At 42.6% G+C, this 110,000-nt stretch overlaps 1 protein-coding gene and 2 long non-coding RNA genes across 5 annotated transcripts; all 3 read left to right on the forward strand.

Annotated features, from left to right (window-relative positions):
• Positions 1 to 17,094: 17,094 nt before the first annotated feature.
• On the forward strand, positions 17,095 to 53,885 carry LOC308081548 (dermatopontin-like). 2 transcript variants are annotated; one of them, XM_080457915.1, is made up of 5 exons: positions 17,095 to 17,224; positions 18,178 to 18,268; positions 18,645 to 18,833; positions 49,427 to 49,579; positions 53,440 to 53,885. In XM_080457915.1, the coding sequence occupies exons 1-5, from the start codon at positions 17,188 to 17,190 to the stop codon at positions 53,483 to 53,485; spliced, it is 516 nt and encodes a 171-aa protein (XP_080314041.1). In that variant the 5' UTR covers positions 17,095 to 17,187; the 3' UTR covers positions 53,486 to 53,885. The 2 variants fall into 2 exon arrangements, with proteins under 2 accessions (XP_080314041.1, XP_080314040.1); XM_080457914.1 differs by lacking the exons at positions 49,427 to 49,579; positions 53,440 to 53,885 and adding exons at positions 19,307 to 19,459; positions 21,871 to 22,300.
• On the forward strand, positions 45,012 to 49,044 carry LOC308081554. Its single transcript, XR_013932867.1, has 3 exons — positions 45,012 to 45,095; positions 48,221 to 48,311; positions 48,894 to 49,044. It is a non-coding gene; the product is annotated as an uncharacterized lncRNA (long non-coding RNA).
• A 2,505-nt stretch (positions 53,886 to 56,390) lies between the features above and the next one.
• Positions 56,391 to 105,217, forward strand: LOC308081550. Of its 2 annotated transcripts, none has more exons than XR_013932864.1 (3): positions 56,391 to 56,715; positions 57,877 to 57,957; positions 104,965 to 105,217. It is a non-coding gene; the product is annotated as an uncharacterized lncRNA (long non-coding RNA). The 2 variants fall into 2 exon arrangements; XR_013932865.1 differs by lacking the exon at positions 104,965 to 105,217 and adding an exon at positions 58,244 to 58,341.
• The last annotated feature ends 4,783 nt before the right edge of the window (positions 105,218 to 110,000 follow it).

Raw genomic sequence — 110,000 nt, forward strand, 5'->3', positions numbered from 1 at the left:
CAATAGCACAAGTGAGGACGTACGATTTTCTTGGCACAAAGACATTTCACTATGGTCTTTGACATCTCAAAAGGTAATGGGAGACCACTGCATAACCTATCTCTGATTTTGAAAAGTAAATTTTAAACCGCCACACCTTTTTCCTTTCTGCATGTCCTGCCATCATTTATATGTACAATAAAGCTTAATAAAAACCCCTTGTGCCAATGTCTAAGGTGTGTAATACTTTTCCAATCATAGACCTGCATTATTCCCATTTAACAATGTGCCCCCCCCCCCATGATGGGGATTGTGCATTTAGTTTCGCCTTATTTAAATAAGAGTAAAATAAACAAGGCATGAACAACCTCTGTCTCAGCTGTGGTGCTGAGTTGTCCCCCGCCCTTGTCCCCCCCATTGTGCTGCAGGAGTTTGTGTGTGCATTCACTGCAAAGCAAAGTAGGTTTATGAATTGTGTTCTTTTTAATGATTTGAATACAGTGTTTGCATTATGTTGACATACTAGGGCGGGCAACTAATGTGTTTTGTCTGTTTCCTTAAAGGGACCAGTCCAGCCACTGTTTTCCACTGTTATTGTCTCCGCCAGGCCGAAAGGCATGGCGAGAGAGTATGTTTTGCCCCCTGTCCGTCCGTCCGTGTGTCTGTCCGTCCGTCCGTGTGTCCGTCATTCTGTCATTTTGTGTACAGCTAATCTCCGGCACCGTTGGCTTGATCGCAGCGAAACTGTGCACACACACTCCCTGGATGCCAGAGCAGAACCTCTGCCCCACATTTTTTAAATTAGCCTTTTATAGCGCCACCAGGAGGCCGCTTTTTGCAAAACACATTTCTTGACAGTACTCCTACAGATTTTATCCAAACATCACGCAAATCAGTACACAGTATCTCTATAGTCATGTGATCAACACAGATCTGTCCAATTTTCCATATTTCATCCTGATTGGCTAAGGTTGGCTTCCAAAGTTTGCAGGATTGCTCCGTTTTCAACAAAATGCCTCAAATCATGAACGCAGCTTGCGATTTCCGTGAGATTTCACACGCACATTCCCACTAGGCCGAGGAAGAAATGCCACTTGAAAATGTTCAAATCAGCATAATGGTGGCGCTATAAATGGACGATTTGTGTTTTTAACTATAACTGCACCGATCTGCACGAAACTTTGCACGCACACTCCCTAGAGGCCAAGGAAAAACAACTGACCTGCATTTTTCACATTTGTCTTTCATAGCGCCACCAGGAGGCCGACTTATGTAAAACACATTTTTTGATATTAAGCCTTCAGAATTTATCCAAATTTCACGCACATCGGTACACTTGATCTCTATAGTCATGTGATCACGATGGATCTTTTAACATTTTCATATTACATCCTGATTGGCTAACATTGACATCTAAAGTTTGCAGGACTGGCCCGTTTTGAACAAAATGCCACAAATCATGAATGCAGCGTCCGATTGTGGTGACACTTTGCACGCACATTCGCACTACATTGAAAAACAAATGCCACCCTTTTAACATTGCCCTATTATAGCGCCACCAGGAGGCCAATTTTGCAACACTTTTCTTTTTTATATTACTCCTACAAATTCAAACATCATGCAAATCGGTACACATATAGTCAAGTGATCAAGATGGTTCCGTCCAATTTTTCATATTCCATCCTCATTGGCTAATTCCGAACATTGCTGCCCCACAATAACCTACCTGACCTGGCGGAGACCTGTGCTCTTTTTCTAGTTTCACATGGGTCTTTTATAGCGCCACCAGGAGGCCGATTTGTGCAAAAAATATTTTTTGACAATACTCCTACAGATTTTGTACAAAAATCCCGCAAATCGGTACACAGTATCTCTATAGTCATTTAACGAAACAAGTCTTTCTGTTTTTTCATATTCCATCCTGATTGGCTAAAAATGGCTTCCAAAGTTTGCAGGAGTGCTCCGTTTTGAACAAAATGCCTCAAATCATGAACACAGCATGCAATTACCTTGAAATTTTGCACATACATTTCCACTATGCCGAGGAAGAAATGCCAATGGAAAATTTTCAAATCAGCCTCATGGTGGCGCTATAACAGGCCGATTCGTGTTTTTACCTATAACTGCAACGATCTGTGTAAAACTTTGTAAGCGCACTTCGTAGCGGTCAAGGAAAAACCCTTGCCCTGCATTTTTCACATCTGCCTTTTATAGCGCCACCAGGAGGCTGACTTATGTAAAACATTTTTTTTAATATTACTCCTTCCGATTTTATCCACATTTCACGCAAATCGGTACACATGATCTCTATAGTCATGTGATCAAGACGGATGTGTTTGATTTTTCATATTCCATCCTGATTGGCTAAGATTTACATCTAAAGTTTGCAGTAGTGGCTTGTTTTGAACAAAATGCCGCAAATCATGAACGCAGCATCCGATTGCGGTCAAACTTTGGACGCACATTCACACTATGTTGAGGAGCAAATGCCACCCTTTTAACATTGACCTGTTATAGCGCCACCAGCAGGTCTAATTTAGCAAAACACATTTTTGAACAAAATGCTTCAAATCATGAATGCAGTGTCCGATTGCCGTGCAAGGCCTAAGAAGAAATGGCACCCTTTTCACTTTGGCCTATTATAGCGCCACCAGGAGGCCACAATAACCTACCTGACCTGGCGGAGACCTGTGCTCCGAGGAGCACTTTTTCTAGTTTTTAATTGAATGTGTAATGTATACCATAGTTTGTTTGTTATTACTCAAAGGTAAATAAATAGACTAACTTGACTCCATCAATAGCACAAGTGAGGACGTACGATTGTCTTGGCACAAAGACATTTCACTATGGTCTTTGACATCTCAAAAGGTAATGGGAGATCACTGCATAACCTATCTCTGATTTTGAAAAGTTAATTATAAACCCGCCACACTTTTTTCCTTTCTGCATGTCCTGCCATCATTTATATGTACAATAAAGCTTAATACAAAGCCCATGTGCCAATGTCTAAGGTGTGTTATCCTTTTCCAATCATAGACCTGCATTATTCCCATTTAACAATGTGCCCCCCCCCCCATGATGGGGATTGTGCATTTAGTTTCGCCTTATTTAAATAAAGAGTAAAATAAACAAGGCATGAACAACCTATGTCTCAGCTGTGGTGCTGGAGTTGTCCCCCGCCCTTGTCCCCCCCATTGTGCTACAGGAGTTTGTGTGTGCATTCACTGCAAAGCAAAGTAGGTTTATGCATTGTGTTCTTTTTAATGATTTGAATACAGTGTTTGCATTATGTTGACATACTAGGGCTGGCAACTAATGTGTTTTGTCTGTTTCCTTAAAGGGACCAGTCCAGCCACTGTTTTCCACTGTTATTTTGATTTGATTTGTTTATTGTCTCCGCCAGGCCGAAAGGCATGGCGAGAGAGTATGTTTTACCCTCCGTCCGTCCGTGCGTGTGTCTGTGTGTGTCCGTCTGTCCTGTCCGTGTGTTAGCAGCTAATCTCTGGCTCTGTTGGCCCGGTCGCTGCGAAACTGTGCACACACACTCCCTGGATGCCAATTCAGAACCTCTGCCCCAAATTTTTCACATGGGCCTGTTATAGCGCTACCTGGAGGCCGATTAGTGCAAAACCCATTTTTTTACATTACTCCTACAGATTTTATCCAAACGTCATGCAAATCGGTACACAGTATATCTATAGTCATGTGATCAACACGGATCTGTTCGATTTCCCATATTCCATCCTCATTGGCTAAGGTTCGCTTCCAAAATGTGCAGGATTGGTCCGTTTTGAACAAAATGCCTCAAATCATGAACGCAGCTTGCGATTTCCGTGAAATTTCACAAACACATTCCCACTAGGCCCAGGAGGAAATTCCACCCTTTTTAACATTGGCCTGTTATACCAGCAGGTCTAATTTAGCAAAACAAAATGAACAAAATGCCTCAAATCATGAATGCAGTGTCCGATTGCCGTGAACGACCTAAGAATAAATGGCACCCTTTTCACATTGGCCTATTATAGCGCCACCAGGAGGCCACAATAACGTACCTGACCTGGCAGAGACTTGTGCTCCGAGGAGCACTTTTTCTAGTTTGAGTTCATTCATTTGCGGTATAGGAGTTAGGCATTGATTTTAGATTTGCATTTTTAGTGACGTGTTTTAATTGGTTCTCTCTTCTCCTTATGTTACATTGTAACCATGTTCAAGGCCGGGTCCGCCCTGTTACTCACGCCTTCCATTCCTCTCTTGGGACTGCACTGTGGGACCTTTGGTTTTTATTGGTGTGTATGTAAAATCCTGACACTGCATGTTTTTGTATTGATTACTTTGTTTTATATTGCATGAGTTTGGTGCCAGGCCTGTCCCCTTCTCTTTCCCCATTTAAGTAACTTGTCACTTTATTTGATAACATCTTTGCCTTATTGAGTATTACCTGATATTTTAATAATCAATGTATTACATAGTGGTTTAATAAAGTATGTTCTATTTTTACACAAACTGCCTCTAGTAAATCGTTCCTGTTTAAGGGAAAGTGGTCATATTACACTGTGTTGAACTTTCTATGGTTTAGGGGTTCCTCCTGCCCCCTCCACAAACGGGAGGTGGTGTAGTCAGGCATATAATTTGGCTCCAGTTACTACATACATATTGCTCCTTAAGTAACAATATCATCTTACTTGTTACTTGAAATCAAGAGTAATATATTATATGGAATATTACCCCCACCCGCAAAAAAATAAATAAGAGTCACCAATCAGCAAAAAAAGGCTATAAAACAAAACAGTCTCTCATCTTTTGAACTCTATTTCTTCTGCATCTTCCACATTATGGAACAATAATTATCCTTACAGGAATAGTCAAACATCATCAATCTGAAATGCCACTCAAAACTGATAGTATGTATTGTATACATGCAAAATACAATACAATAAACACGTTCTCTCCTACAATAAAACAAAAATGTGATATTAACTCACAACCCTTATAATGTTTTTGCGTGACCCAAACATCTTTGGGTGAAACAGTCGACATGCATACTACTGACCACCAACACGTTTAAATCCCCATGAATTAAATTGCATTACATTATTAATTTGCCTTTATGTATATCTACCTTACTCTATTCTCATAACACTGCTGATTCACTGTGCATTATTGTCTATGACCTCTACAGAATGCTTGTTACATTTCAAAATCACTATCTGCCTGAGTAGTTTCTTTGACATAGGTAATTGTCTCCGCCAGGCCGAAAGGCATAGCAAGAGAGTATGTTTTACCCACATTTTTGGAACAAAATGCCTCAAATCATGAATGCAGTGTCCGATTGCCGTGAACGACCTAAGAATAAATGGCACCCTTTTCACATTGGCCTATTATAGCGCCACCAGGAGGCCACAATAACGTACCTGACCTGGCGGAGACCTGTGCTAGTTGTGTCATGAAAAACTACTGGCATGAAGAGAACAACTGTTGACCACATTTGTTTCTCTGATGATTTAACCTCATTTAAACCACCTTGTTACATGATGAGCAAGGCACTTCCAATGTGCTCTAAAGAGGTGATATCTTAAAGAATTGATGAATTATGATCAAGAAGCTCCAATTCAATTCAACAGCATGGCATTTGACAAGTGTTGCCAAAGCACAATTACAATTATGACGTAAACAACATAACAACATAACATTTTGGAAAGAACTCCCTAATATTTGTGTAGTTGTCTCTGCCAGGCCGAAGGCTGTTTTGCACCCTGTCCGTCCGTCTGTGGACAGCTAATCTCCGGCACCGTTGGCCTGATCGACGTGAAACTGTGCACACACACTCCCTGGATGCCAAAGCAGAACCTCTGCCCCAAATGTTTCACATGGGCCTGTTATAGCGCCAACAGGAGGCCGATGTTTGCAGAACAATATTTTAAATATTATTCCTACAGATTGTGTCCGAACATCCCGCAAATCGGTACACAGTATCTCTATAGTCATTAAACCAAACGGGTCATTCTGATTTTTCATATTCCATCCTGATTGGCTAAGATTGGCATGCAAAGTTTGCAGGAGTGGATTTTGTTGCTTATAAATCATAAACGCAGTGTCCCATTGCCGTGAAACTTTGCAAGCACATTCCCACTAGGCCGAGAAAGACATGCTACCCTTTTCACATTGTCCTGTAATAGTAATAGATTTTTGCTAAACAACTGTTTTTTATATTACTTTTTATATTTTATACTTTTATATTGGAGATGTTGTCCAAACATCACGCAAAAAATCGGTACACATTATTATCTCTATAGTCATGTGATCAAGACGGATTTGTCCGATTTTTCATATTCCATCCTGATTGGTGAATTTCGAACATTGCTGGCCCACAATAACCTACCTGACCTGGCAGAGACCTGTTTTCAGAGGAACTAGTTTTTACATTGTGTTATGAAGTGTCATTCTGTCTCTACAGCTCCCTCATCACAATGACAGCACAGCCTCTCCTCTCTGGGCAGCCAGGCCTGTCTGTGTCTACCCTTCTCCAAACTGATCACTCAGTCTGTACATTGTCAATGTCTTTCTCAGGTTTGTATCAGTATAAGGTAGTCTGCCACAGCATACTGTCTGTTTAGGGCCAAATATGTTTCTAGAGGTGATACCTTGAAGCATTGATGAAATATGATTAAGAAGCTCCACTCTACAATAAATAATATAATAAATCTACAGTTAAGGCATACAGGGTCTAATACAACCGTGGCTTCACTGTAATGAGACATGATGAAGGTTTGCAGTTTAATAGTGTTTCTGTCATGTTTTTTTTCTCTCACTCGGCATGTGTCTTTTTGCACTTTGCAGGATTTGATTTGTAGCAAGCCATCTAAACACAGTCAGTAGGATACAACAGCAGTGACAACACACAGCAAGGCGTGTGGGGAGGAATCAATTGGCATACATTGGGGAGAAAAAAGCAGCTCTGTCACTGTCCTACACATCTTCACAGACTGTTACTGGTGAGGAGCATTTCTACTGGTATCACCAGTATCCAGGAAAAGCCCCAAAGTTCCTCCGTTTAATCGCAGGCACTGGATTATCATGTAAAGGAGATCTCAACTGGCAACTGTCTGCTAACGTGATCAAAGAGAAGGCTTGTGTGGATCTGGAGATCTCCTCTGCTGCACTGACACACTCTGCTCTGTACTACTGTGCTGTGAGGTAGAGCCCTGCATGCTTTCTTAATCCCACTCTCCCCTCCCCCGTTGGATTTCTGACCCTTTCCCGCAGTGATTTCATTTCTGACCGCATGCAGTAAATTTCTGGCTGCCGCCATCTCCCGCAACAAAAAACTTAAGTGCCATTTAGTGCCCCATAGTACCGCAATATTACCGTCCAGTCCTGTATAAGCCTGCAATATTTCTATTGAGATCCAAAAACATTACAAAACAGAATGAGAGCGTGAGTGAGCGGGGGGACAGTTTATTTTTGAGCAGTTGCAAAAAGGAGAGATAGAGAATTTGTGTTTATTAAGACGAGCTTCGCACAAGCGAGAGACTGTACATACACGAGAGAGAGAGAGAGAGAGAGAGAGAGAGAGAGAGAGAGAGAGAGAGAGAGAGAGAGAGAGAGAGAGAGAGAGAGAGAGAGAGAGAGAGAGACAGAGACAGAGACAGAGAGAGACACAGAGACAGAGACAGAGACAGAGAGAGACACAGAGAGAGAGAGATTCCGTGACACAGTAGGGGAAATTAGGTTGTCCTCTGAATTCATAATATTCATTAATTGCTAAACTAAAGCATGACCAGGCCGGTGCTCTGTCTGGTTTATTGCAGGGCCGTGCGGGAATATGCGGGGCCCGCAGGTTTAATTTTGACCGCCTGTTCCCGACAGCGGATATTTAAATACCGCCCGCGCCCGCAATATTTGCACTGGGACCCACAATGCAGGGCTCTAATGTGAGGCACACACACACACACACACACACACACACACACACACACACACACACACACACACACACACACACACACACACACACACACACACACACACACACACACACACACGCACACACACACTATTCACTTGTACATTAGTCACATAAGTCAGTTAATCAGTATATATAAGATTATTTATAAAATAAATCGATGAATTATGTCCATGACAAAGTTAGGCTTTTCTCTCTCTAGGTCATTTCCAGTAATGTTGATTCTCCATACATCTGGCTTACCAGTACTTTCCACCCCTGTGTCTGTCTATAGTCTATAGTAGCCTACGTAGGTAGTATACTGTAGGTGTGGGACGGCCTCTTGAACAGTGTCCATATGTTGGCTCCCACACACCAGTTTACGATCCAAGATGGCGCCACGCACAGTACGGCTGCTTCGTCTTGTGCTCCTCTTAGACAATGCAGCTTTTATATATTCGTATAAGCTCCACTGCAGCCACTTTGTTGAAATCTTTTTAGGGTTTTATCATTATTGTTGTTGTTGTTATTATCTATGCTGCTGCATTGTCTGAAGGAAGTCTAACAATAACACGTTTAACTCTTTAAGTACCTGTACACAAGATGTAACAATAAAGTACAACCTTGAACTCGTGAACTGTCTGGAAGCTCCTGGTGTCGATGGTATAGTGACTTCTACCAGCTAAACTAGTTTGTTGTTTGTCAAGGTATTCTATTTCGATGAGAAAGTCTCAAGTAGAACAATGGGAAAAGAAACTTGAGAGTCAAAACAGACAACGAAGGGCATGACAGGACTTAAAGGAATGCAGTGTCACAATAGTTTGATGCAAAGGTGCCTGACTTTGATCAGAGGTAGATGGAGGGCTACCATGGATTGTGATTGTCTTTATTGTCTCCGCCAGGCCGATAGGCATGGCGAGAGAGTATGTTTTGCCCCCCGTCCGCCCGTCCGTCCGTGTGTGTGTGTCCGTCCTTCTGTCTGCGAGCAGCTAATCTCCGCCACCGTTGGCCCGGTCGCTGTGAAACTGTGCACACACACTCCTTGGATGCCACAGCAGAACCTCTGCCCCACATTTTTCAGATCAGCCTGTCATAGCGCCACCATGAGGCAGACTTTTGCAAAACAATTTTTTTGCTATTACTCCTACAGATTTTGTCCAAAAACCACGCAAATCGGTACACAGTATCTCTATAGCCATGTGATCAACACGGATCTGTCTGATTTTCCATAATCCATCATGATTGGCTAAAATTGGCTTCCAAAGTTTACAGGATTGGCTGTAATTTAATAACAGAATAATCAACGCAGATAGACAGAGACATTCATGAATTTATTTTTAAAAGTACTTTTTTTTTTTTTTTTTTTTCTGGAGCCAGGGTTATGGCAGCTGCAGTACACTGCCATACCCAATTGACGCCTCTGGTTTCAGCAGGCATGGTGAGTGGGGCCGGGAGCAACATTTTCAGGGACAGAAGCAGCTGCAATTTAAAAAGTATTTTATTTTAAAACATGTGGCATCTTCAGCTAGTTTTTTTTAATTTTTATCCTTTTTTCTCCCTCTGCTTTTCAGCACCCTCCTTAAGTTTGTGTCTTGACTCTGGTTTGTCACCCTGCATTCGTGTCCGTCTGACTGAGAAAGGACAATATTATCCATGTAAAATCTGACAAAACATCCAGTAGAAAATAATGCGTCAAATGTTTGTTCACCCACGACTTGTTTAGAATATCATTTTAAACTGCTTTCATAACAGGGATACAAAATGGCAAAAATGAGCCTGTCTGTCATGGCAGCAGTGTAACGATGATTGACATTTGATTTAGTTTCTCTCTACAGATGGCAAGGAAGCATCACTGTATATAAAAAGAAGAGATTAGAATAAATAATTATAGGCCTGAGTCCTCTGATGATCACTGAGCTCAACAACAACACATGAGGATGTAGTTCAGCTGTTTTGATGACAAGGCATTGTCATTGTGTCTTTACTGTAAAACAGATGGGTGTGAGTCTGATCACTTCCTCACTCTGCCTGACATCTGAATGAGGAAACTATCTACCTGCCGTGGTTTCCGCATTCAGTGTCAAATGCAAATCCTACCCCTTAGTACAGCATTTTCCCATAAGTGTTTTTCTCTAACTTCCATCCTCCACTCACACCTTAGCCTCGTCCCCGAGCGAGGAGGTGAGGATTATGGAATTATGGCTACGGAAAGCAAGGTTTCATTCAACAAGATGACAGACTACCGTATCTTTGAACATTGGCATTGTCCTACCGTCAATGGCATTGTGCTTTCTCAAGTCCGTTTTCATCTTTTCACCAGTCTGCGTTACAGCCACTTTCTTTCAATAATAATCAGGTGATTCATTTAGATTATCCCTGATTTAATCTGATCTATGTCCTGTTTACTCCACATGATATTAGACTACGTTTCTGACATGCACAAATAAACCAACAGTTTTATTAGAATATGATATAAGATGCATCTGCACTTTTCTATTCTATTCTATGAGTACATCAAAACACATCACCGTCGGTGATTCACAGAAAGTCCGCAATGGAGCTCAACTGACGGTCAGTTGGTGTCCTACGCACGCACGCACGCACGCACGCACGCACGCACGCACGCACGCACGCACGCACGCACGCACGCACGCACACACACACACACACACACACACACACACACACACACACACACACACACACACATCCAACTGATTCAGGATGAAGAGTGGCACATACCGCCCCTCAACTAGTTGCCCTGGGCAACGGGGCTGTCAGAGTAGCTGAACTCTAGGCTCCTCACTCTGGCTCCCACTGTAGGAAAACTCACCTGACCGGCGGGACTGGAGCGGGACTCCACAACATGAACTCTAGTCAATAAGCAACAAGGTAAATAGTCCCATGTAGAGTGCAGAGATGTAGTGCCTCAAAGAAACTAGGAGATTAGACAGTTGTTTAGACAGATGTTAGGATCATTATTTATCTGGTATCCATTTCTTGGAGGCACAACATTGTTCTCTCTGCTCTCTACTTGGGACTAATTACCTTGTTGCTTATTGACTAGAGTTTATGTTTACTCTGCTTATTCTGATCCCGTACTTGTAAGTCACTCTGTATAAGAGCGTCTGCTAAATGCCTAAATTATAGAGAGAAATTCAATCAAAAGTCAATAATTAGTAAACTGGGGCCATGCTGTGACAGGCATGGGTTGCCATCTACACCTGAAATTCAAATAAGGGACCCTCATTTCCAAGAAAAATAAGGGTAGCCCAGACGGCGGGGCTTGTCTGCGGCACTACATCCAGTTCCATCAAACATGTCCTGCATGCAGCCAGTAGGCCAAGCAGGAAGTACCTTTTCAAATTAGCCTCATGGTGGCGCTATACCATTTCGCTTTTCATTAACCATCCATGATCAATCCGTTCAAGAACAAACTATGTCTGATCAAAATGTAATTACAATATTATTTATATCAACTATCTTTTTGAACAATCTTTCTATTAACTACCTATGCTGCTAAGGTACCTGTCCTACAGTATGCATTCTCTCACTCTTCTGCATTGGATTGATGCCATACATATCATTTTGTTGTACACCTGTGTTCAATGACAACATAAAATCATCCATCCATCCATACTGTACTTTCCATGTCTCTGCTCGACACTTTCTTAATCACAGGTCCTAATTATGTTTACGAGGTAGACAACATCTGACCAAGCATCAGACTAGACCTGAGACCCCTGACATATCGCATGTTGACGAGGATGAAATAATTATTTATAATTCTAAGTTCAGTATGCTAGAATGGTGCTTAGTCGGCAACAAGTTGACATTGAGAATGTCAACTCGTGTGATGTGACAATAAAGTTGAAGTTGAGAATGTGTAGCTATGCCTTATCATGTTCTTGGCAAACAGTTTCACCTGAATTAAAATGTTGTGTATGATGTTTCTTTGGAAGTTTTTGGTTTCCTCGTCGGACCAGTGCCATGTTACCTTCCTCATACCGAATGAGGAGACAAAAAACTTCCAACACAACGACAACTCAAACACACCCACATTCAGGCCCAGCCCCATGGAAAGTGTTCTGTGAGGTCACGGTCAATCTTGACCTTTAACCTTTGAGTCTAGGTGGACGTCTGTGCCAAATGTCAAGAAATTCACTCAAGAAGTTCCTGAGATGTCATGTTCACAAGGTTGAGACGGACGGACGGACGGACGGACGGACGGACGGACGGATCAAATACAAATCCTACCCCACCTTAGAATAGCATTTACTGCAGGGACAGAATAGTCATAAAGCAGGGAGCTTGGTTACTATGGAACTACTGTATGGATACAGTGTAACGTTTAACCAGGATATCTGCAGTGGTTATGTTTTTCATGTAGCATGCAGAACATGTAGTACCATATATGGCCTTATTAATCTGTCGAGAAGAAACAAAGGAAACAGCCATAACAACAACATAACATATCCCCATTATGCAGTATAAAGACAGTGAAATTCTAAGTTGTTGGTTAATGATTCAGAAGTATTTAATCTGTTATTTTAATCTGCAGCAGACTGTAAAAAATACTGACTGAAAGTAGTCCTTGGTGCAAAACAGGTCTGGGTCCCCCAGAGAGTTACTAGAGTAACTACTACCACTGTACAACTATTATTGTCTATACTTCTTCCATAGTTGCTTTAAGCCTTCCAGCTACATAGCCCACATAGTTTAGGAACAGTTTTGACCCCACAGGAAGGCAGAGGCTTTATGTTATCGGTTTGTCCGTCCGTCCTTCCACCCGTCCGTCTGTCTGACCGTCCGCCTGATTGTCTGAACCTTGTGAATGTGATATCTCTCCTTGAGGGAATTTCATGACATTTGGAACAACCGTCCGCTTGGAGCTTGTTTAATAATAATAATAAAACAAATATAATAACAGGGACACAAATTGGCATTACATTTAAAAAAGATGACAATAATTGCATAATCTGACAACATAATTATATATTCTTGTCTCTAAAGGGCTTGCCTAGGTGCCTTAATAAGCAGGCATGGCAGTACTTTGCACATCAGGCAGCATACTGAAGATTAATGTCTCTCTACAGATGACAAGGAAGTATCACTATAATTATAGTTGACATGGCTCTATGATCACTAAGCTCAACAGCAACAAATATATATATATATATACATATTATCAAGTGTGTATATTGTGTATACTTATGTGTGTATATATACATATAGTGTATATATACATATACAAGCACGCACGCACGCACGCGCGCACACACACACACACACACACACACACACACACACACACACACACTGACATGCTTGCCTGCGACACCAACAGTGCAGTTCGGCTGGACTCAAACAGTGCCAATATGCACACACTCACACACACACACACACACGCACACACACACGCACACGCACACGCACACGCACACACACACACACACATGTGCGCAAACACGCGCACACACACGCACACACGCACACAAATACAAAAGAGCGCTGACAGCAACAGGGTGATATCTGTGTCAACTCCTTTCCTCCCTCCCTCTTTACACCTGAAATTCAAATAAGGGACCCTCATTTCCAAGAAAAATAAGGGTAGCCCAGACGGCGGGGCTTGTCTGCGGCACTACATCCAGTTCCATCAAACATGTCCTGCATGCAGCCAGTAGGCCAAGCAGGAAGTACCTTTTCAAATTAGCCTCATGGTGGCGCTATACCATTTCGCTTTTCATTAACCATCCATGATCAATCCGTTCAAGAACAAACTATGTCTGATCAAAATGTAATTACAATATTATTTATATCAACTATCTTTTTGAACAATCTATCTATTAACTACCTATGCTGCTAAGGTACATGCAGTATGCATTCTCTCACTCTTCTGCATTGGATTGATGCCATACAGATCATTTTGTTGTACAGGCCTGTGTTCAATGACAACATAAAATCATCCATCCATCCATACTGTACTTTCCTTGTCTCTGCTCGACACTTTCTTAATCACAGGTCCTAATTATGTTTACGAGGTAGACAACATCTGACCAAGCATCAGACTAGACCTGAGACCCCTGACATATCGCATGTTGACGAGGATGAAATAATTATTTATAATTCTAAGTTCAGTATGCTAGAATGGTGCTTAGTCGGCAACAAGTTGACATTGAGAATGTCAACTCGTGTGATGTGACAATAAAGTTGAAGTTGAGAATGTGTAGCTATGCCTTATCATGTTCTTGGCAAACAGTTTCACCTGAATTAAAATGTTGTGTATGATGTTTCTTTGGAAGTTTTTGGTTTCCTCGTCAGACCAGTGCCATGTTACCTTCCTCATACCGAATGAGGAGACAAAAAACTTCCAACACAACGACAACTCAAACACACCCACATTCAGGCCCAGCCCCATGGAAAGTTTTCTGTGAGGTCACAGTCAATCTTGACCTTTAACCTTTGAGTCTAGGTGGACGTTTGTGCCAAATGTCAAGAAATTCACTCAAGAAGTTCCTGAGATGTCATGTTCACAAGTTTGGGACGGACGGACGGACGGACGGACGGACGGACGGACGGACGGATCAAATACAAATCCTACCCCACCTTAGAATAGCATTTACTGCAGGGACAGAATAGTCATAAAGCAGGGAGCTTGGTTACTGTATGGATACAGTGTAACGTTTAACCAGGATATCTGCAGTGGTTATGTTTATCATGTAGCATGCAGAACATGTAGTACCATATATGGCCTTATTAATCTGTCGAGAAGAAACAAAGGAAACAGCCATAACAACAACATAACATATCCCCATTATGCAGTATAAAGACAGTGAAATTCTACGTTGTTGGTTAATGATTCAGAAGTATTTAATCTGTTATTTTAATCTGCAGCAGACTGTAAAAAATACTGACTGAAAGTAGTCCTTGGTGCAAAACAGGTCTGGGTCCCCCAGGGAGTTACTAGAGTAACTACTACTACCACTGTACAACTATTATTGTCTATACTTCTTCCATAGTTGCTTTAAGCCTTCCAGCTACATAGCCCACATAGCTTAGGAACAGTTTTGACCCCACAGGAAGGCAGAGGCTTTATGTTATCGGTTTGTCCGTCCGTCCTTCCACCCGTCCGTCTGTCTGACCGTCCGCCTGATTGTCTGAACCTTGTGAATGTGATATCTCTCCTTGAGGGAATTTCATGACATTTGGAACAACCGTCCGCTTGGAGCTTGTTTAATAATAATAATAAAACAAATATAATAACAGGGACACAAATTGGCATTACATTAAAAATAAATGACAATAATTGCATAATCTGCCAACATAATTATATATTCTTGTCTCTAAAGGGCTTGCCTAGGTGCCTTAATAAGCAGGCATGGCAGTACTGTGCACATCAGGCAGCATACTGAAGATTAATGTCTCTCTACAGATGACAAGGAAGTATCACTATAATTATAGTTGACATGGCTCTATGTAACCTGACACCGTCAAATGGAAGAAGCTTGCGACACACATTTGTTTCACAGCCTACTTCCCATCTGAGACTCCGGTCGCAGAATCGATGACAGACAGTTTTTCTTTTTTTCAAGCTACTAGGCAGGTGATTGGATGATCCCGCCCCTAGCAGCCGCTGATTGGTTCGGACACGCAGTGTTCGGCCATCTCTACTCCCTGCGCAATCCCAGACCTCCCTGAAATCAAATGCAAATGAGATTTCCGGAGGGAGGGGGTTTACCAGGCTAGGCTCTATGATCACTGAGCTCAACAGCAACAAATGAGGATGTACTCATGTGTTTTTTCCCGTAAAGTTGATTTTGGGAGAAATCCAATTTAATCAAGAAAAAAAAAGTTCTTAAAGAAACTTAGTGGGCTAACTGAAAGCAGCAATGGAAAAAATATATATAAAATATTAGTACTTGTACAGTAGTAGTAGTAGTCCGACTCCATACCCTAGCTCTGGTCAAGTGCACTAGTAGCACTATGTGCTGCATTAATGCCCTGGAGACAATGAGACAAGTCTTGCCCTCTGTATGTTTGAGCTTGAGCTTGATATATATATATATATATATATATATATATATATATATATATATATATATATATATATATATATATATATATATATATATATATATATTATTATTATCAAGTGTGTATAGTGTGTATACTTATGTGTGTATATATACATATAGTGTATATATACATATACACGCACGCACGCACGCACGCACGCACGCACGCACGCACACACACACACACACTGACATGCTCGCCTGCGACACCAACAGTGCAGTTCGGCTGGACTCACACAGTGCCAATATGCACACACTCACACACACACACACGCACACACACACACACACACACACACACGTCACACACACACACCCACACACACACACACACACACACACACAAACTCACACTCACAGTCACAGTCACAGTCACACGCACACGCACACGCACACGCACACGCACACGCACACGCACACGCACACACACACACACACACACACACACACACACACACACACGTGCGCAAACACGCGCACACACACACGCACACACGCACACAAATACAAAAGAGTGCTGACAGCAACAGGGTGATATCTGTGTCAACTCCTTTCCTCCCTCCCTCTTTCTCTCCATCTTCCCCTCCTCGCTTTTACTCCTCTTCCTTTGTCTGCTGTAAGCAGATTATACAATAATGTTAATTTGAGTGAATTTGAGGAGTCTGCACACATACTGTAGTGAGAACCAATTAGTGGTGTTTGATTGCATGTGCTAAAATACAATAAAAAATGTATTGCAAATTACAGCAAGTTGATAAAAATTAACAAGTGACATCTTTCTCTCTCCTCTCCTCTCATGACACCACCCTCACAGCATTCTGTCACACACCTTTACTGTAGGTGTGGAGCCACTTTTGTCTCTATTTGTTGCTACTATACACTGGCTGTTATAGTGTATAGTGTTAATACATCAGTAGACTTAAAATCACACCAAAGGCCAAGTGGCCTTGCCCCTGAAACACTAAACAACAGTGCCCTAAATGTTATAAGGAAATGAGGAAACAAAAAATAAAAAAAGATCCAAAGACCTGGCAAACTGACATGACAACTCAAACACACCCACATTATTTCACAATTCACTATTCACTGTCTAGTCCATCAAACCCACATTATTTCCTGGTTCATAAAGGTATATATTGTCATGTTTGCCCGCTGTGGATACATTCTCCCTGAAGAGTTGATGACAACAAGATGCTGTCTCTGCCTCTGTTCCTCATCCTTCTGACAGGTAAGAACAATAAGTTATTCTGTTCGTTTTTTACAATTGAATCATTTCAGATTATTCCCAAAGACCCAGATACATTACGGTGAGCCAAAAGAAGATGATTGTTGATGACTAGCAGCCTATTTCAATGAGTTTTATGGAGGTGGTTTTAACAATAATTGACAGATGGATAATTACTGCTGTTGCTGCTGTGTGGCACTTTATTGTTGCAACATTGCCGTAGTGACCACATTAGGACCTTTAAGAAAGTGCAAACGTGCACGTTTTATTTTGGTATATATATATGTTTTTGAGAGAGAGATTTATTATGTTAATGAATTCGTTTTTAGTTTTCACATTTTATTATTTATAGCATTTTAATCGGTATCGTATGGAATTAAATATATATATATATATATATATATATATATATATATATATATATATATATATATATATATATATATATATATATATATTTATATATCGCACAACACACATTTTGGGATGTTGAATTTGTATCAGATTTTGGGCTCTGTTAAAACACTTTTACAACATTTTAAACTTTTTCAAGCGTAAGGTGGACTGTATGTGAGGAGACTGAGACTTAAAAACCAATGTGGCTCTGAGTCCAGAACCAATGGTGGTCCGAGCTTTTGCTGCCAAGGCTCCTGAGCTCTGAACTCGATGCCTAAAAGTCCAGGGAAGTGACTTTAAACTGCTGTTTGTATCATGAGAACATCCACCCAGAACGTGAATATTACGTGGTGATAAAGCCACTTAATTATTTAGCAAAACAAGGCTGATTTTTCACCGTAAATAAAAGCATCAACCTGTATGAATGAGACATATCAGTATTTTATTCGTCACACTCTCATGTGTAAGGACCTTGAGAATCTCACACTGGAAAACTGTCTTCTTAAAACATACTTTAATGAAGCAGACTTTTAATCAATCTTCTCTGAAAATGTTTACAGTTGGAGAAAGAGTGACAGCATGGGACAACGACTGGGACCAACCTTTGCACCGTGAATGTCCAAGGGGCCAAGCTGTTTCCCACATCTCAAGGTACAGAAATAAATAAATAAATGAGGACACACACACACGCACACGCACGCACGCACGCTCGCTCGCACGCACGCACGCTCGCTCGCACGCACGCACGCACCCACACACACACACACACACACACACACACACACACACACACACACACACACACACACACACACTCACACACACACACACACACACACACACACACACACACACACACACACACACACACACACACACACACACACACACACACACACACACACACACACACACACACACACACACACACACACACACACACACACACACACACACACACACATCGAAGCATCATTTCATTGTTAACATAGTATCAATCATTCCATCACTTTCATTTGTTTCCAAGTGAACACCACAACGGTCATGAAGATCGTCGCTGGAGTGTCCGATGCAGGGCAGCAAGAGTGACCTTCAATGACTGTTCCTGGTCAGGCTACGTCAACAATTTTGATCGTCCCGTGAACTTCAACTGTCGTGACAACTTTGTCATCACTGGGATGAAAAGTTATCACCACAATGGCTACGAAGACAGACGGTAAGAACAGTGCATGCAAACCCATTATCATGAAAAGCTGGCATGAAATATAAAGCATTAGCTAGACCCTCCAGAAAAATGTGTTTATGCGATCGCAGAATTTACCGCATAATCAGCAAAATGGCGCATAATTATGCGGGGGTAACGTTTTAGCAAGGATTTTTGCCCGCGTTTTTCTGGAGGGTCTAATTAGCATTAGGGTGTTATAGAAAGTACTATTTAATTAGCAATATCAGCAGCTACTCTGTGTGTGTGTGTGTGTGCGTGTGTGCGTGCGTGTGACGAGGCGCTACTGTACATCCACCCGGAGCAGAAATGTGTGGGTAGGGGGCTAATTGGCATAATGACTGGAAAAAAGGGGTACAAATATTTGTCATCTAAAAAAACAAAGGGAGGGAAAAAAAATTGAATGGATGGTCACCCCCCCCCAGCCACCTCCAATGAATAAATACATGAATAAAATATAATTTCAGATGGCAGTTTAAGTGCTGTAAGTCCCCTCGACTGCAAACACATGGATGCCAAGAAACACACTGGGTGAACAACTGGGACCAGTACCTCTCCTGGGGAGTTCCTGGAGGAAACTTCTTGACAGGCGTGTACAGCTACCACGATAATGGCAAGGAGTAAGTACAGCCACAGCCCCACGTTGTTTTTTTCTTTGTCTCTCTAACTGCAATGTTGTTCTTTATCATTCATTATTACAAATATTATGTAGTTTCCCGTACAGTTAATAAAACATGGGTGTTTCGGGTCTTGAAACAGACACCCTCCACCAGGCGACCCGACCGAGCTGATCAGACCCCGGCCTGTGTCCAAGTGGCATGCTACTGCCCCCACTGTCTCTTGAGGGTAGTTAGAGACAGTGCTAATTGGGGGTTAGGGTTAGCCTGGCACTAGCCAGACCGACGACGCGGATCCACTCACACATGGAACGTATGTGAGTGAATCCAAGCCATCAGTCCGGCCAATGCCAGGCCAGGTTAGGTGAGATGTTGCAGCAGGTGTTGGTGACATTAGGAGGCTCTGGGCTATCACTATATTGGCCTTATTTTATATAGCACCACATCACATTAGAAGTAATTTAAAGAGCTGGTGCCATGTTTTTGCACTTTTTCTGTTTTTCATGTGTCTATGAGGTTGATAGAACTTCATTAAGCCCCCCGGTGGTGGTTTTATGGTGTTTTATGTCTTCTCTGACTATTTGGAGTTTCTTCCAGGAGGCTGAAACCTTGAGGGTCAAACGTGCCAATAGAGAAACAGCGCTTTAGTGACATAGTAAAACATACCCTCCCCCTCATTATCATAACACAACAGGTGTGGGCATGAGGAGGAGGAGGGACTAGGACAGGTGGGTGGTGCTAAGGTGGTGGAGGAGGTGCTAAGGTGAGAACCAGGTATAGAGCATTGCAGTTCCCGCCCACTTCCTGGTTCCACTTCGAAATACTCAATGCATTTTTCCCATTGACATTTCCAAAAATATTTATATCAATTAATTTAAGCCTAGAATCAAGCCATCCAGGGTCCTGGTGAATCATGCGTTTGTTTTCTGTGATTTATTTTATTTTATATTTAATTATATGATATACTATATTTAATAAATACCCTTTGTTTTGCCGTTTTCAAAAAAGTTTTTTCACAGAATCAAACGTTTTATGGTCATGATTCACCAGGACCCTGGATGGCTTGATTCTAGGCTTAAATTAATTGATATAAATATTTTTGGAAATGTCAATGGGAAAAATGCATTGAGTATTTTGCAGTGGAACCCGGAAGGGGCGGGAACTGCGATGCTCTATACTTAATGAACTGGAGGCGTGTCCACATAAAAACATAATTTTAACAATTTCTGTACACTTTTTTGAAAAAAATGTTTCTCCTAGTATAACCATAATACCTGATGATTATGTTTTAGGGGGGGGGAAATCACTGAAAACCACGGCACCCCGTCTTTAAGGTCACTTTCAGTATACAACAGGTCTAGTTTGTGACACACGCACGCACGCACGCACACACACACACACACACACACACACACACACACACACACACACACACACACACACACACACACACACACACACACACACACACACACAGGCAGAGAGAGGAGAGAAATATGTGTTGAGTGAACGTTAAATGAAATATATATCCACAATCCAACTGGTAAATCATGTTACATCGACCCCAACCATCTGAAAAGCAGGCAAAGATATCCAGACAACTCTGTTTCTACGATGTCACGGATAACAAAACAATGTTTGAGACTTGCACTTGAACTGAAGCCAATCAGTGGTGGAAAAAGTACTTAGGTTTTTTACTTAAGTAAAAGTATCAATACTGCAATGTAGAAATTCTCTGTTACAAGTGAAAGTCTGTTATTCATAATATAATAATTTTAAAATTACAAAAGTATTGGCATCAAAATATACACATTTGGTGCCAGAATTTTATAATAACAGATTACGTTCGGTGCCATAAATCTCACCGTTGCGCTGCGCGGTGCTGTTTAAGCTGTAGACTCCACGGCGAGCAATCCATGTGAAACAATGCATGCATGCAGGGTACATGATGGTCCTGGCTAACGCCTGGAACGATAACATCTCTCACACGAGTCACAATGGCGCAGCGATCGTACAAAATTAGTTGCTTTCCCCAATGTAAAAAGTTTTGGAGCTACAGGGGTTTTAGAGAAGGAGCAAAAGCAAAAGTACTCAATATGCAGAATGTACTAAGTTTTCAAATGAATAAATCTTTTGAAAATATAGCAGATCTACAAGCTCACAACACGTCGCACCGCGTCGCCTTTGCAAGGCGCTGTGAGCTTGTAGATCGGCTATTTTCAAACATTTTAGTACTTTTAGTTTTGGTACATTAAGTATATTTTGATGCCAATACATTTTGAACACAAGCCTTTTACTTGTAATTAATATATAGTGGTATTGTTACTTTTACTGAAGTACAATATCTGAGTACTTCTTCCACCACTGGTTGCACGTGGTCATTCAATTTACTATGCTGTGTTTTATATTGACAGGGATCGTCGCTTCCGTTTCAAGTACTGCCAGGGACGTATCCGCTGAAGACCAAGACTGTGGCAGCAATACATTCTATGATTGTCTGTAATTGCCTGTCTATTCATTGTATTATTCATTTACTTTCAGCTTCATTCTCATGACTGTATAGAGTTGGTTCATTTATAATCTCACATTGTTATGAATATGAATGGGTGTTGTAGCAGAGAAAGTGTTCATAGCAATGAGGAATTTAACAGAGCCTAAACACTGTATCAGGTCCATTTGGTTAAATATGTATCCATGGGGTTAGATTTGTATCCTCTTAGAACTCCTTCTTGTCAGTCTCCCGAAACCTTCCGAGGCAATCGGACACTGAACCTCTGAATTCAGGTTCATTTCTTTATTATACTTTATATCTCTGTCGTATCAAATAAATATTCAAGCATTTAAGTGGTCATTGTTTATTATCTTACCAAGGAAATACTTCATTTATACAACAGAGAGCCCAGTCATCTGTTCCACACACAGACAAACATGTCACTTTGGGGTAGCCAAGTCTGTTGTTCAAGTGCAGGGAGATGACTATATGCCCCTGAAAGAAAAGGCAGGGGGGTCTGAGAAGACCTCCTATAAAGGGTCTTCACATTGAGTCAAGTCCCAATTTTATTTATGTATTATGTGATAAACAAAACAAAACAAACACAAATAAAAAACACATAATCTCTCTAGGCTGTTTTGGGCTTCCTATTTAGAAGGACATTCCTATCTATAGAGAACTGGCTTTAACAAGAGCTGTATCAAGTGCTTTAGTGGAATAGCCTTTTTCTATAAATTGACTGTGAATCTCCCTGCTTTTGGCTTGAACATCTCTGTCGTTGTCATAAATCCTATGTAGTCTTTGAAACTGACCATAATTGGAAGCTCCTCTAAGTGGCAGAGTAAAAACTGTCCGTCCGTCCGTGTGTGTGTCCTTGTGTCCGTGTGTCCGTCCGTCTGTGACCAGCTAATCTCTGGCACCGTTGTCTTGATCGCAGCGAAACTGTGCACACACACTCCCTGGATGCCAATTCAGAACCTTTGCCCCAAATTTTTCTCATGGGCCTTTTATAGCGCCACCAGGAGGCCGATTTGTGCAAAACATTTTTTTTGACAGTACTCCTACAGATTTTGTCCAAAAGTCACGCAAATCGGTACAGAGTATCTCTATAGTCATTAAACAAAACGGGTCTTTCAGATTTCTCATATTCCATCCTGATTGGCTAAAAATGTCTTCCAAAGTTTGCAGGAGTGCTCCGTTTTGAACAAAATGCCTCAAATCATGAACACAGCATGCAATTTCCGTGAAATTTTGCACGCACAGTCCCATTAGGCCGAGGAAGAACTACCATTTGAATTTTGTCAAATCAGCCTCATGGTGGCGCTATAACAGGCCGATTCGTGTTTTTACCTATAACTGCACCGATCTGTGTAAAACTTTGTATGCACTCTCCCTAGAGGTCAAGGAAAAACCTTTGCCCTGCATTTTTCACATCTGCCTTTTATAGCGCCACCAGGAGGCCGACTTATTTAAAACACATTATTTTATACTACTCCTTCCAATTTTATCCAAATTTCACGCAAATCGGTACACATGATCTCTATAGTCATGTGATCACGACGGATGTGTTTGATTTTTCATATTTCATACTGATTGGCTAAGATTGACATCTAAAGTTTGCATTATTGGCTTGTTTTGAACAACATTCCGCAAATCATGAACGCAGCGTCCAATTGCGCTCAAACTTTGCACGCACATTCACACTATGTTGAGGAACAAATACCACCCTTTTAACATTGGCCTGTTATAGCGCCACCAACAGGTCTAATTTAGCGAAACAAATGTTTTTAACAAAATGCCTCAAATCATGAATGCAGTCAGTGTCCGATTGTCGTGCAAGGCCTAAGAAGAAATGGCACCCTTTTCACGTTGGCTTATTGTAGCGCCACCAGGAGGCCACAATAGCCTACCTGACCTGGCGGAGACCTGTGCTCCGAGGAGCACTTTTTCTAGTTCATCCTGAATCAGGAAAACATTTTTATTTAGAAAGGGGCCATCAGATCCACACCAGGGTCCACGTATTGCCCCCCAGAGGCCCTGCCAGGCACAGTGGTTGTGCCAAGTTTGGTGCAGATTGAATTATTGAATTATTACAACGGGGGTCATGACAGTTTGGCATGTTGGTGTATAATCACATTATTCCTGGCCACGCCCACTGTGGGCCTGGCAGGTAGGGTAGTAGGGGAGGTGGGGAGCCCCATATCAATGAGTTTGCTGTTTACCAGTGTTGCCATGGCTGCTTTTAATAAGCAATTATTATTATTATTTTTTAAGCGTAGTTGCTTAATTGGTCATGCTTTCTAATGTTTTCAGAGTCACAGACCTCCATCTGAAAATATGTGGTGCCAGGGACCCCCATACAAGATTTATGTTGTTAAAATGTTTCAAAAGTATTCTAAATATTTTACTTTTTTCCCCCAATATGTTTTGAAAATAGCAGATCTACAAGTGGTAAAGCTGAGCCTAGTTTCTTCTTTTGGGCTTGTTTTCATAGACCTGGCCGCTTGTTTCTTTTGCAAAATATGGCAACACACTGATTACCTGCATTACACCCAAGAGGGAAATAGCAAGAGTCGCATTCTCCGGTTTACTTCCCGTTTCTGCGTGACGTGGGTGGACGCCTTTTTAGGAGACAGGAAGCAGCTTGGAGTCTATTGATTCCAATGGAAGAGTGAACGTGAACACAGCTTCTGAACCATTCTTTAGCTCCATGGTTACTGAACTAAATATTGGACCCAATCGTCACAAGACACACAATATGTACAAGATTTTCATACTAAAATGGCTTTTGTTGGTGACACAAATGAGGAGAAAATCTACTTTGTTATCGACTTTTCTCTATCCCAGCAACACACTCCCGCGAGATTTGGGAAGATATCTGGAGGGTCCATCTCGGTCCATCTGCAGTCTGACGGAGACATAGAGGGCTCTGTCCCTTATATTATATTTTATTATTATATTATATTTTAACTCTATGCTCTGTCCCATAAGATGCTCTAAAAACTGATAAACTGAGACTCTGAATATAGTATGTGAAATCATATGGACATATTAAAAAATATGTGTGTTCCAATGCTCAATATCATTTTCCATTATTGAATGTCTTGGTTGATGGGGTATGATTTGGGAATCATGACATTTTGTTAAACATTCATGCTAAACACTAAAGTCTATATTGGTAAAATATATACCTTATAAATAAAAGGCCCTGTTACAATGTTGAGCAGAAACAGGAGCACATCTAGCATAAGACTGAATAATACGTGTGTGTTTGTGGGGGGAATTGTATGGGTTTCTTAAAAAGCATCTTTGCCAATAACAGTGCACTTTCAAACATGGAAAGCATTTATTTTCCTTAATGAAGAAAATACACAAATACACATCCATATGACGTTGTCAGCCAGGGAGAGGGGAGGGTGGTGGGATGGTCGGGGGAGAAGACAACCACGCCTACTTAGGAGACCATTAAATGGTCTCCTAAGTAGGCGTGGTTGTGGTTGTGGTTATAGGATTTGTGTACTACTTCACCTTTAGTGGCTCCAATGGAGAATGTGTATCTTGCTAAATGAACAATCTTTGATTACACCTGCAGTAGCCTACAAAGGAGGAAGTGAACAGATATTGAATGAAGCAGCACAAAGAGAAAAACTCAATGGCGCCCCCCTGTAAGAGGCAATGGCGGCACCCTAGAGAAGGCTAGGAATAAGGTGAAGATAATTATGCCTCTGGTGTCTGGCATTTTGTTTTAAAATACAAAATGACTATCCTTGTTTGTCATGGGCTAGTATGGCCGACTTTAAGTAATCATCACTCAGTCATAATGATGGTACTTGGGGAGCCAAATATCTTCTGTGGTGGCTCTCAGTGTCAAAAGTTTGAGAGCTATTTGTATGTATATTTTTAAAGCTATTTAACAATAGGTGGTCAGAGCCAGGGCCTATGGCTACTTGGGGGTCCTTCTCATGAACATATTTGTGAACCCCTGATCTACTTTGCACTGCCATGTAGTTTCTGGTAGATTGTTGACAGTCAGTAGGCTAATACTGCCACTTGTATCTCCAGGGCTTGGTGAAGAGGAATACAACGCTGCTGTTTTGCCTTTGCCTGGATATATTTTCACTTTCAACCCTGACCGACAGCATTTGGTCTTATCCTCACAACACAATCAGAGATGTTGCCCTTTTTGGTACCCAAAACTTTATGTACAACTCACGGCCAAAGCAGTGGTCCAATTCTCTCCCAACTTGCTACAAAAATCGCTCATGGCTTTTCTGACAATAACATCTACTTTCTTTTCCACCTCCACATGTGTCTCCACTTCTAATAATCATAAAGTGTTTGCAATATTTCAGCTCACACTGTACTTCCGGGATGTGTGCAACGTCAAAATGATCACTAACTTTACAAGCCACTCATGTGCGAGAAACAAGCGTTGCCACATCCGTTAAACGGGCGAGAAACAAGCGCTGGCGTGGTCTATGAAAACAAGCCCAAATAAGCCCAAATCGCATTGAAAATAAGCAGACATGGCAACGCAGGCTAAACCAATCAAGTGCGAGGAGAGAGAGAGAGACGGACAGACAGAGGTGCGAGAAACAAACACGCAATCGCTGCACTGGGAGGGGGGAGAGAGAGAGAGAGACAGAGAGAGAGACAGAGACAGAGACAGAGAGAGAGAGAGAGAGAGAGAGAGAGAGAGAGAGAGAGAGAGAGAGAGAGAGAGAGAGAGAGAGAGAGAGAGAGAGACACACACGGAGAACAAACGACTCAACCGGGGGGGAGAGAGAGAAAGAGGGAGCCTAAATAATTCCACATCGCTCGGACAGAGATAGAGGGGAAGGGGGCGAGAGAGGGTGGATCTGGCCGATCTGTGCTGCGAAGTGGGCGCTACGTCACGCTAGATGTGAGGCCCGCGCAGCGGGCCGAACTCCTAGTTATTACAATGTGTCACCTAGACTGTCTAATGTGAATGCAAAGTATATTAATCTAATGTATTTTACGGGTCCTCATTAATTCATTGTTTTCTGTCGCTGTGTAGCTCTGGTGCTGAGGGCCCAAGTCGGGACCAGGCGACGCCTGCTCCAGTGGTGGTGGTATCCCCTTTTCTTTAATGCTGTTTAGTTTATTTTTCCATTTTGCTGTGGCATTTTGCAGTGCCACTGCCCTGGACGGGTTAGCCGGTTAGCCTCTGCCTCCGATTCTTACCAGTACAACAAATCTAGTGGGGATGTCATGTGTTCAGGTGGTGTACTTTACTTTATTAGACTTCCAAAGGGTGGCTACCTTAATGTATACCTTAATGTATACTGCCCTGTTACAATTGGAAAGACCTTCACACTTTGTCCAGCTTTGATTCCTAGAGAAAATTGTTCATTTGTGATTTCAGGTTCCTGTTTGAAAGTATTAAAAGTTCGGTCTTATAAAACAAAGGAGTCTCCCCAAATGTTTTTCGAATCTGTCAACTACAACTATGTTGTTTTTGTTGTGGTGAATTTATAACCTCAGACCGCCTTCCATCCAGGATATGAGATCAGATCAGAGTATGTCTGCCCAAAAAGGAGTTCCATGCTGATGTCATCAATTTGATCTTAGTTTTGCCCAAATATGGAGTCTGTGTTTGTGTGGCTGTACCAATATAAGTGTTAGCATGTGGAACATCACTGCATTGTTTTACAGAGACTTGAAGACTTCACTTTCACCTGCTTTGTTGCTGCTGTCCAAAATGTTGCACTGGACCTTGGATCTGAACAGAGGAACAAAGAGATCCTTCGATGCTGCTGTAGCAGTGGAACACAATCTGTACTCCTTTGGAGGGTACTGTAACTTGAATGACAGGGACCAGATTGCAGTGAATGTCTTCAATACAGTGTGTTTGAGATGGATTCAGTTGCCTCCTGTGACAACTGGAAGAGGAGAACATCCACCTGAGGTTCCCTCCAACTGTGTGTTCCACACAGCTGTGCTCACAGAAGCTATCGTCTACATCTGGGGTGGTGTAGTGAATTTTCAGATAGAGGAAGGTAAAATCCGGGGGCACGACTCCAACATGCTTCATGCATTTGATATCGACACCCACAGTTGGGTCAAGCCCGGGGTTTCTGGGACAGTTCCAGAGGGGAGGAGGTACCATTCAGCCTGTGTCTTGGGGAAGGTCATGTATATTTATGGAGGATGGAACAAGCTGACTGGACAAACTAATGACATACAAGTTGGACACCACCCACAATGGTCTGGTCTTTAATTAACACCACATCACTCCACCACCTGCTTCATCACTGCACTCGGCCACCATCATCGGGACAAAGATGTTTGTATTTGGGGGAACAGGGAACCAGAACGAAAACTACAACATTAGAGTGTTTGACACAGAGACCAACTGCTGGCTGAGCAAACCTTCTACACAGCTTCTCCCAGAAGGATGCTGGAGCCCTGCAGCCTTTGCTCACAATGGAGAGCTGTACATATTTGCTGGATACAACAGTCATCTGAATTTCAATGATCTGTGGAAATTCAATCCAGAAACCTTCTCCTGGAAGAAGGTTGAGCCCAAGGGGAAACGCCCTTTTCGGATGAGTTGTATGTCCTGTTGCATGGTGGGAGATCGTATCATCCTCTTTAGAGGATACAGACACACACCCAGTAATATGTTCATCTTAGACTTGAATCCTAGTCTGAAGACGTTATGCAAGCTAGCAGTTATTCAGTACAATCTGGAGCAGTCTGAACTCCCGCACGACATCAGGTGGGAACTGGCAGCCATGACAACTACAGAATAAATGATTAGAAAATCTCCGCCAGGCTGGGTTGCCTATCCAGGCCTGTGTCAGTCGTGGGGTGCAGCCGTCAGGACACGAGGAAGCTACAGGGAAAACTAAAGGTTGTACGACAGATGGTGCAACTGTTCACGTTTGTGGCGCCCCCTATCGGCGCAAGTGAAAAAACTTGTGCCGTTCTATAGGGACCCCTCAACATGCAACTTCATATTCTGAAAAAATAAACAATACAAACAAACAAACAAACAAATAAACAGTTCAATTGAGAGAAATTGCTTACTCAGGGTGTAAAGTGTATGTAAAGAGTCTTGAGACAACTTGTGATTTGGTGCTTTAATAAAGTTGAATTGAATTGAATTATTAAATATACACATCAGCTTATACACTGGTCTCACTTTTGGGTCCGGGGACCACCAAGGGTCCAAATGGACCCTAACGGGTCTGTAACTCTGAGAGTACACAAGGAACCACATGGACCCGTCTACACTCTCAAAGGTAAAGAGGTGGTGCCATGGTTTTTCAGTTTTTCAGTTTTGCATGTGTCTATGAGGTTGATAGAACTTCATTAAGCCCCCTGGTGGTGTTTGTATGGTGTTATATGTCTTCTCTGACTATTTTGAGTTTCTACCTGGAGGCTGAAACCTTGAGGGTCAAACGTGCCAATAGAAAAACAGCACTTTAGTGACATAGTAAAAATATACCCTCCCCCTCATTATCATAACACAACAGGTGTGGGCATGAGGAGGAGGAGGGACTAGGACAGGTGGGTGGTGCTAAGGTGGTGGAGGAGGTGCTAAGGTGAGAACCAGGTATACTTAATGAACTGGAGGCGTGTCCACATAAAAACATAATTTTAACAATTTATGTACACTTTTTTGAAAGTATAACCATAATACCTGATGATTATGTTTTGGGGGGGGTGGGGATCACTGAAAATCACGGCACCCCGTCTTTAAATTAACACTGAGGATATTACAGTGATTGTGGTCCAAGAGATTAAAAAAATACATTATATATCAGATGGGGGCCCCGTGTCATTGAACATGTTTCTTTGCCACTTTGAGGGATTCGAATCAGGCCATAACTTGAAACAGATTTTTTTTAAATATATATATAATAAAAACATTTCAAAATGTAGAAAAAATGGTTTGCAAGGTTGAAAAAAGTGGAGAGGAGGAGAGGAGAGGAAGGGAGAAGAGAGGAGGAGTACCCCTGCCTGGATTAATACCTGAATTGCTGTTACAAAATGTGTCCAGTTGCTTGTTCGCGACGTGACCGTGGAAAAATAAATCACCCTTCTCAATGAAGCACCGACCGACCGTGTGTTTTTCTCCATTGCACTGACCGGGGAAGATGAGCACAGAGCAGGTCCTGGTCCTCCCCGCTCGGATGTCACGTCGGTAGAAAACGCTGTTTGTTGACTCAAATACCAATTTGTGGGCTTGTTTTGTCTGCAAGGATGCAGTTATACAACAGATAGAAAATGTACACAGGGACCGTTTACAGTTATACAGACATGTAACCTCTCAGGTTTACAAAGAGCAGATTTATATTTTCATGTCTGAACACACCTTTATTTCTAAGCTGATATACAGTACAGTGCACTGCTGGAAGCCTTGTCCAAAAATCACCACTTGAGGGCAGCATTATCATTTAGACACATTGCATCAGTCCCTTTAATTAAAGTAACATTAATGCTACACACAGATAAACACATCAAATCAAACTACTTACTCATAGGCAGTCTAATCTCCCAAATAGAAAGTGAGACTATAGACTGGCTGTTAAATATACCCACAACAAATTAGATCTCATGTTTAACAGGACCCGAGACCCGTATGTGTCCGGATCTGTATCATACCATAATCACTCGGACCCGGTCGGTTCCAGGTTTTATTATCTTGGACCTCGGGTCTGTTTAATGCTGTATAATATCAGAGTGGATCCGAGAAGACCCGTGCTCAGTGCTGATCAGCAATGGTGGAAAAAGTACTCAAATTGTTTACTTAATTAAAATTATCAAAATTATTTGACTTGAGTAAAAGTACAAAAGTATTGGTATGAAAATATAAGTACCAAAAGTATAAAAGCACTCATTATGCAGAATGTCCCATTTCACAAGTTTTCAAATGTATAAAAAATCTTTTGAAAATAGCAGATATACAAGCTCACAATGCGTCGCTACGCAACGCATTGTGTGCTTGTAGATCTGCTGTTTTCAAAAGGCCGAAATGTATATAGGGCTGAAGTGGTTAATGTATGTTTTGTAATAATAATCACAACCTACAAAGTAACTAGTAAATAAAGTTTTCAAATAATTGTAGTGGAGTAAAAGTACAATATCTGCCTCTGAGATGTAGTGGAGTAGAAGTAAAAGTACTGGAAATTGGAAATACTCCAGTAATGTAACGGTACCTCAAAATTACAGTAGGCTACCTGAGAAAATTAACTTTTTACACCACTGCTGATCGATAGAGAAAAGCATGAAGTGCTATGATGATTAAACTGACCTGGGATTCAATTCAATTCAATTCAATTCAATTTTATTAAAGTGTCAAATCACAACAAGTTGTCTCAAGACACTTTACATGTAGAGAAGAGACCCGACATCCCACCCTGAGCAAGCAATTTTGCGACAGTGGCAACGAAAAACTCCCTCTTAACTGGAAGAAACGTCAGGCAGACCCTAGGCTCTAGGGTGGCGGCCTTCTGCCTCGACCGTGTCGGGGGAAAGAAGAGAGAGAGAGGGAGAGACAGACAGAGGAGAGACAGAAAGAGATACAGTGCAAGTAGTAACAATAACAATAGTAGCAAATATAATAGTGTAAGATAGTATATGATAATATAATATAGTACAGGGATCAGGTGCAGCTGCGTTGGATCCATTTCTTTTTCAATTAAAATACATTATTTTGAATATGATTTTATTTATTTTTTATTTTCAATATTAGACTGACAGTCCTACATAGGCTATTATAATCTATCCCCACCTGAAGGATGGTTATTAAACTTTTATATAACTTGCCTGGTACCATATGCATATTCATTATGCTTCATCTTGTGGTGCCATCTAAAATTATATTCCTTGGCTTGCAAGCAGCCAAAACTTGAGTATCCTCTTTATACTTTTGGATAGTGTGTCATAGCAGCAGATTAAATGTTTAGCGATCTCAAGCAGTCTGTCTCTCTGCACAAGTAGCAGCTGCAATCCATCCAATAACGACCAATTTATGCTTCGACGTACAACGGTGTTGCTTCCGGAATATATTCAATCTGCGCTGCCTTGTGAGCTTGTAGATCTGCAAAGCGATCCTATGATGAATCATGCTTAATGATGTGACGTTGTAGCCTACGTCTGGCAGAAGGGGGTAATAATAATGAGAAATATAGCTGCAAGCAGCGATAACACGGGGCCAGTGAAAGAGAGAGAGAGAGACTTGGAGACTGAATAGAGAGAGAGAGAGAGAGAGAGAGAGAGAGAGAGAGAGAGAGAGAGAGAGAGACATGGAAACTAGAGAGAGATACTTGGAAACTGGAGAGAGAGAGAGAGAGAGAGAGAGAGATGGAAACGGAATAGATTGAAGAGAGAGAGAGAGAGAGAGAGAGAGAGAGAGAGAGAGACATGGAAACGGAATAGATTGATGAGAGAGAGAGATGGAAACAGAATGGTTTGATTGGACATCTCAACCTATTGCCATTAACAGGATTCAAACTCTCAACCTTTGAACTAATAGGCTGCAACACTACCTTTTAAACCCTCACTAAAACTATGCCTACCCCTAACCTCAAGAAATACTACGCGTAAGCCAACGAATGCCAAATCATGAGCGCCTCGACACATCGTCGGGGACAGGGATCGAACCGGTGACCTCCGGACTCATAGGCTGCCTTTCTTCTCATTGAGCTAGAGATATGATAATCCTGTTAGTGTCTGTTGATATATATAAATCTTTCCGTCCCTGACGGACCAGGCCTTTGTTTTGCTAACTACTCTAGATCACTGGTTCCCTAACCATCTACCGATAGAGAAATTGTATGTCTCCTCGGGGCAGAAACCAGTGAAAGTAGCCGATCTACATGATGATGAGAGAGAGAGAGGCAGAGAGAGAGAGAGAGAGAGAGGCAGTGAGAGAGAGAACTCTCTCTCAACCTTCGGACTAATAGAATGCAACACTACCTATAGTTCTATAGCTTTGTCCAGGCTCGTGTTATCTGTTGAAGATCATAAACTCTTTCCTTCTGTCATGAACCAAGCCCCTGTTTCACTAACACTAAGATCAGACAGGCAGACAGACAGACAGGCAGACAGTGAGAGAGAGACAGACAGACAGACAGACAGACAGACAATGAGAGAGAGAGAGACAGACAGACAGGCAGACAGGCAGACAGACAGACAGACAGACAGACAGACAGACAGACAGACAGACAGACAGTGAGAGAGAGACAGACAGACAGACAGACAGACAGACAGACAGACAGACAGACAGACAGACAGACAGACAGACAGACAGGCAGACAGGCAGACAGGCAGTAAGAGAGAGGCAGACAGACAGACAGACAGACAGACAGACAGACAGACAGACAGTGAGAGAGAGGCAGACAGACAGGCAGACAGACAGACAGACAGACAGACAGACAGACAGACAGACAGACAGACAGACAGACAGTGAGAGAGAGGCAGACAGGCAGACAGACAGACAGACAGACAGACAGACAGACAGACAGACAGACAGACAGACAGACAGGCAGACTGTGAGAGAGAGGCAGACAGACAGACAGACAGACAGACAGACAGACAGACAGACAGACAGACAGTGAGAGAGAGGCAGAGAGGCAGACAGACAGACAGACAGACAGACAGGCACACAGTGAGAGAGAGGCAGACAGGCAGACAGACAGACAGACAGACAGACAGACAGACAGGCAGACCGTGAGAGAGAGGCAGACAGGCAGAAAGACAGACAGACAGTGAGAGAGAGGCAGACAGGCAGACAGGCAGACAGACAGACAGACAGTGACAGAGTGAGATAGAGGCAGACAGACAGACAGACAGACAGACAGTGACAGAGAGGCAGACAGACAGACAGACAGACAGAGTGAGAGAGAGGCAGACAGACAGACAGACAGACAGACAGTGACAGAGTGAGAGAGAGGCAGACAGACAGACAGACAGACAGACAGACAGTGACAGAGTGAGAGAGAGGCAGTGACAGAGTATGAAGAAGTGAACATGCATTAATTAACAAAGTCATGATTTTTGTTCAGTAAATTATATTTGGACTGGTTAAATTGGGGTTTGAACCAGGGACCTACAGACTTGCGGTTAGACAGTGTAAAGGCAACCTGGGCCTCTGGCTCCTTAGGCGGGCTCACTAACCACTCAGCTATGGCCGCAGTACTGACTGAGCTATTGGATAGACAGGACGCTAACCACTCTAGATCACTGGTTCACAAAACATTTACCAATAAAGATTTTTTTTTTGTCTCCTCGGAATGGAAACTAGTGAAAATAGTCGATCTACAAGTTCACAATGCGTTGCTATCTAAAAAGGTGTGAGATTGTAGATCGGCTATTTTCACAAGAAAGTATGTCATACATAAAAAACAACTACTCTCAAAAGCATTTCATGTTATTGTTTAAAAATTGCACATGTCTGAATTAACAGGGTCATGTTTTGTACGATGCAATTTAAATGTAAACTGTGATGAGTGGGGTTTGAACCGTGGACCTTCGGCACATGAGGCTAACACTGTACTGATCAAGCTATTCAATCCACAATCTTAGTCAGTGAAAAAGGAGAATCCAACAAAACAAAACAAAAGAGGGAATGAAGTACATCATATATTGAAAATAACTACAGACAGACAGACAGACAGACAGACAGACAGACAGACAGACAGACAGTGAGAGAGAGGCAGACAGGCAGACAGGCAGACAGACAGACAGACAGACAGACAGACAGACAGACAGTGAGAGAGAGGCAGACAGGCAGACAGACAGACAGACAGACAGACAGACAGACAGACAGACAGTGACAGAGTGAGAGAGAGGTAGACAGACAGACAGATAGACAGACAGACAGACAGACAGACAGACAGACAGACAGACAGACAGACAGACAGACAGGCAGGCAGACAGACAGACAGTGAGAGGTTGATTGATAGATTGAAGAGAGAGACATAGAAACGGAATAGATTGAAGAGAGAGAGAGAGAGAGAGAGAGAGAGAGAGAGAGAGAGAGACATGGAAACAGAATAGATTGAAGAGAGAGAGAGAGACATGGAAACATAATAGATTGAAGAGAGAGAGAGATGGAAGCAGAATGGACATCTCAACCTATTGCCATTAACAGGAATCGAACCCTCAACCTTCAGATTGACAGGCTGCAACACTACGTATAGTGCTATAGCTTTGTCCAGGCTGAGGTTGTCTGTTGAAGATAAAAGTGAACCAGTGAAAGCAGCCGATCTACAAGCTCAGAAACACGTTGCTATTTGAAAAGTTTTGAGATTGTAGATCGGCTATTTTCAGAATGAAGTATGTCATATATTGCAAAAACATACCTTCTCAGATAAGCATTTCATGTTATCTTTATCAATTGCATATGAATTCATTAATACAGTCTTGTTGTTTGCAATGCACTTTAAATGAAGACTCCACCAAGTGAGGCTTGAACTGGCAACCTTGATGTTGTGAAACATTCACTTAAGCGGGAAGCCATTGGACCAACACACCTGATCCAGTGAAAACGGAGGTCATAGAGATGATACCATTTCACGCAAATAACTGAAAAATCCTGGGTTTAAGTGTTTTTCAAACTGCTCAAAATTGCGGACAGAGAGAGAGAGAGAGAGAGAGAGAGAGAGAGAGAGAGAGAGAGAGAGAGAGAGAGAGAGAGAGAGAGAGAGAGAGAGACTAATGAGGAGTGAGTGAGGGCAGGTGTGATTATGGATTGAGAGAGAATGACAGCAGGTGAGTAGATCCAATCCATGGGAATAGGCCAGGTGTACTGTTGCTGTTGCTCACTTTCTACAAGAACATAATTATGTCAGAAAATTGACAAACAAATATTGTTAAGCATTTCAAGTTATGTTTAACAATTGCACATGTATTAATTGACACAATCATGTTGTGTGCAATGCAACTTTAATGAAGTCTGCATCAAGTGAGGCTTGAACTGGCGACCTTCAGGTTGTGAGGCACACATTTAAGCGAGAAGCCATTGGACCAACAGACAAGAAATTGTGAAAAAGAAGATCAAACAGATGATACAGTTTCACGCAAATAGCTGAAAAATCCTGGGTTTAAGTGTTTTTAAAACTGCTCAAAATTGCGGACAATCTAAGGGCGGAGCTTACTGGTCAACGTGATAGATGTGTTCCTCATGAGTCAAGGCACATGTGTAAGCATGTTTAATGGCTGTCGGCCAAACGAGGCATGACTTTTGCCTGTTTAAAGTTTGCATTTTCAAAAATCGCTATAGCGCCCCCCTTTGACCAATTGGAGTAAGATTGGTTTCAGTGATATTTGGAATGACCCTCAACATTACCGCAAAGTTTCAAAGAAATGTGAGTCTGCATGTATGTGTTAGGGGCAGATGAATAATTGTCATAAAACTGCAATATTCATTGGCTCATTAAAGCTTCATTTTTTCACTTATGGAAAATCTTTGCTGCTTGTTTGTCGGCATAGGTCCAAAGTTCATGTGTAAAACGTTTTGTGCAGATTACTCAAAAATCCCAGGAGGAGATAGGTTTTAACTGTTTTTCATATAATTCAAAATGGTGGGAGATCTAAAGGTCAGAGGTCAAAGGTCAGAGTGTGAAAGTTGTTCATCATGAGTAGACGCATGTGTGTATTGAAGTTTCATGGCTGTAGGTCAAACAGGGCATGAGTTGTACCTGTTCAAAGTTGGCATTTTGCTATAGCGCCACCTTTTGACGAAAGATTGTGAGAATTATTTCTTGATAGTTTTTCATGACCATCTACCATATGGCCAAGTTTCGTAAAAAGCGTATACACGGTTCAGCCAGAACTGCGAAAAGTGGCAGAAGAAAAAAGAGGGGAACATTAAGACAGGTCCAGAGCTGAGCTCTGGCCCCGTAATAAATCACCAGAAAGAGAGAGAGAGAAAGAAAGAGAAAACAATAGAGAGTGAATTGTGGCAACTATAAAGAGAATGGAAACATTTCTTCAATCATGTGTTTCTAATCCACACAACACAATGCCTGAGTAGGCATTGAGATTTCTATTCCACATTACCCAGGACTTGAACTGGGTCATGAACTTGTTGAGCTACTTACTGTACCAAGTGAAAAGCAACATGTGGTTTCACATTGTCTGAATTAAATATTAGATTGTAGTGTTCTAATTGACTAAAATACTACCTTTTATCAACATGGATGCAATGCTACCAGTTGATTTCACATGAAAATATTTTTGTATTTCATCTAGACGACACAAATGAATTGTAGTATTATAATTAGACTTATACCATAAAATTAACAAATGAGCATTTTAAACCCTCACTAACACTAACCTCAGTAAAACAACGCCTAAGTCTATCCTCAAGAAACACTATGTGAAAGCCAAATCATGACCACCTCAATACATTGTCAGGGACAGGGATCGAACTAGTGACCTACGTACTCACAGGCTGCCTCTCTTCTCATTGAGCTAGATATATGGCCTCCCTGACAGTATCTGTTGACATCTGTAATTATTTCCGTCCATTATGAACCAAGCCTCTGTGTCCCGAACTACTCTAGATCACTGGTTCACAAACCATTTAGCAATAAAGATTTTTTTTGTCTCCTTAGAACAAACTAGTGAAAGTAGCCGATCTACAAGATGTTGTTTGATTGTAGATCGGCTATTTTCACAATGAAGTATGTCACACATTGTAAAAACATACTCTCAAATAAGCATTTCATGTTATCTTAAAAAATTGCACATGCATTATTTGATGCAGTCATGTTTGGTGCGATGCAATTGTAAAGTGGAATGACCCACCTACCAGAGCCAGATAGACAGAGTGAGAGAAACAGACAGCTCAACCTATTGCCATTGACAGGAATCAAACTCTCAACCTTCAGACTCACAGGCTGAGACACTACCTGTAGTGCTATAGCTTCATCCAGGCTGAAGTTGTCTGTTGAAGATCATAAACTTTTGCCTTCTGTCATGAACCAAGCCCCTGTTTCACTAACACTAAGATCACTCGTTCACAAACCATTTACCAATAGAGAAATTGTATGTCTCCTCGAAACCGAAACCAGTGAAAGCAGCCGATCTACAAGCTCACAAAACGTTGCTATCTGAAAAGTTGTGAGATTGTAGATCGGCTATTTTCACAATGAAGTACGTCATACATTGAAAAAACATACTCTCAAATAAGCATTTCATGTTATCTTTACCGTTTGCACATGTATTCATTGATACAGTCATGTTTTTTGCAATTTAACTTAAATGAGTCTGCATCATGTGAGGCTTGAACTGGCAACCTTCAGGTTGTGAGGCACACGTTTAAGGGAGAAGCCATTGGACCAACAGACAAAAACCTGTGAAAAAGGAGATCGTTCAGATGATACAGTTTCACGCAAATAGCTGAAAAATCCTGGGTTTAAGTGTTTTTCAAACTGCTCAAAATTGCGGACAATCTAAGGGCGGAGCTTACTGGTCAACGTGATACATGTGTTCCTCATGAGTCAAGGCACATGTGTAAGCAGGTTTAATGGCTGTCGGCCAAACGAGACATGACTTTTGCCTGTTTAAAGTTTGCATTTTCAAAAAATCGCTATAGCGCCCCCCTTTGACCAATTGGAGTAAGATTGGTTTCAGTGATATTTGAAATGACCCTCAACATTACCGCAAAGTTTCAAAGAAATGTGAGTCTGCATGTATGTGTTAGGGGCAGATGAATAATTGTCATAAAACTGCAATATTCATTGGCTCATTAAAGCTTCATTTTTTCACTTATGGAAAATCTTTTGCATCAGTTTTTCGGCATAGGTTCAAAGTTCATGTGTAAAACGTTTCGTGCAGATTACTAAAAAATCCCAGGAGGAGATAGGTTTTAACTGTTTTTCATATTATTCAAAATGGTGGGAGATCTAAAGGTCAGAGGTCAAAAGTCAGAGTGTGAAAGTTGTTGATCATGAGTAGACGCATATGTATATTGAAGTTTCATGGCTGTAGGTCAAACAGGGCATGAGTTGTACCTGTTCAAAGTTGGCATTTTGCTATAGCGCCACCTTTTGACGAAAGATTGTGAGAATTATTTCTTGATAGTTTTTCATGACCATCTACCATATGGCCAAGTTTCGTAAAAAGCGTATGCACGGTTCAGCCAGAACTGCCAAAAGTGGGAGAAGAAAAAAGAGGGGAACATTAAAACAGGTCCAGAGCTGAGAGCTCTGGCCCCGTAATAAAAGTATGTAAAATCATTCAAATTATAATTATAATGGGGTAGGCTCTGCTACATGGTCAGTCCATAATGGTATTACTATTCACAAATGGAAAGGGGTGAAAAACAGCTTGTTTACAGTTTATTATGCCATTTATTATCTTACATTTTGATTCATTCTCTGTATCACAAATGTAGGCTAATATATGTTGTGTAAGGTGTTTCTGTCTTGACTCTTGGAGTTCCAGTAGTTTTTAACTATCAATTTCTTAAATTAGCCTTTCATTATGTTCTCTCCCGCCATCTAATGCCCTAGAAAAAAAAACCTTTCATGTTGGTGCACCCTTCATAGTTCTTAAATCCATTGATTTTGCTAAATGTTGCAAGGGAAGTCTCTCTGTGCCATGCCACTTCACAGTAAGTTCAAGCCTGGATAATTTTCCGTTGCACGATGGTGTCGAGAGGATAACATTATGTGATATAAGACCACAAGCAGATGAGACGCGTTGTGAGCTTGTAGATCAGCTCTGATGCAAGGCACCGTGGTAAGACGAAGCACAAATCAGGCAACAGGCCCTGTGTGTGTGTGTGTGTGTGTGTGTGTGTGTGTGTGTGTGTGTGTGTGTGTGTGTGTGTGTGTGTGTGTGTGTGTGTGTGTGTGTGTGTGTGTGTGTGTGTGTGTGTGTTGTGTTTTCTGCGAGGCGCAGCTCTGGAGGGCAGCTGGCTGTCAAAAAAAAACACTGCACAATCGCCAGTCAGTGTATGCTCATAAGAAAACGTTAAATATGATTTTAATGGTTGAAAATGTAGGTATTGTAATGTTGTGTTTATTTAATATCAAAATAATATAGGCTACTAATAATTATATTTCAACTTAAGAGAGACTTCACACCATAAGATGAATGCAATGATATTTATTGATAAATACAGAAGACATGAATGCAGTAGTATGCATGTATGAATAGTAATACAATTATATTAGATACTGTAAGTTAGAATTAACACTTAGGTGCGGGCCCCATCGCAGGAGAAGAATCAGATCAGATCCGTCCTAATCAGATCCTGCCTGCTGAAGACAGGGGGCTCTTCAGGAGCCCGCCCCCTGTCGATAGGGCCAACCTGGTGGTGCCTGCTGCTTGGGCGGTGTCGGGGAGGTGGTGGGTGACCTGAACAGAGAGCATGAGAATGAGTGAGACAAGGGAGGAGGAGGAGTCCTTTTAAAGGGACAGTCAATCAGCTCAGCTGATCTGATTGGAGCAGGACTAATGAGGTGATGGTGAGGAATTACATTTTGCTCAGTCTCTCTGTTGAACTGTCGTTAAAGGTTTAATGACATTCACTTTTACACCACATTCAAAGTCTTTGTCCTGGTCCTTCAAAAGTGTACAAAAAGTTTTAAGTGAAAATTCCATTCCAGTGATCCATGGCAGGTGTTTTTCTCTCACATTTCTAAAGCCTTTTCAACTGCAATGAAAAAAGAAATCTTTGCCTGCGGGTGTCGCTGGTGAGGGATTTTGCCTGTCAATCATCGCCTCTGCTCCGCCCCCCCCAAAGGAAAGGATAGGGGAGTGGAGGGGCGAGGAGGAGAGTGGGCGGGATTAATCGACTGTGACCTCACTGTCGAAGGGCCAAGCTCAGATTACTTTTCAGCCTAATTATTCAGAAAACCCCAGACCACAGAAAATCCACTGAATGTTCTAAGTTCAGTTTTTTTGGGTGTAATTGAGGTCATAAAACCCCAAATAAAACATTGAAAATAAAAAAAGTGAAAATGAATGTCATGATACCTTTAACTCTTTGACTGCGGACGACGCGATAACGCGTCAAGTGCTACTTTGTCCAGTTGGCCGTCGACGCGCTCGACGCGCTGGACGCGCGTTCATTGTTTAATCTCTGATTGCGCTATGCTGCTTAATATTCAATGTTATTCTCGAGTTCCACTTACTTCACGGACATCTGCATCCGGTTTCATGACCTGGATTCCGTTTCCGGTTTTTGATTCTTTTCCCCAGTCATTTTCGTCCAAAATAGGTAAATAAACGGTCTTTCACACGGTATGACGGACAAACGGACAGTTTCTCTTCTATAATCTATGGTCTGGGTGACGATCAGTCATCGCCGTCGTGTATCACAACGTAATTTTGGCGATCAAAACAATCTGGGAGGACGTCACATCCGTTTTCATGTGTTTCCCTGTCTAATCTATCAAGAAGGGTGAGAGAGTCCCAACGACCTGATCAAGCAGTCATGTGCTGCTCTCTAGTGGCGGACTTGTGCTGGGTTTTTATATTATGTGCCCTTAAATTATTTTCATGAGAAAAATTCAAAATATAAAAATAAAAAAACACGAAAATTGCTGGCACTGGGGGAGTACTTTATGAAAATACTCTGGCAGTCAAAGAGTTAATAAAAAAATCCTATTAATGTCGCGGAGCAAGGCAGCTAGCCGGCCACGTTGGTCGGTGCTATTTTGTATTTATTATATTATTTATTATTTATTATTGCTGTGTTCGGGCTAGCCTGAGAATCTGGATATAATCCTATATGTGTGATGCCGCATGTAACGATTTATCGTAAATCGATTCAAACGGGTGACGATTTAAAACCATTTTAAACCAGTATCCATGCAGGAAAAGCCCCAGAGTTCCTCCGTTTACTCACAGGCACTGGATTATCATGTAAAGGAGATCTCAACTGGCAACTCTATGCTAACGTGATTAAAGATTAGGCTTGTGTGGATCTGGAGATCTCCTCTGCTGCACTGACAGCAGAGGACTGACTGCATGCTTTCTTAATCCTGCTCCTGCCCGCTCCCGTTGGATTTCTGACCCTTGCCCGCAGTGATTTCATTTCTGACCGCCCGCAGTAAATTTCTGGCCGCCGCTCCCTCCCGCAAAAAAAGAAAAGAAAGAAGTGCCATTTAGTTCCGCTTAGTACCGCAATATTACCGTCCAATCCTGTATAAGCCTGCAATATTTCTATTGAGATCAGAAAACATTACAAAACAGAACTAGAAAAAGCGCTCCTCGGAGCACAGGTCTCCGCCAGGTCAGGTACGTTATTGTGGCCTCCTGGTGGCGCTATAATAGGCCAATGTGAAAGGGGTGTCATTTTTTCTTAGGCTTTTCACGTCAATCAGACCCTGCTTTCATGATTTGAGGCTTTTGTTCCAAAAATGTGTTTTGCTAAGATTAGACCTGCTGGTGGCGCTATAACAGGCCAATGTGAAAAGGGTGCCATTTCTTCCTCGGCCTAGTGGGAATGTGCGTGTGAAATTTAAGGGAAATCGCAAGCTGCGTTCATGATTTGAGGCATTTTGTTCAAAATGGACCAATCCTGCAAACTTTGGAAGCCAACCTTAGCCAATGAGGATGGAATATGGAAAATCGGACAGATCCGTGTTGATCACATGACTATAGAGATAATGTGTACCGATTTGCATGACGTTTGGATAAAATCTGTAGGAGTAAATGGGTTTTGCACAAATCGGCCTCCTGGTGGCGCTTTAACAGGGCTATGTGAAAAATTTGGGGCAGAGGTTCTGAATTGGCATCCAGGGAGTGTGTGTGCACAGTTTCGGAGCGAGCGGGACAACGGTGTCGGAGATTCGCTGTTCACAGACGGACACACGGACGGACGGACACACACACGGACGGACGGACACACACACGGACGGACACACACACACACACACGGACGGACGGACAGGGGGTAAAACATACTCTCTCGCCATGCCTTCGGCCTGTCGGAGACAATAAAGTGGGAGTGAAACCCGTTTTTATTTAGAACTTAATATATATTTACATGAACTTAAATAGACTTTAACGCGTGTGTGCGGGCAGGGGTGATGGGCTCCATAAGATGAATCTGAGGGCGGAACACACAGGCGTTGCATGATGAACTATATGTAAAAACGTCAGAGGCTTGACATGTTTGTAATTTCAAATCCAGAATTGCAGATAATTACAGGCATGCATTAATCGCTAGGTATGTGCAGAAACCGGTTTATTAGTTTCATGGTAGAGCAAAGTAGAATATGACAAGAACATGCTTGCATAACATGCAACGGCCACGTGCCATGTGAATGGCAACGACTTGCCGTACAGCACGTTAAGTTACATTTCTTTGATAAGACTTTCAGAGGTCTTTTATCTCTCTCTCTCTCTCTCTTTCTCTCTCTCTCTCTCTCCATGCCAGGAGATAATAAAACACCTTTCTATCTATGCCCATTACAAATTCATTACTATTAATATATAATAGTTTTGTTTTAAATGTTCTAGCCTATTTTTTTTAAATTAGATAGCATTTTATTTAGACAGATGCCAGGTCATTGTTGAACTGGCATCCTAAGTGTCTGTATAGTTTCAATGTACATCATTTCCACCAGTTCCACCAGTCCACCACCACACAAATGTAAATTAATTCTTAAGAACTTTGGGACGTCTCTGTTCCGGCCCTTTCCCATTTCGTTGGGTTCTGTTTTGTAGTAAAGCCTCACTTATGAGCTTTTGCCACCACGGTCCATATTGTTGCTCGCTCCGGTGTGTGTCTGTCTGTGTGTCTGCGTGCATCCGTGTGTGCGTGCAGTGTAGCTAGGTATGTGTAGAAACCGGTTTATTATTTTCATGGTAGAGCAAAGTAGAACATGACACAAACATGCTTGCATAATGCACATGCAACGGCCACGTGCCATGTGAATGGCAACGACATTACTATTAATATATAATAGTTTTGTTTTAAATGCTCTAGCCTAAAACATTAAATTAGATAGCATTTTAATTAGATAGATGCCAGGTCATTGTTGACCTGGCATCCTAAGTGTGTGTATAGTTTCAATGTACATAATTTCTTAATTTTTTGATATTACTATAATGTTTAGACTGATGGATAGGTTATTGGTTTATCTATGATCCTAGATTACTGAGGCACTACACTATGCATTTGATGTATTACCTCAAGTTTATCTTGCTTACTGTAAATCACGTCTGCTAAGTGCCAAAATTGCAAATTGTAATTTGGCTCTTGTAATTTACACGGTGTCCTAGTTATTTGTGTTTGTGAAATAGCCTTATTTATTATTAAATAATAGGCTATGGGTGTTTGTGTGTGTGTCGGGGGGGGGGGTCAAATTCCTCAGGGCCAGCACTGGGTACACACACACACACACACACACACACACACACACACACACACACACACACACACACACACACACACACACACACACACACACACACACACACACACACACACACACACACACACACACACAATTTCAAAATAAGAGCATCTTGTAGGCCTAATATGTATATGATTAGTGAACACTAGTTTTATCTTTTAGTCTATTTACAGGAAGTAAGTGTGTGTCACTCTGACCAGAGCGCGTAACTGACGTTGCACCAGCGAATGTATTTATGAGTTCTACAGTAACATCTCTGACTATGAGCAGTGGTGGAAAAAGTATTACATTTTTTTACTAAAAGGGTTAGTTCAGATTTTTTGAGTATTTTCTGTAGGAAATACTTACCATTAATTTTTTGTGTCATATATTTTGTGCGTGAGTAGGCTGCCGTGGCGCAGTGATTCTGGACACCGTCAGTAGGATCTCCAGGTGGATAGATTCTATAGCCCGAAGGGACAGTCGTGGGTTCTATTGGTTGTTGTTGGTTGTCAGGGCAATATCACAACCAATCGGTGGACGGGCTCTGCCTGGGCCTTGTCTTTTTTTAAAGACACACCCCCTTTCCAAGGGGTATAAATATGAACGCGAGTGCACGCCCCTTACTCCTCCCATTTAATGCCTTATAAGGCCCTAACTCCTCCCTTTTTTTGCAGGCTGTTTATAGGAGTGTGTTACACACACTCAAAAAATGTCTATTGTCATGTTTGCCCGCTGTGGTTACATTCTCCCTGAAGAGTTGGTGACAACAAGATGCTGTCTCTGCCTCTGTTCCTCATCCTTCTGACAGGTAAGAACAATTTAGTATTATATTTATTATTTATTATTTATTATTATATATTCTGTTTGTTTTTTACAATTAGAATGCAGCTTCCCTTTTATGATGGGTAATCATTTCAGATTATTCCCAAAGTAACAGATACATTACAGTGAGCCAAAAGAAGATGATTGTTGATGACTAGCAGCCTATTTCAATGAGTTTTATGGAGGTGGTTGATCCATAATACAAAATCCCTGGAAGGAGGTCCTACATTGCTGTAGTGACCACATTATAATCTTTATCTTTAAGAAAGTGCAAATGTGCACGTCTTATTGTCTTTCGGCCTGGCGAGAGTATGTTTTACCCCCTGTCCGTCCATCCATCCGTCCGTCCGTCCGTCCGTCCGCCATTCTGTCTGTGTACAGCTAATCTCTGGCACCGTTGGCTTGATTGCATCGCAACTGTGCACACACACTCCCTGGATGCCAGAGCAGAACCTCTGCACATGGGTCTTTTATAGCGCCACCAGGACGCCGATTTGTGCAAAACACATTTTTGGACAGTACTCCTACAGATTTTGTCCAAAACTCCTGCAAATCGGTACACAGTATCTCTATAGTCATTAAACGAAACAAGTCTTTCAGATTTTTCATATTCCATCCTGATTGGCTAAAATTGGCTTCCAAAGTTTGTACTCTGTTTTGAACAAAATGCCTCAAATCATGAACACAGCATGCAATGTCCGTGAAATTTTGCACGCACATTCCCACTATGCCGAGGAAGAAATGCCACTTGAACATTTTCAAATCAGCCTCATGGTGGCGCTATAACAGGCCGATTCGTGTTTACCTATAACTGCACCGATCTGTGTAAAACTTTATTTGCGCACTCCCTAGAGGCCAAGGAAAAACCTTTGCCCTGCATTTCTCACATGTGCCTTTTATAGCGCCACCAGGAGGCCGACTTATGTAAAACACATTTTTGGATATTAAGCCTTCAGATTTAATACAAAATTCACGCAAATTGGTACACATGATCTCTACAGTCATGTGATCAAGACGGATCTGTTTGATTTTTCATATTCCATCTTGATTGGCTAAGATTGACATCTAAAGTTTTGCAGGAGTCGCCAAAATGCTGCAAATCATGAATGCAGCGTCCCATTGTAGTAAAACTTTGCACGCACATTCGCACTACGTTGAGGAACAAATGCCACCCTTTTAACATTGCCCTATTATAGCGCCACTTGGAGGCAGATTTTTGCAACACTTTTCTTTTTTATATTACCCCCTACAAATGTTGTCCAAACATCATGCAAATCGGTACACATTATCTCTGTAGTCAAGTGATCAAGATGGTTCTGTCAGATTTTTCTAATTCCATCCTGATTGGCGAATTCCAAACATTGCTGCCCCACAATAACCTACTTGACATGACGGAGACCTGTGCTCCGAGGAGCACTTTTTCTAGTTTTGGTATTTTTTCTTTTTTTTTTTAAGAGAGATTTATTTATGTTAATTAATTTGTTTTCAAATGTTATTATTTAATAGCATTTTAATCGGTATTGCATCTAATTAAAATATATATATCGCACAACACACATTTTGAGATAGTTTCATTAGAATTTGGGCTCTTGAATTTGTAACAGATTTTGGGCTCTGTTAAAAAACTTTTACAACATTTTAAACTTTTAAAGTGTAAGGTGGACTGTATATGCCGAGACTGAAAATTAAAAACCAATGTGGCTCTGAGTCCAGAACCAATGGTGGTCCGAGCTTTTGCTGCCAAGGCTTCTGAGCTCTGAACTCGATGCCTAAAAGTCCAGGGAAAGTGTTTCATGTGAATAATTCACATTACTTTAAACTGCTGTTTGTATCATGAGAACATCCACCCAGAACGTGAATATTACGTGGTGATAAAGCCACTTAATTATTTAGCAAAACAAGGTTGATTTTAATAAAAGCATCAACCTGTATGAATGAGACATATCAGCAAATTCATAGTTTGATTAACCACATTTTTATTTTATTCGTCACACTCTCGTGTGTAAGTACCTTGAGAATCTCACAGTGGAAAATTATCAGTACAACGTATCTCTATAGTCGTTAAACGAAACAGGTCTTTCAGATTTTTCATATTCAATCCTGATTGGCTAAAAATGGCTTCCAAAGTTTGCAGGAGTGCTCCGTTTTGAACAAAATGCCTCAAATCATGAACACAGCATGCAATTTCCGTGAATTTTGCCGCATGTTTCCACTATGCCGAGGAAGAAATGCCACTTGAAAAAAATCTAATCGGCCTCATGGTGGCGCTATAACAGGCCGATTAGTGTTTTTACCTATAACTGCACCAATCTGTCTAAAACTTTGTATGTGCACTCCCTAGAGGTCAAGGAAAAAACCTTTGCCCTGCACTTTTCACATCTGCCTTTTATAGCTCCACTCCAAAATTCCACAAAACATCGCACCGTCCGATTGCGGTCAAACTTTGCACGCACATTCACATTATGATGAGGAACAAATGCCACCCTTTTAACATTGGCCTGTTATAGAGCCACCAGCAGGTCTAATTTAGCAAAACATTTTTTTTAAACAAAATGCCTCAAATCATGAATGCAGTGTCCGATTGCCGTGCAAGGCCTATAAGAAGAAATGGCACCCTTTTCACATTGGCCTATTATAGCGCCGCCATGAGGCCACAATAACCTACCTGACCTGGCGGAGACCTGTGCTCCGAGGAGCACATTTTTTTTACCTCTTTTTCTCCCCAATTTAGTCGTTATGCCAATGAATTCCTCCCCACACACATTTATGTGTTGTCACTGCTGTTGTATCAAACTGACTCACCTACCAGTGAGGAGCCCCCACCAGGAGGACGTATGAGCCTTTGTCCTACTCCTCCCGCCCAACACTCCCCGCTGACAGGTGCCGCCTCAGCCCGTAGGAGTATGTGCAATGACAGATATCACCCTCCCCGCCCGGCTTCCCTCCCCCGAACATGGGCCAATTGTGTTCGTGTAGACGCTAGACAAAGCCATATGCACCACAGTGGATTCGAACCCACAACCTCCATGGTGGTGGGCAGTGACTTCACCACTGCGCCACCCGAGCGCCTAATGAGACTTTTAATCAATCGTCTCTGAAACATGTTTACAGTTGGAGAAAGAGTGACAGCATGGGACAACAACTGGAACCGAGTTTTGACTCGTCAATGTTCACATGGCCAAGCTGTTTCCCACATCTCAAGGTACAGAAATAAATAAATAAATGAGGACATACGCACGCACGCAACACACGCAACACACACACACACACACACACACACACACACACACACACACACACACGCACATCGAAGCATCATTTCATTGTTAATAGTATCAACCCAGTGAGCCATAGTCGAATATTAGACGTCCAGTTTTTTTTTAGACCTAAATTAGCTGGTCTAGAATCGGTCTATAATGTAGACCGAATTTAGCCGACTGAATTTAAAGCATTATTCCATAAATATCGATTAAAAAAACAACTGTAAGTTGCATAACTGATCTCCAATTATTGGACAAAAACTATTTGAATAGCCATGGATCATTATACAGCATAGTTTAAATTTAGCCAAGATTTAGACGTTTAAATCAAAACCATATATAAACGTCTACATTTAGACCAGTTTTAAACCATGACATTTATTTTATTTTTTAGACATGTTTTTGAAAAAGGTTTTTATTAGGACGCTAACAGTATGTTTAGAAGTGATAATATCTAACTATTATCACTTAAATAATGGCAGTTTGCATTAATGATCATTCCATCACTTTCATTTCTTTCCAAGCTATCACGACAACCGTCATGATGATCGACGCTACACTGTCCAATGCAAGGCAGCTGTGACCTTCAATGAGTGTTCCTGGTCAGGCTCGGTCAACAATCTTGATCGTCCCGTGAATTTCAACTGTCTTGACGACTTTGTCATCACTGGGATAAAGACTTATCACAGCAATCGCCACGAAGACAGACGGTAAGAACAGTTGCATGAAAAGCTGGCATGAAATAAAAGGCCTTAGCATTAGGGTATTATACAAATGACTATTTAATTAGCAATATCGGCAGCTACTGTGTGTGTGTGTGTGTGTGTGTGTGTGTGTGTGTGCGTGCGTGCGTGCGTGCGTGCGTGCGTGCGTGCGTGCGTGCGTGCGAGACGTTACATCCACCCGGAGCAGAAATGTGTTGGGAGGGCTAATTGGAATAATGACAATGAAAAATAAATCTAAAAAAACAAAGGGAGAAAAAAAAATGGAATGGATGGACAACCCCCCCCCCCAGCCACTTCCAATGAATAAATAAATAAATACAATATCATTTCAGATGGGAGTTTAAGTGCTGTAAGTCCCCTCGACTGCAAACACATGGATGCCAAGAAACACACTGGGTGAACAACTGGGACCAGTATTTCTCCTGGAATGTTCCTGGAGGAAACTTCTTGACAGGCGTGTACAGTGACCACGATAATGGCAAGGAGTAAGTACAGCCACACGTAGTTTTTTTCTTTGTCTCTCTAACTGCAATGTTGTTCTTTATCATTCATTATTACAAATATTATGTAGTTTCCCCTACAGTTAATAAAATATGGGTGTTTCAGGTCTTGCAACAGACACCCTCCATCAGGCGACCCGACCGAGGCTGATCAGACCCCGGCCTGTGTCCAAGTGGCATGCTACTGCCCCCACTGTCTCTTGAGGGTAGTTAGAGACAGTGCTAATTGGGGGTTAGGGTTAGGCCTGGCACTAGCCAGACCGACGACGACGTGGATCCACTCACACATGGAACGTATGTGAGTGAATCCACGGCATCAGTCCGGCCAATGCCAGGCCGGGTTAGGTGAGATGTTGCAGGAGGTGTTGGTGACACTAGGAGGCTCTAGACTACCATTGTATTCGCCTTATTTTATATAGCACCAATTCACATCAGAAGTCATTTAAGGTCACTTTCAGTATAGAACAGGTCTAGTTTGTGACACACACACACACACACACACACACACACACACACACACACACACACACACACACACACACACACACACACACACACAGGCAGAGAGAGGAGAGAAATATCTACATGTGTTTAGTGAACGTTAAATGAAATAGATGTCCACAATCCAACTGGTAAATCATGTTACATCGACCCCAACCATCTGAAAAGCAGGCAAAGATATCCAGAAAACTCTGTTTCTACGATGTCACGGATAACAAAACAATGTTTGAGACTTGTACTTGAACTGAAGCCAATCAGTTGTGGGAAAAGAACTTAGGTTTTTTACTTAAGTAAAGGTATCAATACTGCAATGTAGAAATTCTCTGTTACAAGTTGAAAGTCCGTTATTCATAATATAATAATTGTAAAATTACAAAAGTATTGGCATCAAAATATACTTAACACATTCGGTGCCAGAATTTTATACTAACAGATTACGTTCGGTGCCATAAATCTCACCGCTCCGCTGCGCTGCGCTGCGCTGCGCTGTTTAAGCTGTAGACTCCACGACGAGCAATCCATGTGAAACAATGCATGCGTGCAGGGTGCACGATGATCCTGGCTAACGCCTGGAACGATAATATCTCTCACGCGAGTCACAATGGCGCAGCGATCGTACAAAATGAGTCGTTATCTCCAATGTAAAAAGTTTCGGAGCTACAGTGGTTTTAGAGAAGGAGATAGAACGGAAGCGGATGGGGAGCCATGTTTTTTGGCAGGGTGATACATCTGTCCCTCCCTTCTCAGAGTCACCGTGGGTGATTCCAGAGCTGCTCTAGCCCCCCCCCCCCCCCATGTGGAAAAACACGTAAAAAAACAAAAAGACTGAGTTAAAGGACCAAAAGCAAAAGTACTCAATATGCAGAATGTACTAAGTTTTCAAATGTATAAATCTTTTGAAAGTATAGCAGATCTACAAGCTCACAACATGTCGCACCGCGTCGCCTTTGCAAGGCGTTGTGAGCTTGTAGATCGGCTATTTTCAAACATTTGTGAGCGGGTACAGTGCTTTAGGCAGCAAGGGGGCATTTTTCATTTTTCATTTTATTACAGATTGTTGAAGTACAGAATATAAGCTTTCATATGATGTATCATTCATTGAAATTGGAACACATTTGAAGAAGATGTGATCATTTGAATCTTGTCATCTTTAATAGTCTAAACTGAGATAATCCCTTGTAAAGAATTTCCACTTTCTAGCACCTCTCAGCTCCAGGTAATGGGCGTGAACAATGGGTAATTTATTCAACCTAGCCACTCCTCTAACCACTCCCCCATTTTCGGATTTTTACTGTGGAAAGCAACTAAGTACATTTACTCAAGTACTGTACTTAAGTACATTTTTTTAGGTATTTTATACATAGGCTATTTGAAAATAGCCGCTCTACAAGCTCACAATGCGCATTGCAACGTGTTGTGAGCTTGTAGATCAGCTATTTTCAAACATTTGAGTACTTTTACTTTAGGTACTTTAAGTATATTTTGATGCCAATACTTTTGTACTTTTACTTTGCTTGAACGTAACATTTTGAGCACAGGCCTTTTACTTTCTATATTGTGGTGTTGCTACCACCAAGTGCTTCTTCCACCACTAAATTTGACCCACTGGTAGTCGACTATAGTCGAGGTTTACCTACTAATGATAAAGACACGCACAAGCTAGGTCCTGGATTAACTCCAACCTGGTGTTTGCACTCTCCATTTACAACCCGTACATCTACAGAAACGTTCAGATTTCAAATATAAAGTCCTTACCTCATGACAACGGATGTTACCATTCACTTCGGGTGGGTCTAAGTACCCGTATCTTCCATATTGTTCAATAAAAAGCATTTTAATCCGATCGGCGGCCATTTTCTCATAGAGTTATAACGTATCAGGAGTGCAATACCCCCCCCAACCGATACGGCCGCGTAGTTGAAAAAAAAAACGGAGATGGCCATCAATCGGATCAAAATGCTTTTTATTTAACAATACAGAAGATAAGGGTACTTATGAGGGCCCGTACATAATTATAACACCCGTGGTCATGAGATAAGAACTTTATATTTGAAATCTGAACGTTTATGTACGAGTTGTAAATGGAGAAATGCAAACACCAGGTGTACGTTCTGCCATGACGCTTGGCGACGAGCTAACAATGCTAAAGCTCCTAGCCTCGTTACTCCACTGTTGTTTTGGCCACATCTTCAGTGAAATACTTCCATACGAACGTCGAGCGGCCTGTTGTTTAGCTGGGGCTGACCTCACCTAGCTGCTGTGTTCGCTACAATCTTATATTGTTTATACAACTAGATTCTGTCCCGAAAAAGACTAACGCAATTGGCCGCTTCCTAGCCCTGGTCCAGAGCGTTAGTGAGATTATTTTTATTTACTCCACTGCGCCCTCTACAGATCTGGACAATTTGAACTTACCATTAACCAAATCTGTAGAGGGCACTGTGGAGTAAATAAAAATAATTTCCGTCTTGCGGACATTTTCTGCCCAAAAAGTGTATTTTACAGAGTAGCTGGGGTGCTGAGAGGCTTCCCACCTCCGAGAATAGACTTTCAACAACACAAAACAGCCTTTGTTTCAGTGAGTAGCGAAATGGTTTTGTTTATTTTCACTACTCTTGAGTCTTCCAGGGCGTTAGAGGGAACTCACTAACGCTCTGGACCAGGGTCCACCGTGGTGAAGTTAGTTTCAGCCTCAGGTTGAATATTCACCCGGTGGATATTACTCCAGTAAAGTAAAATACCTCAAAATTGTACTTAAGTACAGTACTTGAGTAAATGTACTTAGTAACTTTACACCACCACAGAGAGGAGCGAAACTGATGGGCGGGGATTAGGCTTGTAACCGGAGTACAATGCCTAGCTATGACCAATCGAAACCTCTCGGGTTAGCAACTCTCTACCAAACTCTCCGCCCACAGGACCCACAAGAAACAAGCACACAGACTAGCAGAATAGGAGCCTACTTTACTATACAAATTTAACCATTTAATGACGTTAAAACGGATATCTGTTGGGATTGAAAGCTTGCTCGACATTCGAACTGTGTTATTATGGAAAAAAACGAAAATCAGCCAAAAAAAAAAAAAAGTTATTTTGCTTAGTTTCTACCGTTTCTCATCTCGCGAGTTGATGCCCGAAACACCAGGCCTGCTCACATTTTAGTACTTTTACTTTCGGTACATTAAGTATATTTTGATGCCGATACATTTTGAACACAGGCCTTTTACTTGTAATTATTATATTGTGGTATTGTTACTTTTACTGAAGTACAATATCTGAGTACTTCTTCCACCACTGGCTGCACGTGGTCATTCAATTTACTATGCTGTGTTTTGTATTGACAGGGATTGTCGCTTCCGTTTCAAGTACTGCCAGGGACGTATCCTCTGAAGACCAAGACTGTGGCAGCAATACATTCTATGATTGTCTGTAATTGCCCGTCTATTCATTGTATTATTCATTTACTTTCAGCTTCATTCTCATGACTCTAGAGTTGGTTCATTATAATCTCACATTGTTATGAATATGAATGGGTGTTGTATCAGAGACAGTTAACAGGCTGATAGAAAGTACACCTGTGTAGTGTTCATAGCAATGAGGAATGTAAGAGAGCCTAAACACTGTATCAGGCCCGTTTGGTTAATATGTATCCATGGGGTTAGATTTGTATCCTTTTAGGGAGATTGTATCCTCTTTGTATCCTCTTTCGGGAGACTGACCTTCTGGTCAGGTTCATTTCTTTATTATACTTTATATCTCTGTCGTATCAAATAAATATTCAATTATTTAAGTGGTCATTGTTTATTATCTTACCAAGGAAATACTTAATTGTCATGATTGTTCATGAAAAGTCATCAAACTGTGTTTCTAATTACAGCCCAGAGGAACATTCATTAGTTTATCATGTATAGTAAATACTATCACTATGATTTAGATACATTTTGGGGTTTCAATTACTTTATATATATTCAAAAAGCAGGAGGATGTCCTTTCTCCACACTGTGTTTACCCTTACATCTGGATCCACAGGTCAGGATGAATGACCATTAAAGGGATAGTTCACACAAAAACTGTTCACCTTTTTTTCTATTGTTTAGTCACCCTATGGAGACTTGAATTCATGGATATTTTTTTGCTTTTGTCACAAGCCAATCATTTTATGACCAGCGAACCAGTAGGCAGCGGTTTCGGTAGGAGACACAATATATCATACTGTGCATACATATTATCAAGAAGCTCCACTCTACCATAAATACAAGAATAAATCTACAGTTGAAGTGGCTTCACTGTAATGTGACTTGATGAAGGTTTACAGTTTATGGTGTATGTGCATGTGTTTTTGTCTAAACTTTGCAGGATTTGATTTGTAGCAAAACATAACACGTGTCTGTTTTACACCATGGATGTGAGGTGTCTGTCTGTCCGTCCATCCATCCGTCTGTCTGTTTTAGATCTGCAAGTGTCAATGTTAACGTGGGTTGCAGTCTTGGTAGTGTAGGGGTGGGTGTCCTTTCTTTTGTGTTATTTGTTGATCATGTGTTTCTTTATGTAACAGGGCGGTATAAATTAAGGTATAGCCAACTACGCCACCTAGGGGATTGCGCCCTAGGAAATAGTTTCGAGGAATCTAGCTGAAGTAAACCACCTGCAACATGCATTACTCCTCATACAGTTCGGGTACAATAAATTATGAAAACAGAGTAATAATAATAAGTTAACAATAAAACATATTGTGCTATATGGCCAATGCTGGGGGGAAGGGGGAATATGGGCAGGCTGACCGACCCAGGGAGGGGGGAACCCCAATGTATCACAGCAAACCAAAATAAATGAATTAAACGGAAAGCACAGGGGGGGGGGGGGTATACCACAACCACTGGGCGGCCGTCACCTGTTCCTGTTCCCATGCACCATGGATCCCCAGCATCAGGCCTGTAATACAAACAGTAAGTTAAATGACTGGCAGTGAAATATATTAAGAATGACAAATGCTCAAACACTAAAGATCAGGATGCAGTCTGTCATGGGCCTCTTTGCCCGGTAGCCTCAGAAAATAACGAAATAAACAATAATCACATGTAAGGGCATAGGCAGTATTAAGCCGCACGGTCGCCGTGGAGTCACCCTCGCTCCACGTCACGGCCGACCGTATTATGAATGGGAAGACGAGTGGTGTGTAGAGTTAAGATGGTTCTCAAGGAGTGGTAAAACCACAACCGGTAAAGCAGCAGTTAGTGTAGCTATCCGGCCCTGAAATAACAAGCGGCCGTGTTAACCTACTAACTTAATAATACTGACATTCAATAAAGAAACAAAGACATGACGACAGACAGCAACCTACCATGGTTGCAAGGGCAGAGCGCACAGTCGCCATGCCCACAGCAGCAGCGACCGGGTCGTCTAAGGCGACCCACGGCAGGTTTAGGGGAACCCCAGCAGGAAATGCTGTAGCAGCACACAGGGGCTAAAATGACAACAAGCGGCTGCACGGTCAAGTTCAAGACTAGAATAGCATATAAAGGCGATTATCCAACAGATAGAGAAGAGACACATACCTGCACTGGTGCATAACAGGACAGCTAAACTGAAGCCCAACATGCCAGCTTTGGTTGAGTCTGAGGAGACGCACACGCACACGCCATGGGCAGCGTGGCCAGCTGAAGCCCAACGATCCAGCCTCTAGGAAACACCTCCCGCAGCCATAAGCTGAATTCCAATCCCCCAAATTCGGTCACTCGCTCACTCTCCTCGCGTCCTCCACTCGTGCCTAAGCCCCGCCCCTGCGAGAAGGAGAGGATTAAATGCAAGATCGGAGTGGTCGACCCGTTAGCCTCACAGGTTCGTAACGCACTCTAGCGTCATTTCAAAGCGACGGCAAATTCTGGGATCACTTATGACGTTTCATACAGCTGGACCAGAGCCGTGGATGAAAATATACAGTACATGCATAATATAAAGGTATAGAATAATACAGAATATAAGAACAGACAATTCATCAATGTGGATGGCCACATCATTATCTTTATAGTTGTACTGTGCTATATGGCCAGTGCACATATATACAGTAACATTGTTGTGCAAAGCCATTTATTCCTGAAATAGTGAATGAAGCGCCAGGATGAGCAAACTTACATTTATGAATTAATTCCTGACCCGTCCCTCTTTTTGCTCGTACAGTCCCCAGAACATAGAGTGTATACACGAATCCACAGAGCGCTCCCCTGTAGGTATGGCTCCGCCCCCTTTAGGTAGCGCCGCCATTACTGCGGTGTCAATATCAGTCAGCTGCTACTACGCTGAGTACGGTGTCAGTCAGGTGCAGTCACTGACTGCTCAAGTTACTCTTTTTACCTGCTTTTTACTACTAACTAAAGATGTACAGAAAGTCGGGACGCACTTGTGTTGTTTATGGCTGCTCCAACAGCAGTGGACAAATGCAACTTTGGAGAGAAACGGAATGTGAAACACACAAGCCTAAAGTTCATGACAACTGTCTGTGCCTCAGGCCCTATGGCTTGCACAGATTCCCTGGGCGTGAGAGTGGAGAGGACCAAGATGTTCGCCAAAAGTGGATAAAAAATGTGAACTTAAAGGACTTTGTTCCCACAAAGAACAGCGTGGTAAGTTTTGGAAACTTTTGGTTAGTTACTCACTCTTAATGTTAGCATGCAGCAGCTGCTAAGTAGCCCTAGCTCTGGCCCACAGCGTCAGAAGGAGTTCTCCTTAACGCTATGAGACCTTCTAGCCTTTGCCCGAACACCCGCGGTAGCACAGCCTCTCCTCTGTAGTAAAACAAAAAAATACACTTTCGCTAGTCGCCAAAACAAAGACGGTTTAAAGATGTTGTAAGCCTACTTTCCTTAGTGGGAACACTCTGAGCCCCCCACCTCACGTCTAAAATACACTTTTTGCCCAGAAAATAAAGTATTTAACCGAAGGAAAAATCTGGTCAATGGAAATATTCCATTGACCAGATCTGTAGGGGGAGCGGTGGAGTAACTAAAAAATTTTTTTCCTTCCGGTGAAATATTTATTTTCTGTCCAAAAAGTGTATTCTAGACGTGAGGTGGGGGGCTCCAAGTGTTCCCACTAAGTAGAGTATGTTTTCAACATCTTAAAACTGTCTTTGTTTTGGTGAGTAGCCAAAGTGTATTTTTTATTACTCGAGACGAGAGGCTGAGCAGCCTGCGATCCCGTTGGTATGCAGGCAAAGTACCATGGCGTTAAGGAGAACTCCTTCTAACGCTATGGACCAGAGCTACATGGTTGAAACATGTTATCTTATCTAAGTTCAGCTAACGTTAATAACATCATTGTTAGTAGTATGCTAAGCTGCTGCTCTTGTGTGTGCAAAAATAAACCACCTGTGGCGTTATTGTGATTAAATAGTACCTTATTTGATAAAACTATGGCAGTCTAATGAACACAAACACTACTGTTTTTATGTTGTATTCAGCCACTTATGTAACAGGGGATACACAAATGCATTTAGTGTGTACACATTTTAAAAGGTCTGGAGTTGAAAATAATAATAATAATAAAATAATATATTCTTTTCAATTTTATAAAACGTTGCCCCAACCTACACAACTCTGTCAGGGTGTAAATGGAACCAAATGAACAGAGTGACTGTTGACTCAGTCACAACAGTGGCTGAATGTTGATGAGCTTCCTATGAAAGTCTATGACATGAAACCATTTAGTGGACAATAGTTTATGTATTGTTGAGTTATATGTGGTACCAGTATTTACTATTAATCTTTTCTTTATTCCATCTTAAGGTGTGTGGAGTACACTTCCCGGATGGTAGGCCAACAAAAGAACACCCATATCCAGTTTTGCAACTAGGATATAAATATCACGTACGTTCTTTTTCCCCTTCAAATTGATTGTTTTTGGTTCAACATGTTTAATTTAGAATGCAGTCTGGTAGAGCCCCCCCTAAGAGAAGATGCCTTCAGCCATTAAGCAGCAACACATTAAGAGCAGCACCTGCAGACACCACATCCAATGTGGAAAATGTCGATCAAGTACGTTAGATCTTTTTCCCCTTCAAAATGATTGTTTTTGGTTCAACATGTTGTTTAATTTATTTAGAAAATAAGTAAAAAAAATTAAGCATCGTTTCTTTTTCTTTTGTTTTCATAGGGGAGAATGCAGTCTGGTACAGCGCCCCCTAAGATAAGATGCCCTCAGCCATTAAGAGCAGCACCTGAAGCCACCACATCCAATGTGGAAAATGTCTATCACTTACGTTAGATCTTTTTCCCCTTCAAAATGATTGTTTTTGGTTCAACATGTTGTTTAATTTATTTAGAAAATAAGTAAAAAAAATTAACAGTTTCTTTTTCTTTTGTTTTCATAGGGGAGAGGGCAGTCTGGTACAGCCCCCACTAAGAGAAGATGCCCTCAGCCATTAAGAGCAGCACCTGAAGCCACTTCATCCAATGTGGAAAATGTCTATCACGTACGTTAGATCTTTAAGGTTTCGAGGCCTATAAGGCTCGAAGCCTTATTACGTCTCTACACTTTCACTATTATTAAGGTTTCAAGACCTATGAGGCTCGAAGCCTTATTACGTCTCTACACTTTAACTATTATTATTATTATTCTTCCGCCGTTTTTGGCAGATCTGGCCTAACCGCGTGGTCACTTTTTACGAAACTCGGCAATATGGTAGAGGGCTATGCCAAACGGCAAAGGCCTGTAACTCACAACCATTGGCCAAAGGGTGGCGCTGTAGCACTCAATTGAAAATACCAACTTTGAACAGGTACAACTCATGCCCTGTTTGACCCACATCCATGACACTTCGATAAACACATGCGTCTCCTCATGCCTAACAACTTTCACACTCTGACTTTTGACCTCTGACCTTTAGATCTCCCACCATTTCGAATTATATGAAAAGCAGTTAAAATCAAACTCCTCCTGGGATTTTTGAGCAATCTGCACAAAACGTTTTACACATGAACTTTGGACCTATACCGACAGACGTGAGCAAGCAGATTTTCCATAAGTGAAAACGTTAAGCTTTTATGAGCCAATGAATATTGCAGTTTTATGAAAATTATTCGTCTGCCCCTAACACATACATGCAGACTCACATTTCTTTGAAACTTTGCAATATTGTAGAGGGTCATTCCAAGTATCACTGAAACCAATCTTACTCCAATTGGTCAAAGGGGGGCGCTATAGCAATTTTTTGAAAATGCAAACTTTAAACAGGCAAAAGTCATGCCTCGTTTGGCCGACAGCCGTGAAACTTGCTTACACATGTGCCTTGACTCATGAGGAACATATCTATCACTTTGACCAGTAAGCTCCGCCCTTAGATTGTCTGCAATTTTGAGCAGTTTGAAAAACATTTAAACCCAGGATTTCTGAGCAATTTGCGTGAAAGTGTGTCGTGTGTGAAGTCCCTTTTCACCAGTTCAGGTCTGTTGGTCCAATAGCTTGATCGCTTAATCATTTGTCTTGAAACCACAGGGTCGCCTGTTCAAATCCCACCTCATGCAGACTTCATCTCAATTGCATTGCACACGACATGACTGTATCAATGAATAAACTTGCAATTGTTAAATGAAACGCTTATTGAGATTAGTTATTTTCAATGTATGACGTATTTCATTCCCTCTTTTGTTTTGTTTTGTTGGATTCTCCTTTTTCACTAACTAAGGCTGTGGATAGAATAGCTTGATCAGTTCAGTGTTAGCCTCATGTACCGGAGGTCCACGGTTCAAACCCCACTCATCACAGTTTACATTTAAATTGCATTGTACATAACATGACCCTGTTAATTCAGACATGTGCAATTTTTAAACAATAACATGAAATGCTTTTGAGAGTAGTTGTTTTTTATGTATGACATACTTTCTTGTGAAAATAGCCGATCTACAATCTCACACCTTTTTAGATAGCAACGCATTGTGAGCTTGTAGTTCGACTATTTTCACTAGTTTCCATTCCGAGGACAGAAAAAAAAAACTTTATTGGTTAATGTTTTGTGAACCAGTGATCTAGAGGAGTTAGCGTCCTGTCTATCCAGTAGCTCAGTCAGTACTGGGGCCATAGCTGAGTGGTTAGTGAGCCCGCCTACGGAGCCAGAGGCCCTGGTTGCCCCAGGTACGATTCCAGGCCAGGCCAGCAAATGTGTCGATGAAATGAAATGTGTCCCTGAGCAAGACTCTTAACCCCTAATTGCTCACAGGCCCTCATTGGAAACAAGGCCGCAAGGACTTTCATGAACGGACCTGTTAAAGGAATTATCCTTATCCTTTACACTGTCTAACCGCAAGTCTGTAGGTCCCTGGTTCAAACCCCAATTTAACCAGTTTGAAAAACATTTTAACCCAGTATTTCTGAGCAATTTGCGTGAAAGTCTGCCAAATCTGTGAGCTCCTTTTCACCAATTCAGGTCTGTTGGTCCAATGGCTTAATCATCTGCCTTGAAACCACAGGGTTGCCGGTTCAAATCCCACCTCATGCAGACTTCACCTCAATTTTATTGCACACAACATGACTGTATCAATGAATAAACGTGCAATTGTTAAATGAAACGCTTATTGAGAGTAGTTATTTTCAATGTATGATGTACTTCATTCTCTCTTTTGTTTTGTTTTGTTGGATTCTCCTTTTTCACTGATTAAGACTGTGGATTGAATAGCTTGATCAGTACAGTGTTAGCCTCATGTGCCGAAGGTCCACGGTTCAAACCCCACTCATCAGAGTTTACATTTGAATTGCATTGTACAATACATGACCCTGATAATTCAGACATGTGCAATTTTTAAACAATAACATGAAATTTATTGGTAAATGTTATGTGAACCAGTGATCTAGAGTAGTTAGCGTCCTGTCTATCCAATAGCTCAGTCAGTACTGCGGCCATAGCTGAGTGGTTAGTGAGCCCACCTACGGAGCCAGAGGCCCTGGTTGCCCCAGGTACGATTCCAGGCCAAATGTGTCGATGAAATGAAATGTGTCCCTGAGCAAGACTCTTAACCCCTAATTGCTCACAGGCCCTCATTGGAAACAAGGCCGCAAGGACTTTCATGAACGGACCTGTTAAAGGAATTATCCTTATCCTTTACACTGTCTAACCGCAAGTCTGTAGGTCCCTGGTTCAAACCCCAATTTAACCAGTCAAAATATAATTCACTGAACAAAAATCATGACTTTGTTAATTAATGCAAGTTCACTTCTTCTCACTCTGTCACTGCCTCTCTCTCACTCTGTCACTGCCTCTCTCTCACTCTGTCACTGTCTGTCTGTCTGTCTGTCTGTCTGCCTCTCTCTCACTCTGTCACTTTCTGTCTGTCTGTCTGTCTGTCTGTCTGCCTCTCTCTCACTCTGTCTGTCTGTCTGTCTGTCTGTCTGTCTGTCTGTCTGTCTGCCTCTCTCTCACTCTGTCACTGTCTGTCTGTCTGTCTGTCTGTCTGTCTGTCTGTCTGTCTGCCTGTCTGCCTGTCTGCCTCTCTCTCACTCTGTCACTGTCTGCCTCTCTCTCACTCTGTCACTGTCTGCCTGTCTGCCTGTCTGCCTGTCTGCCTGTCTGCCTCTCTCTCAATCTGTCACTGTCTGCCTGTCTGCCTCTCTCTCACTCTGTCACTGTCTGCCTGCCTGTCTGCCTGTCTGCCTCTCTCTCACTCTGTCACTGTCTGCCTGTCTGCCTCTCTCTCACTCTGTCACTGTCTGTCACAACATCTGAAGTGAACTGAGCTCCTGACCTCTGGTAGTTGAGTATAGCAGCATTCTTTTGTTATTTAGCAAGCTGCTAGTAGTGGTACCCTAAGTGCTTTTCTATTAGTATTATATTATTAGCTTGTGTGGTAGTCTGTAGTTTATAGTTGTATTGTTTGTGTGCTTCAAGCAGTAGGCTATTGGCACTTTGTAGTAGTACAAGTAGTTTCACCCTGTATAGGCCACTTGATTGCCTTGTGAAGTGTGTGGTTTAGCCAGCACAGCTCAAGGGATAAGTAGGCAGGTTGAGAGTATTCTCTTCAGTGTGTAACCAACATCTGAAGTGAACTGAGCTCCTGACCTCTGGTAGTTGAGTATAGCAGCATTCTTTTGTTATTTAGCAAGCTGCTAGTAGTGGTACCCTAAGTGCTTTTCTATTAGTATTATATTATTAGCTTGTGTGGTAGTCTGTAGTTTATAGTTGTATTGTTTGTGTGCTTCAAGCAGTAGGCTATTGGCACTTTGTAGTAGTACAAGTAGTTTCACCCTGTATAGGCCACTTGATTGCCTTGTGAAGTGTGTGGTTTAGCCAGCACAGCTCAAGGGATAAGTAGGCAGGTTGAGAGTATTCTCTTCAGTGTGTAACCAACATCTGAAGTGAACTGAGCTCCTGACCTCTGGTAGTTGAGTATAGCAGCATTCTTTTGTTATTTAGCAAGCTGCTAGTAGTGGTACCCTAAGTGCTTTTCTATTAGTATTATATTATTAGCTTGTGTGGTAGTCTGTAGTTTATAGTTGTATTGTTTGTGTGCTTCAAGCAGTAGGCTATTGGCACTTTGTAGTAGTACAAGTAGTTTCACCCTGTATAGGCCACTTGATTGCCTTGTGAAGTGTGTGGTTTAGCCAGCACAGCTCAAGGGATAAGTAGGCAGGTTGAGAGTATTCTCTTCAGTGTGTAACCAACATCTGAAGTGAACTGAGCTCCTGACCTCTGGTAGTTGAGTATAGCAGCATTCTTTTGTTATTTAGCAAGCTGCTAGTAGTGGTACCCTAAGTGCTTTTCTATTAGTATTATATTATTAGCTTGTGTGGTAGTCTGTAGTTTATAGTTGTATTGTTTGTGTGCTTCAAGCAGTAGGCTATTGGCACTTTGTAGTAGTACAAGTAGTTTCACCCTGTATAGGCCACTTGATTGCCTTGTGAAGTGTGTGGTTTAGCCAGCACAGCTCAAGGGATAAGTAGGCAGGTTGAGAGTATTCTCTTCAGTGTGTAACCAACATCTGAAGTGAACTGAGCTCCTGACCTCTGGTAGTTGAGTATAGCAGCATTCTTTTGTTATTTAGCAAGCTGCTAGTAGTGGTACCCTAAGTGCTTTTCTATTAGTATTATATTATTAGCTTGTGTGGTAGTCTGTAGTTTATAGTTGTATTGTTTGTGTGCTTCAAGCAGTAGGCTATTGGCACTTTGTAGTAGTACAAGTAGTTTCACCCTGTATAGGCCACTTGATTGCCTTGTGAAGTGTGTGGTTTAGCCAGCACAGCTCAAGGGATAAGTAGGCAGGTTGAGAGTATTCTCTTCAGTGTGTAACCAACATCTGAAGTGAACTGAGCTCCTGACCTCTGGTAGTTGAGTATAGCAGCATTCTTTTGTTATTTAGCAAGCTGCTAGTAGTGGTACCCTAAGTGCTTTTCTATTAGTATTATATTATTAGCTTGTGTGGTAGTCTGTAGTTTATAGTTGTATTGTTTGTGTGCTTCAAGCAGTAGGCTATTGGCACTTTGTAGTAGTACAAGTAGTTTCACCCTGTATAGGCCACTTGATTGCCTTGTGAAGTGTGTGGTTTAGCCAGCACAGCTCAAGGGATAAGTAGGCAGGTTGAGAGTATTCTCTTCAGTGTGTAACCAACATCTGAAGTGAACTGAGCTCCTGACCTCTGGTAGTTGAGTATAGCAGCATTCTTTTGTTATTTAGCAAGCTGCTAGTAGTGGTACCCTAAGTGCTTTTCTATTAGTATTATATTATTAGCTTGTGTGGTAGTCTGTAGTTTATAGTTGTATTGTTTGTGTGCTTCAAGCAGTAGGCTATTGGCACTTTGTAGTAGTACAAGTAGTTTCACCCTGTATAGGCCACTTGATTGCCTTGTGAAGTGTGTGGTTTAGCCAGCACAGCTCAAGGGATAAGTAGGCAGGTTGAGAGTATTCTCTTCAGTGTGTAACCAACATCTGAAGTGAACTGAGCTCCTGACCTCTGGTAGTTGAGTATAGCAGCATTCTTTTGTTATTTAGCAAGCTGCTAGTAGTGGTACCCTAAGTGCTTTTCCCTGTCTGTCTGTGTGCCTCTCTCTCACTCTGTCACTCTCTTCCTGTCTGTCTGCCTGTCTGCCTCTCTCTCACTCTCTCACTGTCTGCCTGTCTGTCTGTGTGGGGAGAGGGAGAGAGGGGAGAGGGAGAGAGAGACAGAGGGGGAGAGGGAGAGAGAGACAGAGGGGGAGAGGGAGAGAGGGGGAGAGAGAGAGAGGGGGGAGAGGGAGAGAGGGAGAGAGGGGGAGAGAAGGAGAGAGGGGGAGAGGGGGAGAGAGAGAGAGAGGGAGAGGAGAGAGTCTGCCTGCCTCTTCCTGTCTCTGCCTTATCCCTCGAAACCGCTTATTGCTGCTTGCAGCTATATTTAAGGTTTCGAGGCCTATCAGGCTCTCGAAGCCTTATTGCATCTCTTGCCTTTCTTCTTCCGCCGTTTTTGGCAGTTCTGGCCTAACCGCGTGGTCACTTTTTACGAAACTCGGCAATATGGTAGAGGGCTATGCCAAACGGCGAAGAAACGAAACTCACAACTATCGGCCAAAGGGTGGCGCTATTTTACTCAATTGACTTTGAACAGGTACAACTCATGCCCTGTTTGACCCACATCCATGACACTTCGATACACACATGCGTCTCCTCATGCCTAACAACTTTCACACTCTGACTTTTGACCTCTGACCTTTAGATCTCCCACCATTTCGAATTATATGAAAAGCAGTTAAAATCAAACTCCTCCTGGGATTTTTGAGCAATCTGCACAAAACATTTTACACATGAACTTTGGACCTATACCGACAGACGTGAGCAAGCGGATTTTCCATACGTGAAAACGTTAAGCTTTTATGAGCCAATGAATATTGCAGTTTTCTGAAAATTATTCGTCTGCCCCTAACACATACATGAAGACTCACATTTGTTTGAAACTTTGCAATATTGTAGAGGGTCATTCCAAGTATCACTGAAACCAATCTTACTCCAATTGGTCAAAGGGGGGCGCTATAGCAATTTTTTGAAAATGCAAACTTTAAACAGGCAAAAGTCATGCCTCGTTTGGCCGACAGCCATGAAACTTGCTTACACATGTGCCTTGACTCATGAGGAACATATCTATCACTTTGACCAGTGTTACGGATAAGAGTGCTAGGAGTGTTAGTGTAGGGATCTGTGTTATGTGTTTGTTATAGGTGTGCGCGCGCCTGTCTTGTCCTCGTCCTCGTCTTTCGTTTGATCCTATGCTGATTCGGGATGCGACTCCTTCTCCAGGATTGGTGGGGAGCGCTTCAGGCTCAAGCTCTGCACTCTACACCAACGCTCCCCTATTGGCGCATACCACTCCACGGCTCCGCGTCATCATCCCTCCACTCTTCAAAAGCCATTCAATGTCTTCATTCTAGGCCGCTGTCAGTCCAGCCAACACTCTATGCACGACAGTCTAGTGACAGCGTGCCCAACGGAGTAGTTCAGCTATCACCTTAATATACAGAGCATTGTATCCAGTCTAAACCTCATTGTGTCAATTGCTACTTAAGTAAGTGCATCTTGTGAAATGTGATCTAGGGCAGGTAGTATAAGTAGGTATTTATTTCTATTCCACTGTTTAGCACCAGGTAGAGGGCAGGTTCCATTCACCTTGTATTTATGTTTGATAGTAAGAGTAGGGTAGCCAGATAGTTAGGTTTTCTTTTATTGCTGTTTATTACTAAGTTAGGAAGTCAGAGTTGGGGGTTATTTTAGTGTTTAGGAAAGCGATCTTTTGTCTTTTATTTGTTTCTTTGCTTTGGTTCCTGTCCGCGCCCTGATCACTTAACAGCACTGGTAGCACTGTGTAGTCATTACTTTTGCACTGATTGTATGCCATACATTTGATTACTGTGAATAAAATCTTAAGTTTGGCTTGAACCATCTTGCCTTGTTGCGTTCCTACTCCCCTAGACCCGGTGGGTCGTAACATAATGGGGGCTCGTCAGCTTTATTGAACCTGAGCTGTTAATTTAAGTTTTTGTTCTCCTCAAAGTAAGTAGTCAAGTGGCATACGGTTGTGTAAAGTTTGTTAGACTATAGGATTAGAGGGATGGCTCCATTTAATCTCGATAAGTTTCTTGAAAATCCATCATTGGAAGCAGTTGATAATTGTCGCAAAGAGGACTTACACAATATAGCGTTTCATTTCAAAATCACGGTGTCTAAGTCGGCAGGTAAAGAGGAGCTTAAAACTCTGGTGGTGGCTGGATTGGTGGAGAGGGATATTCTGGTTGTGTTGCCCATGTTGTCTGACGAAGCCGATGCGTTAAAAGAGCTCACTGTGCATAGTGGCGCTGGTGCCCCAGCGGACAATGCTGAGGCACAGCCACAGGCAGGAAGGGGTGGTGATTCTCCCTCCCTGCCCGATCCAGATGGGTCTAAAGATGACGTGACCGTCCGTATTGCACAAATCAAAGTGGATTCTTATGAGAAAGTGCAGATGCGTCAAGCACAGCTCGAGCACCAGCTAAAAATAAGAAAGCTGGAAATAGAGGCAGACACTGCCTTGCGCATGAAGGAGCTTGAGGTGGGTGCTCTGAGAGGGTCCCAATCTAAGTCAGGTGCATCTTCTTCGAATATTCCTTCCGCTTTTCCATCTACCCTTGATGTTTCTAAGCATGTTGCGTTGGTGCCGACTTTCCGTGAGGCTGAGGTGGATTGCTATTTTAGTGCATTTGAGCGCATTGCCTCTGCACTTAAATGGCCCAAAGAGGTTTGGGCATTGTTACTTCAATGCAAAATTCAAGGCAAAGCTCGAGATGTGGTGTCAGCTCTCCCTCTAGATGATAGTCTGAATTATGACTCTGTTAAGGCAGCTATTCTAAAAGCATACGAGTTGGTGCCTGAGGCCTATAGGCAGAAATTTAGAAACCACAAGAAATCTAACCAAACATTTGTTGAGTTTGGCCGAGAGAAAGGCATTCTCTTTGATAAATGGTGCACCTCCTGTAAGGTTAATGATTTTGATGCACTGCGGGAGTTAATTCTACTTGAAGAGTTCAAGAAATGTGTGCCCGAGCGCATTGTGGTGTATCTAAATGAGCAGAAGGTGGAGTCACTTTGTAAAGCGTCAACTCTGGCAGATGAGTTTGTTCTCACGCACAAGACTGTGTTCTCGTCATCTCATAGTGAGAAAACTTATACTCCTCGATTCAATTCTACGGCTAATAATAGCACTTCCAAGTCACCACCTCCGCGTAAGGATGACCGGGAGTGTTATTATTGCCACAAATCTGGACATGTCATTGCAAATTGTTTGCAGTTAAAACGTGGGGGGACTCAGCAGCAGTCTTCTCAAGGTGCAGGTCAGCCACAAGGCATGGGGTTGATTAAAACAGAACCTGGTTCCATGGAGATGTGTGAGAATCCTGATGCATGTTTTGCACCGTTCACTTTTGATGGGTTTGTGTCGCTGACAGGGGAAGCTAATGATCAGCAGCCAGTGCGCATTTTACGCGACACAGGGGGTTCACAATCTATCATCCTGGCTGGTGTGTTGCCACTTACTGATCAAACCTCATGTGGCTACAGCACTGTGCTACGTGGCATAGAGATGGGGTATGTTCCAAGGGCATTACACCAGGTACATGTGAATTCTAAATTGATCACTGGGTTTTTTCCTGTTGCCGTCTGCCCTGAGTTGCCCATACAAGGGATTTCATTCTTAATGGGTAATGATATTGCGGGTGGGAAGGTGGTTCCACCACTTGAAGTAATGGATTCTCCTAACTATGTGCCTGATGGCTTGATTGAGTCTCGCCCCACTGTGTTCCCAGCGTGCGTAATTACGCGTGCACAAGCACGAAAAGTAGGAGATGTTGTTGATTTGTCAGATTCTGTTCTTGGACCAATTTTCAGAGAGGAAAATATGGGGAATAAATCTGAGGTTGCTAAAAGTAGCACTGTGAAAAAAGAGGACAAAGTACCGAGCACACTGGTTCCCGAAACTGGTGATGTTCCCAAATTGCCGATTACCCGAAAGTCTCTTTCAGCCGCTCAAAAGTGTGATCCGAGCCTAAGGAAGTGTTTCAGTGAGGTGATGACGTCTGACGCCGTTAAGAGTGAGCAGGTAGGCTATTTCCTTGATCAGGATATATTGATGCGTAAATGGACATCACTTGCTACTGTAGGGTTAGAATGGAGCGCTGTATTCCAAATTGTTGTACCTACAGCCTTCCGCCAGCAGGTGTTATCAGTCGCCCATGAGAGTAAGTGGGCTGGTCATTTAGGTGTCACCAAAACGTACAACCTCCTCCTGAAACATTTCTTTTGGCCCGGAATGAAATCTGATGTTGCAAAGTTTTGCCAAAGTTGTCACACGTGTCAACTGGTAGGGAAGCCTAACCAGGTTATCCCTCCTGCCCCCCTTTATCCAATACCTGTGATAGGTGAACCATTCGAGAGGGTGATTGTGGACTGTGTTGGCCCGCTGCCTAGAACATCCTCTGGTAACCAATATTTACTCACTATTATGTGTGCAGCTACCCGGTTTCCAGAGGCTATTCCGTTGCGCACCATCACAGCTAAATCCGTTATCAAGGCGTTGCACAAGTTTTTTGCCATCTTTGGCTTACCGAAATTTTTGCAAACAGATCAAGGAACCAATTTCCAGTCCAGGTTGTTTAATCAGGTCTTAAAATCACTCCAGATTACGCACAAGGTCTCCAGCGCGTATCATCCAGAGAGCCAGGGGGCCCTGGAACGGTGGCACCAAACGCTGAAGTCCATGTTGCGTAAATACTGTTTGGAAACTGGGCGAAATTGGGATGAGGGAATACCATTTGTATTGTTTGCGGCACGTGATGCGGTACAGGAGTCATTGGGGTTCAGCCCAGCTGAGCTTGTTTTTGGCCACACTATTCGGGGTCCTCTCAAAGTTCTAAAAGAACAATTCATGTCTGCTAGTCCAGGTTCGGGGAAAAATGTACTGGACTATGTTAGTCAGTTCAGAGAGCGTTTTCATCAGGCTTGCTCATTTGCAAAGGATGCGCTCTCTGATTCTCAAATTCGAATGAAGCGTCGGTATGACCGAGCGGCGGTCGCGCGACTTTTTCAACCGGGGGATAAGGTTTTGGTATTGTTGCCTATTCTCGGTTCGGCACTTTCGGCTCGTTTTGAAGGGCCATACGAGGTCCTTGAGAAGCTCAGTGCCACGGATTATATCATAAGCACTCCTGAGAGGAGGCGTAAAGCTAGAGTGTGTCACGTTAATATGATAAAGTGTTATCATTCCAGGGGTCACTCCAGTGCTGTTCCTTCTAAACCTGTTTGCTCTGGTGTGTCAGCATTGATTGTGGCTGATACACCTACTGGTTCTGATGTTGATGATGGGCTGGTATTACGTCCTACTCTGCAGCAGAGCGCGCGTCTGCCCAATTCTGAGATGGTAAGAGCGTTGCCTTCTCACCTCACTCATCTGTCTGACGCGCACCGTAATGATGTGGTTCATTTGGTTAATGGTTTTCCAACGCTATTTGGTGATATTCCCACCCAAACCACGGTGTTAAAACATGACATAGAGGTCACCCAAACCAAACCCATTAAGCAGCACGCATATCGTGCCAATCCGGTTAAACGGGCCATGATGAAAAGTGAGGCTGAATATTTGTTAAAGCATGGTTTAGCGGAACACAGCACAAGTGCCTGGAGCTCCCCTTGTCTGGTCGAATTGAAATCGGATGGTTCACCTAGGTTCATCACTGATTATAGGAAGGTGAATAATGTAACTGTGCCTGATTCATATCCCTTGCCACGTATGGAAGATTGCATTGACAATCTAGGTAGCGCTTCCTACGTGAGCAAGTTGGATATGTTGAAAGGTTACTGGCAAGTGCCATTATCGAAGCGTGCTTCTGAGATCTCAGCATTTGTAACACCTGACTATTTCTTGCAATACACTGTTATGGCTTTTGGTATGCGCAATGCGCCGGCCACGTTCCAGCGGCTCATAAACATTGTGTTAGCGGGCATACCAAACTGTAATGCCTATCTAGATGATGTCATTGTGTATTCTTCGACTTGGGCAGACCACATGCAAACGTTAGAGCGAGTGTTTCAGCGTTTAGCTCAGGCGTCTTTAACTTTGAATCTTGCCAAATGCGAGTTTGGAAAAGCCACAGTCACATACCTCGGAAAACAAGTGGGTCAAGGCCAAGTCCGTCCACTAGAGGCCAAGGTCGCTGCTATCAAGGAGTATCCTGTTCCTCTTACGCGCCGCGCTCTCCGTAGATTTTTAGGATTAGCGGGGTATTATCGTGGTTTTTGTAGAATTTTTTCTACAGTTGTGTATTCTCTCACTACCTTGCTTAGTCCCAAATCAGATTTTGTGTGGGATTTTAATTGTCAGCATGCATTTGAGAGTGTCAAATCACTCATGTGCAATGCTCCTGTGCTCGCTGCTCCAAATTTCGATCGGCCCTTTAAACTAGAAGTAGATGCGAGTGCTGTCGGGGCTGGAGCAGTCCTTATCCAAGAGGATTTTGACGGAGTGGACCATCCTGTGTGCTATTTTTCGCGAAAGTTTAATAAGCACCAGGTTAGGTACTCGACTATTGAGAAGGAAGCTTTAGCTTTGCTGTGGTCTCTCCAATTTTTTGAGGTGTATGTGGGGTGCAGTTCTCTACCCGTGACTGTATTCACAGACCATAATCCTCTGGTTTTCTTGTCACGCATGTACAATCACAACCAGAGACTCATGAGATGGGCTTTGATAGTTCAGGAGTACAATTTGGAGATTAAGCACAAAAAGGGGAAAGAAAATGTATTGGCTGATGCTCTATCCAGGGTGTGGGGCGGTTAAGTGGGTAGTGTTGGAATAAGGTAGTATTGTAAATATTATATATATATTTATTTTGTGTTTTGATGTAACGTATAAAACAAACATTTTATGTAATGTATTAAACAAACAGAGTGGTTTGTTTCTTAAGGGTGGGGGTGTTACGGATAAGAGTGCTAGGAGTGTTAGTGTAGGGATCTGTGTTATGTGTTTGTTATAGGTGTGCGCGCGCCTGTCTTGTCCTCGTCCTCGTCTTTCGTTTGATCCTATGCTGATTCGGGATGCGACTCCTTCTCCAGGATTGGTGGGGAGCGCTTCAGGCTCAAGCTCTGCACTCTACACCAACGCTCCCCTATTGGCGCATACCACTCCACGGCTCCGCGTCATCATCCCTCCACTCTTCAAAAGCCATTCAATGTCTTCATTCTAGGCCGCTGTCAGTCCAGCCAACACTCTATGCACGACAGTCTAGTGACAGCGTGCCCAACGGAGTAGTTCAGCTATCACCTTAATATACAGAGCATTGTATCCAGTCTAAACCTCATTGTGTCAATTGCTACTTAAGTAAGTGCATCTTGTGAAATGTGATCTAGGGCAGGTAGTATAAGTAGGTATTTATTTCTATTCCACTGTTTAGCACCAGGTAGAGGGCAGGTTCCATTCACCTTGTATTTATGTTTGATAGTAAGAGTAGGGTAGCCAGATAGTTAGGTTTTCTTTTATTGCTGTTTATTACTAAGTTAGGAAGTCAGAGTTGGGGGTTATTTTAGTGTTTAGGAAAGCGATCTTTTGTCTTTTATTTGTTTCTTTGCTTTGGTTCCTGTCCGCGCCCTGATCACTTAACAGCACTGGTAGCACTGTGTAGTCATTACTTTTGCACTGATTGTATGCCATACATTTGATTACTGTGAATAAAATCTTAAGTTTGGCTTGAACCATCTTGCCTTGTTGCGTTCCTACTCCCCTAGACCCGGTGGGTCGTAACAACCAGTAAGCTCCGCCCTTAGATTGTCTGCAATTTTGAGCAGTTTGAAAAACATTTAAACCCAGGATTTCTGAGCAATTTGCGTGAAAGTGTGTCGTGTGTGAAGTCCCTTTTCACCAGTTCAGGTCTGTTGGTCCAATAGCTTGATCGCTTAATCATTTGTCTTGAAACCACAGGGTCGCCTGTTCAAATCCCACCTCATGCAGACTTCATCTCAATTGCATTGCACATGACATGACTGTATCAATGAATAAACTTGCAATTGTTAAATGAAACGCTTATTGAGAGTAGTTATTTTCAATGTATGACGTATTTCATTCCCTCTTTTGTTTTGTTTTGTTGGATTCTCCTTTTTCACTAACTAAGGCTGTGGATTGAATAGCTTGATCAGTTCAGTGTTAGCCTCATGTACCGGAGGTCCACGGTTCAAACCCCACTCATCACAGTTTACATTTAAATTGCATTGTACATAACATGACCCTGTTAATTCAGACATGTGCAATTTTTAAACAATAACATGAAATGCTTTTGAGAGTAGTTGTTTTTTATGTATGACATACTTTCTTGTGAAAATAGCCGATCTACAATCTCACACCTTTTTAGATAGCAACGCATTGTGAGCTTGTAGTTCGACTATTTTCACTAGTTTCCATTCCGAGGACAGAAAAAAAAAATCTTTATTGGTTAATGTTTTGTGAACCAGTGATCTAGAGTAGTTAGCGTCCTGTCTATCCAGTAGCTCAGTCAGTACTGGGGCCATAGCTGAGTGGTTAGTGAGCCCGCCTACGGAGCCAGAGGCCCTGGTTGCCCCAGGTACGATTCCAGGCCAGGCCAGCAAATGTGTCAATGAAATGAAATGTGTCCCTGAGCAAGACTCTTAACCCCTAATTGCTCACAGGCCCTCATTGGAAACAAGGCCGCAAGGACTTTCATGAACGGACCTGTTAAAGGAATTATCCTTATCCTTTACACTGTCTAACCGCAAGTCTGTAGGTCCCTGGTTCAAACCCCAATTTAACCAGTTTGAAAAACATTTTAACCCACGATTTCTGAGCAATTTGCGTGAAAGTCTGCCAAATCTGTGAGCTCCTTTTCACCAATTCAGGTCTGTTGGTCCAATGGCTTAATCATCTGCCTTGAAACCACAGGGTTGCCGGTTCAAATCCCACCTCATGCAGACTTCACCTCAATTGCATTGCACACAACATGACTGTATCAATGAATAAATGTGCAATTGTTAAATGAAACGCTTATTGAGAGTAGTTATTTTCAATGTATGATGTACTTCATTCTCTCTTTTGTTTTGTTTTGTTGGATTCTCCTTTTTCACTGATTAAGACTGTGGATTGAATAGCTTGATCAGTACAGTGTTAGCCTCATGTGCCGAAGGTCCACGGTTCAAACCCCACTCATCAGAGTTTACATTTGAATTGCATTGTACAAAACATGACCCTGATAATTCAGACATGTGCAATTTTTAAACAATAACATGAAATTTATTGGTAAATGTTATGTGAACCAGTGATCTAGAGTAGTTAGCGTCCTGTCTATCCAATAGCTCAGTCAGTACTGCGGCCATAGCTGAGTGGTTAGTGAGCCCGCCTACGGAGCCAGAGGCCCTGGTTGCCCCAGGTACGATTCCAGGCCAGGCCAGCAAATGTGTCGATGAAATGAAATGTGTCCCTGAGCAAGACTCTTAACCCCTAATTGCTCACAGGCCCTCATTGGAAACAAGGCCGCAAGGACTTTCATGAACGGACCTGTTAAAGGAATTATCCTTATCCTTTACACTGTCTAACCGCAAGTCTGTAGGTCCCTGTCTGCCTGTCTGCCTCTCTCTCACTCTGTCACTGTCTGCCTGTCTGCCTGTCTGCCTCTCTCTCACTCTGTCACTGTCTGCCTGTCTGCCTCTCTCTCACTCTGTGACTGTCTGTCTGTCTGCCACTCTGTCACTGTCTGCCTCTCTCTCACTCTGTCACTGTCTGTCACAACATCTGAAGTGAACTGAGCTCCTGACCTCTGGTAGTTGAGTATAGCAGCATTCTTTTGTTATTTAGCAAGCTGCTAGTAGTGGTACCCTAAGTGCTTTTCTATTAGTATTATATTATTAGCTTGTGTGGTAGTCTGTAGTTTATAGTTGTATTGTTTGTGTGCTTCAAGCAGTAGGCTATTGGCACTTTGTAGTAGTACAAGTAGTTTCACCCTGTATAGGCCACTTGATTGCCTTGTGAAGTGTGTGGTTTAGCCAGCACAGCTCAAGGGATAAGTAGGCAGGTTGAGAGTATTCTCTTCAGTGTGTAACCAACATCTGAAGTGAACTGAGCTCCTGACCTCTGGTAGTTGAGTATAGCAGCATTCTTTTGTTATTTAGCAAGCTGCTAGTAGTGGTACCCTAAGTGCTTTTCTATTAGTATTATATTATTAGCTTGTGTGGTAGTCTGTAGTTTATAGTTGTATTGTTTGTGTGCTTCAAGCAGTAGGCTATTGGCACTTTGTAGTAGTACAAGTAGTTTCACCCTGTATAGGCCACTTGATTGCCTTGTGAAGTGTGTGGTTTAGCCAGCACAGCTCAAGGGATAAGTAGGCAGGTTGAGAGTATTCTCTTCAGTGTGTAACCAACATCTGAAGTGAACTGAGCTCCTGACCTCTGGTAGTTGAGTATAGCAGCATTCTTTTGTTATTTAGCAAGCTGCTAGTAGTGGTACCCTAAGTGCTTTTCCCTGTCTGTCTGTGTGCCTCTCTCTCACTCTGTCACTCTCTTCCTGTCTGTCTGCCTGTCTGCCTCTCTCTCACTCTCTCACTGTCTGCCTGTCTGTCTGTCTGGGGAGAGGGAGAGAGGGAGAGAGGGAGAGAGGGAGAGAGGGGAGAGGTAGAGAGGGAGAGAGAGACAGAGGGGGAGAGGGAGAGAGAGACAGAGGGGGAGAGGGAGAGAGAGACAGAGCGGGAGAGGGAGAGAGGGGGAGAGAGAGAGAGGGGGAGAGAAGGAGAGAGGGGGAGAGAGAGAGAGAGGGAGAGGAGAGAGTCTGCCTGCCTCTTCCTGTCTCTGCCTTATCCCTCGAAACCGCTTATTGCTGCTTGCAGCTATATTTATTATTATTCTTCCGCCGTTTTTGGCAGTTCTGGCCTAACCGCGTGGTCACTTTTTACGAAACTCGGCAATATGGTAGAGGGCTATGCCAAACGGCGAAGACCCGAAACTCACAACCATTGGCCAAAGGGTGGCGCTGTAGCACTCAATTGAAAATGCCAACTTTGAACAGGTACAACTCATGCCCTGTTTGACCCACATCCATGACACTTCGATACACACATGCGTCTCCTCATGCCTAACAACTTTCACACTCTGACTTTTGACCTCTGACCTTTAGATCTCCCACCATTTCGAATTATATGAAAAGCATTTAAAATCAAACTCCTCCTGGGATTTTTGAGCAATCTGCAGAAAACTTTTTACACATGAACTTTGGACCTATACCGACAGACGTGAGCAAGCGGATTTTCCATAAGTGAAAACGTTAAGCTTTTATGAGCCAATGAATATTGCAGTTTTATGAAAATTATTCGTCTGCCCCTAACACATACATGCAGACTCACATTTGTTTGAAACTTTGCAATATTGTAGAGGGTCATTCCAAGTATCACTGAAACCAATCTTACTCCAATTGGTCAAAGGGGGGCGCTATAGCAATTTTTTTTAAATGCAAACTCTAAACAGGCAAAAGTCATGCCTCGTTTGGCCGACAGCCGTGAAACTTGCTTACATATGTGCCTTGACTCATGAGGAACATATCTATCACGTTGACCAGTAAGCTCCGCCCTTAGATTGTCTGCAATTTTGAGCAGTTTGAAAAACATTTAAACCCAGGATTTCTGAGCAATTTGCGTGAAAGTGTGTCGTGTGTGAAGTCCCTTTTCACCAGTTCAGGTCTGTTGGTCCAATAGCTTGATCGCTTAATCATATGTCTTGAAACCACAGGGTCGCCTGTTCAAATCCCACCTCATGCAGACTTCATCTTAATTGCATTGCACACGATATGACTGTATCAATGAATAAACTTGCAATTGTTAAATGAAACGCTTATTGAGAGTAGTTATTTTCGATGTATTTCATTCCCTCTTTTGTTTTGTTTTGTTGGATTCTCCTTTTCCACTGACTAAGGCTGTGGATTGAATAGCTTGATCAGTTCAGTGTTAGCCTCATATACCGGAGGTCCACGGTTCAAACCCCACTCATCACAGTTTGCATTTAAATTGCATTGTACATAACATGACCCTGTTAATTCAGACATGTGCAATTTTTAAACAATAACATGAAATGCTTTTGAGAGTAGTTGTTTTTTATGTATGACATACTTTCTTGTGAAAATAGCCGATCTACAATCTCACACCTTTTTAGATAGCAACGCATTGTGAGCTTGTAGATCGACTATTTTCACTAGTTTCCATTCCGAGGACACAAAAAAAAACTTTATTGGTAAATGTTTTGTGAACCAGTGATCTAGAGTAGTTAGCGTCCTGTCTATCCAATAGCTCAGTCCGTACTGCGGCCATAGCTGAGTGCTTAGTGAGCCCGCCTAGAGTGCCATAGGCCCTGGTTGCCCCAGGTACGATTCCAGGCCAGGCCAGCAAATGTGTCGATGAAATGAAATGTGTCCCTGAGCAAGACTCTTCACCCCTAATTGCTCACAGGCCCTCATTGGAAACAAGGCCGCAAGGACTTTCATGAACGGACCTGTTAAAGGAATTATCCTTATCCTTTACACTGTCTAACCGCAAGTCTGTAGGTCCCTGGTTCAAACCCCAATTTAACCAGTTTGAAAAACATTTTAACCCAGGATTTCTGAGCAATTTGCGTGAAAGTCTGCCAAATCTGTGAGCTCCTTTTCACCAATTCAGGTCTGTTGGTCCAATGGCTTAATCATCTGCCTTGAAACCACAGGGTTGCCGGTTCAAATCCCACCTCATGCAGACTTCACCTCAATTGCATTGCACACAACATGACTGTATCATTGAATAAACGTGCAATTGTTAAATGAAACGCTTATTGAGAGTAGTTATTTTCAATGTATGATGTACTTCATTCTCTCTTTTGTTTTGTTTTGTTGGATTCTCCTTTTTCACTGATTAAGACTGTGGATTGAATAGCTTGATCAGTACAGTGTTAGCCTCATGTGCCGAAGGTCCACGGTTCAAACCCCACTCATCAGAGTTTACATTTGAATTGCATTGTACAAAACATGACCCTGATAATTCAGACATGTGCAATTTTTAAACAATAACATGACATTTATTGGTAAATGTTATGTGAACCAGTGATCTAGAGTAGTTAGCGTCCTGTCTATCCAATAGCTCAGTCAGTACTGCGGCCATAGCTGAGTGGTTAGTGAGCCCGCCTACGGAGCCAGAGGCCCTGGTTGCCCCAGGTACGATTCCAGGCCAGGCCAGCAAATGTGTCGATGAAATGAAATGTGTCCCTGAGCAAGACTCTTAACCCCTAATTGCTCACAGGCCCTCATTGGAAACAAGGCCGCAAGGTCTTTCATGAACGAACCTGTTAAAGGAATTATCCTTATCCTTTACACTGTCTAACCGCAAGTCTGTAGGTCCCTGGTTCAAACCCCAATTTAACCAGTCCAAATATAATTTACTGAACAAAAATCATGACTTTGTTAATTAATGCAAGTTCACTTCTTCTCACTCTGTCACTGCCTCTCTCTCACTCTGTCACTGCCTCTCTCTCACTCTGTCACTGTCTGTCTGTCTGTCTGTCTGCCTCTCTCTCACTCTGTCACTTTCTGTCTGTCTGTCTGTCTGTCTGTCTGCCTCTCTCTCACTCTGTGTCTGTCTGTCTGTCTGTCTGTCTGTCTGTCTGTCTGTCTGCCTCTCTCTGCCTCTCTCTCACTCTGTCTGTCTGTCTGTCTGTCTGTCTGCCTGTCTGCCTGTCTGCCTGTCTGCCTCTCTCTCACTCTGTCACTGTCTGCCTCTCTCTCAATCTGTCACTGTCTGCCTGTCTGCCTCTCTCTCACTCTGTCACTGTCTGACTGTCTGTCTGTCTGTCTGCCTGTCTGCCTCTCTCTCACTCTGTCACTGTCTGCCTGTCTGTCTGCCTCTCTCTCACTCTGTCACTGTCTGCCTGCCTGTCTGCCTGTCTGCCTCTCTCTCACTCTGTCACTGTCTGCCTGTCTGCCTGTCTGCCTCTCTCTCACTCTGTCACTGTCTGCCTGTCTGCCTCTCTCTCAATCTGTCACTGTCTGCCTGTCTGCCTCTCTCTCACTCTGTCACTGTCTGTCTGCCTGTCTTCCTGTCTGCCTCTCTCTCACTCTGTCACTGTCTGCCTGTCTGTCTGCCTCTCTCTCACTCTGTCACTGTCTGTCTGCCTGTCTGCCTGTCTGCCTCTCTCTCACTCTGTCACTGTCTGCCTGTCTGCCTCTCTCTCACTCTGTCACTGTCTGCCTGTCTGCCTCTCTCTCACTCTGTCACTGTCTGCCTGTCTGCCTCTCTCTCACTCTGTCACTGTCTGCCTGTCTGCCTCTCTCTCACTCTGTCACTGTCTGCCTGTCTGCCTCTCTCTCACTCTGTGACTGTCTGTCTGCCTCTCTCTCACTCTGTCTGTTATTTCTTTTTATTATTTTATTGCTTTTACTGTGTGATTGTCATGTTTTGCTATATGGACCCTGAGTCTGAAATAAAGATTGAATTGAATTGTCACTGTCTGCCTGTCTGCCTCTCTCTCACTCTGTCACTGTCTGTCACAACATCTGAAGTGAACTGAGCTCCTGACCTCTGGTAGTTGAGTATAGCAGCATTCTTTTGTTATTTAGCAAGCTGCTAGTAGTGGTACCCTAAGTGCTTTTCTATTAGTATTATATTATTAGCTTGTGTGGTAGTCTGTAGTTTATAGTTGTATTGTTTGTGTGCTTCAAGCAGTAGGCTATTGGCACTTTGTAGTAGTACAAGTAGTTTCACCCTGTATAGGCCACTTGATTGCCTTGTGAAGTGTGTGGTTTAGCCAGCACAGCTCAAGGGATAAGTAGGCAGGTTGAGAGTATTCTCTTCAGTGTGTAACCAACATCTGAAGTGAACTGAGCTCCTGACCTCTGGTAGTTGAGTATAGCAGCATTCTTTTGTTATTTAGCAAGCTGCTAGTAGTGGTACCCTAAGTGCTTTTCTATTAGTATTATATTATTAGCTTGTGTGGTAGTCTGTAGTTTATAGTTGTATTGTTTGTGTGCTTCAAGCAGTAGGCTATTGGCACTTTGTAGTAGTACAAGTAGTTTCACCCTGTATAGGCCACTTGATTGCCTTGTGAAGTGTGTGGTTTAGCCAGCACAGCTCAAGGGATAAGTAGGCAGGTTGAGAGTATTCTCTTCAGTGTGTAACCAACATCTGAAGTGAACTGAGCTCCTGACCTCTGGTAGTTGAGTATAGCAGCATTCTTTTGTTATTTAGCAAGCTGCTAGTAGTGGTACCCTAAGTGCTTTTCTATTAGTATTATATTATTAGCTTGTGTGGTAGTCTGTAGTTTATAGTTGTATTGTTTGTGTGCTTCAAGCAGTAGGCTATTGGCACTTTGTAGTAGTACAAGTAGTTTCACCCTGTATAGGCCACTTGATTGCCTTGTGAAGTGTGTGGTTTAGCCAGCACAGCTCAAGGGATAAGTAGGCAGGTTGAGAGTATTCTCTTCAGTGTGTAACCAACATCTGAAGTGAACTGAGCTCCTGACCTCTGGTAGTTGAGTATAGCAGCATTCTTTTGTTATTTAGCAAGCTGCTAGTAGTGGTACCCTAAGTGCTTTTCTATTAGTATTATATTATTAGCTTGTGTGGTAGTCTGTAGTTTATAGTTGTATTGTTTGTGTGCTTCAAGCAGTAGGCTATTGGCACTTTGTAGTAGTACAAGTAGTTTCACCCTGTATAGGCCACTTGATTGCCTTGTGAAGTGTGTGGTTTAGCCAGCACAGCTCAAGGGATAAGTAGGCAGGTTGAGAGTATTCTCTTCAGTGTGTAACCAACATCTGAAGTGAACTGAGCTCCTGACCTCTGGTAGTTGAGTATAGCAGCATTCTTTTGTTATTTAGCAAGCTGCTAGTAGTGGTACCCTAAGTGCTTTTCTATTAGTATTATATTATTAGCTTGTGTGGTAGTCTGTAGTTTATAGTTGTATTGTTTGTGTGCTTCAAGCAGTAGGCTATTGGCACTTTGTAGTAGTACAAGTAGTTTCACCCTGTATAGGCCACTTGATTGCCTTGTGAAGTGTGTGGTTTAGCCAGCACAGCTCAAGGGATAAGTAGGCAGGTTGAGAGTATTCTCTTCAGTGTGTAACCAACATCTGAAGTGAACTGAGCTCCTGACCTCTGGTAGTTGAGTATAGCAGCATTCTTTTGTTATTTAGCAAGCTGCTAGTAGTGGTACCCTAAGTGCTTTTCTATTAGTATTATATTATTAGCTTGTGTGGTAGTCTGTAGTTTATAGTTGTATTGTTTGTGTGCTTCAAGCAGTAGGCTATTGGCACTTTGTAGTAGTACAAGTAGTTTCACCCTGTATAGGCCACTTGATTGCCTTGTGAAGTGTGTGGTTTAGCCAGCACAGCTCAAGGGATAAGTAGGCAGGTTGAGAGTATTCTCTTCAGTGTGTAACCAACATCTGAAGTGAACTGAGCTCCTGACCTCTGGTAGTTGAGTATAGCAGCATTCTTTTGTTATTTAGCAAGCTGCTAGTAGTGGTACCCTAAGTGCTTTTCTATTAGTATTATATTATTAGCTTGTGTGGTAGTCTGTAGTTTATAGTTGTATTGTTTGTGTGCTTCAAGCAGTAGGCTATTGGCACTTTGTAGTAGTACAAGTAGTTTCACCCTGTATAGGCCACTTGATTGCCTTGTGAAGTGTGTGGTTTAGCCAGCACAGCTCAAGGGATAAGTAGGCAGGTTGAGAGTATTCTCTTCAGTGTGTAACCAACATCTGAAGTGAACTGAGCTCCTGACCTCTGGTAGTTGAGTATAGCAGCATTCTTTTGTTATTTAGCAAGCTGCTAGTAGTGGTACCCTAAGTGCTTTTCTATTAGTATTATATTATTAGCTTGTGTGGTAGTCTGTAGTTTATAGTTGTATTGTTTGTGTGCTTCAAGCAGTAGGCTATTGGCACTTTGTAGTAGTACAAGTAGTTTCACCCTGTATAGGCCACTTGATTGCCTTGTGAAGTGTGTGGTTTAGCCAGCACAGCTCAAGGGATAAGTAGGCAGGTTGAGAGTATTCTCTTCAGTGTGTAACCAACATCTGAAGTGAACTGAGCTCCTGACCTCTGGTAGTTGAGTATAGCAGCATTCTTTTGTTATTTAGCAAGCTGCTAGTAGTGGTACCCTAAGTGCTTTTCTATTAGTATTATATTATTAGCTTGTGTGGTAGTCTGTAGTTTATAGTTGTATTGTTTGTGTGCTTCAAGCAGTAGGCTATTGGCACTTTGTAGTAGTACAAGTAGTTTCACCCTGTATAGGCCACTTGATTGCCTTGTGAAGTGTGTGGTTTAGCCAGCACAGCTCAAGGGATAAGTAGGCAGGTTGAGAGTATTCTCTTCAGTGTGTAACCAACATCTGAAGTGAACTGAGCTCCTGACCTCTGGTAGTTGAGTATAGCAGCATTCTTTTGTTATTTAGCAAGCTGCTAGTAGTGGTACCCTAAGTGCTTTTCTATTAGTATTATATTATTAGCTTGTGTGGTAGTCTGTAGTTTATAGTTGTATTGTTTGTGTGCTTCAAGCAGTAGGCTATTGGCACTTTGTAGTAGTACAAGTAGTTTCACCCTGTATAGGCCACTTGATTGCCTTGTGAAGTGTGTGGTTTAGCCAGCACAGCTCAAGGGATAAGTAGGCAGGTTGAGAGTATTCTCTTCAGTGTGTAACCAACATCTGAAGTGAACTGAGCTCCTGACCTCTGGTAGTTGAGTATAGCAGCATTCTTTTGTTATTTAGCAAGCTGCTAGTAGTGGTACCCTAAGTGCTTTTCTATTAGTATTATATTATTAGCTTGTGTGGTAGTCTGTAGTTTATAGTTGTATTGTTTGTGTGCTTCAAGCAGTAGGCTATTGGCACTTTGTAGTAGTACAAGTAGTTTCACCCTGTATAGGCCACTTGATTGCCTTGTGAAGTGTGTGGTTTAGCCAGCACAGCTCAAGGGATAAGTAGGCAGGTTGAGAGTATTCTCTTCAGTGTGTAACCAACATCTGAAGTGAACTGAGCTCCTGACCTCTGGTAGTTGAGTATAGCAGCATTCTTTTGTTATTTAGCAAGCTGCTAGTAGTGGTACCCTAAGTGCTTTTCCCTGTCTGTCTGTGTGCCTCTCTCTCACTCTGTCACTCTCTTCCTGTCTGTCTGCCTGTCTGCCTCTCTCTCACTCTCTCACTGTCTGCCTGTCTGTCTGTGTGGGGAGAGGGAGAGAGGGGAGAGGGAGAGAGAGACAGAGGGGGAGAGGGAGAGAGAGACAGAGGGGGAGAGGGAGAGAGGGGGAGAGAGAGAGAGGGGGGAGAGGGAGAGAGGGAGAGAGGGGGAGAGAAGGAGAGAGGGGGAGAGGGGGAGAGAGAGAGAGAGGGAGAGGAGAGAGTCTGCCTGCCTCTTCCTGTCTCTGCCTTATCCCTCGAAACCGCTTATTGCTGCTTGCAGCTATATTTAAGGTTTCGAGGCCTATCAGGCTCTCGAAGCCTTATTGCATCTCTTGCCTTTCTTCTTCCGCCGTTTTTGGCAGTTCTGGCCTAACCGCGTGGTCACTTTTTACGAAACTCGGCAATATGGTAGAGGGCTATGCCAAACGGCGAAGAAACGAAACTCACAACTATCGGCCAAAGGGTGGCGCTATTTTACTCAATTGACTTTGAACAGGTACAACTCATGCCCTGTTTGACCCACATCCATGACACTTCGATACACACATGCGTCTCCTCATGCCTAACAACTTTCACACTCTGACTTTTGACCTCTGACCTTTAGATCTCCCACCATTTCGAATTATATGAAAAGCAGTTAAAATCAAACTCCTCCTGGGATTTTTGAGCAATCTGCACAAAACATTTTACACATGAACTTTGGACCTATACCGACAGACGTGAGCAAGCGGATTTTCCATACGTGAAAACGTTAAGCTTTTATGAGCCAATGAATATTGCAGTTTTCTGAAAATTATTCGTCTGCCCCTAACACATACATGAAGACTCACATTTGTTTGAAACTTTGCAATATTGTAGAGGGTCATTCCAAGTATCACTGAAACCAATCTTACTCCAATTGGTCAAAGGGGGGCGCTATAGCAATTTTTTGAAAATGCAAACTTTAAACAGGCAAAAGTCATGCCTCGTTTGGCCGACAGCCATGAAACTTGCTTACACATGTGCCTTGACTCATGAGGAACATATCTATCACTTTGACCAGTGTTACGGATAAGAGTGCTAGGAGTGTTAGTGTAGGGATCTGTGTTATGTGTTTGTTATAGGTGTGCGCGCGCCTGTCTTGTCCTCGTCCTCGTCTTTCGTTTGATCCTATGCTGATTCGGGATGCGACTCCTTCTCCAGGATTGGTGGGGAGCGCTTCAGGCTCAAGCTCTGCACTCTACACCAACGCTCCCCTATTGGCGCATACCACTCCACGGCTCCGCGTCATCATCCCTCCACTCTTCAAAAGCCATTCAATGTCTTCATTCTAGGCCGCTGTCAGTCCAGCCAACACTCTATGCACGACAGTCTAGTGACAGCGTGCCCAACGGAGTAGTTCAGCTATCACCTTAATATACAGAGCATTGTATCCAGTCTAAACCTCATTGTGTCAATTGCTACTTAAGTAAGTGCATCTTGTGAAATGTGATCTAGGGCAGGTAGTATAAGTAGGTATTTATTTCTATTCCACTGTTTAGCACCAGGTAGAGGGCAGGTTCCATTCACCTTGTATTTATGTTTGATAGTAAGAGTAGGGTAGCCAGATAGTTAGGTTTTCTTTTATTGCTGTTTATTACTAAGTTAGGAAGTCAGAGTTGGGGGTTATTTTAGTGTTTAGGAAAGCGATCTTTTGTCTTTTATTTGTTTCTTTGCTTTGGTTCCTGTCCGCGCCCTGATCACTTAACAGCACTGGTAGCACTGTGTAGTCATTACTTTTGCACTGATTGTATGCCATACATTTGATTACTGTGAATAAAATCTTAAGTTTGGCTTGAACCATCTTGCCTTGTTGCGTTCCTACTCCCCTAGACCCGGTGGGTCGTAACATAATGGGGGCTCGTCAGCTTTATTGAACCTGAGCTGTTAATTTAAGTTTTTGTTCTCCTCAAAGTAAGTAGTCAAGTGGCATACGGTTGTGTAAAGTTTGTTAGACTATAGGATTAGAGGGATGGCTCCATTTAATCTCGATAAGTTTCTTGAAAATCCATCATTGGAAGCAGTTGATAATTGTCGCAAAGAGGACTTACACAATATAGCGTTTCATTTCAAAATCACGGTGTCTAAGTCGGCAGGTAAAGAGGAGCTTAAAACTCTGGTGGTGGCTGGATTGGTGGAGAGGGATATTCTGGTTGTGTTGCCCATGTTGTCTGACGAAGCCGATGCGTTAAAAGAGCTCACTGTGCATAGTGGCGCTGGTGCCCCAGCGGACAATGCTGAGGCACAGCCACAGGCAGGAAGGGGTGGTGATTCTCCCTCCCTGCCCGATCCAGATGGGTCTAAAGATGACGTGACCGTCCGTATTGCACAAATCAAAGTGGATTCTTATGAGAAAGTGCAGATGCGTCAAGCACAGCTCGAGCACCAGCTAAAAATAAGAAAGCTGGAAATAGAGGCAGACACTGCCTTGCGCATGAAGGAGCTTGAGGTGGGTGCTCTGAGAGGGTCCCAATCTAAGTCAGGTGCATCTTCTTCGAATATTCCTTCCGCTTTTCCATCTACCCTTGATGTTTCTAAGCATGTTGCGTTGGTGCCGACTTTCCGTGAGGCTGAGGTGGATTGCTATTTTAGTGCATTTGAGCGCATTGCCTCTGCACTTAAATGGCCCAAAGAGGTTTGGGCATTGTTACTTCAATGCAAAATTCAAGGCAAAGCTCGAGATGTGGTGTCAGCTCTCCCTCTAGATGATAGTCTGAATTATGACTCTGTTAAGGCAGCTATTCTAAAAGCATACGAGTTGGTGCCTGAGGCCTATAGGCAGAAATTTAGAAACCACAAGAAATCTAACCAAACATTTGTTGAGTTTGGCCGAGAGAAAGGCATTCTCTTTGATAAATGGTGCACCTCCTGTAAGGTTAATGATTTTGATGCACTGCGGGAGTTAATTCTACTTGAAGAGTTCAAGAAATGTGTGCCCGAGCGCATTGTGGTGTATCTAAATGAGCAGAAGGTGGAGTCACTTTGTAAAGCGTCAACTCTGGCAGATGAGTTTGTTCTCACGCACAAGACTGTGTTCTCGTCATCTCATAGTGAGAAAACTTATACTCCTCGATTCAATTCTACGGCTAATAATAGCACTTCCAAGTCACCACCTCCGCGTAAGGATGACCGGGAGTGTTATTATTGCCACAAATCTGGACATGTCATTGCAAATTGTTTGCAGTTAAAACGTGGGGGGACTCAGCAGCAGTCTTCTCAAGGTGCAGGTCAGCCACAAGGCATGGGGTTGATTAAAACAGAACCTGGTTCCATGGAGATGTGTGAGAATCCTGATGCATGTTTTGCACCGTTCACTTTTGATGGGTTTGTGTCGCTGACAGGGGAAGCTAATGATCAGCAGCCAGTGCGCATTTTACGCGACACAGGGGGTTCACAATCTATCATCCTGGCTGGTGTGTTGCCACTTACTGATCAAACCTCATGTGGCTACAGCACTGTGCTACGTGGCATAGAGATGGGGTATGTTCCAAGGGCATTACACCAGGTACATGTGAATTCTAAATTGATCACTGGGTTTTTTCCTGTTGCCGTCTGCCCTGAGTTGCCCATACAAGGGATTTCATTCTTAATGGGTAATGATATTGCGGGTGGGAAGGTGGTTCCACCACTTGAAGTAATGGATTCTCCTAACTATGTGCCTGATGGCTTGATTGAGTCTCGCCCCACTGTGTTCCCAGCGTGCGTAATTACGCGTGCACAAGCACGAAAAGTAGGAGATGTTGTTGATTTGTCAGATTCTGTTCTTGGACCAATTTTCAGAGAGGAAAATATGGGGAATAAATCTGAGGTTGCTAAAAGTAGCACTGTGAAAAAAGAGGACAAAGTACCGAGCACACTGGTTCCCGAAACTGGTGATGTTCCCAAATTGCCGATTACCCGAAAGTCTCTTTCAGCCGCTCAAAAGTGTGATCCGAGCCTAAGGAAGTGTTTCAGTGAGGTGATGACGTCTGACGCCGTTAAGAGTGAGCAGGTAGGCTATTTCCTTGATCAGGATATATTGATGCGTAAATGGACATCACTTGCTACTGTAGGGTTAGAATGGAGCGCTGTATTCCAAATTGTTGTACCTACAGCCTTCCGCCAGCAGGTGTTATCAGTCGCCCATGAGAGTAAGTGGGCTGGTCATTTAGGTGTCACCAAAACGTACAACCTCCTCCTGAAACATTTCTTTTGGCCCGGAATGAAATCTGATGTTGCAAAGTTTTGCCAAAGTTGTCACACGTGTCAACTGGTAGGGAAGCCTAACCAGGTTATCCCTCCTGCCCCCCTTTATCCAATACCTGTGATAGGTGAACCATTCGAGAGGGTGATTGTGGACTGTGTTGGCCCGCTGCCTAGAACATCCTCTGGTAACCAATATTTACTCACTATTATGTGTGCAGCTACCCGGTTTCCAGAGGCTATTCCGTTGCGCACCATCACAGCTAAATCCGTTATCAAGGCGTTGCACAAGTTTTTTGCCATCTTTGGCTTACCGAAATTTTTGCAAACAGATCAAGGAACCAATTTCCAGTCCAGGTTGTTTAATCAGGTCTTAAAATCACTCCAGATTACGCACAAGGTCTCCAGCGCGTATCATCCAGAGAGCCAGGGGGCCCTGGAACGGTGGCACCAAACGCTGAAGTCCATGTTGCGTAAATACTGTTTGGAAACTGGGCGAAATTGGGATGAGGGAATACCATTTGTATTGTTTGCGGCACGTGATGCGGTACAGGAGTCATTGGGGTTCAGCCCAGCTGAGCTTGTTTTTGGCCACACTATTCGGGGTCCTCTCAAAGTTCTAAAAGAACAATTCATGTCTGCTAGTCCAGGTTCGGGGAAAAATGTACTGGACTATGTTAGTCAGTTCAGAGAGCGTTTTCATCAGGCTTGCTCATTTGCAAAGGATGCGCTCTCTGATTCTCAAATTCGAATGAAGCGTCGGTATGACCGAGCGGCGGTCGCGCGACTTTTTCAACCGGGGGATAAGGTTTTGGTATTGTTGCCTATTCTCGGTTCGGCACTTTCGGCTCGTTTTGAAGGGCCATACGAGGTCCTTGAGAAGCTCAGTGCCACGGATTATATCATAAGCACTCCTGAGAGGAGGCGTAAAGCTAGAGTGTGTCACGTTAATATGATAAAGTGTTATCATTCCAGGGGTCACTCCAGTGCTGTTCCTTCTAAACCTGTTTGCTCTGGTGTGTCAGCATTGATTGTGGCTGATACACCTACTGGTTCTGATGTTGATGATGGGCTGGTATTACGTCCTACTCTGCAGCAGAGCGCGCGTCTGCCCAATTCTGAGATGGTAAGAGCGTTGCCTTCTCACCTCACTCATCTGTCTGACGCGCACCGTAATGATGTGGTTCATTTGGTTAATGGTTTTCCAACGCTATTTGGTGATATTCCCACCCAAACCACGGTGTTAAAACATGACATAGAGGTCACCCAAACCAAACCCATTAAGCAGCACGCATATCGTGCCAATCCGGTTAAACGGGCCATGATGAAAAGTGAGGCTGAATATTTGTTAAAGCATGGTTTAGCGGAACACAGCACAAGTGCCTGGAGCTCCCCTTGTCTGGTCGAATTGAAATCGGATGGTTCACCTAGGTTCATCACTGATTATAGGAAGGTGAATAATGTAACTGTGCCTGATTCATATCCCTTGCCACGTATGGAAGATTGCATTGACAATCTAGGTAGCGCTTCCTACGTGAGCAAGTTGGATATGTTGAAAGGTTACTGGCAAGTGCCATTATCGAAGCGTGCTTCTGAGATCTCAGCATTTGTAACACCTGACTATTTCTTGCAATACACTGTTATGGCTTTTGGTATGCGCAATGCGCCGGCCACGTTCCAGCGGCTCATAAACATTGTGTTAGCGGGCATACCAAACTGTAATGCCTATCTAGATGATGTCATTGTGTATTCTTCGACTTGGGCAGACCACATGCAAACGTTAGAGCGAGTGTTTCAGCGTTTAGCTCAGGCGTCTTTAACTTTGAATCTTGCCAAATGCGAGTTTGGAAAAGCCACAGTCACATACCTCGGAAAACAAGTGGGTCAAGGCCAAGTCCGTCCACTAGAGGCCAAGGTCGCTGCTATCAAGGAGTATCCTGTTCCTCTTACGCGCCGCGCTCTCCGTAGATTTTTAGGATTAGCGGGGTATTATCGTGGTTTTTGTAGAATTTTTTCTACAGTTGTGTATTCTCTCACTACCTTGCTTAGTCCCAAATCAGATTTTGTGTGGGATTTTAATTGTCAGCATGCATTTGAGAGTGTCAAATCACTCATGTGCAATGCTCCTGTGCTCGCTGCTCCAAATTTCGATCGGCCCTTTAAACTAGAAGTAGATGCGAGTGCTGTCGGGGCTGGAGCAGTCCTTATCCAAGAGGATTTTGACGGAGTGGACCATCCTGTGTGCTATTTTTCGCGAAAGTTTAATAAGCACCAGGTTAGGTACTCGACTATTGAGAAGGAAGCTTTAGCTTTGCTGTGGTCTCTCCAATTTTTTGAGGTGTATGTGGGGTGCAGTTCTCTACCCGTGACTGTATTCACAGACCATAATCCTCTGGTTTTCTTGTCACGCATGTACAATCACAACCAGAGACTCATGAGATGGGCTTTGATAGTTCAGGAGTACAATTTGGAGATTAAGCACAAAAAGGGGAAAGAAAATGTATTGGCTGATGCTCTATCCAGGGTGTGGGGCGGTTAAGTGGGTAGTGTTGGAATAAGGTAGTATTGTAAATATTATATATATATTTATTTTGTGTTTTGATGTAACGTATAAAACAAACATTTTATGTAATGTATTAAACAAACAGAGTGGTTTGTTTCTTAAGGGTGGGGGTGTTACGGATAAGAGTGCTAGGAGTGTTAGTGTAGGGATCTGTGTTATGTGTTTGTTATAGGTGTGCGCGCGCCTGTCTTGTCCTCGTCCTCGTCTTTCGTTTGATCCTATGCTGATTCGGGATGCGACTCCTTCTCCAGGATTGGTGGGGAGCGCTTCAGGCTCAAGCTCTGCACTCTACACCAACGCTCCCCTATTGGCGCATACCACTCCACGGCTCCGCGTCATCATCCCTCCACTCTTCAAAAGCCATTCAATGTCTTCATTCTAGGCCGCTGTCAGTCCAGCCAACACTCTATGCACGACAGTCTAGTGACAGCGTGCCCAACGGAGTAGTTCAGCTATCACCTTAATATACAGAGCATTGTATCCAGTCTAAACCTCATTGTGTCAATTGCTACTTAAGTAAGTGCATCTTGTGAAATGTGATCTAGGGCAGGTAGTATAAGTAGGTATTTATTTCTATTCCACTGTTTAGCACCAGGTAGAGGGCAGGTTCCATTCACCTTGTATTTATGTTTGATAGTAAGAGTAGGGTAGCCAGATAGTTAGGTTTTCTTTTATTGCTGTTTATTACTAAGTTAGGAAGTCAGAGTTGGGGGTTATTTTAGTGTTTAGGAAAGCGATCTTTTGTCTTTTATTTGTTTCTTTGCTTTGGTTCCTGTCCGCGCCCTGATCACTTAACAGCACTGGTAGCACTGTGTAGTCATTACTTTTGCACTGATTGTATGCCATACATTTGATTACTGTGAATAAAATCTTAAGTTTGGCTTGAACCATCTTGCCTTGTTGCGTTCCTACTCCCCTAGACCCGGTGGGTCGTAACAACCAGTAAGCTCCGCCCTTAGATTGTCTGCAATTTTGAGCAGTTTGAAAAACATTTAAACCCAGGATTTCTGAGCAATTTGCGTGAAAGTGTGTCGTGTGTGAAGTCCCTTTTCACCAGTTCAGGTCTGTTGGTCCAATAGCTTGATCGCTTAATCATTTGTCTTGAAACCACAGGGTCGCCTGTTCAAATCCCACCTCATGCAGACTTCATCTCAATTGCATTGCACATGACATGACTGTATCAATGAATAAACTTGCAATTGTTAAATGAAACGCTTATTGAGAGTAGTTATTTTCAATGTATGACGTATTTCATTCCCTCTTTTGTTTTGTTTTGTTGGATTCTCCTTTTTCACTAACTAAGGCTGTGGATTGAATAGCTTGATCAGTTCAGTGTTAGCCTCATGTACCGGAGGTCCACGGTTCAAACCCCACTCATCACAGTTTACATTTAAATTGCATTGTACATAACATGACCCTGTTAATTCAGACATGTGCAATTTTTAAACAATAACATGAAATGCTTTTGAGAGTAGTTGTTTTTTATGTATGACATACTTTCTTGTGAAAATAGCCGATCTACAATCTCACACCTTTTTAGATAGCAACGCATTGTGAGCTTGTAGTTCGACTATTTTCACTAGTTTCCATTCCGAGGACAGAAAAAAAAAATCTTTATTGGTTAATGTTTTGTGAACCAGTGATCTAGAGTAGTTAGCGTCCTGTCTATCCAGTAGCTCAGTCAGTACTGGGGCCATAGCTGAGTGGTTAGTGAGCCCGCCTACGGAGCCAGAGGCCCTGGTTGCCCCAGGTACGATTCCAGGCCAGGCCAGCAAATGTGTCAATGAAATGAAATGTGTCCCTGAGCAAGACTCTTAACCCCTAATTGCTCACAGGCCCTCATTGGAAACAAGGCCGCAAGGACTTTCATGAACGGACCTGTTAAAGGAATTATCCTTATCCTTTACACTGTCTAACCGCAAGTCTGTAGGTCCCTGGTTCAAACCCCAATTTAACCAGTTTGAAAAACATTTTAACCCAAATCTGTGAGCTCCTTTTCACCAATTCAGGTCTGTTGGTCCAATGGCTTAATCATCTGCCTTGAAACCACAGGGTTGCCGGTTCAAATCCCACCTCATGCAGACTTCACCTCAATTGCATTGCACACAACATGACTGTATCAATGAATAAATGTGCAATTGTTAAATGAAACGCTTATTGAGAGTAGTTATTTTCAATGTATGATGTACTTCATTCTCTCTTTTGTTTTGTTTTGTTGGATTCTCCTTTTTCACTGATTAAGACTGTGGATTGAATAGCTTGATCAGTACAGTGTTAGCCTCATGTGCCGAAGGTCCACGGTTCAAACCCCACTCATCAGAGTTTACATTTGAATTGCATTGTACAAAACATGACCCTGATAATTCAGACATGTGCAATTTTTAAACAATAACATGAAATTTATTGGTAAATGTTATGTGAACCAGTGATCTAGAGTAGTTAGCGTCCTGTCTATCCAATAGCTCAGTCAGTACTGCGGCCATAGCTGAGTGGTTAGTGAGCCCGCCTACGGAGCCAGAGGCCCTGGTTGCCCCAGGTACGATTCCAGGCCAGGCCAGCAAATGTGTCGATGAAATGAAATGTGTCCCTGAGCAAGACTCTTAACCCCTAATTGCTCACAGGCCCTCATTGGAAACAAGGCCGCAAGGACTTTCATGAACGGACCTGTTAAAGGAATTATCCTTATCCTTTACACTGTCTAACCGCAAGTCTGTAGGTCCCTGTCTGCCTGTCTGCCTCTCTCTCACTCTGTCACTGTCTGCCTGTCTGCCTGTCTGCCTCTCTCTCACTCTGTCACTGTCTGCCTGTCTGCCTCTCTCTCACTCTGTGACTGTCTGTCTGTCTGCCTCTCTCTCACTCTGTCACTGTCTGCCTCTCTCTCACTCTGTCACTGTCTGTCACAACATCTGAAGTGAACTGAGCTCCTGACCTCTGGTAGTTGAGTATAGCAGCATTCTTTTGTTATTTAGCAAGCTGCTAGTAGTGGTACCCTAAGTGCTTTTCTATTAGTATTATATTATTAGCTTGTGTGGTAGTCTGTAGTTTATAGTTGTATTGTTTGTGTGCTTCAAGCAGTAGGCTATTGGCACTTTGTAGTAGTACAAGTAGTTTCACCCTGTATAGGCCACTTGATTGCCTTGTGAAGTGTGTGGTTTAGCCAGCACAGCTCAAGGGATAAGTAGGCAGGTTGAGAGTATTCTCTTCAGTGTGTAACCAACATCTGAAGTGAACTGAGCTCCTGACCTCTGGTAGTTGAGTATAGCAGCATTCTTTTGTTATTTAGCAAGCTGCTAGTAGTGGTACCCTAAGTGCTTTTCTATTAGTATTATATTATTAGCTTGTGTGGTAGTCTGTAGTTTATAGTTGTATTGTTTGTGTGCTTCAAGCAGTAGGCTATTGGCACTTTGTAGTAGTACAAGTAGTTTCACCCTGTATAGGCCACTTGATTGCCTTGTGAAGTGTGTGGTTTAGCCAGCACAGCTCAAGGGATAAGTAGGCAGGTTGAGAGTATTCTCTTCAGTGTGTAACCAACATCTGAAGTGAACTGAGCTCCTGACCTCTGGTAGTTGAGTATAGCAGCATTCTTTTGTTATTTAGCAAGCTGCTAGTAGTGGTACCCTAAGTGCTTTTCTATTAGTATTATATTATTAGCTTGTGTGGTAGTCTGTAGTTTATAGTTGTATTGTTTGTGTGCTTCAAGCAGTAGGCTATTGGCACTTTGTAGTAGTACAAGTAGTTTCACCCTGTATAGGCCACTTGATTGCCTTGTGAAGTGTGTGGTTTAGCCAGCACAGCTCAAGGGATAAGTAGGCAGGTTGAGAGTATTCTCTTCAGTGTGTAACCAACATCTGAAGTGAACTGAGCTCCTGACCTCTGGTAGTTGAGTATAGCAGCATTCTTTTGTTATTTAGCAAGCTGCTAGTAGTGGTACCCTAAGTGCTTTTCCCTGTCTGTCTGTGTGCCTCTCTCTCACTCTGTCACTCTCTTCCTGTCTGTCTGCCTGTCTGCCTCTCTCTCACTCTCTCACTGTCTGCCTGTCTGTCTGTCTGGGGAGAGGGAGAGAGGGAGAGAGGGAGAGAGGGAGAGAGGGGAGAGGTAGAGAGGGAGAGAGAGACAGAGGGGGAGAGGGAGAGAGAGACAGAGGGGGAGAGGGAGAGAGAGACAGAGCGGGAGAGGGAGAGAGGGGGAGAGAGAGAGAGGGGGAGAGAAGGAGAGAGGGGGAGAGAGAGAGAGAGGGAGAGGAGAGAGTCTGCCTGCCTCTTCCTGTCTCTGCCTTATCCCTCGAAACCGCTTATTGCTGCTTGCAGCTATATTTATTATTATTCTTCCGCCGTTTTTGGCAGTTCTGGCCTAACCGCGTGGTCACTTTTTACGAAACTCGGCAATATGGTAGAGGGCTATGCCAAACGGCGAAGACCCGAAACTCACAACCATTGGCCAAAGGGTGGCGCTGTAGCACTCAATTGAAAATGCCAACTTTGAACAGGTACAACTCATGCCCTGTTTGACCCACATCCATGACACTTCGATACACACATGCGTCTCCTCATGCCTAACAACTTTCACACTCTGACTTTTGACCTCTGACCTTTAGATCTCCCACCATTTCGAATTATATGAAAAGCATTTAAAATCAAACTCCTCCTGGGATTTTTGAGCAATCTGCAGAAAACTTTTTACACATGAACTTTGGACCTATACCGACAGACGTGAGCAAGCGGATTTTCCATAAGTGAAAACGTTAAGCTTTTATGAGCCAATGAATATTGCAGTTTTATGAAAATTATTCGTCTGCCCCTAACACATACATGCAGACTCACATTTGTTTGAAACTTTGCAATATTGTAGAGGGTCATTCCAAGTATCACTGAAACCAATCTTACTCCAATTGGTCAAAGGGGGGCGCTATAGCAATTTTTTTTAAATGCAAACTCTAAACAGGCAAAAGTCATGCCTCGTTTGGCCGACAGCCGTGAAACTTGCTTACATATGTGCCTTGACTCATGAGGAACATATCTATCACGTTGACCAGTAAGCTCCGCCCTTAGATTGTCTGCAATTTTGAGCAGTTAGAAAAACATTTAAACCCAGGATTTCTGAGCAATTTGCGTGAAAGTGTGTCGTGTGTGAAGTCCCTTTTCACCAGTTCAGGTCTGTTGGTCCAATAGCTTGATCGCTTAATCATATGTCTTGAAACCACAGGGTCGCCTGTTCGAATCCCACCTCATGCAGACTTCATCTTAATTGCATTGCACACGATATGACTGTATCAATGAATAAACTTGCAATTGTTAAATGAAACGCTTATTGAGAGTAGTTATTTTCGATGTATTTCATTCCCTCTTTTGTTTTGTTTTGTTGGATTCTCCTTTTCCACTGACTAAGGCTGTGGATTGAATAGCTTGATCAGTTCAGTGTTAGCCTCATATACCGGAGGTCCACGGTTCAAACCCCACTCATCACAGTTTGCATTTAAATTGCATTGTACATAACATGACCCTGTTAATTCAGACATGTGCAATTTTTAAACAATAACATGAAATGCTTTTGAGAGTAGTTGTTTTTTATGTATGACATACTTTCTTGTGAAAATAGCCGATCTACAATCTCACACCTTTTTAGATAGCAACGCATTGTGAGCTTGTAGATCGACTATTTTCACTAGTTTCCATTCCGAGGACACAAAAAAAAAACTTTATTGGTAAATGTTTTGTGAACCAGTGATCTAGAGTAGTTAGCGTCCTGTCTATCCAATAGCTCAGTCCGTACTGCGGCCATAGCTGAGTGCTTAGTGAGCCCGCCTAGAGTGCCATAGGCCCTGGTTGCCCCAGGTACGATTCCAGGCCAGGCCAGCAAATGTGTCGATGAAATGAAATGTGTCCCTGAGCAAGACTCTTCACCCCTAATTGCTCACAGGCCCTCATTGGAAACAAGGCCGCAAGGACTTTCATGAACGGACCTGTTAAAGGAATTATCCTTATCCTTTACACTGTCTAACCGCAAGTCTGTAGGTCCCTGGTTCAAACCCCAATTTAACCAGTTTGAAAAACATTTTAACCCAGGATTTCTGAGCAATTTGCGTGAAAGTCTGCCAAATCTGTGAGCTCCTTTTCACCAATTCAGGTCTGTTGGTCCAATGGCTTAATCATCTGCCTTGAAACCACAGGGTTGCCGGTTCAAATCCCACCTCATGCAGACTTCACCTCAATTGCATTGCACACAACATGACTGTATCATTGAATAAACGTGCAATTGTTAAATGAAACGCTTATTGAGAGTAGTTATTTTCAATGTATGATGTACTTCATTCTCTCTTTTGTTTTGTTTTGTTGGATTCTCCTTTTTCACTGATTAAGACTGTGGATTGAATAGCTTGATCAGTACAGTGTTAGCCTCATGTGCCGAAGGTCCACGGTTCAAACCCCACTCATCAGAGTTTACATTTGAATTGCATTGTACAAAACATGACCCTGATAATTCAGACATGTGCAATTTTTAAACAATAACATGACATTTATTGGTAAATGTTATGTGAACCAGTGATCTAGAGTAGTTAGCGTCCTGTCTATCCAATAGCTCAGTCAGTACTGCGGCCATAGCTGAGTGGTTAGTGAGCCCGCCTACGGAGCCAGAGGCCCTGGTTGCCCCAGGTACGATTCCAGGCCAGGCCAGCAAATGTGTCGATGAAATGAAATGTGTCCCTGAGCAAGACTCTTAACCCCTAATTGCTCACAGGCCCTCATTGGAAACAAGGCCGCAAGGTCTTTCATGAACGAACCTGTTAAAGGAATTATCCTTATCCTTTACACTGTCTAACCGCAAGTCTGTAGGTCCCTGGTTCAAACCCCAATTTAACCAGTCCAAATATAATTTACTGACCAAAAATCATGACTTTGTTAATTAATGCAAGTTCACTTCTTCTCACTCTGTCACTGCCTCTCTCTCACTCTGTCACTGCCTCTCTCTCACTCTGTCACTGTCTGTCTGTCTGTCTGTCTGCCTCTCTCTCACTCTGTCACTTTCTGTCTGTCTGTCTGTCTGTCTGTCTGCCTCTCTCTCACTCTGTCACTGTCTGTCTGTCTGTCTGTCTGTCTGTCTGTCTGTCTGCCTCTCTCTGCCTCTCTCTCACTCTGTCTGTCTGTCTGTCTGTCTGTCTGTCTGCCTGTCTGCCTGTCTGCCTCTCTCTCACTCTGTCACTGTCTGCCTCTCTCTCAATCTGTCACTGTCTGCCTGTCTGCCTCTCTCTCACTCTGTCACTGTCTGACTGTCTGTCTGTCTGTCTGCCTCTCTCTCACTCTGTCACTGTCTGCCTGTCTGTCTGCCTCTCTCTCACTCTGTCACTGTCTGCCTGCCTGTCTGCCTGTCTGCCTCTCTCTCACTCTGTCACTGTCTGCCTGTCTGCCTCTCTCTCACTCTGTCACTGTCTGCCTGTCTGCCTCTCTCTCAATCTGTCACTGTCTGCCTGTCTGCCTCTCTCTCACTCTGTCACTGTCTGTCTGCCTGTCTTCCTGTCTGCCTCTCTCTCACTCTGTCACTGTCTGCCTGTCTGTCTGCCTCTCTCTCACTCTGTCACTGTCTGTCTGCCTGTCTGCCTGTCTGCCTCTCTCTCACTCTGTCACTGTCTGCCTGTCTGCCTCTCTCTCACTCTGTCACTGTCTGCCTGTCTGCCTCTCTCTCACTCTGTCACTGTCTGCCTGTCTGCCTCTCTCTCACTCTGTCACTGTCTGCCTGTCTGCCTCTCTCTCACTCTGTCACTGTCTGCACTGTCTGCCTGTCTGCCTCTCTCTCACTCTGTCACTGTCTGCCTGTCTGCCTCTCTCTCACTCTGTCACTGTCTGCCTGTCTGCCTCTCTCTCACTCTGTCACTGTCTGCCTGTCTGCCTCTCTCTCACTCTGTCACTGTCTGCCTGTCTGCCTCTCTCTCACTCTGTGACTGTCTGTCTGCCTCTCTCTCACTCTGTCTGTTATTTCTTTTTATTATTTTATTGCTTTTACTGTGTGATTGTCATGTTTTGCTATATGGACCCTGAGTCTGAAATAAAGATTGAATTGAATTGTCACTGTCTGCCTGTCTGCCTCTCTCTCACTCTGTCACTGTCTGTCACAACATCTGAAGTGAACTGAGCTCCTGACCTCTGGTAGTTGAGTATAGCAGCATTCTTTTGTTATTTAGCAAGCTGCTAGTAGTGGTACCCTAAGTGCTTTTCTATTAGTATTATATTATTAGCTTGTGTGGTAGTCTGTAGTTTATAGTTGTATTGTTTGTGTGCTTCAAGCAGTAGGCTATTGGCACTTTGTAGTAGTACAAGTAGTTTCACCCTGTATAGGCCACTTGATTGCCTTGTGAAGTGTGTGGTTTAGCCAGCACAGCTCAAGGGATAAGTAGGCAGGTTGAGAGTATTCTCTTCATCTGTCTGTCTGTCTGTCTGTCTGCCTCTCTCTCACTCTGTCACTGTCTGTCTGTCTGTCTGTCTGTCTGTCTGTCTGTCTGTCTGTCTGCCTCTCTCTGCCTCTCTCTCACTCTGTCTGTCTGTCTGTCTGTCTGTCTGTCTGCCTGTCTGCCTGTCTGCCTCTCTCTCACTCTGTCACTGTCTGCCTCTCTCTCAATCTGTCACTGTCTGCCTGTCTGCCTCTCTCTCACTCTGTCACTGTCTGACTGTCTGTCTGTCTGTCTGCCTCTCTCTCACTCTGTCACTGTCTGCCTGTCTGTCTGCCTCTCTCTCACTCTGTCACTGTCTGCCTGCCTGTCTGCCTGTCTGCCTCTCTCTCACTCTGTCACTGTCTGCCTGTCTGCCTCTCTCTCACTCTGTCACTGTCTGCCTGTCTGCCTCTCTCTCAATCTGTCACTGTCTGCCTGTCTGCCTCTCTCTCACTCTGTCACTGTCTGTCTGCCTGTCTTCCTGTCTGCCTCTCTCTCACTCTGTCACTGTCTGCCTGTCTGTCTGCCTCTCTCTCACTCTGTCACTGTCTGTCTGCCTGTCTGCCTGTCTGCCTCTCTCTCACTCTGTCACTGTCTGCCTGTCTGCCTCTCTCTCACTCTGTCACTGTCTGCCTGTCTGCCTCTCTCTCACTCTGTCACTGTCTGCCTGTCTGCCTCTCTCTCACTCTGTCACTGTCTGCCTGTCTGCCTCTCTCTCACTCTGTCACTGTCTGCCTGTCTGCCTCTCTCTCACTCTGTGACTGTCTGTCTGCCTCTCTCTCACTCTGTCTGTTATTTCTTTTTATTATTTTATTGCTTTTACTGTGTGATTGTCATGTTTTGCTATATGGACCCTGAGTCTGAAATAAAGATTGAATTGAATTGTCACTGTCTGCCTGTCTGCCTCTCTCTCACTCTGTCACTGTCTGTCACAACATCTGAAGTGAACTGAGCTCCTGACCTCTGGTAGTTGAGTATAGCAGCATTCTTTTGTTATTTAGCAAGCTGCTAGTAGTGGTACCCTAAGTGCTTTTCTATTAGTATTATATTATTAGCTTGTGTGGTAGTCTGTAGTTTATAGTTGTATTGTTTGTGTGCTTCAAGCAGTAGGCTATTGGCACTTTGTAGTAGTACAAGTAGTTTCACCCTGTATAGGCCACTTGATTGCCTTGTGAAGTGTGTGGTTTAGCCAGCACAGCTCAAGGGATAAGTAGGCAGGTTGAGAGTATTCTCTTCAGTGTGTAACCAACATCTGAAGTGAACTGAGCTCCTGACCTCTGGTAGTTGAGTATAGCAGCATTCTTTTGTTATTTAGCAAGCTGCTAGTAGTGGTACCCTAAGTGCTTTTCTATTAGTATTATATTATTAGCTTGTGTGGTAGTCTGTAGTTTATAGTTGTATTGTTTGTGTGCTTCAAGCAGTAGGCTATTGGCACTTTGTAGTAGTACAAGTAGTTTCACCCTGTATAGGCCACTTGATTGCCTTGTGAAGTGTGTGGTTTAGCCAGCACAGCTCAAGGGATATGTAGGCAGGTTGAGAGTATTCTCTTCAGTGTGTAACCAACATCTGAAGTGAACTGAGCTCCTGACCTCTGGTAGTTGAGTATAGCAGCATTCTTTTGTTATTTAGCAAGCTGCTAGTAGTGGTACCCTAAGTGCTTTTCTATTAGTATTATATTATTAGCTTGTGTGGTAGTCTGTAGTTTATAGTTGTATTGTTTGTGTGCTTCAAGCAGTAGGCTATTGGCACTTTGTAGTAGTACAAGTAGTTTCACCCTGTATAGGCCACTTGATTGCCTTGTGAAGTGTGTGGTTTAGCCAGCACAGCTCAAGGGATAAGTAGGCAGGTTGAGAGTATTCTCTTCAGTGTGTAACCAACATCTGAAGTGAACTGAGCTCCTGACCTCTGGTAGTTGAGTATAGCAGCATTCTTTTGTTATTTAGCAAGCTGCTAGTAGTGGTACCCTAAGTGCTTTTCTATTAGTATTATATTATTAGCTTGTGTGGTAGTCTGTAGTTTATAGTTGTATTGTTTGTGTGCTTCAAGCAGTAGGCTATTGGCACTTTGTAGTAGTACAAGTAGTTTCACCCTGTATAGGCCACTTGATTGCCTTGTGAAGTGTGTGGTTTAGCCAGCACAGCTCAAGGGATAAGTAGGCAGGTTGAGAGTATTCTCTTCAGTGTGTAACCAACATCTGAAGTGAACTGAGCTCCTGACCTCTGGTAGTTGAGTATAGCAGCATTCTTTTGTTATTTAGCAAGCTGCTAGTAGTGGTACCCTAAGTGCTTTTCTATTAGTATTATATTATTAGCTTGTGTGGTAGTCTGTAGTTTATAGTTGTATTGTTTGTGTGCTTCAAGCAGTAGGCTATTGGCACTTTGTAGTAGTACAAGTAGTTTCACCCTGTATAGGCCACTTGATTGCCTTGTGAAGTGTGTGGTTTAGCCAGCACAGCTCAAGGGATAAGTAGGCAGGTTGAGAGTATTCTCTTCAGTGTGTAACCAACATCTGAAGTGAACTGAGCTCCTGACCTCTGGTAGTTGAGTATAGCAGCATTCTTTTGTTATTTAGCAAGCTGCTAGTAGTGGTACCCTAAGTGCTTTTCTATTAGTATTATATTATTAGCTTGTGTGGTAGTCTGTAGTTTATAGTTGTATTGTTTGTGTGCTTCAAGCAGTAGGCTATTGGCACTTTGTAGTAGTACAAGTAGTTTCACCCTGTATAGGCCACTTGATTGCCTTGTGAAGTGTGTGGTTTAGCCAGCACAGCTCAAGGGATAAGTAGGCAGGTTGAGAGTATTCTCTTCAGTGTGTAACCAACATCTGAAGTGAACTGAGCTCCTGACCTCTGGTAGTTGAGTATAGCAGCATTCTTTTGTTATTTAGCAAGCTGCTAGTAGTGGTACCCTAAGTGCTTTTCTATTAGTATTATATTATTAGCTTGTGTGGTAGTCTGTAGTTTATAGTTGTATTGTTTGTGTGCTTCAAGCAGTAGGCTATTGGCACTTTGTAGTAGTACAAGTAGTTTCACCCTGTATAGGCCACTTGATTGCCTTGTGAAGTGTGTGGTTTAGCCAGCACAGCTCAAGGGATAAGTAGGCAGGTTGAGAGTATTCTCTTCAGTGTGTAACCAACATCTGAAGTGAACTGAGCTCCTGACCTCTGGTAGTTGAGTATAGCAGCATTCTTTTGTTATTTAGCAAGCTGCTAGTAGTGGTACCCTAAGTGCTTTTCTATTAGTATTATATTATTAGCTTGTGTGGTAGTCTGTAGTTTATAGTTGTATTGTTTGTGTGCTTCAAGCAGTAGGCTATTGGCACTTTGTAGAAGTACAAGTAGTTTCACCCTGTATAGGCCACTTGATTGCCTTGTGAAGTGTGTGGTTTAGCCAGCACAGCTCAAGGGATAAGTAGGCAGGTTGAGAGTATTCTCTTCAGTGTGTAACCAACATCTGAAGTGAACTGAGCTCCTGACCTCTGGTAGTTGAGTATAGCAGCATTCTTTTGTTATTTAGCAAGCTGCTAGTAGTGGTACCCTAAGTGCTTTTCTATTAGTATTATATTATTAGCTTGTGTGGTAGTCTGTAGTTTATAGTTGTATTGTTTGTGTGCTTCAAGCAGTAGGCTATTGGCACTTTGTAGTAGTACAAGTAGTTTCACCCTGTATAGGCCACTTGATTGCCTTGTGAAGTGTGTGGTTTAGCCAGCACAGCTCAAGGGATAAGTAGGCAGGTTGAGAGTATTCTCTTCAGTGTGTAACCAACATCTGAAGTGAACTGAGCTCCTGACCTCTGGTAGTTGAGTATAGCAGCATTCTTTTGTTATTTAGCAAGCTGCTAGTAGTGGCACCCTAAGTGCTTTTCTATTAGTATTATATTATTAGCTTGTGTGGTAGTCTGTAGTTTATAGTTGTATTGTTTGTGTGCTTCAAGCAGTAGGCTATTGGCACTTTGTAGTAGTACAAGTAGTTTCACCCTGTATAGGCCACTTGATTGCCTTGTGAAGTGTGTGGTTTAGCCAGCACAGCTCAAGGGATAAGTAGGCAGGTTGAGAGTATTCTATTCAGTGTGTAACCAACATCTGAAGTGAACTGAGCTCCTGACCTCTGGTAGTTGAGTATAGCAGCATTCTTTTGTTATTTAGCAAGCTGCTAGTAGTGGTACCCTAAGTGCTTTTCTATTAGTATTATATTATTAGCTTGTGTGGTAGTCTGTAGTTTATAGTTGTATTGTTTGTGTGCTTCAAGCAGTAGGCTATTGGCACTTTGTAGTAGTACAAGTAGTTTCACCCTGTATAGGCCACTTGATTGCCTTGTGAAGTGTGTGGTTTAGCCAGCACAGCTCAAGGGATAAGTAGGCAGGTTGAGAGTATTCTCTTCAGTGTGTAACCAACATCTGAAGTTAACTGAGCTCCTGACCTCTGGTAGTTGAGTATAGCAGCATTCTTTTGTTATTTAGCAAGCTGCTAGTAGTGGTACCCTAAGTGCTTTTCTATTAGTATTATATTATTAGCTTGTGTGGTAGTCTGTAGTTTATAGTTGTATTGTTTGTGTGCTTCAAGCAGTAGGCTATTGGCACTTTGTAGTAGTACAAGTAGTTTCACCCTGTATAGGCCACTTGATTGCCTTGTGAAGTGTGTGGTTTAGCCAGCACAGCTCAAGGGATAAGTAGGCAGGTTGAGAGTATTCTCTTCAGTGTGTAACCAACATCTGAAGTGAACTGAGCTCCTGACCTCTGGTAGTTGAGTATAGCAGCATTCTTTTGTTATTTAGCAAGCTGCTAGTAGTGGTACCCTAAGTGCTTTTCTATTAGTATTATATTATTAGCTTGTGTGGTAGTCTGTAGTTTATAGTTGTATTGTTTGTGTGCTTCAAGCAGTAGGCTATTGGCACTTTGTAGTAGTACAAGTAGTTTCACCCTGTATAGGCCACTTGATTGCCTTGTGAAGTGTGTGGTTTAGCCAGCACAGCTCAAGGGATAAGTAGGCAGGTTGAGAGTATTCTCTTCAGTGTGTAACCAACATCTGAAGTGAACTGAGCTCCTGACCTCTGGTAGTTGAGTATAGCAGCATTCTTTTGTTATTTAGCAAGCTGCTAGTAGTGGTACCCTAAGTGCTTTTCTATTAGTATTATATTATTAGCTTGTGTGGTAGTCTGTAGTTTATAGTTGTATTGTTTGTGTGCTTCAAGCAGTAGGCTATTGGCACTTTGTAGTAGTACAAGTAGTTTCACCCTGTATAGGCCACTTGATTGCCTTGTGAAGTGTGTGGTTTAGCCAGCACAGCTCAAGGATAAGTAGGCAGGTTGAGAGTATTCTCTTCAGTGTGTAACCAACATCTGAAGTGAACTGAGCTCCTGACCTCTGGTAGTTGAGTATAGCAGCATTCTTTTGTTATTTAGCGAGCTGCTAGTAGTGGTACCCTAAGTGCTTTTCTATTAGTATTATATTATTAGCTTGTGTGGTAGTCTGTAGTTTATAGTTGTATTGTTTGTGTGCTTCAAGCAGTAGGCTATTGGCACTTTGTAGTAGTACAAGTAGTTTCACCCTGTATAGGCCACTTGATTGCCTTGTGAAGTGTGTGGTTTAGCCAGCACAGCTCAAGGGATAAGTAGGCAGGTTGAGAGTATTCTCTTCAGTGTGTAACCAACATCTGAAGTGAACTGAGCTCCTGACCTCTGGTAGTTGAGTATAGCAGCATTCTTTTGTTATTTAGCAAGCTGCTAGTAGTGGCACCCTAAGTGCTTTTCTATTAGTATTATATTATTAGCTTGTGTGGTAGTCTGTAGTTTATAGTTGTATTGTTTGTGTGCTTCAAGCAGTAGGCTATTGGCACTTTGTAGTAGTACAAGTAGTTTCACCCTGTATAGGCCACTTGATTGCCTTGTGAAGTGTGTGGTTTAGCCAGCACAGCTCAAGGGATAAGTAGGCAGGTTGAGAGTATTCTCTTCAGTGTGTAACCAACATCTGAAGTGAACTGAGCTCCTGACCTCTGGTAGTTGAGTATAGCAGCATTCTTTTGTTATTTAGCAAGCTGCTAGTAGTGGTACCCTAAGTGCTTTTCTATTAGTATTATATTATTAGCTTGTGTGGTAGTCTGTAGTTTATAGTTGTATTGTTTGTGTGCTTCAAGCAGTAGGCTATTGGCACTTTGTAGTAGTACAAGTAGTTTCACCCTGTATAGGCCACTTGATTGCCTTGTGAAGTGTGTGGTTTAGCCAGCACAGCTCAAGGGATAAGTAGGCAGGTTGAGAGTATTCTCTTCAGTGTGTAACCAACATCTGAAGTGAACTGAGCTCCTGACCTCTGGTAGTTGAGTATAGCAGCATTCTTTTGTTATTTAGCAAGCTGCTAGTAGTGGTACCCTAAGTGCTTTTCTATTAGTATTATATTATTAGCTTGTGTGGTAGTCTGTAGTTTATAGTTGTATTGTTTGTGTGCTTCAAGCAGTAGGCTATTGGCACTTTGTAGTAGTACAAGTAGTTTCACCCTGTATAGGCCACTTGATTGCCTTGTGAAGTGTGTGGTTTAGCCAGCACAGCTCAAGGGATAAGTAGGCAGGTTGAGAGTATTCTCTTCAGTGTGTAACCAACATCTGAAGTGAACTGAGCTCCTGACCTCTGGTAGTTGAGTATAGCAGCATTCTTTTGTTATTTAGCAAGCTGCTAGTAGTGGTACCCTAAGTGCTTTTCCCTGTCTGTCTGTGTGCCTCTCTCTCACTCTGTCACTCTCTTCCTGTCTGTCTGCCTGCCTCTCTCTCACTCTCTCACTGTCTGCCTGTCTGTCTGTCTGGGGAGAGGGAGAGAGGGAGAGAGGGAGAGAGGGGAGAGGGAGAGAGGGAGAGAGAGACAGAGGGGGAGAGAGACAGAGGGGGAGAGGGAGAGAGGGGGAGAGAGAGAGGGGGGAGAGGGAGAGAGGGAGAGAAGGAGAGAGGGAGAGAGGGGGAGAGAGAGAGAGAGGGAGAGGAGAGAGTCTGCCTGCCTCTTCCTGTCTCTGCCTTATCCCTCGAAACCGCTTATTGCTGCTTGCAGCTATATTTTTCCCCTTCAATTTGATTGTTTTTGGTTCGACGTCTTGTTTAATTTATTTTGAAAGTAAATAAAAAAATGTAAGCACCGTTTTTTTTGTTTTCATAGGGGAGAATGCAGTCTGGTACAGCCCACACTAAGAGAAGATGCCCTCAGCCGTTAAGAGCAGCACCTGAAGCCACCTCATCCAATGTGGAAAATGTCTATCACGTACGTTAGATATTTTTCCCCTTCAATTTGATTGTTTTTGGTTCAACGTGTTGTTTAATTTATTTTGAAAGTAAATAAAAAAATGTAAGCACAGTTTCTTTTGTTTTCATAGGGGAGAATGCAGTCTGGTACAGCGCCCCCTAGGATAAGATGCCCTCAGCCATTAAGAGCAGTACCTGAAGCCACCACATCCAATGTGGAAAATGTCTATCACGTACGTTAGATCTTTTTCCCCTTCAAAATGATTGTTTTTGGTTCAACATGTTTAATTTATTTCGAAAATAAGTAAAAAAATTTAAGCAGTTTATTTTTCTTTTGTTTTCATAGGGGAGAATGCAGTCTGGTACAGCCCCCCCTAAGAGAAGATGCCCTCAGCCATTAAGCAGCAACACATTAAGAGCAGCACCCGAAGACACCACGTCAGCACCTGAAGACACCACATCCAATGTGGAAAATGTCATGCCTCTGGCTGTGTAGCGTGACATCGGCACCCAGTGGCCCGATAGGCCTACTGAGCACAACTACTCAACTACCAAGACAAGGCGCAACAGGGCAACACAAACTGATCCTACACCATCATTGTCAGCATATGACCTGGATGACAAAGATTCCAAATTTTACACAGGCATAGGGATTGAAAGTTCTTGGCAGCTTTTGCATGCCGTCATAGATTTTCTCCCACCTCCAAAGATTACCTATTTAGCAGTCCACGACCAGCTCTTACTTGTTTTAATGAGGCTACGTCTTTGTTTGATGTTCACAGACTTGGGTAAACGATTTGGAGTAAGAAGGAGCTCAGCATGTAATATCTTTTCACTTTGGAGACCAAAACTTGCTAGGTTTATGAGGGAAAAGGTGATTGCGTGGTTGCCCAGAGATACTCTCAAAAGAATTATGCCTTCCTGTTTCAGTGTAAATTATCCCAAAGCAACATGCATAATAGACTGTACTGAAATATTTGTACAAAGTCCAAAACACTTAAGGAAAAGATCACAAACATACAGCAACTACAAACATCATAACACTTACAAAGTCTTATATTGTATTGCCCCGAATGGCTATGTAATGTTCACATCAAAACTGTTTGGTGGAAGGGCCAGTGACACTTTTATCACAAAGAACAGTGGGCTTCTGGAACTCCTGATTCCTGGTGATCAAATTTTAGCAGACCGTGGGTTCAACATCTCTGATATATTGCCCCCAGGGGTGACTCTGGCTCTTCCAGCCTTTACTCGCGACCTCAAAGAACTTCCTGAGCATGAAGTTGTGGCAACACGACGCTTAGCAAATGTCAGAATCCATGTTGAGCGAGCGTGCAATTAGAAGGTTCAAATGTTTTAAAATTGTCTGTTATGTTATTCCTGGGAGGGTACAGCATGTTGATGACATTGTAAGCATTTGTGCTGGGCTTTGTAATTTGCAACCCAAGTTAATTCAGACTGAGGAAACATCTGATATTGAGGAAGAAGAGGAATGTCATTTGGATGAAGCTGATGAGCAAGATGGAGAAAATATGTGCCGATTACTCCAAAAACAGTTGTATTCATTAAGACTTCATTCTCCATTGTAGCTTTAATATTCAAAAAGCAAATTGAAGCACTAACAAATCTCACTGTCACAGCTTTGAGTTAAATGTACTATTGGTTTCTGAAAAGGAGGGAGATGTTTGTATGAAATGCATCATCTGTGTATTTTAAGACGATATTGTACTTTGTTGTATCACAAACTTTGTCAACTGACCATTTCACTTTGATGAAGTGCATTTACTCATGAATGAAATCATTTGACCCTCATTAGATTCAAAAGAGGACTACTTTAGTCCATGTACTTTCATGACTCCATGTGCTATTCTAGTAGCTATTGCTGGTAATAAATACTCAAAGTACACAACCTTCAGGTGGCCGATTTTCTCTGTCTGATCCACATGGTTGTATGGGACATCTGTGATAATCTTTTCATTTTGGGTCCATACAAGGAACTTGCAATTTGTTTTGTTAGCACAATGCATTGCTAGCTGTACCTGGTAATAGAACCCTAATCCTGATGCTGTTTCCCTCAGAATATATTGTCCATTAATATGCCTTACATCATATTTGTTTGACTCAATCATTTTTAGCAGACTGCCATTGTGTGCCTCAAGTTTTTTCTCTGTAGGACATTTAATCTCAAGGATGGTATCTGCATCTATGATACCATCGAGGCTGGCACCAAGCCAATTTTCTTCCTCGTGCACAATAAGACCTGTAGTCTCCACCGTCAGTCCTGTGGTCTCCTCAAACCATTTTCTAGCCAAAGGCTCTGATGTCTGACCATGTCTTGTGGCTGCATTACCAGCAAAGGTGCCATTCAGTTTCCGTTCCACCCAGTTTTGTGGGTTTACCTTTTTGGGCACTTCAGATGCCTCACTACTGGTAATTCTAATTTTCCTTTGATCTAGCCAAAATTTACTATTCTGGCCCTTTGTTTCTGTGGCTATTCTCTCCCTCTCATCTTTCCCACATACCACATATCTTTCAAAAACAGAGTTACAGAGTGTACATATGTGTTCAGCACATTGTTTATGACATGTAGGCAGTTCATTAACAGTTGCTTTCTTTTGTGGCTGTGCAGTCAACACATGCAAAATGGTACCCGGTATATTGGCTAGGCCAGCCATCTCAGGGGATGAAAAGTGCTGAATGACATCTGCATCTGTCTGAAATGCCGTAGCTGTGACTTTCATATTTTTTCGAGGTCCCTGGTCTGGCCCTCGTATGTTCTCCACTGTGTCAGGCACCACATACAGATATCATGTTCACAAGGTTGGGACGGATGGACGGACGGACCAAATGGAAATTCTACCCCACCTTAGCAGGGACATAATAGTCATAAAGCAGGGAGCTTGGTTACTATGGAACTATGGATACAGGGTAACCATAGTTTAACCAGGATATCTGCAGTGTATATGTTTATCATGTAGCATACAGAAAATGTATTATACATGGCCTTATTAATCTGTTCAGAAGAAACAAATAATTAGTGGAACTGGTTGCATCTTTGTGTTGCAATCAGCCGCAGCTGTTGAGGCCGTGCTCAAACATACGGACGGACGGACGGACAGACAGACATACACACAAAGTCAGTCCTTGGAGTGGCTAGCACCACTCAAAAAATAGTTCTTAGAGAAGTTTAGTGGGCTAACTGAAAGCAGCAATGGAGAAAAACAAGAAATGACAAAGTCATAATATACCCGCTTGCGGCAGGCTATTTTTGCACCAATCTGCAGCACAAAATGTAAAAGTTGTCATTAAAATAAAATCTCAGCCATTCGAATGCAACAAAAATAACTCCACAGAGGTTCATTGGTTGGCTACCAATATGAAGTGTGTGTGTGTGTGTGTGTGTGTGTGTGTGTGTGTGTGTGTGTGTGTGGTGTGTACAATATCAATGATAGTGAAAATAATTGATCTACAATCTCACAGATCTGCTATTTTCACCAGCTGATATAGTTACTTCATAAAGTAGCCTACCCTTACCCAAGTCAAAACTACAGTGTTACACTTAGAAATGTATGAACAACAAAAATGAAGACACACACACACACACACACACACCCAGGAGGACTGGTTGATAGTGTTGTATGCATTGTTCCTGGACAAAAGACCGGTGGTGACCAGTTATAGTATTCATGTATGTATGAAAGAAATGAACTATTTTCACAATAAACTAAGTGAGTCCATAGAATACAGGTAGCGTAAGGGCAGTCATGTTAAAAACATCAACAGTGGTGGAAAAAGTACTGTAATGTTTTACTTAAGTAAAAGTATCAATACTGCAATGTAACCCTAACCCTTTATAAAAGTGAAGCTCACAACGTGTCTTTTGATTTCACTGTTTGAAACAGCTAGGCTTGAGTTGTAATGCATAACTGCAAGTTTGCCCTTTTCACTACTGGCTTACATGAAAGAAAAAACCCAAATGGGTCCATTTGGTTTCATTAATGTCTTTTGTAAATGAAGTATTCAATAAAACGTCATAATAAAAAATAGCAGATCTACAAGCTCACAAGGCGGCGATGCGTTGTGAGCTTGTAGATCTGCTTTTTTCTGATAAAATGCAGCTGATTTTAGCGTCATACCTTACATGAAAAATTTTGCTACAGTAACCTTGGTGGTAGTGTGTATTCATTCATTTGTAAACAGGGCAGTCATGTTAAAAGCAGCAACAGTGGTGGGAAAAGTACTCGTACTAGTGTTGGCATGTATACTAATTACAAGCGACCTTGTTTTCTGTGAAGTTGCTTGTAAATGTAGGTAGTTGCTTTTTATTTGTTATTATTTTGTTGTGAGCTTGTAGATCGGCTATTTCCAAATCGTCTATTATCAAATAGCCGATGCATATAGGTTTAAAGTGCTCATGTAGCCTAATAGTCACTTAAATCTTTGGGCTTGTTTTCATTGACCTGGTTGCTTATTTTTCTCTCAAAATCTGGCAACCGTGTCATTGTTTAGACCAACGAAGAAGAAAATGGCGGAAGCGATCCTCTTGTCCAAGGCCCGTGTGAAAGACAGTATTATGTTGAGAAAATATAAAGTCATTACAGCACCATAACATGGTTAATACATTTTATTTTGGGATGTACAATACATGAAAATTACGAGAGTAATTACGTGACTTGCGTCGATAACTAATGGGGAGCGGACATTAGCGCGCTTGGCTAAAAACAGTTAGTTAGTAACATCATACAAGCTAACTATTAGCCAAATTCGGCTAGCGCTCGGAGGACTGCATAGTCCCATAGCTTGGGAGGACGAGGCCGCCCGTTCAGAGTATGGGAAAGTATCCCATTGGCTTAAACGACAGCCAATGACGCAAATCTGTCGAACAAATCTGTCGAATGCAAATGAATCTGTCGAATGCAAATCTGTCGAATGATGAGTCGTAGGTCTGCCTCTTCATAGACCCGCAGCTTCCAGCAAGCGGGTAAAAAGACTCCATACCCTAGCTCTGGTCCAGTGCACTAGTTGCACCATGTGTTGCATTGATTTCCTGAAGACAATGTTAACAGTCCAGAGAATGTCTCGCCCTCTGTATGTTTGAGCTTGTTAGACAGATGTGTGTGTGTATACATTTTTAGTTGACCTTAGATATTGCTGCTGTTCCTCTATCTATGCAGAGCTGCACATTTTGTTTTTGATGGTTGTTTACATCATTGGAAAGCCTTTTCATGGCCATGTTGAGATTATATAGTTTAAAATATATTGAGATTGTGTGTCTAGAACTTGAACTGAATTGTCATCCTGAAACGTTTTTAAGTGAAAAGATAAATGAAACAAAAAATGAAAATAATAATACTAAAAAAATAAATAAAAAAAAATACACAT

This window comes from Gymnoscopelus braueri (assembly GCF_963280865.1).
Source record: "Gymnoscopelus braueri genome assembly, contig: SCAFFOLD_66, whole genome shotgun sequence".
Lineage (NCBI taxonomy): Eukaryota > Metazoa > Chordata > Actinopteri > Myctophiformes > Myctophidae > Gymnoscopelus > Gymnoscopelus braueri.

What these genes read in the sequence shown, in the direction of transcription:
- LOC308081548 (XM_080457915.1), top strand. Translation starts at nt 17,188, where the DNA reads ATGCTGTCTCTGCCTCTGTTCCTCATCCTTCTGACAG. An exon ending in GCTGTTTCCCACATCTCAAG is followed by an intron (nt 18,269 to 18,644) that starts GTACAGAAATAA and finishes TTTGTTTCCAAG; the next exon opens with TGAACACCACAACGGTCATG. An exon ending in GACCACGATAATGGCAAGGA is followed by an intron (nt 49,580 to 53,439) that starts GTAAGTACAGCC and finishes TTGTATTGACAG; the next exon opens with GGATTGTCGCTTCCGTTTCA.